Here is a 140,747-nt window from a genome sequence, read left to right on the forward strand (position 1 = left end):
CTACCGTGGAGCTCACCTGAGACATGGGAAGTGAGACACCTGTGCCCAGCACATAGTGAAGGGCTGGTAAAGATTAGTATTGATTATGATTATGATTATGATTATTACGAGTTATTACTATCCCAGAATGACCCTGCAAGCTAGATAGATGTGCAATCGTGAGCTGGGACTGGAGCCCGGTTTCGTGCCCTTCTGCTCGACTTCACCTTTTAGGGCTTCATTTCTGATAGTTTACTTTAGGCCCACCGTGATCTTTGAATCATTCTCTGATCTCTGCTTTCACCCAGCAGTGATGACAATGCCCTGTGGCTTCCGGGCCTTCGTGACTTTCGAGGGCATCCTCCTCTTGGCTGTCACACCTGAACTGCCCAGCCACCTACGGGGCGGGCAGGGCACATCCTCACTTTGCAGACGGGATAACCGAGGCTCAGAGAGGCAAAACCGCTTGCTCACGAGGTCACGGCAGAAAGACTAGAAAAGCCGTCTCGAGAAGCAGCCCAGCATTTCGTCCGCCCTCCCATGCCGCCAAAAGGATCCGCCTTCCGCAGCCCCTCAACTCGTGCTTGTCTGAAGCTGTCACGTCCAGAGTGGGTGTACCAGTGTGCGTGGTGCCATCTACAGAGACCCTTGAGGGAGGCGGGAGAAGGGACGGGTGGGGGGAGTCGCAGCCTCCGACGCGCTCAGCCCTGGGAAATTCTCGAGTCCTCGAGCCAGTCTCAGGGGACTCGTTCCTCCGCGCATGATCTCGGGTGGCCGGGAGGGGTGATAGCGGTGGCGGTTCTAAGTACCCAACATACTTTAGGAGAAAGTGTCCCAGAAACCAGTTGTGTTTGTTTATTTTTCATGAAACTTCCTCCCGGGACGGAGAAACCACAGCGGGGAGTTCTCCTTTCCAAGTAAACGCATTAATGCGCTTCTCCAAATCGGAACTGCGTGGGGGACAAAGAGTCACCCCAGTTCCAGCAAACTCTGGCTCATCTCATCTGGGAAGCTGCCTTATTTATTGCTCACGGTTCTTCAATCAACAAACACCCTGGAGCAGAGCCAGGGGCCCTGGCAGGGGGTGGGGGCAGTGAATGTGGTTTGCAGGTAGAATGATTTTTTTTTCAAGTTCATTGTTATTTACTTTGAGAAAGTAACAGAAAGCCAGTGGGGGAGGGGCAGAGAGAGAAGGAGACACAATCCCAAGCGGGCTCCGAGCTGTTGGCACACGGCCCGGCGCGGGGCTCGAATTCATGAACCATGAGATCATGACCTGAGCGGAGACCAAGAGTCAGATGCTTAAAGGACTGAGCCACCCGGGTGACCCCCCCCCCCTTTTTTTTTTAACACAAAAGGAAATGTTCTCATGAAGAATATTATGAGCTGAGTTAGACGTCCTCCCCAAAGTCCTACACTGAAACCCCGAAAGCCCCAGCACCTCCGAATGTGACTGTATCTTTAAAGAAGTAACAGTTACAATGAGGTCAGCCATCCAAGGTGACTGGGGTCCTTGTAAGAAGTGGAGATTGGAGCACGTGCGCTCAGAGCGGGAAGACCAGCGAGGCACAGGGAGAAGACTGCCATCTGCAAAGCCCCACAGAGAAGCCTCAGGAGAAACCAGCCCCGTGGACGCCTTGATCTTGGACGTCTGGCCCCAGAATTGTGAGAAAATCCATTTCTGATGTTTAAGCCGCGCAGTCTGTGAGATTTTGCCACGGCGGCTTTAGCAAACGGGTACAGACGAAGTGTTCTCCTTGGCGGGCCACAGTCTCCACCGCCCCCTAGTACCTCTCACGTGTGTGCGTCACTCCTGTACACGGCCTCTTTTGTGCTGGTGGTGTTTGAGTGTAGACCTACGGAACGGGCATTCGTGGAAGTAACACAAGTGGCTGCTTTTTCCCCCCTGGATGTTTATTGCGGCGAAATACGCGAAGCCTTACATTTCTCAGCATAACCATGTTTAACTGTGCTGTTCGGGGGTATTAGGTCCATTCGTGATGTTGTGCTGCGATCACCACCATCCATCTCCAGAACTCTCTCATCTTGTGAACTTGTAACTCTGGACCCGTGCAACGCGAAGACCCCATTCTCTCCCCTTGTCCCCAGCTCCTCGAGATTGCCACCACCGTTTTATGTTGTGGCTCTGCGAACGTGGCTGCTCCAAAGGTCTCGCGTAAGTGGGATCATATAGTGTTTGTCTTTCTCTGACTGGCTTGTTTCACTTAACTTTTTGTCCCTAAGTTTCATCCATACTGCAGCCTGGGTCAGAACTTCCTTTTTGAAGGCTGAATAATATTCCATTGTGTGTGTGCGTCACGCTTCGCTTATTTACTCACTCATCGGTGAACAGGGGTTGCATCTACACCTTAGCTGCTATGAACATGGGGACACAAATATCTCTCTGAGACACTGCTCGCAGCTTTTTTTAGGGGTAGATGCATCCATTTCTGACGTTTACGCCGCACAATCTGTGAGATGTTGCTATGGCGGCTTTAGCAAACGGATACAGACGAAATGTTCTCCTTGGCGGGCCAGCCTCCACCTCCCCCTCGTCCCCCCGCTAAAAGTAGCTACTTAGTTTTTCTTCATAGGTACACACTCAAACACCGCCAGCAGAAATGGAGTTGCTGGAGCACGTGATGATTCCACTTCTAATTTCTTCTGGAAATTACCATACTTCTGTGCACGATCGCTGTCCCCTCTGAGAGTCCTGCCACTGAAGCAAAGGGTTCCACCTTCTTATGTCCTCAGTAACAGTTGTTTCTTGTGGCTGTTGTTATAGCAGCCATCCCAACAGGCGTGAGGTGATACCTCCGTGTGGTCTGGATTTGCGTTTCCTTAACGGTTAGGAAGGCTGAGCCCTTTTGCATGGGCTTATGGTTCGTTTGTATATGCTCTTTGGAGAAAGGGCCGTTTATTCTTCGCCCATTTTGGGTCAGGCTGTTGGTTGTTTTGTTGCTGGGTTGGAGGGGTCTTCTATATAATCTGGATATTAATCCCTTATCTGATCTATGATTTACAAGTATGTTCACCCATTCTATGGGTTGCTTCTGTACCCTGTTGATCGTGTCTTTTACAATTGAGGCATGATTGTGTGTGTGTGTGTGTGTGTGTGTGAGACATCCACTTATCTATTTTTTCTTTTGTTGCCTGTGCCTTTGGTGTCACATCCAAGAAATCATTGTCAAATATAATGTCGTGAAGCATTTGCCCTCTGTTTTCTTCCAAGAGTTTAATGGTTTTAAGTCTTACATTTAGGTCTCTGGTAACATTTTGAGTTACTTTCTTGTATATGGTGTGAGGTAAGGGTCCAGCTTCATTCTCTGGCATGCAGATATCCAGTTTTCCCAGCACTATGTTGAAAAGACTGTCCTTTCCCCATTGAATGGTCTTGGAAACCCTCATCAACAATCATTTGACCAGGGGGGCCTGGGTGGCTCAGTCGGTTTCAGCATCCGACTTCGGCTCAGGTCATGATCTCACAGTGGTTCGTGAGTTCGAGCCCCACGTCGGGCTGTGTGCTGATAGCTCAGAGCCTGGAGCCTGCTTCTGCTTCTGTGTCTCCCTCTCTCTCTGCCCCTAACCCACTTGCATTCTGTCTCTGTCTCTCTCAAAAAATAAAAATAAAACATTAAAAAAAATCATTTGATCATATATGTGAGGGTCTAAGCACCCTATTTTGTTTTTTTAATTTTTTATGGTTTTTTCCCCAAATCTTTAAATGTTTATTTGTTTTTGAGAGAGAGAGAGAGAGAGAAGAGAACCCGAAGCAGGCTCCAGGCTCCAAGTTGTTAAGCACAGAGCCCGACGTGGGGCTCAAACTCACATGACTGGCGAGATCATGACCTCAACTGAGGTCAGACGCTTACCCAGTTGAGCCACCCAGGTGCCCCAACACCCTATTGTATTCTATTGGTCTATTTGTCTGCCTTTATGCCCAGGATCACATTTTGATTACTAGAGCTTTGTAGCCAGCTTTGAAATGAAGAAGTATGAGTCCTTCAGCTTTTTTTTTTTTCAAGATTGTTTTGACTATTTGGGGGCCCTTGAGATTCCATATGAATTTTAGCATGGATTTTTCTATTTCGGCCAAAAAACAAACCAATACGCTGGGATTTTGATAAGGGACTGCATTGAATCTGTAGATCACTTTGCATAATATTGACATCGTAATACGATTAAGTCTTCCACTTCATGAAAATGGACTGTCTTTCCATTTATCTGTGTACTTTTTAAAATGTATATTTAGGGGCGCCTGGGTGGCGCAGTCGGTTAAGCGTCCAACTTCAGCCACATCACGATCTCACGGTCCGCGTCAGGCTCTGGGCTGATGGCTCAGAGCCTGGAGCCTGTTTCCGATTCTGTGTCTCCCTCTCTCTCTGCCCCTCCCCCGTTCATGCTCTGTCTCTCTCTGTCCCCAAAATAAATAAAAACGTTGAAAAAAAATTTTTTTAATGTATATTTATTTTTGAGAGAGAGCGAGAGAGAGCCCACATGCGTGCAAATGGGGGAGGGGCACAGAGAGAGAGACAGAGAGTCTGAAGCGGGCTCTGCACTGACAGTAGCATTCAGGGTATGGAGCTCGAACCCACGAACCTCAAAACCATGACCTGATCAACCCGAAGTCAGACACTCAACTGATTGAGCCACCCAGTCTCCCTATTTATGTACTCTTGAACTTCTTTCAGCAATGTCTTATAGTTTTCATTGTACAAGCCTTTTGTTTCCTTGGTTAATTCCCAAGTATTGTATTCCTTTTGACACTATTATAAATGGAATTATTTTCTTAATTTCTCTTTTGGACTGTTCATTGTTAGTGTATAGAAATGCAACTGATTTTTGTGTGTTGGTTTTGTGTTTTGCTACTTTGCTGAATTCATTTATTCTAAGTGTGCGTGGGGTGTGTGTGTGTGTGTAATCTTTAGGGTTTTCTATGTATAAGTTCATATCATCGACATGAAAGAGATCATTTTACTTCTTGCTTTCCAATTTGGATGCCTTTTATTTTGTTTTTCTTGCCTGATCTGGTTAGAACTTGCAGTATTATGTTGAACAGAAGCGGCACGAGTGGGTAGGTATCCTTGCCTTTTTCTCATCTTAGAGGAAGAGCATTTGGTCTTTCACTGCTGAGTGTAATGTTTGCGATGGGTTTTTCATGTGTAGTTTTTATTGTGTTGAGGTAGTTCTCGGCTATTCCTGATTTGTTGGATGTTTTTATCAAGGAATAAAAGGTGGGGGAAGGGTGGGGAATTTTGCCAAATGCTTTTTCTGCATAAAATGAGATGATCACATGACTTTCTCCCCCGTCATTCTGTTAGTGGGCCATATTATATTGATCAATTTTTATATGTTGAACCATCCTTGCAATCCAGAAGTAAATCCCACTGGGTCATGGTATATAGTCCTTTTAATATGTTGCTGAATTTGGTTTGCTCGTGTTTTGTTGAGGATTTTTGCATCGCTGTTCAAAAGGGATATTTGTCATTTTCTTGAAGCGCCTTTGGCTTTGGTAATCAGGGTAATGCTGACTTCAAGGAATAAATTTGCCTGACAGGAGCCTGTTCCCTCCTCTTGCCTATTTTAGAGAAGTTTGATAAGGATTGGTGTTAGTTCTTTAAATGTTTGGTGTAATTCACCAGTGAATCGGTCAGGTCTAAGAGCTTTCTTTGTGGAGAAATTTTTTGATTGAATCTCCTTACTTGTTATAGATCTATTCGGATTTTCTGCTTCTTCGGTACTAGTCTTGGTGGGTCTTGTGTTTCTAGGAATTTGTCCATTTTATCGAGGTTGTCCAATATGTTGGCATACATTTGTTCACGGTACTCTCTTATAATCCTTTTTATTTCTGTAGGATTGATAGTAATGCCCCATTGTCATTTCTGATTTTAGTGATTTCAGTCTTCTTGCTTTCTTAACCCATCCAGCTAATGTTTTGTTAATTTTGTTGATGTTTCCAAAGAACCAAATTGGGTTTCATTGACTTTCTCGGTCACCGTTCTTTTCTCTATTTTGTTATCTCTGCTCTAATTTTTATTATTTTCTTCTTTCTTCTAGCTTTGGATTTAGTTTGCTCTCTTTTTTCTAAGTTCCTTAAGTTATAAAGTTAGGCTGTTGACTTCAGATCTTTCTTGTTTTGTTTTGTTTTTGAGAGAGAGAGGGAGTGAGGGAGGGAGAGAGAGAGAACTTGTGCACAAGGCGGGGCACGGGGGGAAGAAAGAGAGAATCTTAAGCAGGTCTCACACCTAGCATGGAGCCCACTGCAGGCATGGGGCCCGACGTCACGACCACAAGATCATGACCTGAGCCGAAGTCAAGAGTCAGACGCTTCGTTGACTGAGCCACCCAGGTGCCCCTTTCTTGTTTTTTAATGTAAACATTTATAGCTGTGAATTTCCCTCTCCATTCTGCTTTCACTGTATAAGTGTTGGTAGGAATTACTCCCGAGTCTCCACCTCCCACGACTGCAAACGTACCATCTTCAACGTGCTCTCTCACTCCACTCGTTGGAGCGAGCTATTTTAAGAACCACCATTCATTTGAGTGTCTGTGTCCTTCGGTTCCAGAACATTTTCTTGTGTTATCTTTTTGGTAATTTCCTCTCTTGGCTTTCTCAGTTCTCTTTCCGGAACCCCTTCTCTTCAGATGTTGGTCATCCAGCATCGACCCTCTCATGAGTTTGCCCTCTCCCTCCTGTTTTCTGCCTCCTTTCTTGCCAATTCTCCGGTCTCTCCTTTCCCTACCCTGCCAGTCAGTCACCATCTATTAGCTTTTATCTTCCAAAAATGTGTTCGTTTCTCTTGTCTATTTTTATCTCCTTTCCATTCTCTTTCTCTGTTCCCCTCACCTCTTTTTTCTTTTTTTTTTTTTTTTTTGGTCTGTTCCTGTATTTGTATGCAGTACATGTAAACGTATATGTATGTAGTATGCAGATAAAGTGATAAAGCCCATTCCCGGAGCCCTCCCCGGAAGGAGAACGGTTAAGGCCCACCTGTCTCATGTACCTGCTCCGATTTTCTGTCCCCAGAATGTCTCTTATTCTATCCAGAAAGCAGAATGGTGGAAATAATAGAAACAGGTAGAGTGAGGGCACTCCGAATCCTGACCCCCACTACTTGTGAATTTGATCTTATTTGGAAATAGGTGCTTTAAAAAAAATTTTTTTTAATGTTTATTTATTTTTGAGACAGAGAGACAGAGTGCAAGCGGGGGAGGGGCAGAGAGAGGAGTCACAGAATCTGAAGCAGGCTCCAGGATCTGACCTGTCAGCACAGAGCCTGACAAGGGGCTCAAACCCACGAACCGTGAGACCATGACCTGAGTCAACGTTGGACGCTTAACCGACGGAGCCACCCAGGTGCCTCTGGAAATATGATTTTTGTAGATGTAATGAAGGATCTCCAGGTAGGCTTAGCTTAAAGGGGCAGTGGGCCCGAAACCCAATGACAGGACAGGAAGAGAGAAAGGACAGGAAGGATGTGAAAACACAGTCACAGGGGAGACGGCCACATAGAGATGAAAGCACAGGTGTGATGCCTCCATGAGCCAAGGAATACCCAGGAATGGTGGCAACCACCAGACCCTGGAGGAGGCAGGGAAAGAGTCTCCCCTAGAGCCTTCGGAGGGAGCATGGTCCAGCTGTCACCTTGCTTTTAGACTTCCGGCTGCCAGAAGTGTGAGAGAATCAATGTCTATTGTTATTACCCACCCAGCCCTAGAAACTAAAGACAGAGCTGGATTCAAATTCATGTGCCCTTAAACAAGTCACTCCACCACTCAAGGACACCTCGCTTCCCACCCCCACCGCCCAGAATGGAAATGGAGACAAGAATATCTCTCTCCCAGCACCACAGAATTCCCTAGAGGGCTTTTGAAAGCCCAACCCTGAACTTTCTGGATCTGGGAATCTGCCGATGGTGCCGGTCTCAGGACCGTGGCTGTGGAGGACCCCAGAGCTGGGCCAACTAGAAAAAAACAAACGGCAGAAAACTGAAACTAGGAAGAGCTGAGTGAAGGGAGGAGAGCAGAGACACAGGGAGGCCAGCGGGTTGTGTGTTGGGAGGGAGTTAGCAGGGGAATCAGAAGAGTGGCTTTCATTCGGAGCCGGCTTCGGGCCCAGAGGACACTGGCCCTGTCTGGAACCCTCTTTGGTTCATACAACTGGGGCAAGTGGTCCTCCTGGCGTCTAGGTGGCGGAGGCAGGGGACTCGGTTAAACATCCTTCGGTGCCCAGGACAGCCCCACCACAGAGGATGCCCTGGCCCTGGATGTCAGTAAACACAGCAGCATAGATCAACGGTTCTGTTGACGGGTGGGCCCCAGCATCCGGGTGATTGTTGCGGGCAGCCACGGTGAGACCCACTGGTGGAGACAGTCGAGAGCGGTATTTATCCACAGATCCCACAGGGACCTTGTTAAAATGTGGATTCGAACTCGAGGGCGGGGCGTCTGGGGCAGGAACCGAGGTTCTGTGTTTCCAACAAGCTCACGTGGGATATGGGCTGCCTGGGTGGGGGTGGGGGTGGGGGTGGGGGTGGGGGGTGTCCCTGGCATCTCAGAGATTTTTCTACATCTCTTCTCTGCCCTTTGAGATGGAAATCTACCACCGGAGATCTCTTTCCTCCAACACTGGGGGAGCCATCTCTCTGAAGCTCAAACAGGGAGAGGAAGTTCTCTCCCAGTCCTGGAGGAAGGTTAAGGGCCTAACTCTGTAGGCACCTCCCACCCAGCTGCACCCCTGCCTCCTGGCACAGGGACAGCGGCCCCGTTGGCTTCCTCTCCAGCCAAGTGTGAAAGTCCAGTCACCCAGACGGGCCTCCTTCCCGCCCCTCTGCGCCTTTCCCTTAGCCAAAGGCTTTCGTTTCAGCCAAGTCCAGTCAAGTTCACGCAGGGCCCTTTTCCTGATTGCAATAGCAGAACTGAATAAATTTGTCCTCTCCACGTTGTTAATCGGCTTCCGGCTGTGCTGGTGTCTGACTCAGGTTTCCAGGGATTCAAACGTGTAAGTAAGCCCCGTCTCCTCCACTGCCCCTTCTCTGCCTCTCCCCGCCCCCCCACTGCTGGGGGCTGGGAACCTGCCTGTGGTCCTGGCTGGTCAGCCACCTGTGCGGAGAGCAGCGGGGAGGTGCGGAGGCATCCGGAGGCCAGCACCCTCAGCGCAGCCCGGCCCCGTAAAGGCCCCACTTCTGGAGAACTTGCTCCCAACCACAGGATCCCCGCTCCCACCCGGCTCTGTCTTGACCCCACCGAATCATCTAGCTCTCCCGGTGACTTCTGATGCCAGACCCTTGCAGATGCTCCCTCGTGCCTCTCAGACCACACACCATGGCCTCGAAGGTTTGTGTCTGGCCTGTGCCCAAACCCCAGCCAGGAGAGGCAGCAGCCCAGACAGAGCCCCAGCTCTCGGTTTCAGGCTGAGTACAGGTGCTGGAGGCCGAGCTGAGACCAAGAACCTTAGAAGCGATGTCCTGGGTCTCCAGCCTCAGGAAACCCCCTAAAACTCCCAGCAGGCAATAGCGGAGGCCCCACAGACCTCCCTCCCTCTGGACTTGGGAGTGTGGTTTCCCTCCTGGCAGCTCCCCAGCCTCCCCAGCCTCCCTGCCTCCTCTCTCCGGGGCGTGGAAGCTGGGAGGAGTCCCCGGGAGGGAGGCGAGGCAGTCAGTTCCTTCTTGGAACTTGCCTGGCTGCTCTTCCCACAGAGAGAGACCGAGAAACCACCTGCAGGCGTGCTCAGACCTGGGAAGGATTCCTCTGAGCCTGGAGGGCAGAGGGCCCCCTGTGCTGGGAGGGGGCATGGGGACACACTTATGAGCTGTGGGCCACGACCCCTCTCCAGGATGGAGAATATTTTAAATCCAGAAAGGAAAATGGAACTGTGCTATCGGAAGGCAGGACAATGGCTCCCCTGAGGGAGGGGCCAGAGGGCTGGATGCTCAGCTTGGGAAAATGCATGAAGTTGACCTTTTTTTTTTTTTTAAAAATTAATTAATTAATTTTTTTTTCAACGTTTATTTATTTTTGGGACAGAGAGAGACAGAGCATGAACGGGGGAGGGGCAGAGAGAGAGGGAGACACAGAATCGGAAACAGGCTCCAGGCTCCGAGCCGTCAGCCCAGAGCCCGACGCGGGGCTCGAACTCCCGGACCGCGAGATCGTGACCTGGCTGAAGTCGGACGCTTAACCGACTGCGCCACCCAGGAGCCCCTAATTAATTAATTTTTAATGTTTATTTTTGAGAGAGAGAAAGCGTGAGCAGTGAGGGGCAGAGAGAGAGAGGGAGACACAGAATCCAAAACAGGCTCCAGGCTCCGAGGTGTCAGCACAGAGCCCGATGAGGGGCTCGAACCCACAGACTGTGGGATCATGACCTGAGCCGAAGTTGGATGCGAGCCGCCCAGGCGTCCTGACCTCTTTGGTTTTGCACTTTTTTGTATGTATGCTATGTTATGCTTTCACAGATTTCTTTTGCACTTCGGTAAGGCTTTGGAGAACAGTCTGGCAATTCCTGAGAAGGTCCTGGAAAGAGATCCTGAGATAAGGATTCGGGGAGACGTAATTTCTCTAGGAAGGAATCCCAGAAGGGGAAGGAAGCCAGAACAGGCGAAGACCAACCGGGGGTCAGTCCCACCCCAAGGCCAGGGGACCAGGGGTTTATCCTTCAGCCCAGGCCTGCCCTGGAACATTCGCCCCCTCCCTGTCATCTGCACGGGCTGAGAGCGCACGGGCCAGGAGCCCCAGGAGCTTGCGGTGGGGCACTGGGTGCCCCAAGGGGCACAGGAGGACAGCCGCCTTCGCCCCGCCTCTGAGAGCCCTGAGGAGCCGTGGAACCCTGGGCGAGCCCTGTCCCACAGGCCACAGTGTCCTTATCTGGAAAGTCCACAGAGGGACCAATAAGGGCAGTGTTTTCAGCCTGAGTATCATGCCCCTGAGGTGGGGGGGGAGACCCCGGGCCGTGTCTGCAGACATATTCAATTGTCCCCTCAACTGGGTAGGGGCACGTCGCGGGAGGAGGACAGGGGTGCTGGTACACATCCTCCAGGGCACAGGACAGAATTCTGGGACAAAGTTGTCCGGCCCGATGTGACCACAGCATCACAGTTGACCACCCCCAGGCTAGGGGGAAGCTACAAGCCATCTCCAGCTGGAACACGCAAAACCCCAAGTGCATCCACAGCAGGTTGACGCTAACCTCACGCTGGTCGGGAGTGACTGTCCCCTCCCCCTGCTGAGGTGCCGGCTGTCCTTCCGAGGCTCCAGCACCGCTGTAGACCTTTCCCGCCCCTCCCCTCGCAACACCGGGGCTCCCCCAGTGGTCAGTGGGGGCTGAAACCAAGACCGTTGCTGGGGCCTGGGGATCGGCCTGGGGGCCCTGACGCCTGAGAACCTGCATTTTGAGGCGGCATGATTTGGAGGTAAGTGCAGGACTTGAGGTCACACACACCTGGACTCAAGTCCACTCTGCCAGTGGAGCCTTGGCCAACCTGCTTAACCTCTCTACAAAGCAGCCCTTGTATTTGGAGAGTTTGCCCTTGGACCAGGACTCGCATGGAGACCGCTGTTTTGTTGTTGGTGTTGTTGGTGTTGTTGTTGTTTGTGGTCAGCATCTTAATACCGAAGGTCCCTCTCCTTGCGTGGCAGTCCCCAGGATCTCTGATCAGGCCCTTTCTGCCCAGCCCTGGAGCCTGGATGGCTGCCTGTATCTTTAACTTGGGGCACAGAGCAAACATTTTAAGTCAAACCATCCCAAACGTAACCCGCACGGTGGATGGATATCCATTTAGCCATTTATGCACGGCACGGTGTGGGAGAGAAGACGGAGGGATGGCCGCTCTAACAAAGACCGGTAGAGGCGTGTTTCTCTCTCCTGTAAAAGTACACATGTAAGCCATTCGGAGTAAGTCCTGTGGCTCTGTGACTCAGAAACCAGGCTCCCTCTCTTGTTCGGCTTTCTCGGCTTTGCTCATGGCTCCCACCTCGTGATCCAAAGCGGCTGCCGCAGCTCCTGTCGCCACGACCGTATTCCATCAGGGGGAAAGACATAACCCGAAACCACACTAACCACAGGGGAGGCCAACGAAAGCAGTCTTTAGCTGACTGGGGGAGCACGAGCCAGCGAAAAATTCGCTTTCGGTGGAAGAAGGGATCGGGGTCAGCTAGTACTTTTTGCCACATCTAACAGAAGGACAGAATAATTTCACCTGTGTGGCTAGGTGAACACACTAACCGAGTGGGGTGGGGAGAAGCCCCCCACGCCCCCCAAAACCTCGGCAGGCTGACGGACGAGGGGCTGGAGTGAGGAATGCGCGCCTTTGGCAAAACGGTCAATATTTTCGTGTTGTCGGCCGACACGCGCTGGGTGTGCAGGGCAGGAGGAAGCGGAGAAAGGCCTTGCTGCTCCCAGCTGACACGACCATCAGCGTGTTGCACACCCTCAGTCCCTCCGCCTCTGCTTACGGAACGTCTCTTGCTCACCGGCCCCGCCACGGAGGGGAAAACAAACCCAGCCTGACCCCAAAAGACTCTCACGATGAGTTGGCACTGTCCACAAGCCACGTGGGAAAGTCCTTCGGTTAGAGTCGCGTCTGCCCCAGCATGGGGGATGGGGGAGGGGGAGAGTGGGCGGGTTAGGGGGTCCGCGCATCCTTTATCAGCACCTGCTGCCTGAGCTCACCCCCCCCCCGCCCCCGCCTTCCGGCCACATCCCTGCCCCTCTTTTATGACCGAGAGTGTGGAGCCGACACCCCGGGCCTCCCCTGCAGGCAGTGGGGACCCGTCCCTCTGAAAGCAGCCAAGGAGGGAGTGTGGCTGGTCGAGTGGAATACCACCCGGGTGGCTTGGAGACCACGTAGGGGTCCGACTCACCCCGGGTTGCTGCAGTCATCTTGATTTTAGCAAGCACAAGTCCTGCACCGCAAGTCCACGACCCCTTGGGTCTGGGCAGACTGGGAGGGTTGGTCACGCCGGAGCCCTGACCCTGTCCGGTCCCCTCTCCCCGCCCCCTTCCCCCAAACTGTCTCTCAACAACCTGGCCGTGCATCGGCATCATCTAGAGGGACTTGCAAAAAAATGCCGCTGCCCAAGTCCCACCTCGGACGGGTTCATTCAGAGTCTCCGGGGTGGGGCGGGGCGCGGGTCTGGTGAAAAAGTCTCCAGAAGATTCTAATGTGCAGCTGGGGTTCGGAGCTCCTGGGTCTGTGCCGGGTTCATTTGGGGATAGATGTTTTTTCCCTTCCAGATCAGGTGGGAGCTGAGGAGGGGTGAAGGAGGAGCCCTGGCCTGGGGTTCGTCGGTCATTCGTTCATTCACCGCTTGTACAGACAGCGACCATCATGAGTCAGGCCCTGTCCTGGGGCTGGAGATGCGGGCTGGGGAAGAGGGCAGTGAGGACCCATGTTCAATGTCGTGGGGACCAGGCCGTTAGCAAAGAGTGCACCTGGATACGTGCCGAGGAAGATGCTCTGTTGAGCCATGTGTCCAGGGAGCGGGGACCAGGGGCTGCGGCTGCCCAGATGCGGTGTTGTTTCCCTTGGGCTGACGTCACAAACCGCCACAGACCAGGGGGCTTAGACAACACGGATTTATTCTCTCCCAGTCTAGGCACTGGAGGCTAAAGTCAAGGGTCCCTGTAGGGGCTCTAGAGGGGACGCTGTCTCACACCTCTGTCCCAACTTCTGGGGCCTGCCGTGGATCCGTGGCGCTCCTTGGCTCGTAAACACACGACCTCCACCTCCGTGTCCACACGGCCTTCTCCGTGTCGCTCCGTGTCTCCACCTGCTTCTCTTCCCTCTATGTCCTCTCTTCTTCTAAGGACGCCGGTCCCTGGATTTAGGGCCCACCCACATAATCCAGGATGGTCTCCTTTTTAGACCCTTCATGACATCCACAAAAACCCTTTTCCCAAATAAGGTCACGTTCTCAGGCTCCAGGGGTTAGGACGTGGACACATCTTTTCAGGGACGACAACTCAACCTCCTCCAGGTATGGGCGGGCAGGGAAGGCCCCTGCGGACGTGTTCTGGTGGGAATCATCCTGAAGCCAATGCCAGAGTGAAGATGGCAGCGGGGGTGGGGGGGGCGGGAATCACAGGAAATGCTGCTGGGGACAGGGGAGTGAGGCAAGGGACAGAAGGGACCAGTTTGGGGTACACTATTGAGCAGATGACCCCTGTGGGCAACTGGCGCTCAGTCCCGCCAGGGGGCCTCCAGGAACCCACCCGCCTGCCGGTAAGGATGTGGGGCATCAACACACCAGGTCCTACAAGTCACTGGTGGGGACTTTACCAACCCCCACCCCGCCGCTGGGCCTAGCAGCTTCCGGAGGACAGAGGACACCCCCAAGCAGATCACGGAGGCTGCAGAAATGACGTTTGAGCCGCGGCCCCGGAGGATGCGACAGGGCCGTGTGACAAGTGTGCCAGAGCACGTGGAGGGAGGGCATGCCAGGCAGAGGAGACGGCAAGGGCAACCCTCCCCTCCCCCCTTCCGGGGCAGGAGCAAGCTCCCTGCATTCCCAGGACGGCAAGGGTGCAGGGTGGCCGCCTGGAGCCCGACGATGGGGGAGTTTCCGGGGCCCATCGCACAGAGTCAAGAGCTGAGATTTGATCCTGGATCCTGCCGAGGGGAAGCCTTTGGAGAGTGTTAAGCGGGAGTCCAGCAGGATCTGGTTACCGTTTGACAACAGTCTTATCCAGGATTTCAGGGAGTGGCAGGCAAGGGCGAAACGGAGAAATTGAGCCGGGAGGGCTGGGCTCTGTGTCATCCAGCTTCTCATCTGAAAAGGGAGGCCCCCTAGCTGGGCCTCGTCCCTTCAGAAGGGCGCATGGTGACGCTGAGGAGATCCCCGAGAAGTCCCGTGGGCACAGCGGGGTGAGGGGGTCCTGACGCAGGCACCTCAGGCGGAAGTGGCCGTGCCTGGACCCATCAAGTTCAAGGGGAGGCCTTTCTCCAGGTCTCTGCTAACGGCTGATTTTTTCCAAAAGTGAATCGAGCTAAAGCTGTAAATTCTGAGTGCCGTGTCCTGGAGGCAGATAGACCAACTGAGTCTGAGAAGTGAAGACGAGTCTTTGAGTCACCTTGGCCGTGTCCAACCAGCCCTGGGGGTCCGGGCTCTGGGAGGCAGGGGCTGTGGCCGACAGCTCTGTGTCCCTGCCTCGGCACTCACAGCTGACCGTGAGGAAAGCTGACTTGAATTCCGAGCCCCCAGGAGCGTGGTGTCTCCAGATGGAATCTGGGTGCGGCCGTGGTTCAGTTAACGCCCCCCATCTGGACATGCCCGGACCCCAGGTGCCTGTGGTCCCGTCTTGTCCACAGCGCTCCTCCCCAGCTATAGCCAAGAACCCCGAGTGCGGCTACAAGTGTCCAGGAACTGTGGATACTCGTTGAGCAAGGGTTTGCTCCGTGCCCGGCATCGTGTGAAGCACTTTACCCGAGGAAGGGTGGTTACAGTTCCCATTGCAGAGTCCCGGAGACAGAAACCCGGGGAGGCAGATGCACCTTGTAGCTTGCCCCCTCGCTCCCTGCTTTGTGCTCCTGGCAGGTGCCCGTGGTGAGGCTGCCCGGGCCTCCGTATACTGCCCGTGGTGCTTAAGTGCCAAGGCGGCTGGGCCGCGGACCGATTTTGTCACCGTGCCACATGGTGCTCCTCCGTTCCTCCCTGCCCCCAGGTTCGGGCTGAGTCAGATTCACCAGACCGGAACCCTCTGTCCTCCCCAGTTAGCCTCATCGCTGATGCCCCTCCTGCACACAGATGATCTGTTTCCCCCGTGGGCTGGGATACCCTGGGTACCCACCAGGAGAGCCAGCTTTCAGAGCTGGGGGTCCTGTCTCTCCCAGGGCCCCCCAGCCCCTCTGGAAATGAGGCTGACAGGTCCGAGGGCCCTGAACACCACCACCCGCTAAGAGTCCTTGAGTGACAGGCACGTCGGGATACATATAGATTGGGGGGGGGGGGTACGACCCACTTCTGTCCCTGGCAGCTTCAGTCCCCGCTAATGTGGCTTGTATGTCGACGAAGGAAGGCACTGAGCGGCCAGTGACACACTTAGGGTCATTCCGAGCCCAGCTAGCGGGTGGCTGACGTGGGGTGACGTACCCGCCTTCAGTGCATTCGATGCAGGGTGGGCAGCAGAGTTCGAGAAGGTCACCTGGAATAGGGTGGGCCTTCAACCCAATATGACTGGTGTCCTTATAAAAGGGAAATTTGGAGGCGCCTGGGTGGCTCAGTCTAAGTGTTGACTTCAAATCATGGTCTCGCGGTTTGTGAGTTCGAGCCCCGCGTCCGGCTCTGTGCTGACGGCTCGGAGCCTGGAGCCCGTTTCGGATTCTGTGTCTCCCTCTCTCTCTGCCCCTCCCCCCACTGGCGCTCTGTCTCTGCCTCTTTCTCAAAAATAAACAGTGCACAAAATTTTTTTTTGGAAAGGGGGGAAATTTGGACACAGACATGCACACAGAGAATGCCAGGTGAAGGTCGGTTATGGTGCCAGAAAAGTATTGGAAGTTGGGAGAGAGGGCCCAGAACAGATCCTTGCCTGGTGCCTTTGGAGAGACAAGCAGGCCTGGCAACGCCTTGATCTTGGACTTCTGGCCTCCAGAACTGTGAGAAAAACATTTTTTTTCTGTCGTCTAAGCTACTCAACTTGGGGTACTTTATCATGGCGTTCCTAGGACGTGAATACACTTTCCGCGGGATTTTGCCTAATAACACATGCCTGCACAGCCTTCCTTCTGGAAGCACGCTCCCGCCTTCCTCCCTGGGGATGCTGCCTGCTGCCTCCTGTTCTCACGAGTCCTTGTCACAGGGTGGGGTCCGCTCCTGGGCGATACGACCTTTCAGGAGCGATGGCAAACTTAACAGGTCAGAGAACGTGAATGAACAAACTCGTGGCTGGGTGGGGTGAGCCCTGTCTAAAGGGGGACAGTCCCTGCTCAGCTCCTGCCATGGGGGACACGGGCTCCGTGTTGCCTGAACTCGCAGTTTCTTGAGAGAAACCAGAAACGTGGATTTCCGAAACAAATGGTGACATCCGATCTTTGAATGTTGGCAGTCGACGCCCCTTTCTTTTGTCCTTTTCACCTCCTTGGGTCCAGCTCCAACATGTCTGGAGATCAGATCTGGCCCCGCTTGGCAACCTCCGGTCGGGACTGCACACCCCAGCCTTGGGTGACGGGACGGGCTGCGGGCAGGACGTGGGACACGTGAGGCTCTGCTGCTGGTGGGCTGTGCACACCTGCTTCAGAAACCTTCCTGAGCCTCAGTCTCCGCATGCATAAAATGGGTACCATCTCGCACACCTTGCTTACCTCCTGGGGTGGCCATGAAGGCGGAGGGACGCGGTTTATTTAGCAAACGGTGCGTGCCGGCAATGTTCTGACCGTGTGGCAAACCAGTCTTCTACTCCACCCCAAGAGCGCTCAGAAGGGGGTGCCGTGAAGACCCTATTTCGTTTGTACAGAGGCTAAGTGACTGCTAAATGACCCCCGGCTGACAGGCGGGGGCAACGGGCTTTGCGTCCAGGCGAGCGGACGGCCAAGTGTGTGCCCTTAGCCGACGCGTTTGGCTGCCTCTTGGGAGGCACTGAAATTCCACACGGTTTTGTCCTCTTTGCTTTTTTTATAAAGGGGGAGGAGGGGTGGGCACCCCTTGGCTTCTTCTTGGGGAGCTCTCTCTCAGCCAGCAGCTGCTGCCCCTGGAGGAACCGGGCGCGGGTTGTCACGGCGGCACAGGCTTCCTGACCCGTCTGGCCCGGGGCCAGTGTGCCGGGCCAAACAACCCACCGCCTTTTCTCCTCAGCAGAGGATTTCCCGTAAGCAGCAGCTCCCTGCCTGTTGGCTCACAGACCTGCCAAGACCCACAGTCAGGAGACTGCCCGGGCTCCTCCTCCACGGGGCTAGACGACATCTGGGGGCAGGGGAGGGAGGGTTGGCGCTTCCCAGCTGGGACCTGGGCTACGCTGCCCACCCCACCCCAGTGTGTGGCTGGTGCGTGGGTGTGAGAAAAACCTAGATCCGGGGGCGCCTGGGTGGCTCAGTCAGTGGAGCGTCCAGCTTCGGCTCAGGTCACGATCTCACGGTTCCTGAGTTCAAGTCCCGCGTCAGGCTCTGTGCTGACAGCTCGGGGCCTGGAGCCCGCCTCAGATTCTGTGTCTCCCTCTCCCCTTGCCCTTACCCCACTCGTGCTCTGTGTCTGTCTGTCTGTCTCTCTCTCTCTCAAAAATAAATAAACATTAAAAAAATAGTTTAAGCAAGAAAGAAAAGCCTAGATCCGGACCCCACCCTCCAGGTGGGAATCCAGGCAACCATTCACTTTGATCCCAAACACCCTCAACCACACAATGAGTGGAGATCTGCAACCTGGCACAACTCCCAGAATTGTGCCCTGTTTATTAACTTACTTTAAACCGGACACTTGTCAAACGTCCGTAGCGTGCCTGGCCCTGGGCTAGGTGGACAGAAGGAACACCTGCTCTTATGGAGATAATACCCTAATGGTGGAGAGGGGTAGATAAAGGGGGATAAAGATTGTTTAATAAAAAAAAAAACAAGACAACCAGAAATCATGGAAAGTGCCAGAAAGAGGACAAGACATGTCGAGGTCCCAGACCCTGGAGAAGGAACTGAGCAATTCGGTGAGGCACGAACCGGGAGTTAGGGAAGGCCTCTCTGAGACAGGCCTCATATTTTCAGTCCCAAAAAGACCTGGCAGGGAAAGCAGCAGGTGCAAAGGTCCTGAGGTAGGAAAAGAATTTGCAGTTTCTGAAAACCCTAGAGTCTGGCCAGTGTTACCAGAGCATGAAGAGTGACGGAAGGTGAGGTGGGAAAGGTCTGCAGGTCCCCTCCAAACGGGACCTGGGGGGGTATGATGGTGGAGACCATCTTCTCTAGAAGGGGGCAACTCACTGGACCTCCAGCTGCTAGGGAGATCCCAGCATGATGGTCCCCCCCGCCCAGCACGGGACCTGGGGGAGGCACCTGCCACTTTCCTGCCACTACCGGAGGAGACCAGAGATGCATGATGGGTAACAGCCACTGCCCCCTCACCCAGCTTCTTTAAAAACATCTTTTTTAACATTTATTTATTTTGAGAGAAAGAGAGACGCAGGGTGTGAGTCGGGGAGGGGCAGAGAGAGGCAGACACAGAATCCGAAGCAGGCTCCAGGCTCCGAGCTGTCAGCACAGACCCCGACGCGGGGCTCGAACTCCCAGACTGCCAGATCGTGACCTGAGCCGAAGTCAGACGCTTAACCGAGTGCGCCCCTAGGCGCCCCTCCCAGCGTCTTGACAAGGCCCAGCCTTGCTGGGGACCCACCATCTCTGTCCCTGGTCCCAGCCCTTGAGCAACAAGAGGCTCCCTCTGTCCCCTGATTCCTCCCTGGCCTGGAGGGATGGCATGCTGCCTGGGAGGCCAGTGAGTCACAGCAGAGCTTCGTGTCCCTTTTGTCCCCTGGCCTGGAATTTCCCCTCTTGGGGGAGTGCCCCACCGGCCTCAGCAAAGGCCTCGCCCACCAGGCCAGGGCAGATGGGAGCAGGAAGTGAGCTTCTGGAACAGAAGGAAACTTCATAGGACTTCAGAGAAGGAGGCCTCAGCACGGAGGGACTTCGCGGAGGGGACAAGAAGTGGCAGCTGCAGGAGGGAGCGTCGGCACACGGGCCCTCCATGCCAGGCACTAGGCAGAGGCCAACCCCTTGCTCCCATGGGCGGCACCCCCTGAGACCCCGCAGCCCTAGGATCTGCCAGCCTGGCCCCTGGTAGGGCTGAGGGTCTCCCAGGGGAAACTAAGGCAACTCAGTGACATGGACCTTGAGGGCAACAACAAATCACTTTTTAGTGTAAGTATGTCCCACGCAGTATTTGGGACATGCTTATTCTAAAAACTATCAGTTGCTTCTCTCACATTCAGATCTACCTGGTGTCCAAGGTCCCTCCCTGGTGTCTGGGCAGCTGTCCCTGTGCCTCTCGCCCTCCTGCCTCCCCCCAGATACTCCGCCCACTTCACAGGGCTCCTCCCACCCCACCCCACCTGGCCTCTGTCCTTCATGCTGGCGGCAGGGGCAGTGTGCCCAGGAAGGCAGAGCACAGGGCAGCTGGAGGAAGGTGGGTCCTTCTTGTGGGCTTCTCTGGGTCAGGGGGGACCCTGTCCACCTTGTCGGGGGCAGGCGGTGCCCGGGGTGAGCCCTGGATCTCTCCCCAGACAGAGCTCAGCTGTGCCCAGGCCTCTGTGAGATGGAGAGATCATCGCTTCCCTGGACCCTCCCGGGGCCCTTCACCCACTCGCTCACTCTCTCGCTCAGCTGCTCTAGGCCATGCACGGGTCTAGGCACATGGGCGCAGCACCTAGAGGGACACATGGGTGCCTGCCTCGCCAGGCCAACATTCTAGTTGTGGACAGACAAAAACAAGCAATTAAAAACAAGTCACAGAGCTTCTGGCTAAGTGCTCTCAACGCCCCAGACAAAGCCGCCTTATCCGATGTGGGGGCTGCAAGTCACCAGGGAGCCCCTGAGAAGGGCGAGGCCAAATGCAGAGACCTCCAGGAAAAAGAACAAGCAAAATATCTGTTTCATAATTTAATAGATTACATGTTAAGAGGATCACGTTTCGGGGACGCCTGGGTGGCTCCGTCAGCTAAGCATCCAACTCTTGATTTCGGCTCAGGTCATGATCTCTCAGTTCGTGAGATCGAGCCCCATGTCGGGCTCTGCAATGACAGTGCGGAGCCTGCTTGGGATTCTCTCTCTCTCTCTCTCTCTGCTCCTCCCCAGCTCGAGTGCACACATTCTCTCTCTCTCAAAATAAATAAGTAAACTTAGAAAAAAGATGATCATGTTTTGGCTATAACAGGTTCAAGAAAGGGAAAATTAAAACCAATTTCCCCTGTTTCTTTTTACTTTAAAAATTTTTTAATATTTATTTATTTAGGGGAGAGCACAAGCGGGGGAGGGGCAGAGAGAGAGGGAGACGCAGAATCCAGAGCAGGCTCCAGGCGCTGAGCTGACAGCAATGAGCCCGATGTGGGGCTCGAACTCACAAACTGCGGGATCATGACCTGAGCTGAAGTCGGATGCTCAACCGACTGAGCCACCCAGGCGCCCTGCATACAGCCTATCTTTGTACATTGACACACGCTGTACTACCCCTTTCCTTATGATATTGAAGGGAGCCCCAGTGTCTTACCATTTCACCTTAATATGTGGGCATGTAGCTCTAAACATATCTTGATAAACAAAGCTGCGGACAATTCCACTCATAGGTGAGTGCCCAGTAGAACCAGAGGTCCATTCAGCCACAGCCATGGGCGGGAATGTTCCTAGCATGATTCCTCGTCACCAAAAGGTAGCCAGATGTCCACTGATGGATGAAGGCATAAACAAAACACCCTCTATCCGTACAAGGAGTCGTACAGCCAAAAAGGAGCGAACCCCTGACACCTGCTACGAGGTGGATGAACCCCGTGAACATGACGCTGAGGGAAAGAGGCCAGAAGCAAAAAGCCACAAGGTGTAGGATTGCATCTCTACGAGGGATCCAGAAGAGATGAGTCGACAGAGAGACAGAAAGCAGATGATTGGTTGGCAGGGGCCGGGCGGTGACTAGTGTTTAGTATCGAATTTCCTCTCGGGGTCACGAGAATGTTCTGGAACGAGATGGTGGTGATAGTTACACCACGTTGTGAGTCTACTAAAACCCGCCACACGTTACATTTAAAAGCGTGACATTTTATGGTATGCGAATTCTATCTCGGCTTTTAAAAACCACCACGTCATCATTATGCCTTAAAAGAAAAAAATAAATCGTCATCCTTACTGTTAGGGATCTTGCCCAGCACCCCTTCTAGGGCTCATTCCCTGACTGGCCCATAAGTATCTTTATTTCCCATCGTTGTTTGAATCACATCCTAACAAGGTTCACACGTTGTGTGTGATTAACACATGGATAAAGGTCTTTAAACCAGAAGGTTCTTCTCCCCAGCTCTTTTCTTGCGATGTGTTCGTGGAAGGACCCACGCCCTCTGCCTTTGCATCTTCCCACAGTTTGGGTTCTGTCGTATCCCTGGGGTGGAAGATCCCACATTCCCAGTCTGGCTGGCAGCCCGAGCAGGGCACCCCAGTCCACCCCCAGGGGTGGCTGGCCAGTTGGTAGACGACAGGGAGCCAGGTGAACAGGAAGGGCTAGGCCGTTTCTGTAAAGCATTTGCTGAGTGAATGGGGGTGGTGGTTGGACACCGGGAGGTCCCCAACAAACCAGACCCTTGCAGGCCTCCTTTCCATGGAGCGTGGATTTCGCGCGGCCCTCCCACTGCGGCTGGGGCCATGCTTGGCCCTGCGTGGAGGTCAGGGCAGGACAGTGGGGCCTCTGTCCTCAGCCAGGTGGCTTACACCTGTCCCCTCCCATCAGGTGGCCGCCAAACTCCCATCCTGGCCCACAAAGCCATGCGGGACAGGACGGGCTACCCTCCGCCGGCTGGCCAGTTTGCACCCAATGCTAGGACACGGCCGGGTCCTTCCCTGCTTAGGGCCTTTGCACCTGCTCTTTCCTTGGCATCAGCACTTGTTCGCCACACATGCTGATGCTCGTGAGCTGAAAATGTGAAGTTCTGTGTCTCCCTCTCGGTGTCTCTCTGCCCCTCCCCACTCGAGCTCGTGCTCTCTCTCTCTCTCTCTCTCTCTCTCTCAAAAATAAGTACACATTGGGGCGCCTGGGTGGCGCAGTCGGTTAAGCGTCCGACTTCAGCCAGGTCACGATCTTGCGGTCCGTGAGTTCGAGCCCCGCGTCAGGCTCTGGGCTGATGGCTCAGAGCCTGGAGCCTGTTTCCGATTCTGTGTCTCCCTCCCTCTCTGCCCCTCCCCTGCTCATGCTCTGTCTCTGTCTCTCAGAAATAATAAATAAAACATTAAAAAAAAAATAAGTACACATTAAAAATGTTGTTAAAAAGTGGTTTGTTGTTGCCCTCAAGTTCCATTTCACTGAGCTCCCTTATTATTACTATTTTTAAGTAGGCTTCACACAGTGTGGATCCCGATACGGAGCTTGAAGCCGAAACCCTGAGATCAGGACCTGGGCTGAGATCAAGAGTCGGACGCCCAGCCAGCTGACCCACACGGGCATCCCACGGGCTCCCTTTTTTTTTACTTGGGAGATCCTCAGCCCTACTGAGGAGGAATGACAGGGCCACTGTCAGGGTGGGTCTTAACGAGCACCACCCACGGCAATGCAGGCCTAGGGATGACAGGCCTTGGAGGCTGCAGTTTTCGCCCTGCCAGATGTGGGGGACAGGCTTTTCCAGCCCCAGGTGTGACCCCCACCAAGCCTCTGTGCCAGCTGTCTCCCGCGGGGTAAGGATCAGAACATTCCAGCCAGGCTGACCCCCCTTCCCCCCCCACCGCACCCACCTCCCTGGTTGGGCTCTAGGCTCCGGAGTTAAGTCATGTCAGTTCACACCCCAGTTGCTGCTTTGTGAGCTAGGGCTCCTGGGGGCCCATCCGGGGGAGAGGATGGTGCTCAGTCCTCTGTCCCCGGGGCCATTTGCCCCGGGACCCACAGTAGGTGTTTGGGAAAGGGCCACCAAGCTGGGTGTGCAGTTCCTGTACTCCCATTAAGACAGACGTGTCTCAGTGGAAGGAGTGATTCTGATACGGGGCTCACTTCCTATGTGCTGCCCCAGGCCCCGCTGCTGATGACCACGAGTGGCCGTCACCAGAGCCGCTGTTTCCTGAGCCCCAGCTCTGAGGAGGGCATTCTCCATGTGCTTTCTCCAGGTCTTGCATCATCCTTGATGACGGGGCCGAGGGAAGGTGTGGCCCCATTCTACAGGTGTGGAGACTGAGGCCAGAGAGGTGAAGTCCCCTGCCCGAGACCATCCAGACAGGAAATGGTGGAGCCGTGTTCCCAGTCTGGCCTGCCCAGCTCCAGGTGTTGACCTCCAAGGACCATTCAGAGGCCAGTGGGCGCCTGAGCCTGGAGGCTCTTTCCTTGAGGTTGGTCTGGCCCCAGGGCCAGGGATCAGAGACGAGGCCGCTCTTTGAAACTGCACTCCACGCCCTCCTGAGCCTGGACGGGCAGAAGGTGACAATTGTCAGGATCCCAGTGGCCATATTCAGCGGTAACAGTGCGATGGGAGAAGGTCAGTGTTTCCCCAAAGTCTCTGCTCTCAGAGATTCTGAGAGCCCATACTAAAGGCAGATGCCCAGGCCCTGGCCCTGGAGATTCAGAAGGCCTGGAGTGGGGCCCCGGAATCTGCCTTTGAACCAGGAGACCCAGGTAAATCCATTGCAGCTGATTTCAAAGTCAATGATGACTTAATTCCCTGCAGAACCCAGGTGTTCCCCACCTACCCCTCAAATTCTACTGGCTGACCCTGCCGAGGGCCAGCTGGGAGAGCATTTCTTCCTGGGGATCAAATGCTGAGCCCCCAGGTCTGGCCCTGGTATCTGCACCCTCAGCCCGTGCCCCGATGTGGACAGGTCAGGAAGGGGCAGAGTGGCACGACCTTGTATTTGTGGGGTGACTTCCACGTGGCAGAGGCACAGCTATTTCTCAAGGCACCCCCCAACCAGATCGCCAAGAATGAGTTTGTCCCCAAATGGGATTTCCAAGGGGGGTTTCCTACCTTCTCACCCCCGTGGGGACTCTCTGAGCCCCAACTTAACAGATAGCAACAGCTGGTGACTCTCAGAGTCGGAGGAAAAACCCCTAAATGTTTTGCAACGGCTTCTCACCTCCACCTGCCCTCCCCTGAGTGTCCCACCCCAGGCAGCTGGGGACTAGTGGAGTCAGGAGAGGGGGAGGGTCCTTGTCCTGGGCCAGGAAAGACTTTCAGGTGGCCAGCCTTCCTTCCTGGGAGATACCTGGGGAGGCCTTAACATCCGGAATCACTACCATCACTGCTAATAATACTTATTTTGTGCTCAGTGTGTCTGGCCCCCGGATGAGTGAAGATCTCACTGTGCGCAACAGTGGTTGTTGGTTGCAGCAGATTCACCTGTTGAAAGACAGGTCCCAGAGTCTGCATTCCAGGCCTTCCCAATCTCCAGGGCTGGGCCTGGAAATCTGCTTTTCATAATGGTCCGGGGGGGCGGGGGGGGGGGGGTGGTGGTCAGAATTCTTGCGATCAGAGACGTTTGGGAAACATTGGCCTTCTCCAGACGCCGAATGAGGCTGCCCATCACTGGCATTCGTTCACGATTCGCTAGTTCGCTAACCCATACGACAGTTATGGGACCTCCGCCTCATTCACTGGCCCACCCGCTCTGTGCCTCCCAGAATCAGTTCGTGGTCCCCAAATGCGCCTCTGAGCCCGAATCGTCCCCTCCAGGCGGCTGCTCGGTCCTCCATCCCTCCACTCTGGGCGACAGCTCTTTCTTTCCTAGGCGCCGTCCGCAGTGAGCCCCGCCCCCGGACCCCCGCCCCGCCCCCGGACCCCCGCCCCGCCCCGCCTCGCCCCCGGACCCTCGCCAGCCCCGCCCCCGGACCCTAGCCAGCCTCGCCCCCGCCCGGTCGGCCGAGCCCACCTCCCCCAGCCCGCGACTGCGCTCTGGGCCCTGCGCGCCCCGCCTCCACCCGCGACCTGCACCGAGGCAGCACCGAGGAGCGCAAGCTCCCCCCGCCGCTCCCCACCGGGCCCAAGGCAGCGAGAGGCGGAGTCCTTGAGCCTGGGCTGTGGGCTCCAGGTGGGCTCTGGGGAGAGGATGAAGCAGGTAGGGCCGCGGGGAGGCCGGGGGCAGGAGGGTGGGGGAGATGACAGGCGGAGCCTGCGGGAGCGCTGGGGGAAGCGAGGAGGAGGGATGAGGAGGAGGGATGCGCAGGCCGGGGCCTGGGCCTGGGCCTGGGCCGGACCCCAAGTGGTCCTCCTGGACCCAGGAGGGTGGAAGGCCTGGGATTGCAGCCGCGGGGGAGGGACCCTGCCAGCGAGGGGGTGGGGTGGGGATGTGCACCGCCTGCCTGCCTGCCACCTCTGTTTGGTGTCCCCCAGGCCCTGGTGGACGATACTGAGGACGTGTCCCTGGACTTTGGCAACGAAGAGGAGCTGGCCTTTCGGAAAGCCAAGATTAGGTATGTTAGGGTCCCGGCTTTGGCAAGCATCACCCAAAGCTGCAAATTCACTTAATCACATTGACTCACACACCCACCCATTCATTCATTCATTCATTCATTCATTCATTCATTCAGAATGTGTTGAGCACCTAGTGTGTGCCAGGCATAGGACTAGGGACATACCCTGGGCAGATCAGACAAGGTCCCTACCCTCCTGGGGCCTAAAGTCTGGGGTGCTGGGGGAGTAACAGTGAACAGGCATATAAAGATGGTCATGAGATAATGACAAGAGTATGAGAAGATTTGGGAAGAAACTCAACAGGTGATGAGGGAAGGCCGTGCAGTCCAGAAGGGCCTTTCTGGGGAGGTGGCATTTGAACTGTGACCTGAATGCTGAGAAGCCAGCCATGGGAGACTCTGGAGGAAGACTGTTCCAAGCAGAAGAACAGCAGGTGCAAAGGCCCTGGGGCTGTGTTGGAAGGTTGGAGAAAGGCCCCTGTGTCTGGGGGTGGTGGGGAAAGGAGAGGGGTTGGCAGGAAGCTGGAGAGCGGGACAGGGGCTTAACTTTTTACTCTTACCCCTGCGTCAGCACCAGGCAGACTGACATAGTATCCTGGGTTGAGTCACTTGCCTACCAGAGATCTTCCCAGAAGGTGGCAGGACTAGGGTGTGAGGAATGACCCACAGACATGGTTGCCGATGACCCGGGCAGCTGCCACATCTAGAAACGCCTATGGCTCAGCCACCCTTATTCCCATCTCTCCTTCCAGCCCTCCGAGTCAGCGGGTGGGGGTCTGGTGCCTACCTGCCGTTCCTTTTCAGTTCTCGATCCAAATCCACTGAAGCCCAAATTGGAATATGACTGCACTGGGCTACTACGACAAATTACTATAAACTTGTTGGCTTAAAAAGAGCAGAAATTTATTCTCTCACGCTTCTGTAGGCCGGAGGTCCAAAATCTGTGTCACTAGGCCAAAAAAAGGCGTCGGCAGGACCATACCCCGCCGGAGGCTGTCGGGGAAAATCCGGCCCTTGCCTTTTGCAGCTTCCGGTGGGTGCGAGGCCAGCACCGTAGCATCTCTGAATCTCTCTCCGCTCCATTTCACGCTGCCTTTTCTGTGTCAGACGTCCCTGTCTTCCTCCGCTAGGGTTGCTTGTGAATGCATTTGGGGCCCGTCCGGATTATCGAGGATAAGCCCTCCATCTCAAGATCCTTCACTTAATCACACAAGCAGAGTCCCTTTTGCCACGTCAAGCGACATCCACAGGTTCCAGGGATTAGGACCTGGATATTGGGGGAGGGGCATTCTTCAGCTTGCCATAATGACCCGTGACTAATTGTCTTTCAGGAAAGACTCTGTAATGGAACTGGAGTCCTGGGAGAAAATCTTATAGAGCATCCGTACTCATTATATGGCCAACTCTGGGCTGGTGGCCGGGACTACATAGCATACAGGACGCACTCCCTTCCTTTATGGAGTTGTCCAGTCTGGAGCAGGGATGGTCAACCCCAACATGGCCGACATCTTGGGCTGGATGATTCTTTGTTGTAGGGGTTGTCCTGTGCATTGTAGGATACTAGCAGTGTTCCTGGTCTCTACCCACCGGATGCCAGTATTATCTTACCAGTAATGAATCTAGACACTGCCAGGTGTCTCCCTGGGGGCAGACTTGCCCCTAGCTGACAATTGCTGGTGAGGGGGTAATGGGCATAGGTGTTCCCGTGGCTGTTGTGTCTCAGTGTTTAAATGCCGTGGTGGGCAAGAGCTTGAACAATTGTCCTGGTTAGGGGAGCGGCGGCAGCTGAGACCTGAAGGGTGGGGAGGAGTTAGCCAAGCAGGGAAGGCAGGAAGGGTATGACACGCACTGGTTTGGAGGTGAGAGCATGAGTTTCAGGAGTTGACAGTGGTTCACTGTGACTCAAGACCAAGGACACTGGGAGGGGTCTGAGCAGAGGATGCTGCCAGACCCCGAAGGGCTCGTAAGCACAGTTGTAGAGCTCTGCTGTGCACTAGAACTTTCTGTGAGGACGGGAATGTGCTATATCTGTGCTGTCCAATATGGTAGCCACCAGCCACCCTGTGGCTCTTCACCATTTGGTATGTGGCTAGTGTGAACTTTGGGCGGAACTTTGGACATTTGATCTTACATTGTTTATTTATGTTTTAAAGATTTTATTATCTTATTTTATTGTTTATTAATTTATTTTGAGAGAGAGCGTGAGCACAGGTAGAGAGAGAGGGAGGCAGAGAGAATCCCAAGCAGGATCGGCACCATCAGCGCAGAGTGTCACATGGGGCTGGAACTCACAAGCCGTGAGATCATGACCTGAATTGAAATCAAGAGTCACACTCTACCCACTGAGCTGCCCCGGTGCCCATAAAGATTGTATCGTTTTAAGTAATCTCTACACCCAACATGGGGCTCGAACTCACAACCCTGAGATCAAGAATTCCATGCTCCACCAACTGAGCCAGCCAGGCGCCCCTAATTGTATTTAAATTTCACTAACCACATACAGCTACCATATTGGACAGTGCAGTTCTAGAGTTTGGTCACCACTGTAGAGCTTTGCTCCGGGCGGTGACAGGATCGGAGTTGCAGGACGGAGGATGGACAGTAGAGGAAGGTGGAAACAGGGAGCCGAAGCTTGGACCGCGGTGCTGGCAGGGGTGATGGAGGGCAGTAGGGGTGCCCAGAGGCACATAGGCAGTAGAATCAGCCAGCCTTGGTGATGGTCAAGATGTAGGGTGGGGACAGGGACAGTAAAAGGGCGACGCCCGGGTTTCTGGCCTAGTGATCGTGGCAAAGGAACACTTCTGGGGTCACGGATGTTGGGTTCAGGAAGTCCTTGTTGGATTGTACTGGAATGTCTACTAGCCGGGTCTCTTGGGCAGCTGAGGAGAGAGGCTGAGAGCTGGAGGGATCATCTGGGCAGCATTCAGAGGTCAGGGCGGCCACAGCTCACGAACCCAAATGTGTCTCAGAGCCGCCAATCCCAGAATCCTCTGGTGTGCCTCATGCAGGTTTCTGGGCCCAGCTCTGCACCTGCTTAACCAGATCCACAGGGCATGGGCCTGGGAACGCGAATTTAAAATAGCATCTCTCCTTGACTCTGATGATCAAGGATATGGAGATGGCTGGAAATTCTTGAGGATAAATGAGCTCCTGGATAGCAGGGCGGAAAGGGGGTTCTAAACGTGGTCAATGGAGGGGTTTCACGGGGTCCAGGAACCCTCTGAAAACTAGTGTCTAAGTTTCCTATGTGTTGCTTTAGGAAAAGGATTGAGACTTTTATTAGATTGCCGAATGAGCCCAGATCCAAAGAAGTTAAGAGTCACTGGTACAGGGCAAGAATCACTTGGGAATGTCCTGTTGAAATGGATGCCAGGTTGACTTTGAAGGGAGGTGACGTGACGGAAGGGGCCCTATAGCAGGAGTCTGGGATATTGGGGCCACTTCTTTTACTGCTTGCTGTCTTTGTGGTTTTGGAAAGGTCACCTTGTTTCGCTGAGCCTCCTTAACCTGTCTTTAAAATGGGTATAATTGTACCAGCTTGACCTCACCGTGTGGATTTTATACAGTTTGTTGAGCACATAATTAGCCAACATCTGCTGGATATCAGGTGCTGAGCCATGGGGTAGAGACCAGACCTGTTCCTCCCCTTCCTGTCCCCAGTTCTAGGTCATCGAGGTGCAGTGTTGTGGAAGGGGGTCTTGGAGGGGGGGGGCACCTGGCAGTATCAGGGGAGGATGCGATCCCACAGCACACCTGGGCAGGTAGAGGAACTGTTAGCCAAGTTCTCTGAGTGTGTGTGTGTGTGTGTGTGTGTGTGTGTGTGTGTTCCTCACTGGCTTCCTTTTCCTCTTTCTTTCTTCCTCCCTTTTCTTTCTTTCTTTCTTTCTTTCTTTCTTTCTTTCTTTCTTTCTTTCTTTCTTTCTCCCTTTTCTTTCTTTCTCCCTTTTCTTTCCTTTTCTTTCTTTCTTTCTCCCTTTTCTTTCCTTTTCTTCCTTCTTTCCTTTCCTTTCCTTTCCTTTCCTTTCCTTTCCTTTCCTTTCCTTTCCCCCTCTCTCTTGCTTTCTTTCTTTCCTTTTTTTTAATCGTGGAAAAACCCCACAACCTGAAAGTTACCAGTTTTAAGGACTTTTAAGCCTACCATTCAGTAGCATTAAATATATTTGTGCTGTTGTGCAGCACCTCTCCAGAACTTTCTTGCAGATCTGAAGCTCAGTACCCATTAAACACCTCCCCCTTTCCCCCGCCCCAGTCCCTGGCAACCAGCTTTCTTTTTCCTGTCCCTGTGAATGTGACAACTTCGGATACTTCGTGTAAGTGGAATCAGATAGAATCTGTGCCTGGCTCGTTTCACTTAACATAAATGTCCTTGAGGTACGTCCATATTTTAGGAGGTGTCAGAATTTCCTTTTTAAAGGCTGAGCAGTGATATACCACACTGAGTCCTTCCGTTTTTCTGTCGGTGGACCCTGGCTTGCTTCTTGGGTTTAGCTCTTGCGAATAGTACCTCCAGGCACGTGGATACACACATATATCTTCCAGACGCTGCTTTCAGTGCATACCCAGCTGTGGAACTGCTGTGTCCTGAGGAAATTCTGTGTGTAATTTTGGGGGGAACTCCCGTACCATTTTCCATAACGCTTGTATCATTTGGCAATTCTGCCAGTGATGGGCAGGACTAATTTCTCCACATCTTCACCACCACTTGTTATTTTCTGTGGTTTTTTTTTTTCATAGTAGCCGTCCCGATGGATGTGGGGTGTCTCATGGGGTGTCGATTGACATTTCGTTGGTGATTGTTGATAAGAATCTTCTACTGCGCCTGTTGGCTATTTGTATGTCTTCCTTCGAGAAATGTCCATCCAAGTCCTTTGTTCAGGTCTTTTTAAACATTGTCCTTAATGTTATTCATTTTTGAGAGATGGAGAGAGACAGAGCGTGAGTCGGGGAGGAGCAGAGAGAGAGGGAGACACAGAATCTGAAGCAGGCTCCAGGCTCCGAGTTGTCAGCACAGACCTGGACGTGGGGCTTGAACTCATGAACCGGGAGATCGTGACCTGAGCCAAAGTCAGATGCTTAACTGACTGAGCCACCCAGGCGCCCCTCTTTGCTCATTTTTTAATCGGGTGGAGTTTTTGCTGTCGAGTTGTAGGACTTCTTTATATACTGTGTATGTTAATCCCTTATGAGATACGTGATTTGCAGATATTCTCTCCCATTCCATAGGTTGTCTTTCCACTCTGTTGATTGTGTCCTTTGATACACAAAAGTTTTTTAGTTGGACGTAGTTCTCTTTGTCTGTTTTTACCTCCGTTATGGTTGCTTTTGGTGTCCTATTGTGTTGTGTGTGTTTTAAATTGGAATATAACTCACATATCATAAACCAGCTTTTAAAGTTTATGTTTTTTAATTTATTTTGAGAGACAGATAGAGAGCAAGTGGGGAGGGGGCAGAGAGAGAGAGAGAGGGAGACAGAATTCCAAGTAGGCTTCACACCATCAGTGCAGAGCCCGATGCTAGATTCGAAGTCACAAATCGTGTGATCGTGACCTGAGCCGAAATCGAGTCAGATGCTTAACCGACTGAGTGCATAGACCACCCTTGTAAAGAATACACCTCAGTGTGGTTTTCAGTATATTCACGAGGTTGTGCAGCCATCTCCACTGACTGGTTCCAGAACTTTTTCATCTCCCCAGACAAGAACCCTGTACCCATTCAGCACTTACTTTCCCCACGTCTCCCCTCGCCCAGCCCCTGGCGACCATCCATCTACATTCTGCCCCTACAAATTTGCCTGCTCTGGACGTCTCATAGAAATGGAATCACCCAACCTGTGGCCTTTTGTCTTTCTTCTTTTGCTAAGCGTCATGTTTTCCGGGTTTGGCCATGTTTGCACATTTCTTCGTTCCTTTTTATGTTCCTTTTTTTGTTTTTCCATTCGTAAGTTGATGGCCATTTGCATTATTTCTGCTCTTTAGATCTTTCAAAAAAATTTTTTTAATGTTTATTTATTTTAGAGAGAGAGTGCAAGCTGGGGAGGGGCAGAGAGAGGGAGACACAGAATCCAAAGCAGGCTCCAGGCTCTGAGCTGTCAGCACAGAGCCCGACGTGGGGCTGAGATCACAAACCTTGAGATCATGACCTGAGCCGAAGCCGGACGCTTAACCGTATGAGCCACCCAGGTGCCCCTCTGCTCTTTGGTTCTTACGAAAAGTGCTGCTGTGAACATTCGTGTACAAGTGTTTCTGTGGACATTTGTTTTTCAGCTCTCTAGGGCATAAACCTAGGAGGGAGATTGCTGAGCCCTACAGCAGACTCTCTGTTTTAACCACACTGTGTTACAGACCCGCTTTGATTGAGTACTCTGGGCTTCCATCCACCTCGAGGAGTAGGAAGAGCCCAGACTCGAGATCAGACAGACCCAGGTTTGGATCTTGAGTCCACCCATCTCCAGCCAGGGTTCACTGAAGTCCAGGCCTGCCTGTCAGGTCATTTCCTCCAACCCATGGGCAATTCCACACTACCAGTGGGCAAATACAACACTGCCCTGGGAGACCCAGGACATTCCCAGGAAGACCTGATGGTAACCCTGTACTCGCAGTGACCTTGACCAAGTCAGAGCACCTCCTAGATCCCCATCTTCTTGTCTGTCCAGTGGGGATCACATTGGCTCTATTGTAGGGTTGCGTAAAGGGGACTAGGTGAGGCGAACGACGTATATAGCCGGCTGAGTGGGACCCCTGGTGCCTTGTGTGGCTTTCATAAATGGTGCCTGTTATCCGCCTTCTGTGTGACTTCCGTGTCCTGCTGCTGTGGGCAGGGCCAGGGTGGGGGCGTGTCCTCAGGTGGAACAGGACATCACACTGCGGCTGTCCCTGGAGCAGGAGACTGTCTCCTGTTGAAAGTTATGTCTATACTCTCAAGGCACCGTCTTTACACAATGCGCGTAGACCCAAAGGCCATGGGGTCCCGCGGATCCCCCTGAGTAGGGTGGTTTCCTCTTGCCACGGACAGAGTTCTTACATCTGATTTTGGTCCTAATTGTCAGAGCTGGTTTGTTGGCGGGGTTCAGTCGGTGTTGCATGGCTGGTCCTCACCCGGCCCAGGGTCTCGAGTTGAGGAGGATGCTGTCCTGTGGTCCCAGATGCCCCAGGGAGTCACATGTTAGCGGGGGCCAGGCCCTCAGGCAAAAATCACCAGGAGTCAAAACTACCCCCACAAATCCCTGACCAGTCCGTCCAGCAGAATAATGTTCTGCCTCTCAGGAAGCCTCTCCACTGTCGCTTTGTGTTCCCAGGCGGGATATAAAGCCTGCTCATCCAAATGAGCCACCGATGGAATTGTTGGCTGTTTTTGAGGGGAAGTTAGAGGGAATGAAAAGTAATAGTAATAGCAAACACCGACCCCGCAATTACGATTCATTTAATCTGTATCGCGAACCCGTGAAATGGATACGATGGTTTTTAGTGCTTTCAGGGTGAACGCAATTGACAGACTGGAGGGAGTTGCTCAGGGGCGCGCGGCTAGGAGGCTGCAGATCTGAACCCTAGAGTCTGAATCTTGGATCACACCCTGCTGAGGGGGCCAGATGCTCACGCAGGGAGGGACACTTGGGGATGAACCCTGGGAACAGCACTTGTAGGGCTTCCGTGGCGGGGGGGGGGGGAATATGTTACATTGCCCCCTGTGTTTGTGGGAGTGCTGCATTGCTCCCGGTGTTCAGAGCAGGTTTTCTTGACGTCAGCACTAATTGCTATTTGGGATCGATAATTCTGCCTTGTGGGGGTTGTCTTGTGCATTGTACGATTTTAGCAACAGTAGCATTGCACCCTATCCCCAAGTGACAGCCAGGAAAGTCTCCAGAGTGGCCAGATGTCTCCTAGGGGCAAAATTACCCCTGTTGAGAACCCTGATTGGGTTATTCTCCCTCCCTCCCTCCCTCTAGGGTTTGGATTTGGATAAGTTAAATTTGCATTTGAGGGAACTCAGAGCATTCCCAACCCCTCTACGTTTGACATTGACCCAAGGGAAGCTGGTGGGGTGAGAGGTAAGGAAGGAGCAGTCGGCATGTGACCACAGACAGAGCCTTGGTGGCCACCTGCAATGCTCTGAAATCAACACAGGTGCATCTCTAATTGCCACACACACACACACACACACACACACACACACCCCATGCTCCAACACAGAAAGGAGGAGAAGAATTTTGGTTTTTCTTTGTTGTTATCCCAGAAAGTGTTCGCCTCAGTAATTGAGGACCCCTCCCCTGGACCCCTGTCCCCAGTGACCTTGGGGAGGTCGTGCTGCCCCTCCCCCCACTCTGAAATCTATTTTAAACATCTAGAAATACAACACGTAAGCAGGTCCCACCAAGAGCTGAGGGTTTAATTTTAAGGAAGGTCCATGATTACCAAGGAAAACAGCCTACAGAATCAGGGAACTGGACAAATTTCGGTTCTCTTTGATTAGAGCACAGAATTCATATTTTGAAATTAACTCCTGTATCAACAGCAGCCTAACTTCCCCTTACTTACATTTCTTGCTAACATGAAATCGATTGCATAAGCCCCGCCAACAATAAAATCACCAGAAGGAGATTTTTGCTCAAGTGTGGCCCACACAATCAGGGAGGGCACTGGAGGATGGTGGTCAGGTTCTGATGTTTGATATCGGACAGGAGGCTAACTGTGAGGACCCATAGGATTTAATTCACTCATTCATTTATTCTGGGCTGATGCTACTGACATGTGGGGCCAGACGTTCTTTTTTTAATTTATTTTTTTAAGTTTAGTTACTTATTTTGAGACAGAGACCGTGTGAGTGGGGGAGGGGCAGAGAGCGAGAGAGAGAGAGAGAGAGAGAGAGAGAGGGAGAGAGAATCCCAAGCAGGCTCCACAATGTCAGCGCAGAGCCTGATGCGGGGCTTGAACCTGAGCCGTGAGATCATGACCTCAGCCGAAACCAAGAATCAGATGCTGAACCGACTGAGCCACCCGGCTGCTCCCAGGGCCTGACATTCTTTGTTGAGAGGACTGTCTTGTGCACCGTAGCAGCGTTTCTTGGCCACTACCCCACTGGATCGTAGCGGTCCCCGAGTTGTGGCAACCGAAAATGTCTCCAGATATTTATTGCTTTTGCAAAAGGAGCAAAATCACTTCCCTTTTGAGAACCACTGGTTTATTCCTGAGCGCACTTCATTTGTTCGTTAAATCAACAGAAACTTTCTAGAGCCTCTGTGTGCTGAACACTGTGCTGGGGGACACAGAGAAAACCAGACAGGCCTGGTTCTGGTCCTCACGGAACTTACATTTTAACTAAGGAGAAGGCAGTGACCATCTAAGCAAGTATCTATTAAACAAAGAAACTTTAGAGAGGGATAGTCCCAGGAAGGGAAAGCCAGCAATGTAGGAAGTGAGGAGTGAGAGGGAGAGACAGTTGGAGATTGATTAGGAAGATGGACATGTGAGGCTTTGAAGAGCCCAGTGGCGAATTTGGAATTTCATCTGCGTCTGATGGGCGATGTTTGTAGAGATTTGAGCAGGGAGGGGACGGTGTGATCTGACCGACACTTGAGAAAGTTGCCTGTGACTGGCATGTGGCCATAGGGCAAGGGTGGAAGCAGCGAGATGTGTTAAGAGGCTGGTGAAGGGGCCAGAGTGGAAGTTGCTGGTGGCCTGGACTGGCTGAACTCCAGGCACACGCTTGGGGACTGGGCTCAGACGGACCTTTGTGCAGATTCTTCCAGCTCCGGGGGTGGGAGTCCAAGGTCAGAGAGAGATGGTTGGAAGCGGTGGGGCGGGGAGCCTAGATGCAGGTCTTGGAGCCTCGGGGTCCCAACTTCATCAGCATCTCCGGGGACCTCAAAGAAGGGGAAAGACTTTGGGTCCTCAGGCCCTGTCCCTGAAGGTGCCGACTCAGTCCCTGTGGATATGGGTGTGGAAACCTCCGGAAGCACAGCTTTTCTGTGTCCCAGGCCCCTCGGGAGATTTTTCTTGGTTGTCCCTTTGTGGATGATAGGGAGCGTGCCCACTGTCTTCAGCACGGGAGGGTGGGTACAGAAACCAAGCTTAGCCCTCAATTGTGCCCGGTGGTGCTCGTGAATTTCCTTAGTAGAGACCAACTCAGTGGGTCTGGGTGAGAATGTGATGGGCCAGCTCCGGGGCCGGCCCTTCCCCGGCCCTGAGGAAATCCTCTCACACCGGGGCTCAGCCTTGGGTGTCCCGGGGCGGCCTCGTCACTCCTCGCTCGTTACAGGAGCAAGGTACTTTCGGGGTGACTCAGACGCAGCCACAGCTCGTTGTAGCAGATCCTGACCTTCTTCCTGCATTGCAATACACATGACTCTCTGCCCTGGATTTTAAAGTACTTTACAATCGAAATTGCAGAGGAATAGTCAGGGGTACTGATTCCAAGCCTCCGACATACTCTCTTAGGCCAGGAAAGTGTTTTAAATGAGTTTGATTTTACCTATTTATTTACTTGTTTATTTATACATTTTTTTATGTTTATTCATTTTTGAGAGAGGGAGAGAGACGGAGCGTGAGCGGGGGGAGGGGCAGAGAGCGAGGGAGACCCAGAATCCGAAGCAGGCTCCAGGCTCTGAGCTGTCCGCACAGAGCCCGACGCGGGGCTCGAACTCATGGACTGTGAGATCATGACCTGAGCCGGAGTCGGAGGCTTAATCGCTGAGCCACCCTGGCGCCCCTAAAAATTACTTATTTCTTAAACAACTTTGAAGACCAGTTCACAACATGTGTATGTTGATTGCAAGTTTAATTCCATGTCCTTGGACAACTTAAACTACAGTTATCATTGCAACATTAGTCATTGTTTGGGCCCCAAATTGACCCACAAACACCTGCATACATACACATGCGCAGCAGTGACGAAACTTACTGCTCTCGATGTGATGGTTTGTGGGCCCCAGAGGAAGAAATCATAAAACACAGCAACAGCATACGTTGATAGAAAATAATATTTTGGGGGCACCTGGGTGGCTCAGTCGGTTAAGCGACTGGCTCTTAATTTTGGCTCAGGTTGTGAGCTCACGGTTTGTGAAATCAAGCCCCACGTCAGGCTGACAGTGCAGAGCCCGCTTCGGATTCTCACCCTCCCTCTCTGCCCCTCCCCTGCTTGTGCTCTGTCTCTCTCTCTCTCTTTCTCTCAAAATAAATAAACATGAAAAAAAATTTTTTAAAGAAAATATTTTGAATCAGCATCCTGAAAAGGACTTAAAAACCTTTCTACTTTGAAATAAATTCAAACTTATCAGAAAGCAAGAACAGTACAGAGAACTAACACATGCCCTTGACCTGGGTTTACCAGCTGTTAATACTTTGCTGTGTGTGTGTGTGTGTGTGTGTGTAGGTGTGTATGCATACCAACCCAGGATTACCCACTGCATTGAGTTATTCTGGAATATTCCTAGCCTTTCTTTTTTTAATTTTTTATTTTAGAGAGAAAGCACGCGTGTGAGCAGAAGAGAAGGGCAGAGGGAGGGAGAGACAGATGACAGAGAGACTGGAGAGAAGGGGAGACAGAATCCCAAGCAGGCTCTGCACCATCAGCACAGAGCCCCATGTGGGGCTTGAGCTCACCAGCTGTGAGATTGTGACCTGAGCCAAAATCGAGAGGCAGATGCTTAACCGACTGAGCCACCCAGGCACCTCTCAAGCTCTGTCACTGTTGAATAGGTGGCCCAGAAATGGCATTTTTTGCCCTCCCCCACCTCTGAGCTGCACCCCAGCCCCCAGAATGGTCTTTGATTCTCTTCGCCAAAGAGCCCAGGGTTCCTTAGAGAGGAGCCTGTTCCATATCTGGATGCAGAAACCGCTCTGTCTGGATCTGGCAAATTCTTTTGTTGCCAGAAAGAACAAGTATGTTTTGAAATGTCACACAGATTCTAAAGAACCTAGTTTAACAGGGCTCCCACGGGCCGTGCTGGTGATTCGGTATCTGCTGAACGAATTAACAGTTAAGTTCATTAATGTGAGTTAATATGACTTCTGTTCTCCCATTAAATAACCTACAAGTTGGGCCCTACCACCCACAGCCTTTCTTTCCAAGGTGCTGTAAGATGCACGTTCAGTTATAGCTGTTGGGGGTGTGGGGCAAGAAATGAATACCATGTTAATAATTGTGTCCATTTGTGCGTACGTCCTGATTCCAGAAACGTTAAAATGGCCAAAATGGAAGGAAAGACCAGATTCTCTCCATTTTGTGGATGAGGCAGCTGAAGCTTCCAAGATTCAGGCAAGAGACCCAACCTCACACAATAGCTAACATTTGATGCCTTCAAATGCTGCCCTTTCTGGCAAAATCTAGTAGCTCTTGAGAAATAAAAGCACATACATGGGTGAGTTAGGTGAATTCTGCTTTCTATTTTCAGTGCCCAAAGAAAGCACCCCACTCAGATCCAGGGTAAAAACAAGTAACAATACAGATTTCTTACCTTGTTCGACTTCTCTGAGGTGCCTGCCACCTGCTCTAAAATACCTTTGTGCTGGCTTCTACTCCAGCCTTCTGGAAAATCAGTCCTTTCTCTCCCTCGGTTAATAACTCTAGGTCTCCCATTTAAAAGAGGTGAGCGTAACAGCATCTGCCCCCACGGCCTCAACCCCCTACCCCCACCTCTCTCCAAGTAAGCCTGGGACCCTTCATTTTACCACCTGGATTCTTAGAGGAACCTGACTCTCCTTGTCCTTCCTCCCTTTGAAACCACCTGACAAAACATAACGTGGGTTACAGTTAAAACTCTTCAACATTAGAGCCTGTATCAGTTAGCTCCTGCTGCATAACAAATTACGTCAGACTTAGCGGGTTCAGACAGCAAACATTTATTATCTCACACTGTGAAGGTCAGCAGTGTGGGAGCAGCTTAGCTGAGCGGTTCTGGTTCTGGGTCTCATGAGGCTGCAGTCAAGTGATTAGCCAAGGCTGAGGTCATCTGAAGGTCCAACTGGGGCTGGAGGAGCCACTTCCAAGATGGCGCCTTCACATGGCTGTTGGTTGGGCGCCTCAGCTCCTTGCCATGTGGGCCTCTCCATAGTGCTGACAACAGAAGACAGCTGGCTTCTCCCAGGGAGAGAGAGGAAGAGAGCGAGAGAAAGTGACCAATCTCAGAAGTGACATACAGTCATTTGTAGTATATTCTATCAGTCATGCAGACCAGCCCTGGTTCACTGTGGGAGGTGACTATACAAGGGTGTGAACACCAGGAGATTGGGATCACTGGGGAACATCTCAGAGGCTGGGTACTTACAGAGCCCAGCCCAAAGAAGGAACGGACGTGCGTGTGGGCACAGAGTGCCCCCCGGGCTCCAGGCACTGGTATGAAGTAGATATGATTATCACCATTTTTCAGGGGAGGAAGCTGGACCAGGAGGGTAGAGTCACTTGTCTAAGGTCACACACTAAATAGGAGAACTGAAATTTGCAAGGCAGTCATCTACTTCCTTGGCTACTTAAAAAAAAAAATTATGTACATATATATATATTATAGAGAGTTCCAAACACGCACACCACATAGAATAAAATCATGAACCCCATGGACCCATCACTCAGCTTCAGAAATGATAAACTCATGGCCAGTCCTTTGAATTATCCCCTGGTTATTTTGAAGCAAACCCCAGACATCACATCACGTCACTTCAAGCATAATTTGATATGTTCTCTCTAAAAGAAAACTCATTTTTTAGTTTTTAAAGGACATTTTCTTTTTCTTTTCTTTTTTTTTTTAAGTTTATTTATTTTGAGAGAGAGGGCCAGAGTGCATGCAGGGGAGGGGCAGAGAAAGAGGGAGAGAGAATTGCAAGCAGGCTCTGCACTGTCAGTGCACAGCCTGACGTGGGGCTTGATCCCATGAACTGCGAGAACTGAGCTGAAATCAAGAGTCGGATGCTTAACCGACTGAGCCACCCAGGTGCCCCGAGAAAACTTACTTTTGAAAGCAGAACCACAGTAGCATTCCTCACTTTAAAATAATAATTCCCGGGGCGCCTGGGTGGCGCAGTCGGTGAAGCGTCCGACTTCAGCCAGGTCACGATCTCGCGGTCCGGGAGTTCGAGCCCCGCGTCGGGCTCTGGGCTGATGGCTCAGAGCCTGGAGCCTGTTTCCGATTCTGTGTCTCCCTCTCTCTCTGCCCCTCCCCCGTTCATGCTCTGTCTCTCTCTGTCCCAAAAATAAATAAACGTTGAAAAAAATAAAATAAAATAAAATAAAATAATTCCCCAATACTGTGAAATATCCAGCCAGTGCCCAAAGTTTCTTGATTGTCTCATAATTTTATTTACTTATTTGTTGGAACTGCAGCCCAGTAACATTCCCACGTTGCCAGATTTCTTAGGTCCTTTTAACCCATAGGCTCCCCAGTCTCCTGTCTTTTCTAACCCTTTGCCATTGCTTTGATGGTCTGTAGAGCTTCCTCCAGTCTGGATTTTGTTTGTCCTTCAGTATTTTCCTTGGCCCCCTAGATTTCTTGCACGTTAGTAGTTGGAGCCGGAGGCTGGATGGGATTCCGGTGTGGTTGATTTGACGCCAGTTTCAAGGGGCGGGGGGTGGGGTGTCCTTCCACCGGGGGCTCCTGATGCCTGCTTGTCCTCAGCTCTGTCCCTCCCTGAGTCCTCTCAGTGTGAACTGTAGTGATCTACAGTCTCCCCCTCGTTGACGTTTTGGTCATTGGCAGGTGTACGTTACAGAGACAGGGCACGTTGTGTGTTAGATTCTTGCCCTTCATTCTCCTGTGTTGTAGACACAAGCGCGTCCTCTTTTTTCTCCCATAGGTGAGCGGAGGGCTTGTAAATATCAGATGAGTTGCAGATTGTTTCTCAGATGGTCCCACCGGTGGTGGCCGGGCAGGAGCCTCTTCCAGCCGGTTTCTGAGTCTTTTGTCCGACTTCCATGGTCTTTGACAGCCTCCTTGCTACCTGGGGTGTACGGATGCCCCGGGCTTGTGTGTGTTTGTCCATCTGTGCCTGGAATCCCCCGCGTGGAGTCCAGAGGCCAGTGTCTTGGTGCATCTCTGGCCTCAGCTCCCAGGCTCTGTGGCCACACAGTGTGTCAGGTGGACCCAGACTCATCTCTTAGTGGATGTATTGGGGGGAGAGGTTTCACCAATGTCTGTGGCTCAGTGGGGGGCAGCTGACAGGTGCGGCAGCCTGGAAACTCTAGGCTGAAATGAAGGACTTGGGTTCTGGTGCAGAGTCTGCCGCTCAGAGCAGCTGCTAGCACTTAGCGAGCCTTCCCGACCCGGGAAGACCCGGGCAGACCCGGTTCCCTCTGGGGCGTGAAGCCAGAGAGAAGGGAGGTGGGGCCTGATTCCAGCTGCCGTTACCTACATAAATGCTTCTTTGCTCAGAGCCTGGGGCGATTCACTTCATCTTGCTTCCTGGCTTCCTCATCTGCAAGTTGCCTCTGTGTCCCCTTCCTACCTGGCTTCCCTGGGCTCAATTGTCCCAAGGTGGGTGTTATGGGTTGACTTGTCTCCTCTCCCCCCAAAAAAGATCTGTGGAAATTCTAACCTCTAGTCCCGCAAAAGGTGAGCTTATTTGGTAAGAGGGTCTTTGCATTTGCAGATAGGATTAGTTAAGATGAGGTCACACTGGAGCAGGGTGGGCTGCTAATGTAGAGTGACTGGTGTCCTTATAAAAAGCCAACCCCGGGAAAGCAGGCCCGTTGAGGATGCCGTGTGACACTGGGGGCAGAGATTGGGGTGAGGCAGCCACAAGCCCAGGCACGCCACCAGAAGGTAGCGGAGCGGCACGGGACGGATCGTCCCCCACGGCCCTCAGCGGAACCAGCCCGGTCCACGCTGTGAGTTTGGATTTCTGGCCTCCGGGTGGGCAGGGAGAACTTTCTGTTGTTTTAAGTCACCCCGCTGGCGGTGCTTTGTTCACAGTAGCTCCAGGAGACGAATGCAGCGGGTGGCTGCTTTCCCCGCTTCCTGCCACCCCCAGGTTGCTCTGAGGCCCCAGCAGCACTGGCATCACCTGGATGCTCATTGAGATGCAGACTCTCGCCCCACCCCCGCCCCCCCCCCCCAATCAGAATCCTGATTGAACGAGGGACCCAGGTGATCCGTCTGTGGAAGAAGGGGGTGGAATGGCGAGTCCCCAATGCACTGTGTCTGGGAGCAGCTGGCATTTATTGAAGCCCCGCTGCCCGCCAGGCAGTGCCCCAAGCCCTCAGGGACCTTATCGCCCCCTCGTGGGTTCCCCGCATCTCCCTGCAGTCAGCGCTGCCACCATGCACGTGCTGCTCCGCTTGGGGCACGTGATTCACGTGAACTACGCCTGATTGGCACCCCACCCCCACCCCAGCAGCCCTTCTCACCCCGTTTCATGGGTGAGGAGAAGGGGACTCTCACAGAGAGGGTAAGCCACCTGCTCAGGGTCACCCAGGTCTTCGGTGGTGGAGCTGGGATGTGAACCCGGCCAGACCGCTGATCAGCGTGTCCCAACTTGTACCCAGAGCCGCTACTCACCGCTCCCCCCACGCCCCCTTTTTTGGGAGAGCTCCTGAGGGCGGCTCTCATTTCCCCATTTCTTTTCTCTCGCTTGGAAGTTGTGGTAAACTACACATCATGTAAAATTGGCCACTTTTAACCATTTAAAGTGAACGATTCTGTGACAGGCGTGGAACCATCACCACTGTCTGCTTCTAGAACCTTTGCATCCCCGCAAAAGGAAACCCCCTTGCCCACTGAACACAAATTCCCCATTGCCCTGTCCCCCTGCCCCCTGCAGCCTCTCCTGTGCTTGCCGTCCCTCTAGATTGGCCTGTTCCGGATGTTTCCCAGGAGTGGAATCCTACCCTACGTGCCCCAGCTGCTTTGGCTCAGCATTTCCATTTGTTTTCCAGGTTCCTCCGCGTTGTAGCAGGTGTTAGCCCTTCGTCCCTTCTTTTTTTTTCATGTTTTTTATTGTGGTTACATATGCATCATCTAAAATGGACCATTGTGACCATTTCCAAGTACAGCTCGGTGCTGGTAAGTACGTTCACATTGTTGTGCAAGCGTCACCGCCGTCCGTCTGCCAAACCGAAACTCGGTACACATTGAGCAATGACTCTGTTCCCTCGCCGTCCTGCTTTGCTGGCTGTGTGAACCTGTCTGCTCTAGATTCCTCGTGCAGGTGGATCCGACAGTATCTCTGCCTTTTTGTCTGGCTTCTTTCACGTAAGCCTCACGCTTTCAAGGTTTGTCCTCCCGATGGCCTGTGTCCATGCTTCCTTCCTCTCTGTGGCCGTATAATGTCCCGCTGTGTGGATCGGTCCCATTTTGTTCATCTACCTAGCGCTGGACACATTTCGGCCATCGGGAAGGTTGCTGCTGTGCACACACATGTGCAGGTTTTTGCTGGAAGACAGGTTTTCCGTTGTTTTGGCTTCCAGTTGTTGTGAAAACTCTGGGCTCTGTGGCTGGGGAAGGGGCAGGTGTCTCTGCCTTGGTGCCCTCCCGGGAAAGAGGGGAGGATCCCCCCAGAGGGCCCGCATGGGCCGAGCAGCCAGGGGCCCACTGACTTGTCTCTGGGGGTCCACTTTAACTTGCTGCTAAGCCTGTCCAGCCTCTAAAGTTGGGATGCCTCTTTAAGAAGAAATAAAGAACAGAAACAAGTTACAACCCTGGCAACCAGAGGGAAGTCTGGTTATTTTGTTTGTTTAAATTTGCTAAAACACTCAGACTTCTGTTGTGCTGACCTTTGAATCCAAGCCGTGAGGACATAGCGGTCCGCATCTGTGTAGGCGTCCCAACTGTCTCAAAACCTGCCTGTCCCGGGCTCAGTTGACAGAGGTGGAAGGGGGACATTGTCATTTGAGGCAACGAGTGACTCTGCAGGACAGAGGTGTGAACACTACTTCTGGGGCATTCTGGAGAAGAAACCTCCGATTCTGTGCAGACGTTTCGCCCCCCCCCCCCCCCCCCACCGGCTGGCCAGGCCCACGGGGTTTCAGAAGGGCACAGAGGCGTCCCCGCTTTTAGAGGCCGGAGGGACCCGCACCTGTTTGGTTTTTTTTGCTCCTGGAGCTGAGTCCATGTTGAAGAAGGAATAGGGAGGGCCCCTTGATTGAGAGGAGCCCACGAGTCCCCTGAGGTGTAGTTAAAATGCAGATGGGGGCTCAGGAGGCCTGGTGGGGGTCTGCTGATCACACGTTTCCAGTGAGACCCCAGCAGTCGAGGGGAGCGGATGAGGGATGGGCAGGCGGCGTTGCGCCTGGGGGTCCCCTTCCTCCCACGTCTTGGTGCTGGCACGCTGCTGGGAGCGGAAGAGACACCTGACTCTAAGTGGGCGTCGGGGCTGAAGAAATAAATAGCACGCTGCTCATTTTTAACAGTTGGGGGAAAACCTCTGACAGAGGATGTCTAAAAGGAGCATCCCCAGCCCAGGCTTTCTCCCCGCCCGCCCCCCACCCCCCCCCCAACAAATTGTAACCATGAATGAGAAACAGCAGAGTGATTAGCCACAGCCACCTGATGCCCCCTCTGGTCTGGTGTCCTAGGGATTTCCTGTCCAGGAACGTCAGGCACCTGGGGCAGATGTTGTCCTCCCATCTTCTAGATGAGTAAACCGAGGCCCTGAGCCTCGGCCAGGGCCGTACATTCACTCGGCAAGGATGGTGTGCGAGCCTGGGTCTAGGTTCTCTGGCTCTCCCTGCCCCCACTGTCTCTGGGTAGGGGCTGGGCAGGCATTTATGTTGCAAGTAGGAGTGGCCTTTGGTTGGTTGGTTGGTTGGTTGGTGGTTTCTTTCTTTCTTTCCTTTTTTTTTTTTTTTTTTTTTTTTTTTTGGTGCGAGGAGCTGGTAAGCCCAGAAGAAAGGACCTGCTTTCTGGAATTTTCCTCATGCATCCAACTGTAATGGTCAATTACTCAGTTGGGGATTTTTAGGTCTGGATTTTTATTTTGACCACAGATAACCCCCAGAATATCAATTCGTGGGCTTGGTTTATTCTTGCCTCAATGCAAAGTTGAGGTTGCCTCTGATTTCTTTTTCTACTTTTTAATTTTAATTTACATAAAAGTACAGAGAACAGTGAGCCTCCATTGGGATCAGCACGTGGCCAGTGTTACATCCTCACCCCTGCATCCACTCCAGCCCCTGGGTCGTTGGGACGCAAATTCTAGGCACAACCTCACATGCTTGGTTGGTTGGTTGGTTGTGGCAGAGTAAACCGAGGAGTAAAGATACGGTCTTTGCTCATCCTTTGTCCCAGTGAAAAGCAGAGCTTTCCCCAGTGTCTGAAGGATGATATATATGACATCTATATATGATATATATGATATATATCATATTCATATATATCATGTAAATCATATATATGATATATATCCATATATATCATATAAATCATATATATGATATAAAATGTATATTCTATAATCTAATTAAATACACATAGTTTTTGTTTTTGTTTTAAGTATGCTTCATGCCCAGTGCGGAGCCCAATATGGGGCTTGAACTCACGACCCTGACATCAAGAGTCGGATGCTTCAGTGACTGAGCCACCCGGGTACGCCTGAAGGAGGAGGTTTTAAATTGAAGGAAGAGAACGTAAAATAGAATGTTTGCTGAGGAATTCAAGCTGGAGATAGTCTTTAAAAACCAGAGCATGATTTTCAAAGTAATTTAAACAAACACAAGACAATTTTTTAAGATACTGTTCAATCTCTGCTGAATTTGGGATTAAACCAACCTTTCCCCCTCAAGTCAGACCTTCTTTAGAAGCGTATGGGTGGGGCGCCTGGGTAGTTGGGTCGGTTAGGCGTCTGACTCTTGATTTCAGCTCAGGTCATGATCTCACAGTTTGTGACATCGAGCCCCTGTCGGGCTTTGCACTGATAGCCCGGAGCCTGCTTGGGATTCTCTCTCTCCCTCTCTCTTTCTCTCTCTTTCCCTCCCCTGTTCACCTTCTCAAAATTAACCTTAAAGAAAAAAATGGGACAGGGGACTTGTGTCGTTGTGGGACCTCCCCCTATTTTATTTTATTTACTTTGTTTAGACACAGCCTCTCCCCAACCCCCATCCACCACCCTCTGTGTCCATTTTTTAGAGCAGTTTTAGGTTTACAGAAAAATTGAGCAAACAGTACAGAGTCCCCATGAGCCCTCCCCCGCCCCAAAGTTTCCCCTATTAACAGCTTGCATTAGTGTCTTGGATGTGTTACAAACCAACACGGCATTGTTACCTACAGTCCCTTGTTTACATGAGGGTCTGTGCTGGCGGTGGGCATTTTCTAGGCTTTGACATAAGCATAATGACATGTATCCACCATTGTGTCATGGAGAGTATTTCACTGCCCTGAAAATCCCCATATTCTTCTCTCCCTTCCTCCCACTGTCCACAACCCCTAGCAACTTTTTTTTTTTTTTTAACTGTGTCTACCGTTCAGTTTTTCCCAGAATGTCCCTAGTGTTGGAGTGCTACAGTAAGCAGCCTTTTCACACTGGCTTGATTTTGTAACATGCATCTAAGGTTCCTCTTGGCCTTTTCATGGCTTGAGAGCTCATTGCTTTTTAGGGCTGAATAACATTCCCCTGTGTGGAAGGACCCACAGATGATTGATTCACCTATTGAGGACATCTTGGGTCACTCCCAGTTTGGGGCAGTGATGCATAAGGTTGCTGTAAATAAGTGTGTCCTGTGGTAGGTGTGGACTGAAGTTTTAGAGTCATTTGAGTAAATCCTGAGCAGCGTGATTACTGGATTGTATCACATGTAGAGTTTTTAGGGTGATTTGCAAAGATTTCTCTGGTCAGGAGCTTCAAGCAAAACTTTTCAAAGGTATAATGTACATAAAGTACACTAAAGTAGATGGTTTGAACTTTTTTTTTTAAAGTTTGTTTATTTTGAGGAGGAGAGAGGGGACAAGTAGGGGAGGAGCAGAGAGAGACGGAGAGAGAAAGAATTTCAGGCAGGCTCTGCACCATCAGTGCAGAACCCAGTGTGGGGATCGAACCACAGAGAGGGAGGGAGACAGAATATGAATGAGAGAATAAGAATCTCAAGCAGGCTCCCTGCTCCGCGTGAAGCCTGACGCAGGGCTTGTTCGTACAACCCTGGGATCCCGGCCTGAGCCGAAATCGAAATCAAGACTCAGATGCTCAACCCACCGAGCCAGCCAGGCGCCCCTATTTTGATTTGTTTTGAATAGCGCCCAGTATCATCATTGTTCATGCCGGTCTGGGGCAGAGGCTGGCATACTTTCTGGGTAAGAACATTGTCGACTTGGCAGGCTAGCGAATGAGTAAGCGTGGCTGTGTTCCAATAAAACTTTACTTACAAAACAGGAAGTGGGCCAGATTGGGCTCCTGGGCCAGAGTTTATGAGTCCAGGGTACAGTGGTGCTTTTCCTTTGCAAAATTCAGGTCTGGGCTGCGCTGCAGGCCCGGCCCCGCCTGCCCTGGGAGGGGGTAGTAGCCTGGCGCACACCTTTGTGCTTCCTCAGGTGGCTTGCACGCGTCTTCTGGGCCGAGAACCTTCCACATCCCCTCCGAGGGGAAGACCGCAGCTGTGGGGCACAGAACTGTGAACATGGATTTACGCTAAAACACACGCCCGTAAGGACTCAACCCCCCCCCACCCTTGACCACACCTGAAGCAATTTCATTTCCTCTCCTCTCCTCTCCCTTCCTCCTCCTTCTCTCCTCTGCTCTGGGCCTGGCCTGTCGAGGGTCGCCTACCGAGCGAGCGGAAAGCACTACCTGTTCAAGCTGAGGAATGGAGAAGGTTCTTCGGTGAAATGGAGGGATGGGGGGCAGGCTTGATACGGAGAGGTCAGGAGTCTCGGGGGATCCCTGCAGAGACGAAGGTCTGCCCCTGGCTAGTGAGAGAGAAAGTTGTGGTCTTGAGGGGAATTTCACAGCTGGGTTCCTTGGAGGTAGATGGGTTTCAAGTGACTGAGGGCTGAGGTAAGCCGGCCACGGACTCTGAGCACGATCTGTGTTTCAAGCACTTTTGACGTGCCACCTTCCACTTGATCTTTTAATAGCCAGGATGTGGCTGGTGTTAGCATTCCCATTTTACAGAAGTGGATATTGAGTGCCCAGAGGTTGCGTGGCTGAGGGAGGGCGGCGGAGCCGCTCCGAGGTCGGAGCGGGATTTGAACGCGGGCAGTCTGGCACCTCAGGACTGGTTGCTTCTTGAGGGGCAAGCGGGTGGGTTCCTGGGAGGGTGGAGTTGGAAGCCAGTGGCCTTGGGATGTGGAGGTGACTGTCAGGGTGCTCTGTGGCCATGGAGGTGGCAGAGAGAACCCCGGGGGGTGGCAGACTGCCCCCTCCCCCCCCCCGCCGTCCCCCGGCAGGGAAAGGCAGACAGGCGAAAGCCATGGCCCTCACTGCTCTCAAGACCAGGAAGCTCCCACTGTGAGTGCTGGCGGGGGACAGAGGCGGACCGAAGGTGGGTTTGGAGGGCGGCCCAGAGGACAGCCTGCATCGGACAGGATGAAAGCCGTATTTGAGGGTGCAGGAGGCATCCTTTTCTACCTTGGCCTTTGAGTAATGATGGCCACGATAATAGTACTTTCCATTATAAATTAAGGAAATCATTTGACGGGTACCCAACTAAGCAGAACCTTCCAACAATGGGAATTTTTCTGCATTCGTTAGGAAACCACAGCAAAAAAAAAAAAAAAAAGTGGGTGGGCAGGGGATTTATTCGAATGCATGAACTTCCAGGTTTTAGCCTGGATCTGTGGACATGGGTGGGTGTCTCCTACGTCTTTTAGGTCTACACTGTTCTACAATTTAAACTCAACTACACGACTTGGCACGACAAATATTTGCCGAGAATCTTAAATGCCAGGTACGATTATCAGGCATGTAAGATGATCTCAAACATGGCTTTTTCCCTGAAAGAACTTTCATTTCTGGAAAGAGGACTTCTTTATCTTCAGGGTGGAGGCATTAAGATTGTATTAAGACATTTAGTTAAAAGATTCTCAAGATTTAAGGTTAGGGGCGCCTGGGTGGTTCAGCTGATTAAGCATCTGAGTCTTGATTTCAGCTCAGGTCATGATCTCAAGGTTTGCGAGTTCAAGCCGCGCGTCGGGCTCTGTGCTCTCTGCTTCGGATCCTGTCTCGGTTTCTGGCCCTCTCCGTTCACGTATGTGTACTCCCTCATGAACATTTTAAAAAAAGATTTAAGGTTAAAAGGGCATCAGAGACTGCTGAGGGTCTTGTGTTCGGGAATATTCCAGATCTGGAGAATCTATGAGATCACATCCGATTCTTCAGGGCTAGGTACATGTCCCCGGCTGGCTTGCACCCCGGCCACCAGGAGAGCTCAGGATATGAAAGGCACAGAGGAGAAGTGTTCTGGCGAATGGCCGGTGGTTTGGCACCTCTCGCTCCTCCTTTGGAACACCAGGAGTAAATTCAGAAGCCACTATGAGTTCCGGTTCTCAATCAGTTCACGTTCCCTTGAGAGTCAGAAACCGCACAATTACACAGGAACCCAGTTCGCTTATTCTGTGCGGTCCTTCTTGGAAAGAAGGAGCAGGTGCCTGCCTGATGCCACTGCCAGTTAGAGGCTCATGGGCCAGTATGAAACACGGCCTGTGATATTTTATTAATCGTATCGGTCTCTGTCCTTTAAAAATATTTTCCCGTTGCAACTTTTAATTTCTGGCTTCTCGTGCAAATACCATATCCAGCAGAGCTGGGTGAGGAGGCCTGCCCCTTCCTCCCCTCCCTCCAGAGCCCTGGCTGGTGCTTTAACTGCCAACCACCGTCCCCCTTGCAGGGCTGCCTTCTCCATCTTGGCTGCTTGTTTCTTCCCGTGCTCTATCAAAGTAGATGCCAGAAGGGTCCCCTACCTGGTCCGTGTCACCCACCACCAGCACCTGCCTGACCCCTATAGGTCTTTGTTCTCTCCGCCCTGGATACGTGGGTGGCCTCGTCATCCATCGAACCTTGGGTCTCTGGTCTCTCAGACTTTTTTCTTTAGAAATTGCTGCAAGACGAGTCAGGATTTCCCTCTCTCCAGGAACACGCGTTCCCCAGTGACACGAGACTGCACCCATGGGCTGCACGTGGACTGCTCTGTTACTGGTGGAATAACCCAACCTTTACCTTTAGGGAACTGGTCCTTATCACTGCCAGGTGGGGAGGCAGTGACCACTGTCCTGTTTCACTTCAGAGGTACCCAAGTTTCGAAGAAGGCAAGTGATCTTTGAAATCGAGTTAGGGGAAAGTACTGGATTCTTCGAGAGGGGAGAGATGCTAGTATACTAATGACTGTTTCAGAACTTGTGACTTAGGGACGTTTGCAGAGCTGCGGCCTGAGTCGGGCTCGCAGTGCACTGGGGACGACGCGGAAAGTCAGAACCCACAGAGTGAGCTCGGTGACTGCCCTCTTGGCCTTTGCAGTGAGGGGGCTTCTGGGTTCTTTCCTAGGCACCCGTTGGCCACCTTTTTCCATCTGTTTTTCCGAGTGAGCGCCATCGTCACCTATGTGTGCTGTGACTGGTTCAGCAGAAGCTTTGTGGGCTGCTTTGTCACTGTGCTTCTCCTCCTGTCCTTTGACTTCTGGTCTGTGAAGGTAAGGCCCCTTCGCTCATGATGCCATCGTTCCAGAAACACAAGGGCTGTGTTTCTAGATGGTGACCCTCCTGCTGCACGTGGCCGATTTGAGCCGAGAGGTACTTTCGTTGAAACTGCAAATACGTACTGAGCCGACATTACTTGAAATTCAAGTTAAAACCCGTTGTTCAGAGCTGAACGATGGTTCTGGTCCTCAGTTGTCATCTCTGCAAGGCCGTGTCTTATGCGAGTGACAGCTCCACCTGGCTTTGGATTTTTGGCAAACCTGGCATACATTTAAAATATGCCACATGTTTTTGGGGGGTGTGTGTGTGGTGGTGGGGGGAGTCACTTACAGGTAAACTGAGTTGAAAATTAGGAGACTCCCACGGATTCTCAGAACCTGCCACGGTTCAGTTCCCCTCTCCCCCTACTCCCGGGACAAGTTCAACACGAACGGACTTTTGTCTGTCAGTGAAAAGACGACTTCTTCTTTACGGCGTGCCTGGGGTCCTTCTGTCCATGTCCCCCAGAACGTGACCGGGAGACTGCTGGTGGGCCTCCGCTGGTGGAACCACATAGACGAAGACGGGAAGGGCCGCTGGATTTTTGAGGCCAGAAAGGTACCGTCCGCTACGGGTCCGCCTCGCAGCGGGGACGTGGCTGTGGAAGTTTGCACGGGTCCCCTCTGGGCTCCATGCGGGTGTGGTTGCCGCCCCCATCGGCCCTGCGCCTGGTGGCCGCCGCATGCAAAGAGCGAGAACGGGAGTGCGCTCCCGTTGAAGACGGGGCCCTCCCTCCCCGGCAGGCGTCCCCGCAGCGCAGCGTGGCCACAGAAGCGGAGGCGCGCATCTTCTGGCTTGGCCTCGTCATCTGCCCGCTGATTTGGACCGTGTTCTTCTTCAGCACCTTGTTCTCCTTGAAGCTCGAGTGGCTGGTAAGGCACCGCCTGGCCCTGGCGTGGCTTTGCCATCTGTGCGCAACAGGGGGCACGAGCGGGTTCCGTTGTCGTCTGCCAATTGGTTGGAAACCGCTTTACCGAGATGGTTCACGTACCGGGCCATTCACCCATTAGCGTGTGCCATTCGCCGGGTTTCCAGGGGATTCACTGTGGTGCCGTCAACACCACAGCTAGTGTGGGGGTAGTTTCATCCCCCCAGAAAGAAACCCTGTACCTTTTAGCCCTCACTCCCTCCTGGCCCTGCTCCTCGCTCTTCTGTTTCAATAGGCTCACCTATTCCAGTACTTCCTATAACTAGAATTCTAGAACATGATTGCTTGTGATCTTCTCTCACTTAACATGGGATTTTCAAGGTTCGCCGGTGTTGCAGCATTTATCAGTATTTCTTTCCTTTTCTATGGCTGTGTAATAGCCCCCTCTACGGCCACACTACGTTTGCTTTATCCACTCCCCCACCGATGGCCATGGGCTGGATCTTCTGGATGCCTAGGAATAATGCTGAGGAAGGAGTTGAAAGCAAAAGCATGTGCTAGCCTACTCTGGAACCCTTCCTCAATAGGAATAAGCTCACCTCAGAGTTACGAAGTTTCATTTCAGTTTTCTTACCGTCTCAGTGCCGTGATCTGCCTCACTTACTGGGAAAACAAAATACCCACAGACCGTAGGAGCAGCAGTATTAATTAAAAGCAGGGGCTCTGGAGTTTGGATGCCAGTCCAGCCCTGCATCGGCTCTGGGACTGTGGGCGACTTTGGTTCTCTGGGCTTCACTTTCTTCCCTGTAAAATGGGATGATAACGGCACCAACCTCTTGGGTTGTTGACAAGGTACTTATGAGGAGCGGCGAGTGCTCAGAGAAGGTTGGCTGTGACTAGGTACAGGCCAGAGTTGCTTCTATGTGGCTTGGGGGGAGGGGGTGGGTGGGGTTCCATATATGCTCTTAAAAGAATTTGCTTTGTCTGAGCGCAGGCCCTTGTGATAGCTGGGATTTCTCTCCAAGCTGCTAACCTCTATGGCTACATCCTTTGTAAGATGGGAGGTGAGAGGGACATCGGCAAAATCACAGCCAGTTTTCTGTCCCAGATGGTGTTCCAGACGGTGAGTTACTGGAGTCTTCCTCCCGGACCCCTGCACTCCAGACGCCGAAAGGGAAGGAGGCCCACTAGCCAATGCAATTTTAACATTTTCTGTATCAACCAAGCTACCCTGTCAGTACCCCCCAAAAATACCACACAAAAATATTTTTTAACTTTGCATATATTTCTACACGTGAGAGTAATCTTTGAAATTTGACCAGGCTCTTCTTACAACTGGTTGAACCATCTTAAAATCTGACCAGGTCTGCTTTAGACCAAGACATTGAGCCATGAGCTCTGTGGGCTTTTGGTTACATCGTGGGTTTGCTCTGGCCCCTGAATCAGCAGAATCAGGCCCCCTCACTTGTGAGGACAAAGCCACAGCTGACTTTTCCCCTTGCAGGCCAGCCCAAGGGACTTCCAGGAGCCTGGCCTCAAGGGGCTGGAGATTCACAAGCATTAGGTAAGAGGTGGGATCAAGGTGGGGGCCTGGGCACAGAGCCAGGGGCGAGCCAGCCTGTGTCCTCCGGGTTTTGCAGGCCTCCCCCCTGCCCTTTCCTCACACTGAACACCTACAAAGTCAACCATGTGTGCAGGCATGAAGGGAGGGGGCAGGAAATGAGAGAAAGAGAGGGAGAGAACAAGGGATTTGCCCATCTGTCTGCCCACGCCCCGAGAGAGATGGGAAACGGGAATTTACTCTTCCCTCGGTGTCTATTCCTGCACGTCTCCTGGCAATGAAGAGAATTCTAGAATTTACATGGGTGTCTCCTTTTATGTAATTAAGAAAAAACAAAAACCCTATAAGCTGTCTTACAGGATGCTGGGAATTACGGGATATAGTGTGCACTAGGTACAGACACAGATGACCTCTTCTGTTTCCATGGGTGATTTAAGAGCTTTTCAAGGGCTTCTGGGGACTAATTTTTCCCTCATTCTGAAGCAGCGTTTGGACTGTGCTACTTGAAGCCATGACTGGGTTTTGCAGTGAAGCCACACATCCATCACCGGGGTTCTTTTTTAGGCTTATCTTCTGAGGCAGCAGTGGCTTGAGGGAGAAGTTCTATAACTGCACAAGCTTCCAGCAGAGAATTCCCCGACCAATAAGCCGTTGGCTCTTTCCTGGAAGCAGGCCTTGGGGGAGAGGTTTGAGGTTCTTATTTTTAAGAGGCATGTTTGTAAAGAATGCCTTTATGTGTGTTGAAAAGTATACAAATCCTGTGACTCAGGTATCTCTAAAAAAATGACTTCACGCCATACGAGAGTCTGGTCCCTTTCTGCCTGTGACCCCACTTTGTCCCCACGCTGCTCAGGCTGGAGTGCAAGTGTGGCTTGCGTCTTGAGTGTTCTCTTGTGTTTCAGGAGCTGATGAGGTGCTCTTCTTTTGGCTGATGGAGACCACAGAACTCCTGGATTTCTGGAACACGAGACACAGAAGCAGTGACGATGAGGCAGTGCCTCCGGCAGCCATGCCTGTGCTGGTGAGGGCTGAACCCCCAGACGGCCTAACTCCCAAAACAGCCCTGTTCTGCTGCTGCCCTGTCTCCCATCGGCTCATTCCACAGATCAAGAATCCTGGGAATGCTGGTATTGGCCCCGGACACCATCTTCCTAGGTAAAAGGAACTCCACCGTGCGCCATGAGCTTTAACAACTGACCCCTCCCAACCCCCCCTAAAATCCAGGCTTCCAATGGCCGCCCACCAATGTAGTCAGGTCAGCACAGGTTTGTTTTTTTCCTTTAACCAGTTTCTCACAGACGCCTGGCTTCCTGGGCTGAGGGTCATCCCAGCCCCTACTAGCCCTCCCGTCCCCACCTGAGGCTGCATGGCAGTGACCCTAATGCTCTACAGTTGACCCTAGACAGGATCTTCTCCCACTCAGCCCCACAGCCCTCTGAGTTCCCGGGACTCACACGCACACGTACTTTGAATGATACCTCTGTAGGCTAAAGCAGCTGGGGAATCCGGTGCATCAATCAAAAAAGACTGTCCTTTGTCACAACTCTTACCTTGAGATAAATGAAAAAACATCGGTGAAGACAGTGGCCACACAAACTGGGGGTTCTTTCTGGTCATGTGACCTTAGGAAGGCCTTGAGCCTCACCGGACAAGAGCAAAGCTGAGAAACACACAAAATGAACAGGAGTGTACCAGACGTGGGTTCCACCCGGTGCGTTTTCCACGGCAGCGGCCACCTGTCTGCTGGGCTTTCCCGGCACCCTCCCAAGGACACACACTGGGGTCCTAGGATCCAGGTGCCATGGTGCAGGGACCTCTGGCAGTGGTCGGAGACCCTGCCAGGCAGGTGCTCTTTTCTTCTCCCCCTATCCTGGGCAGAACCCCATCAGCCTACCCAGCACTGCTGGAGAAGCAGGTCTATGGTTCTGCTCCCCAACCTTAGGTGGGTCGTGGCAAGGCCAAGTGCCGAACTATCCCTTCCTCACTTCCCCTCGTACTTGGGCACAGGGCCAGGGAAACCGAGGCGGGGGGGGGGGGGGTGCAGGGAGGATCCAAGAGGAGAGGGGGTTGGCAGAGGTGGAGCCCAGATGAGCCCGGGCTACCCTGGGACCATGGCAGAAATGTGGTAGCTAGACTAGGTCTGGGGAATCCTAGCAGAGTCCCGTGATGGCCACGATGTTCTCAAGTCTTCCCTTCCCCAGTAGGCCCTCCCCTTCCAAAGGTACCCTGGTTCGTTCCCCATTTTCAAGGCTCCCCTTTGTGCTCCAAGAACAGTCCTGTCAGAAGAGCTTGTTGCTGAGGCTTTCTGGTGTCCTCTGGGGACATCAATGCAGCAGCAGCCCCCCGGCAGGGATGGGGGGGGCATTGTTATCACCCCCTCTTACAGATGCGGCTGTCAGGACTTGGAGCCTCCAGCCGGCGGTGGGGAGAAGCAGGACTCTGAGGCCGGGGAGGGGCTGAGAACCCCAGGGCGAGTGAGGTGGCCTTACCTCCTGCCCCAGGGCTCCCACCCAGGCTGGAGCGCATGCTTCATCCCTTCCTGTCTATGTCCGGGCATCCACCTTGGCTCCCGCTGGACAAAAGAGTTCCCGAGGGTCACAGTGCCCTCACTGCCTTGTCTTCCTTTCCATTGTACGAACGTGCTAACCCCCTTTCCTCGCTGGTCTCGTGATTTCAATGACAAATGAGGCTCAGGGACATGTAACGTCACACGGGACTGCTCCCTAGAAGACACTTCATTCTCTTAGCTTCAGACTGAGCCGCAGCCGCCCCCAGGGGCCTCTGCTAGCAGCTCTTGTAAAGTGCTAGAACTTTGCTTCTTTGTGACTAGTGGACGGAGTCAGGCAGGAGGGCAGCTGCCTCTCTCCCTCACAGGGGCTGGGACCTGCACACTGGCTTGGGGCTCCCCGAGCCTGGACAGGCTCTTCCGGGCCCCTCCCATCCTATCATAGGGATCTGAGGGACCCGGACTCCAGCTAGGGTACAGGCTCACAGCAGTGGGTGTGCCCAGAGCCACTGCCGAGCCTGTCCCTCAGCAGCGCCCCTGTGCTCCAGCTGCCGCTGGGGACCCTTAGCAGGAGACCTGTGCTCTGACCACCTGAGGGAAAAGGGCGAACTCAGCACCACCCCTGGTCGGCGCAAAGTGGTTAATCTCCCTGGGTGTTTGCCCCTCCCTAAAAGAACAGCTGGGATTTCCTGTGGTACCTGGGAGGCCCCCAGCGCAGAGTGCTTCTCAAGGGGGAGCAAAGGCTCCCGGGATATTCTCCTGGGCCCCAGGGTTCCAGAGAGGCACGCAGTCCTGGGGCAGCCCCGCACTCACCCTCCACCCCGTGCTCTAGGCCCCACCTCCCTCCAGCCCCCCAACAATCTGGCCTGCCTGGGCGTGGCCCACACAGCTCCCCAGCCTGCTACCAACCCTCAAGCCTCCCCTGCCTCTAAGGAGTAGGAACCTGGCCCTCCCCACACCCGTGTCTCCCATGGTCATGGCTGCCCATCGGCCCCAGCTCCTAGATGGCTGGGACCTCAGCCAACTTTCTCCCCAACCATCAAGTCCTGTCCCCTTCCCTCTCCTGCACGTCCCTTCCTCTACATGGCAACGCCCAGCCGCGGGCAAGTCCTACCCTCCTCCCCACTCCCCTGCAGAGCCGCCTGCAGGTCTCCCTCTCAGCACTCGCCCCTGTGGCCTGGCTCAGGGTCTGATTCTCCTTTCCCAACTGCTGAAGGCCCAGCGGCCAAGCTTGGCTGCAAAGCTGTCCACACCTGGGCTCCAGCCTGCCTTCCAGCCTTCGCCCCTTGGCTTCCTGCAGGCCCAGGCCCCTCTGCTCGTGCTCCCACACGTCACAGGCACGGCCGACATACCCAAGTTCAACTCTGTGGTCCCCGGGAAACAAATGTGGAGGCAGGTATAACTTAAAAGGTGTGGACTGCCCTCCCCACCATGCCACTTAGCAACAGTCAACACACAATGGGGATGGGGTCCACCATTCCCTCCTCCAGGCTCACTGCCGCTCACGGGGTTGTCTAGAGGGGATGTGCGGGACCCTGGCATTAAAAACGGGGCATTTGGGAGCACATGGTGGCTCAAGTGGGCTAAGTGTCCCACTTGAACTCAGGTCACGATCTCGCAGTCTGTGAGTTGGAGCCCTGGGTCAGGTTCTGTGCTGATAGCTCGCAACCTAGAGCCTGCTTCGGATTCTGTGTCTCCCTCTCTCTCTGAACCTCCCCCGCTCTGTCTCTGTATCTCAAGAATAAACATTAAAATAATCTTTTTAAAAAGGGGGCATTTTTCATGTAACCTAGCCCATGAAGGCAGACCAACACCAAGGCTAACTGTGTTCAGGACTTTCACCTCAGAACCTAATTCCTGAGACGGGACCGCCCAGCATACCCCTGCCCAGTCCTCCTCCGGCCCCCTCGCCTTGGGTGAATTCCTCTCCCATGGCCTCCCAGCATCTTGCAGACAGTCGTGACCCATGTTCCAGGCCCCACGTGGCCCCCTCGTGACCCAGAGGTTTACTCGCTCTGACTACACACCCACGCGGCCTACGGTTTCCCTTGCCTGGAGGTGAGCACCTGAGAGCGGGCCCTTCATCTGTGGCCCCACGGTCGCGGCCGCGCGGGGTGTGAACACCCCGCTTGGCGACACAAAGTTGAGATCGGCGCTCAGACTCACCCACCTATGTGTGGGTCCAGAGGCACTTTTCCGAGGAGAGGGATCTTCAGATCCTGGCACAAGACCTCCGCGCCCCCCGTCGTTGGTGGGAATATCTGAGACTCTTTCTATGAGGCAAGTTAAAAGGGAAGAGTTAGGACTTTGTTTTCAGAATTAAAACTGGACATTTTAAAGCAACTTTAAAAAATGGCTGTTTGAATATGAAACAGTAACCACCCCAGCAGAGTTTTCCTTAAATCAGCAGTATTTTGTGTGTGTGTGTGTGATCCCACTTCCCAAAATGAGGGGGAAAGCAGAAACTGTGACACAGAAACCATGTCCCGGGCTCTCCTCCACCACTACGAGGAAGGGCCTGGGCGGCCAGGCCTGGGCCGCAGCACTCCCACCTTGCACTTGGGGCAGACGAAGACACTCATGTTCTCCACCACTCCGATGATGGGCAGCTTCACCTTGTGGCAGAAGCTGATTTCTTTGCGGACGTCCTGGAGGGACACCTCCTGTCAAGGTTCAAAACACCATTTATTTCAAGATCAAAGTGAAGACAGACCGTGTGCGGGCAGGGGCGGCAGTGCAGTGGATTCGGCACCAGAAAGCCTCACGTTTAATAAGTATTTGAGGCTGACCATGTGCTGACGCCTGTTTGGGGCATGGACTCCCACAAACCCCGAAAGTATAAACCTGAACAGCCATATGGTAAACGTACAATGAATGTGCAGAATAATAACCTTTTAAGACACCTCAGGGTTGTTTTCTCAGCAGTACACGACTGTGCACCATTGTCTAGATCAGGGGACAGTGGGCCTGCTGTTTTTAGAAACTTCTGGACGCAGCCATGCCCATTCCTTCACATCTCATCCCAGGCTCTTTTGTCCTCCAATGGTACAAGGGAGTAGCTGTGACAGGATGTAGGAGACTTAAAGCCTAAAATATTTATATCTGGCCATTTAAAAAAAAAAAAAGTTTGCTAACCTCTGATCTCGACTTCTGAACACAGCTTTATGGACAAGAAACTAAGGCACGTTCCCGTATTGAGATCGAATTCACTTCTGAACTCTGAAAGTTCGTCTGACAGCATGAGCACTGTGTAATGCTTGCTTAGTACCCTCTCCACGCCCCGGTGCCACAGTATTGCAGACACGTCTGTGGCTTTACCACGTGGGGGGTGCCCGGAGGCTCAAGGCTTCCAGTCCTCCCTCTCTCCTGAGCACACCTTTGGTTCTCGGTCTCTCTGGCACGGAGGGAGAGACACAAAGACATTTAGCGAGAAGGTCAGCTGGTAAGAGTCCCCGCATCTCCTTGCACCTTTGTCGTTCTCTCCTTGGTGGCACCGCTGTGTCAAAAACGCCCCCCAAAAGGGTCCGCTGCCTGTAACGGTGGCTGTGAAGGGCTCTGAGAAACCGGGAGACCCTACTGTCATGTCACACTCTGCCGAGAGGTTCTGGAGGAAGGGCACACAAATGTGGAGTGTTCTTCCATGGCTTCCAGGAGAAGGGCCAGCCTCTGCTCTTGCTGTGCCTCTCTTCTTGAGCCCAAGGGGCAGTCTGTGCTCTCTTTCACAGTCAAGTTGCCTTAGCCTTTTTTTTCTTTTTTTAACGTCTCTTCATTTTTGAGAGAGCAAGCGTGAGTGGGCTAGGGGCAGAGAGAAGGGGACGGACGATCCAAAGCAGGCTGAGGCGACAGCCCAACATGGGACTGAAACTCATGAACCTGAGCCGAAATCGGATGCTCAACTGACTGAGCCACCCAGGCAGCCCTGAAGAAGCCACCTTGATGCAAAGTGGATTTCTGTGGTTTCTCAACAGATGATTTTGAACCAGTTCACAACAAAACTGAACAGCAAGAGTTCCTGTATGCTCCCTGCGCCCACCCCCCCTAACGCCTCCCCGCTATCAACATCCCACGACATGGCGCTGCATTCCGAACAGATGCTTTTCCTTTGCGGTAACCTGTTGGGACCACACTCAATCGTGTGGCCGGCCTGGAGTGGCCCCGACCAGCCTAAGGACAAAGCCACCCTCCCTCCACTGCCCCTCCCTGGAACAGGTGCTCCCTCCGCTGCAGCCACCAGAGGGGCGTATCTGCTCCTCTGCACGCCCCGCAGAGGCCCCCTGACCAGCACCAGAGCCCTCTCTCGTGCCTGTCGCGTCGTCCGCTCCCTGACCCAGGCACCCCCACGTGGCCCGCCGTGGTCACCCCCGCTTGTCGGAGCGCCACAAATGCACTGCGTCCGGCACCCACGTTCCTCCGTGAACCGCACAGGCCCTGAGGGAGGACCGGCCTTTTCCCTCCCTGGCGCCTGGCCCGGGGCGTGTTCGTAGTGGGTGTTCGGCGCAGGTCTGACAGGGGGTGATACTGACTGCCTCGCAGACAAAAACCTACTTTCTTGTGCTTTCTTAGGAGTGGAGGAGAGTACCGTGACGGGCGTAACTCGTTTCTTGGGACCCTGTGAGAGCAATGACAAGAACACTGCACATCGCAAACCTGACCGTGTTTGTTCATCGCTGGGCTCACTCAGGCTGACGCTACTGCTCTCTTCTCAGCGTGCTCCCAGCACGGCCTGCGTGCGACTGGGACAGGAGGACCCGGGCGTCGCTAAAGAAGGGGCAAGGGCTGTAGCAGCTTATCCAGAAGCTGTCTATACCCGAAGATGGCTGTACGGAAAACCAGACTTCCTCCGTTTGTCGGAGACGTGAACAGAAGCACTGCAGGGGGATGGATGCAGGGGCACAGTGAGGGGGGAGGTGACCACGAGGGACAGGCTGAATTCTAACAGCACCAGTGGCCTTGCGGGCTTGGTGAAGGCCACTTCAAAGCGATTTCGAGCCGCTGTTTAATCTGTGGACAGAACTGCGGCATGCTCATTTCGTACACAGCAAACGCCTGGACCACGGACAAAACATTTCACAAGTTTCTGCAGATCTGAACCGAGGGCGGTCAGAGCACGTGTTGGCGGGAGCTGCTTCAAGAAAAGGGGCTCAAGACCGCACGAGAAAGAAACCGTTCGACAGGGCACAGCGTGGCGCCCTCTCTGCCCGGGCGCTCGCTCACCTGAGGAGTAGTGATGATCACCGCCCCATCGACGTGTGCCGCGGACAGGTACTGGACGGCCGAGAGGTGTTCGTCCGACGTGCCCGGCGGGGTGTCCACGATGAGGTAGTCGACCTCTCCCCAGTCCACGTCCCGAAGGAACTGCTTAATCATGCCTGGAGAGAGATCCAGTGAGGCCCTTCTCTTTCTCGTTTCCGTACTCACGACTCTCTCGAGGCGGTTCAGGATCTTCACGTACACTTGGTCTGTGCTCTACATCAGGGGTGTCTGCCCACGGCTGGGCTGGGGCGCGCTACTGGCATCTGGCAGCTAGAGGCCATGGTGCCGGCACCCTAGAAGGCAGAACACAGTCCACCCCTCCCCTAACAGAGAATTCTCTTGGCCCCAGAAGTCGCGAGGGCCTGGGCTCAGGAGCCCTGTCCTAAAAGACACTTGTGCATGGTTACCTTAAGCCTCAGCGGCCCAATCACCTTGCTATGATGTCACCTCACACCTTTCTTGGGCATAGAAAAGCTACTATAAAACCACAGTGAAAATAATTTCATGGTTACAGAGGTCTTAAGGAGAAAAATGCCATCATAGATGTTAAAAATTGTCAAACAGCCCCTGGTATTTCTGTTAGGCTCTCTTCAACCAGTGAAGGCAACAACAGAGGCCACGAGATGCTTACAAATGATACAGTGCAAAAGCCCGGCAGATCACAGTTGCCATCCTGACGGGCCAGGCTGCCCTTGGAAGATGGTAAGCAAAGAGAAAAAGTGGAGTGGCAAACCATTCTTCTTTGGTCCCCTCCAGATAACGGCATCGTCAGGACTGCTGAGCAAGAAACCCACGGACATCACCCCCAGGTTGTCTTCCAAGAACTAAACAGGATGAAACAAGAAACACTTAAAACCACAGGGCAAGGCACTTCCTTGTCATTTATCTGAGCTCAAAATGAAAAAACCATTTGGGGAACTAAATGACCACGTGACTTATGGGTCTATTCATTATTTTTTGCCAGTTTATTATTTATTTTGAGAGAGGGAGGGACGGACGGAGAGAGAGACGGGGAGAGAGAGAATTCCAAGTAGGCTCTGCATTGTCAGCACGGAGCCTGACCTCACAAACCGTGAACTCATGACCTGAGCTGAAACCAAGAGTGAGGCCATTAACCGATAGCCACCCAGGCGCCTTGGGTCTATTCATTCTTTAAACCCACAAATCGTTTTGAGCAGGGGGAGAAGAAGGGTTACCATATGGGGGGGGGGGGGGGACTTGAAAGAGGCCCCCTGGGGCCCTGTGCTGCAGCCTAACCTCAGCTGAAGCATCCTTTAACTGCTCTCACCTGGGTTGGCAAACCTTAGCTTCCAGGCCAAATCTCGCCCACCTTCTGCTTTCGGACGTCAAGTTTTATTGGAATACAACCGTGGTCATTTGTTCACGTATTATTACCTTCACACTACAACAGCAGGTAGCGTACCGTCCCTGAACTGCAAATATTTACTATCTGACCCTTCGGAGAAACAGTTTGCCAGTGCCTGATCTTAACTGTATTCCCTGCACCTAAAACAGTCCTTCGATAGTAAGTATCTGCTGACTGAGCGTTGGGTTGAGGAAAGTGTTGCCAGCCCAACCCACATCTGCTACGTACACAGGACACACTACCCTGAAAATAAGGCAAAGAGAAATAATAGGGTGCTTGCGTGGCTCAGTCAGTTAAGCCTTGGACTTCAGCTCAGGTCACGATCTCACGGTTCTTGAGTTCGAGCCCCGCATCGGGCTCTGTGCTGACAGCTCAGAACCTGGAGCCCGCTTTGGAATCTGTGTCTCCCTCCCCACCCCCCGCCCCCACGACTTTTGCGCACTCTCTCTCTCAAAAATAAACATTGAAAAACAAAACAAAACCAACTCACCACGGGAGACCAGCCCGAGCCACTCTGGTGAACCTGCACAAACACAAACATGGACACACGCATTTGTAAGAAATGACACGCTTAGGCACACTTCTCACACAGACCGATTTACACATTAAGAAAACAACTTCATAAAACAATTCATCCTCTCAAATGCTACCACTAAATCCTTACTAGAGAGTGAACAGCTGGGGAGAGGCCATGGGTCATACAAGCTCTATTTCTCAACCCCCCACCCTCCCTGAGTTGGGTTATTTTGAAACCCTGGCTGGTTATGTCTAGTCAGGTTCAAATATAACCTGGGGCCGGGGGTATTTTACAGGTGTGACAGCAACCAGGCGGGGGTTGTCGAGGATGTGCAGGGGACTGTGGCACAGCAAGGCTGTCTCTGTAAAAGGCCAGGTGTGAAGCAGCGACACAGACCCTGGCCCATCGGCGGCCGGGGTGTCAGCCTGTGAGCACAAGAACTGGGCGGGGGGGGGGGGGGGGGGACACAGGGGAGAGGTGTCGACAGGAAGCTCAGGGGCCACTTCATGATTCACACTCTCTTTCCAGCAGACGTTCGTTAACAGCCGGCGTTCAACCCCACCCCGCCTCTTCCTCTTCAAGCTGGACCTGACTCCACTTCCAAGTACACGGCAGTCTTAGCAGCTGTGTCGCCGGGCAGCACAGGAGCCCTACTGCTAAAACGCTCTCCGGAGATCTCATTCCCACGCCACGTCAGTCTCCCACAGCCAACAGCTCAGTGGCTTTCGGGATATTCGCGGGAGCTGGGCCCCCACCACCAGTCAGTTTCAGAACATTTTCGTCACCCCTTAGCGGTCGTCCCCGATCCTTCCACCTCCCTCCTATCCTAGATGACCACCACCCACCCTTGTCTCTACAGAGGTGCCTGTTCTGGACATTTCACAGACATGCAACCATAAACCAGGTGGTCTCTGATGACTGGCTTTAAGGGTCTTTTAGCTTTTCTTAATTCCAGCAAACATGCAGCGTTGCATCAGTTTCAGGAATACACCACAGCGACTCTACAATTCCATCTGCTACTCTGCTCATCACAACAGGTGTGTCCTTGGTCCCCCTTCACCTATTTCACCCAGGTCTTCATTTAAAAAAAATAAACAAACAAACAAAAAAAAAAACAAAAACGGGCGCCCAGGGTCTCAAGAGGTTGAGCATCTGACTTCAGCTTAGGTCATGATCTCACGGTTCATGGGTTCGAGCCCCGCATCAGGCTCTGTGCTAAAAGCTCAGATCCTAGAGACTGCTTCGGATTCTGTGTCTCCCTCTCTCTCTCTGCCCCTCCCCCGCTTGCGCACACACACACACACACACTCTCTCTCTCTCTCTCTCTCTCTCTCAAAAATAAACAAAGATTAAAACAAACAAAACAACAAACTTCTTCCCTATTTAAACTCATCCTCCACAATGGCAGGCTTAAAAGAGGGGGTAAAAAACATAATAACCCCACAGGGTATGAGAAGAAAACAGCATCACTTCGATTTTATCTCACCATGTAAAAAATTCAGCGTCTATAAAATACTCACCTGTTGGTACATTCAGTGCTACGTGCCCGTAACTGACAAGTAAACACAGAGCCGTGCTGTGGGCGTGTGCGAAGAAGCTGGTTACTGATGGCACATGAGCACACGTGTTGGACCCCTAAGCTCTTCCTCCCTCCTGGATGGTGTCATGCCCCTTCCCGAGGCGCCCTCAGCAGCAAATCCCAGCCCTGAGTAGCGCCCATAGGCCCGGCCTGCCTGCCTCTGGCTACTGTCCAGCTCCCCTACCCGTCACCCTGCCACTAGTCATTGTGCTGGTGACACTCCTGCCCCAGGGCTCCTGCACCTGGCTCCCTCAGCCCAGGAGGCTCTTCCCCAGCAGGATGCCCTGGACCACACCCTCCTAAGCAGCAGCTCCCCTTGCTCCTCCCATCCCCCCTACCCTGCTCTCATTATCTTTGATCTGTCAGCTGCCCCCCTCCCACCAGGGCTGGATGTTTATTTGCCTTGTTGACTACGCTCCCCCAGCTCGCGCACGGTGCCCAGCAGTTATGTGAAGAATGAGCCAATCTAACACCCTGGGAACATCCTAGCTCTCCGGCCTCACTTTAATGCACTGTCTTCAAGGGGGACCCTTTCTGGGACTGCTTCTTACCACCTAGGAGGGAGAGATCAGCACCTGTACAGACTGCTGTAGGGCTGAGGTCCTCCTCCGGGTCACTTGCCCGCCTCGCAGCCTCAGCTCCCTAGGGGTGACAACGAGGGCAAAAACATTCCCCTATTTCCAAGGGTATGGACCCCTGGCAAAGACCGGCCTAGCTTTCCCAGGCAGAGTGAAGTTTCTGTGTCTTACTTCTGCATTTCACTCGTGTTTCCCTTCCCCTCCAAGAAGGCATTGAAACTAATACTTCTCAAAGGGCGTGGGTGGACTTTATATACAATCCCACCCCCCCACAACCGTTCACAGCTGTCGTTCACGTAGACGGACCAGTGAATGTTTGTCTGGTTTCAGCATGGCCGGGTGGAGACGCACGGCTCTGCTCTGTCTGGGATCAGCCGCTCGGCCCAGCCGTCTGCCGTGAGGATACTGGCTGTGGTGTGCATTACAGTTCTCACCTGTTCTCCTTCCAGTCCCATCATCTTGGGAATCGATGGCCCACATATATCAATGTCCAGAAGGGCGACCTGGGAAACAAGAAGAGACCAGAGCAGTGATGCAACTGAGTGTGCAGTCCTCCAGATGTGCACTACTGGGAAAGAAACGGGGCTTGAGGAAAAGAGGAAGTGCAGAAGATAGAAACTAAGTCAGATGTGGACCAAATGGAATCTCAGGGGAGTTACAGCATGCATCTTCCAGGCGACGGAGACACAGTCGAGAAGTCCTGAAGAGAACGCGGCACAGTCCATCAACGCCAATGATTTCAGCACCCACCCCCAGGTCTGGCCCAACTCCAGGGTGATCTAACAACCCAATGTCCGGTCAAAGATTCGGGTGCAGCCACTGCTCACTGTTCACTCGGCCTTGACCGTGTGCCCGAAGGGGAGGTGGGTATCATTATCCCTGCTTTACAGAAAACGAAACTGAGGTTCAGAGAGGCCCACTGACTTGTTCAATAAGCAAGAAGAGCTGGGACGTAAACCAAGGTCTCCCGACTCCAACACCGGGCCCCCTTCCGTGACCCCGAGGGGCCTGGAGAGGAAGGCCAGAGTGGAGGCTCTCGCTGACCTCTGACCAAGCTGCACTGCACTGTGATCATGAAAGTTAGTGATGGCTTCCCCTTAACGCCTACCAGGACACTGAAGGTAAGAAGGAAGTCGAGGGAAGCTGTGTGAAGGCTGGGAGGACTCCTCCCACCCCAAACGCCCCAGCTTCTCCGCATGACACAGGACAGGCTGGGAGATGCCTTCAGGAACCCTCTGAAGAGCAGGAGGGTTGGCATTCCTCTCAAGACTTCGACGTCAACAATCCGGAGTGCAGCACCTCCGGGTAACTTTTGAACTTGCTCCAAATCCGCTTCTTGCTTCCTCTTCGCTGCTCCCAGCAGACCCCAGCCTCCACTTCCTCACTCTGCTCACCCTGGATCAGGAACCGATTCATGATCAGATCAGCCTCTTGGCTCCCCCGCCCCCTGCTGGGCCACGTGGAGAACGCAGCCCAACGATTCTCAAGCTGAGGACCCGGTTTCCTTCCCTTCACGCTGGCACTCGAGGCTGGTGGGTGTTAATGATCTAGACGTTTTACCTCAGGGCCTCGCGACTCAGGCAATCACACCATCACTGCAATCCTAACAGGCTTTCCTCGCACTCTCGGTTTCTACTCAGTCTCTGCACCCTTTCTTAGGGGAACGATTTTATCAGTTTAGAGGAACCAGGCTCCCCACAACCAAGGGGGCAAATCCTGAGTGCAAAGATGCAGGAGTGCAAGAAACACATCCCATGCACTCTCTTCCCTGGTGGTGTCCAAAAAGACTGACATGTCTCTGCTATCCAGACCTCTGGGCGGCCATGTATCCTGTCCCCTTCACACTTCCTTTTGAACCTGTCACTAGCCCAGAACCGATCCAACTAACTCCCTTTCTGCTCAAGCCAGAGAACCCTAGTAGAGACAAACGTGCCTGAGTAAACCTTACTGGGGCCTCTGTGGAAGGTTCTAGAAGCCTGATGAGACAAGCAGGCTTTGCCACAACGATCTCCCAGCCAGAGACTGGGGGAACAGGGTACCATCAGGATCCCAAACTTCCCCTTAAGAAGAGGTGATGGGGACACGTGGGTGACTCAGTCGGCTAAGCGTCTGACTTCCGATGAGGTCATGATCTCAGAGTTCGTGAGTTCGAGCCTGGTATTGGGGTCTGTGCTGACAGCACAGAGCCTGGAGCCTGCTTCGAATTCTGTGTCTCCCTCTTCTCCCTGCTCCTCCCCTGCTCACACTCTGTCTCCCTCTCTCTCACAAAAATAAACCTTAAAAAAATAATAAAATAAAATTAAAAAAAAAAAAAAAAAAAAGAGGTGACGGGAGGTAAGCTGTAGCCCTGATGGCATTCCATCCAGCCACCCATGTGGACTGTTCTCTCCACCCCAACCGTCATAGCTCCTGATCCCAGAAGCCAATGTTCAGGAGACCATCGGACCCCTTCCAAGCTCTAAAGTCTACAAGCCCCGGACACATGCCTTATTCCGTCCAGAAGCCCCCAGAGAGGGCCCGCTAATGCTATAATCCCCTTTCAGATCACAAAGTAAGATGACCACTTGGTCCCTTGTGGGAGTTGGTGACTCTGCCGCAGAAAGACAGTGTGTGAGCTTTTGTGGTCTCCCAGCTGAGGTGTCACTTTCGAAGCTTCTGCTCCCTTCCCCACGACTCACAAAATCCCAGACTGCCGGTGGTCAGTGGGAGCGGGGGGTGCGTCGTCCTAGTTCTGTTCCCTCGGGGCTCAAGACCCTTCGCTAACAAGTTGTTGGGACACCTGCCTGCCTTGAGTGCTAACACAGAACAGTCCTGCTGAGAGTCAGGGATGCGCTTCCCCGAGACAGTGGACAGAAAAGGGACCAGAACTGCCCCCCTGAATTTAGGGAAGGAAGGAACATGTGCTATTTGAGATTAATCAACACAATAGATGCAGAGTCTACTGTCCGTCTGTCAACAGCCTCCAGCCTTTGGAGACAGTGACGTTCCCAGTCATGAGAAGGATCTATGGGGAAATACACTTTCCTAAGTGCAGACTTTTTTTTTTTTTTTTTTGTAAGCCACCAGTGCATCAAGAAATCCAGCCTACCAGCCCTATTTCCACACTGGATGGTGTGTTTCCCTTCAGTTGCGGAGTCCAGACAACTACTTCAGAACGTAACTAGTGGAAGCATCGTTGTGTGTGTAAACAACAGTCTCCTTCCAAGTGGTTACTTGCCTCTGGCCTGGTGAAAGCCCATCTTCGGACCGTTTAGGAATATGCCTGACTGCTTCTAAAGGCAGAGAGCATTCTGGTTAATGTGGATATTCTCTCAGGGAAACCATCACAGTTTTTGGCTGACCAACCGGCCAATGCAAACGCGATCCTCAAACGGCAAGGGACTGACAGAAGAAGCAGTCAACAAGTAGATTTCGAACCTCCTCAGCACGGTGCTTGGGGTAGGCTAAAGTCGAAATCGTCACCGCCTCCCCCTCCCGTTCCAGTTGGTGGACGAAGCAGTAAGGACGGCCGTCACAGAATTTACCGAGCACTTCCCCCGCCGTCAGGCACCATACTGAGCCCTTTACATTTACACCCATTACTTCCTTCGGTGCTGACGCTCATTTTACAGAGAAAACGGAGGCAGAGAGCCTGGGAACCTGCCTGAGGTCACGGAAGCGGTGTGGACGAAGCTGTGATGGGAACCCAGGCAGCCTGACTCCAGGGCCGGTATTCCTGCCCACCACACTCTACAGCACCCACCACCCTGGAGCTCTGATTCTGCCCTTTCTCCAAAAGCGGTAAGGCCCTGCTTCTTCAGTCTCCTGGACTCTCCCTTCATTTGTTCCCTGGCCACTGTTCCACCCACGGCCCTACTCCGGGTCCTCCAGGAGCAGCCACAAACACCGCCTCCCGCCTGGCTTCCTGTACCCTCTAATGATACTCAGTCACATGCTTGGCCGACTTCAGTGCAATGCTCTTAACACAACGCTCAAATCCTACCTCTTTGCTCGCCAAATGTCTTACTAGGTCATTCAAAGCCTCCCTGGTCTGGCTCAGCCTCATCTGTGGCTCCCTTCCCTGCAGGAACCCCACCAGACTGCCTGCCACACACACTTCCCTCAGTCCCTGCCGGAGTCCAGAGGCCGCCTTCTTCAAGCCCAGGGGTCCCTCCAAGTTCTCTCTCCTGTGTCCGAAATCCCTAAAGCACATCTTGGAGGGTGGACGCCAAATTCCAGAGAAGCCCACCTCAGCCACTGGAGGCCGGCAGGAACAGCTCCAGCACCAGCAAACGATCAGAACAAGAAGAAGGAAGAAGGGAGAATTCAGAGCCTGGGTGAGTCAGAGAACACCGGGCGTTTCAGATGACCCAGCCCAGCCGCTTCACTCCCGGCCTGTGGCCTCCCCAAGGGTTCACCCTTCCTCCAAAGAGGCACTTCCCCTGCCAGCACCGGTGCTTCTAGTGCTACAAACCAAACTGGGGGCCAGTAAACTACAATCTGGGCGCCAAACCCAGCCCGTTCCCTGTTTCCGTACAGCCCACAAAGTAAGAACGGTTGTTACGTTTTTAGAAGGGTGGAGAGGGGGAAGAAATTACACAGTTTCATGCTATAAAATTCAAGTACCAGTGACAATAAAATTGTATTAGAACATGGCCATGTTTGTTTCTTTACAGATTGTCTATGGCTGCACTTATGTGTAAGGGCAGGACTAAATACTTGCTACAGAAAAGATTTAGTCTTTGTAGGCCTTCCTATGGCCTGCGAAACCTAAAATATTCACATTTTGTGTAAAATGTTCTTTACACAAAAGTTTGCCAACCCCTGGAGCAAACTCTAATTTCTTTTTTTTTGTTTTGTTTTTTGTTTAATGTTTATTTATGTTTGAGAGAGACAGAGACAGAACGCAAGTGAGTTAAGGACAGAGAGAGAGGGAGACACAGAATCCGAAGCAGGCTCTGAGCTGCCAGCATAGAGCCCAACGTGGGTCTTGAACTCCCAAGCTGTGACATCATGACCTGAGCTGAAGTCGGCTGCTCGCCGGACTGAGCCACCCAGGCGCCCCGCAAACTCTAACTCCTTAATCCAGTGATTTGAAAAATGTATTCCTAGAGTCCCTAGATACTGGTGAGGTGTCTCAGTGGCCCCCGTGTATATTGAGGGCAGGTCAAAATGGTAGGCTTGATCTCCTACCCACTGTAGCTGGCTTTTTTGCAGAAATGAAGCCTTCTGTTAAGATCTTACGGTGGTATTTCACACTAACGTAGAATGGTTTATCTCCTACAAGGATAAAACGCTGAAATTCACCCAGCTTTCAGAATTTAAAAATAAACACATGGCAGTTTTGAAACTTCGATATTGAATTAATTGCACTTCTACATTCCCTTCTGGCACTTTTTTATTTTTTTTTAAAGTCAAAAAGCGGAGGGCCATTTATCAGAGTTAGAAAAGAAATCTGAACTGAAACTCAGCCCTCGTATATAAAAAAATTACTCCATATTCAAAACGCACGAAGAGAAAACTAATACCCAAAGATAAGCCCATGTACAAAAGGAGGCACAAAGACCACGGGAAGAACGGAGAGAAGAAATGGCTTTCAACACGAACAAAATACAACTGTTTTTCCACGTAGGCCCTGAAGAGTATCCTGATGCACCAGAGCGCAGTTAGTTGCCAATTCACGTCCAGAGAACAGCAGGCTCTCTGACCCACAGCACGCACAGGGCCAGGCAAGCCACAAGCCTTCAGCGAGGGCTGTCGTTTCAGGGTCAACCTACCAGAGACTTGGAGTCTAAGAGACACCCAGGCTACTCTAGTAACTCTGATGTGTTAAGTATTTATTGGAATTTTAAACAAAATTTCATTCTAGAAAAAACCAAAAACACAGAATGTGTTCTGTGTTAAAACACACACACACACACACACACACACACACACAAATCATAAACCACAGTATCCATGGTTTTATTAGGCATAAAGTGGCAACCAAAGTGAATAGGAGGGTCATTTTTCTAAGGTCAATGCAAAATTATCTCGACTCCCATGAATAATCCAACGTATTTTTAAAAATCGCAGGGACTGTAAATTTCCGTTTGAACTTTGTGGTAAAAACATTTTTCCCCCCTCTTCCTCACCACATCACACCATTCATTAAGGCTGAAATCCAGAGAGCAGGCCCAGGCAGCTGGGAGTTTTCACACCCATGTGTACACTTGGCCAGGAGTGAGTGGCCCAGTTCAGGGGTTGGCAGACGTTTTCTTCCTCAAGGGCCAAATAGAAAATACAGTTGACCTTTGAGCAAGACAACCCCTGTGCAGTCGAAAATCCATACAGAACCTTTGACTCCCCCCAATTTTAACTACCAATAGCCTACTGCTGACCGGAAGCTTTACACATTAATAGTCAATTAGCATTTACTTTTGTGTTACACTGTAACTATATTCTTACACTACAGTAAGCTAGAGAAAAAAAGGTTACTAAAAAACTCATGAGGAAGAGAAAATACATTTATGGCACCATAAAAAACCCACATGTAAGTGGAACCATGCAGTTCAAACCCCTGCTATTCAAGGATAAACTGCATTTTAGGCTTTGTGGGCAAAATCAAGGATGCTATTTACCACTTTAAAAGCAACCATTTTTAAATGTAAACACCATTCCAGCTCACAGGCCATAAAAAGAGAGGGGCTGTATTTGCCCTTGGGCTATAGTTTGTAGACTCCTGGCCTAGAAACAGGCAGAAAGGGGCTAATAAAGAGAAAGAAGTCTGATTTTGACAAAATCATCAGCACACCAAGAGATTAAATGTCCACCTGCTATCCATTTTCATAGCTGGAGAATCTAACAAAATACTTCATTTCACTGTTTAAGAGCTATGCTTTCCTCCTTCTCTCTGCAAGGATCTAGATTCCAAGGAAGCCAATCCAACTTAGTCTAAGGAAACCGTTCTCTACAAACCCTCAGGAACCCTCACACAGGAGTCTCTCCCAGTTTTGCCCAAGGTCCCACCTGTGTGTTTTCATCCTCTGCTAGGCCGTGGGCAAGGTGGGCACTGAATGTGCTTTTTCCAACACCACCTTTCCCGGATAACACCAAGATTTTGTGTTTCACGGTCTTCAATTTTTCTTTGATTTCTTCTATGGCTGCAAAGAAAGCAAATCAGGTGATGAAGCCTCTGACCAAAGGGACTTGCCACAGCTAAATCCTTGGGGCTCTTTCAAGGGATTGTGGGTGAAATACAACCTAGCTAACGGCGATAAGGACTGCCAAGAAAATAAGGCAATGAGCACATCTGAAATCTCGTTTATCGGTTGACCGGTCTGTGTCCTCTTTCTAGAACATCAGCTCCAGGAGGACAGAGACTGTCTGCAGCATCCACTGCTACATTCCCAGCTCTAGAAGAGCTTCACCCACATTAACACGTCCCAACCGGGGACAAAATCTGCCCGGGAACATTTTTGGTTGTCACAAGGAAGGGGTGCTATTGACATGTAGTGCATAGAGGCCACGATGCTGTGACATGTCTAACAACGGGCAGGACGGTCCCCCACCCCCCAAAGAATTATCCAGATCCAAAGTTCAGTAGTGCCAAGGCAAAGAAACTCTCACAAATAGCAGGCACTTAGGATGACCACAGATGACGATCACATACTACACATTTACTACACATTCAATGTTTCACCTTCCTGCAAATCCTTAAAATACCCCCATGAGAGAACTACTGCCCCTACACACACTTATTTAAAAAGTAGGCTCCTGGGGCGCCTGGGTGGCTAGGTCGGTTAAGCGTCCGACTTCGGCTCAGGTCATGATCTCACGGTCTGTGAGTTCGAGCCCCGCGTTGGGCTCTGTGCTGACCACTCAGAGCCTGGAGCCTGTTTCAGATTCTGTGTCTCCCTCTCTCTCTTCTCCTTCCCTGTTCATGCTCTGTCTCTGTCTCAAAAATAAATAAACGTTAAAAAAATATATAAAAAAATAAAAAATAAATAAAAAGTAGGCTCCAAGCCCAACGTGGGGCTTGAACTCATGACCTTGCGATGGACAGTCGCAGGCTCTAGTGAGCCAGCCAGGTGCCCCTTGCCTGTTTTTATGGAGAAAATGGAGGCTCAGAGAAGTTAAGAACCTCGCTCAAGGTCATACTGTTTGTGGGACCCAAGAACCAAACCCAAGTCTCTTTGAACACCTTCAAAACTCTCCCAGCCTCCTGCTTTTTAAGATCTTTCTGTAAGTCCCCAGAGTCTTCCCCCACCCTCCCATTTATCCTTCGTACTGATTGCTGTGATAAGTTATTTGCTTGGTTGCTTATTGTGGGTCTCGCCTGTTAAACTAACATCCACTGGGGCAGTGACCCCGTCTGTCTCATTCACAGTACCCCCAACACAGACCATTGTGCCCAGGAGGTGATGGATGCATATTTCTGTTAAATGAACGCGAGAATTGCTCCTTTTTCAAAGGAAGACTATGTTGTCCAAAGAATAAGCCCGAGCCCCGCCTCCCCCACCCCCCAAGTTCAAAGTCTATACCCTACTCCTTGTGCTGAAGGCCTCCTCCGACCACTGCCGGTCACTGTCACTCAAACCTCCGGCCCCGCCCACACTTCGCCCGGACTCCGCTCACTGATCCTTCAGGCTCCGCCCCAGCCCGCTACTTCCCTTTACTCTTCCGTGATTGAAGGCCCCGCCCCAACCCTGACTTTTCCACGCCCCGCCTCCTCTGGGACCACCCCTCCTAACAGGCACCCTGGTCCCGCCTCTGTCACTCAACCTTTGGGCCGTCCCTCATCACCACCAACCATCTGCTGTCCCCGCACGCCCCACCTCTTCCCGGCTGGCGCCCTTCACTTCCGGATCAGGTCTCGTCCCTTCCTCACCTGGGTCTGGAGCGGCGCCGGCTCCGGAGGCGCAGAGCCGCTGGTTGGGGCACCCCTGACATGAGGCCCCTCGGCCCGCCTGGGCGCTGCCGGTCCCGGGACAGCCTGCATGGGGACAAGGTCACAGTTAGAGGGGTTCCCGTCCCTCCAGCCCCCCTATCCATGCCCCCTCCGCGCGCTCACCCTGAGGCACCTCCTCCATTCCGGCTGTCTTCGACGTCTGCGCGGGTCACCGGAAGCCGCCCTTACGTATTTCCGCCCCTTGGAGCCCAATCTGACTCTCCAGCCGCGCGAAATAAGTCTCAGCAAGAGGGTTGTGTGCATGCGCAGACCTTGTCTGAGCCGCTGCGAGTTCTGAGCTGTAGAGATCCTTTGGGAATTCTTCAGCACCTATCTCCTGGGAACAAAGGCATTATCCTACGTGATCTCAATGCCATTTCATACCCAAGAAATACTGATGCAAAATTGTTAGCTAACATACACTTTATATTCAAATTTAAGAGCCATTTAATCCATGGTCCCAGATAAAACTTGCCCTCCACATCTCCATCCTGGATCCAATCAAAGGTCGTATCTTCCTTTTGTTCTCTCTTTAGCCTCTTTTAAATTGTTTTCATTTTTTTAAATTAAAAAAGTGTTTGAATTTATAAGAGCGAGCCCCCCCAGGTACACATGAAACGGAGAGCGGGGTGGGGGGCATCCCAAGTAGGCTCCTCACTGAGCCCAACCGGGGGCTGGAACTCACTAGCTGTGAGAGCGTGAACTGAGACGAAATCAAGAGTCAGACAACAGACTAAGCCACCCAGGTGCCCCATTAGTCTTTGCAAATAGAGAACAGCCTTCCTCCTTCCCATGTTGCCCTTGTTTTGTCTTTCAGGACATTGATAAATTTGGATAGTCCAGGCCAATTGCCTTATAGAATACCCCATTATCTTGATTTGTCCGATCCCTGCCCTTATGATTAGATTCAGGTTAGAAGTTTTCGACAGAACATACTTGGGTAATGTGCTTTATTGTTGTATCACAGCTCGATGCCCCGAATTCCCAGTGGGAATGTGAGGGCTTGGTCACCTGGGGAAGCTGCTGTTACTCCGGCGAACGGTACCCTTTTCCATTTGTAATGAATAAAGATTGGGAGGTGATTCGTTCAGAGCATGTGACTAGCCTGCTCATCAACGTGCCACTCTGGTTTTAGCATCGTTATTGCCTAAATCCGTTATACCTGTGTTCCAAAATTGTGCCTTTGGAGGAGAAAAGCTCACGGTCAAAATAGTTTACTTTTCCTGAGGTCACACAGTTCATGGCGAGGGAACCAGAGGGATGAACCTCGGCCTCCCAGCTCCAGAGCCGGCAAGGTCATCCGTAACATATGCCAGGTGACTCCGTGCGAGGTGCTGGTACCACCAAAGTGCCCTGATTCCTGTCGCTCTGGTGCCTGTCTAGTTTGGACAGCAGATAATAAAGCAGGGAATTACAGAATTATAAATGGTATGGCAGAACACAAACGGGGAAGAGTCAGGGAAGAATTCCTTAAAGCTGAGCAGGATACATAGACTAGGACAGGGCGGTGGCATTGACAAGTGGGATCTCAGACGGAATGAACAGTGTGAACAAGCCCAGAGAGAAATTCTGACCTCTTAGGCAGGGACTGTTGGGATCTCCAGTTTGCAGATAAGACAAGGTCAGAGAGAGGGACTTGCCCGAGGTCTTAGAGCCAGGAGGCTGCACAGCCGGGCTTCCAACAGAGTAGGGCCTGGGCTCTCGACCACACGTTGGGACCCAGGATGCAGATTCCTCTTTGTGAGACTCAGAGAAGCGAAGGGACTTGGCCCTGGGCCTCCCAGCCAGCAGGCCTCACTCGACTCTTGTGACCACAGGCCCTTTTCCCCTCGGCCACACAGCAGAGGGCTGAGGCCAGCCCCCCACTTCAGAACTTCCTTACTGATGTCCCCCAAGACATTTCCAGCGTATTCCTCCCAGCTCTTTCCAGCAGCCCTACTGCTTCATAGCTCTCTTCTGTCTCTCGTGACCCAGGGGCCCGCCCATGCAGCGAATCTGCTCGGTGGCAGCGAAGCAAAGATCTTCTGTTCTTCAACCCGTCTCGCTCCTCATTCCTCACCACCAGGCTATAGAAACGATCTCCTTCCACACTAAAAAGTGAAATCGGGGCGTCCGGGTGGCTCAGTTGGCTGAGCGTCTGACTCTTGATTGTGGCTCGGGTCATGATTTCATGGTTCGTGAGATAGAACCCCGCATCAGGCTCCGTGCCGAGCACGAAGCCTGCTTGGGACTGACTCTCTCTCCTCTCTCTCTCTCCTTCCCTCCCTCTCGTGCTCCAACTAAACTCTTTAAGTAAAATCAAATAAACCTCTCAGCTTTGCTCTAGGTCTCTCCTCCTCTCCCCAAACTCCTGTCTCACCTGGGATGGAATTTTCCATCTGTGGGAGGGGGAGCAGATGGGCAGCAACTAGGCTGCAAAGCAGATTCCCAGGCCCATCCTGACCTCCTCAATCAAAAACTTCAAGGGCTGGGCCAGGGAATCCTCATCTTTACCCACTCACTAGGTAGTAATTATATTCACTAAAGCTTGAGAACCACTTCTGAAGACGAGTACACCTCAACACTCAGTTCTTGGCCCATTTCCGGTCACACTGTCCACATCCTCCCAGGATGACCAGCTTTATGCTGATGGCATCCTCCACTATCCAGTAGGAAACATTCTCCAGTCTTCAACTCGTTTCTTCCTAAGTTCAGACACATGTCTCCCAGTCAACACCTGATGGATTTTACTCCATGGGTGTCCCTCAGCTGTAACCAACCTCCATCCACAACTTTTTCCCCCAAACTAGTTCCTCCTTCCAGAGTTCTGATCTCAGAGAACAGTCCCACGACTGCCCTATGAACTTGAGTCCAAAAATCTGAGCATCAGCCTTGCTTTCTTCTCACCATCTCCCTTGTATCAGTCATCCACTGCTGTGTAAAGAGTCACCCCAGATATATGTAGTGGTTAAAACAATGGTTTATTTCTCACGAGTCTTCCGTTTTTATCTGGGCTCACTCGTGTGGCATCGTTCAGAGGAGAACGGAGAAGATTCTCAGGTGTGCCTCCATTTCTCTCCACACGGCCCCCGTATCTCTACACGGTCTCTCATCATTCAGTGGTCTTAGCCTGAGCGCCTTTCCACGGCAGCTGTACAAGTCTGCAAACAGGTGCGGGGTCACTTTCCCACACTGTGCTGGTCACATCAAGTGACAAGGACAGGCTAGGTTCAAGGGGCAGAGAAACAGAGGCCACATCTTGATGGATAGAGTGGCAGGTGCATAAAAGAAATGGCGGTCAAGACTGGCGGCCATCGCTGGAAACATTCTTGAGGTCTCCCTTCAGGTCCGATCAGGGATCAAGTCCCATGGAACACACCTGTGTGTGACGCGATGGCCTCCCTGCCCAAATGCCCCAGTCCCTCCCCCCTTGGTGCATCTGTGCCCTCCCACTGTGAACAGGGCCTTCTATTCCCGGACTCTGTGCTCAGGCATGTGACTTACTTTGCCAACGTGATGTGTTAGCCAACGTGACCTAACAGAAAACAGACATTTTGCCCGTTTTCCCTTTCTTGCCCCTCTGCCATCGCCAGGAGAACATGTCTGGGCTGGGCTGTGAACGGTAAGATGTGGGACAGAGCCACCTACCCAGATCCACAGGTGACCACGGATGTGGGAGTCCAGAAGGACCATCCAGTCGACTCCCAGACTCATGAGCCAAATAAACACTAGTTGTTTTGAGCCCTCAAGTTTGGGGGAGCAACAGACCCGTGATGTCTCCTTGCTGCCTTCCTCCCAGACCTCATCCTCCTGGGCCTTAGCAGGCCTCGGTAGGCTGTGCCTAGCGGCTGTGCCTAGGCCGGAATGAACACCCTCCAGACCGCAGAGGCTCAAGGCAACAGTTTATTTCTTGCTCCTGCTACTTGTACAGCTTCACTGGCAGAGACCTGTTCGTTGTAGTTCCTCGACGATACAGAGGACAAAGGCCCGACCATCTCCTGTCGACGCTGTCTGAACACAAGCCTCTAAAGATCGTGTGATTTGGGGGCGCCTGGGTGGCTCAGTCGGCCAAGTGTCCAGCTTCCACTCAGGCCATGATCTGACGGTTTGTGGGTTCGAGCCCCGCGTCGGGCTCTGTGCTGACAGCTCAGAGCCTGGAGCCTGCTTCAGATTCTGTGTCTCTGCCTCTCCCTGCCCTTCCCAGCAACCTGTTCTCTCTTAAGCGCGCACGCTCTCATGGTCTCAAAAATAAACATAAAAAAAAAAAAAGAAAAACAGGTAGCGTGATGTACACACTGCTTCTGAAATGCTTCCAGCCAGAAGTGTCCTCTATTTGCATACCTTCCGTTCCAACGAACACATGGTCATACCCAAAAAGGTGTGGGGAGTGTGGTCAGTCGCATGTGCTGGAGGGAGAGGAAACCCAGACCGGCACGGAATCATCTCTGTGGTTTCTGGGGGTTTCTCTCCTACACGTCTTACGGTCCTTTCCCCTTACAGTTCAGACTGGGTTACTCTACTCTGACACCTTCAATGGCTCCCTATGGCCCAGGCTAGCACCAATCTGGATGTGGTTTTCGGTGGCCTCCATGACCAAGTTTATTCCTCCGGCCCCACTCCTCGCCGGGTGCCAGTGTGCATGCCAAGCTCTATCTAAAATATCTCTCCAGCAGACATTTCCCTGGGCACCCCAAGCCATCACTCTGTGGCTCACACAGGTCCTTTGACAGGAACGTCCTACCTGCTGGCCCTTGCCCCGTCCTGTGACGTCTCAGCTTTCCACATCATCCCACGGAAGTCATTTCTGGCCTGTGGAATCCACGGCATTCTCCTTTCCTGAACACAGAGTGTTCCAGAAGCCTGTGCCCAGTTTTCTGTTTTAGTAACTCGGGAGGTGTGAATGCTACAAACTTCCCAGAATCAGCGTTTCAAAGCGTATTTACATCTCCTTTACATTTACTTAGTTTGGGGCGTTTGATAGATTTTAAATTTAAGAGTTTTATTTCGGTCCCCCTGATTGAAGATGGCAAGGAGGAGGAAAACAACAAAGCGAAAGCTGGAAATTTTGTCGTTTTCAATGTGGAAAACTCAGCAAGTGCCAAAAGATGTAATTAGCTACATTTTTAAATGCTTTTAAAAATAAGTTTGGAAAACCAGAGACACAGCGGAACGATCAGTGGTTGCCAGGGGTTGGGGAGGGAGGGACGAACCCGCAGAGCACAGGGGATTTTCAGGGCAGGGAAACTTACTGTGTGACACCATCAGAGTGAGCACTTGACATGATGCAGGGGTCAAATCTCACAACCTTACAGCACCTAGTGTGAGCTCTACCTCAAACTGTAGACTTTAGATAATAATAACGTATCAATATTACGGTTCACCAATTGTAACAAATGACCACACCGATGCCGGGTGTTAATAACAGGGGAAATTGGGGTGGGGGAGGCAGAGAAGGAACTGTTCGGGAACTTTCTGAACTTCCTGATAAATTGTTCTGTATGCCTAAAACTGCTCTGAAAGGCAAGTCTCATACTTCTGAAGTTGTTAGGGCTCAAATGAGCACGGGGAGGGCTGAGACACGCGTGTGTATACCTCCTGGAGGTCGTGTTTCTCAACCTACCCACATACTATGATCACCTGGGGGCTCCTCTGCCGAAGACCTGCTCCCCCACACCTGTTAAGTTAGAGTCTTGGGCCAGGGCCCGGGCATGTAAAGGGGTGCTGAACCCCGTTTCCAGGGTGGGGTTGTGGTTTCCCCAAACCAGTAAGTAACACTGCGGGCGCCAGCCAGGTGGTCCAACAATTCAACTCAGTTTCTCCATTCTGAGGCTCTTTACCCGGAGATAGCATTCGATTCCGCAGGATGAGGGCTCACTTTTACAGGACTGCCTCCGCAACCCGCACCCCTCCCCTTCGCTGACTCCAAAAGCCAGTTGCAAGCCTAGGCTGTGTCACCTGTGCTTCGGACTGCCCGGCTGTGGAGTGGGGAATCCCAACCTCCTCGGACCTCAGACGCCTGTCCAAAGTCCAGCTTGCTTGGTCTTCTGACCGACTAGCTACCAATCAGCTTTTCCAGGACCTCCCCCGCCTTGGATTCGATTAGGTTGCTGGAACGGCCCACAGAACTCAGAAAAAACTTGCCACTTACCAGATGACTGTTTTTGTTTTTATAGAAGGAGAGAATTCAGAAACAGCCAGACGAGAGAAATGCACGGGGTGAGGTTACGGGGAGAGACTGCAAGAGCGTCTGTGTCCTCTCCAGGCACGGCTCTCTCCCCAGTTCACCAAACTGGAAACTCTCCACACTCGGTGCTTTCGGATTTTATGGAGGCTCCATTACACAGGCACGCTAGATGAAATCATTGGCCGTTGGTGATTGGCTCAAATTCCAGCCCCCGGGCGGTGTTGGGAGGGTTGGATGGGGAGGGATGGAAAGTTCTAACCCCTCAAAAGCTTAGTTGGTTCCCTGGCAACCAGCCCCTTCCTCCCCTGGAGGTCCGAGATCACTTCGTTAACATAACAAGAGACACCTTAAGCGCTCTCTTTGGAAATTGCTCGGGTTTTAGGAGCCCCTTGTTGGTAAGGGGAGGAAAAATGCTGACTCCAATTCTTTTGTTGTTGTTGTTTATTTTGGAGAGAGAGAGTGAGCAGGACTGGGGGAGAGGAAGAGACAGAGAGAGACAGAATCCAAAGTGGGCTCCAGGCTCTGGGCTGTGAGCGGTCAGCACAGAGCCCAACGCGAGTCTCAAATTCACAAACCGTGAGATCATGGCAGGAGCCGAAGTCGGAAGCTTAACCAACTGAACCACCCAGGTGCCGCTCCTGACTACAAATCTTGTGAGGTGAATAACACTGGGCAAGTGCCTTCCTATCTGCAGCCTCCGTTTGCTGGCTTGTAAAAAGGGGATGATAAAAGCATTTGCTCCGTGAGGTTGCTGTGGGGGCTAAAACACTGTAATTCAGGTAAAACACCAAGCACAGACCATCCCGAGAGCAAAGCTCCAATACAGGCTCGTGTTTAAGTAAACTTAGGGTTGTAGGTGAGAACTACAGTTTTTTTTTGCAAACGGGGGGACAGAGGCCTAGGCAGGGAAAGTTGCCCGAAATCAAACTGCAGGCTAGTGGATGAAACAAGACTATCACCTGGGTCAAACTGGTTAGACATTTAGACGCTCATTCAGCAGGACGGGAGCATTTTAAACACAGGCAGGTGGAGAAAACATGCCCTTTTGAAGTGCGAGGGAGGTGCCTGCAGTTCCGCCTTTGACCAGTGGGTGGCGCTCTCCTCCCGCCTATGATCAAAGTAGTCAGGCAAGACCCGGAAAAATTAAGTCTAGGTGTAGAGAATTTTCTACCTCTTCCCTTGGATCCAGCAAAAATATCTAACAAAGAGCTATCTACACACACCGTGGGCACTTAATATACAATTGAGTCAAAAAATAAGGTTCAGATCTCGTGTATATAGGGAAGCCTCCTCGGGTGTTCTAGAATCCAGGGTTCTAGAATCCAGGTGTCTGCGTTCAAATCCCATTTACCAGCTCTTGTGTCTTCTCTTCAGGCCACAGCTTCTTCCTCTGTCAAATAGCAATAATAATATTAACTACCTCAAAGGGTTAGTTGTCGGGAGGATTAAACACGTTGACATTCCAGTAGGTGAACAGTGATATCTTGCTGTGGCTTTAATTTGCATTTCCCTAGTGTGTAATTATGTTGAACATCTTTTCATGTGCTCATTTGCCGTGAGCATATCTTCTAAACCGAAATGTCGGTTCAGATCTTAAGCCCATTTAAAAACCTTTTTTGGGTGTTTCATTTCGTGTTTCAAGAATACTGTATGTTCTGTATACAAGTCCTTTATCAATTATATGTTCGGCAAATACTTCCTCCTAGTCTGTGGCTTGTCTTTCTCTTCTCTTTAGGATGTCTTCTGGGGTGCCTGGCTGCCAGTCGGTAGAGCAGGCAACTCTTGATCTCCAGGTTGTAGGTTCAAGCCCCATGTTGGATATAGAGATTACTTAAAAAAAAAATCTTGGGGCACCTGGGTGGCTCAGTTGGTTAAGCGTCCGATTTTGGTTCAGGTCACTATCTCACTGTTGGGTTCATGGTTTGAGGTCCGTGTCAGGCTCTGTACTTAAGCTCCGAGCCTGGAGCCTGCTTCGGATTCTGCGTCTTCCTCTCTCTGCCCCTCCCCTGCTGGTACTCTGTCTCTCTCTCTCTCTCTCTCTCTCTCTCAAAAACCAATAAACATTAAAAAAACATTTTTTAAATAAAATCTTGAAAAAAAAAGAATGGCTTTTGAAGAGACATTTTTAATTTCAATGAAATCCAGTTTGTCCGTTTTTTCTCTTATGGATTGTTTTCAATAGCTCATCTGGGAACTCTTTGCCTAACATAATGTCACGAAGATTTTCTGTTTCTTTCCAGAATCTTTATATTTAGGTCTGTGACCCATTTGGAGTTAGTTTTTGTATAGAATTTTGGTATACAGTGCAAGATGTGGGTTGAAATCCATTTTTTTCATATGTATGGACATCCAATTGTTCTAGCACCATTTGTTGAAAAGACTATTCTTTCTCCACAGAATTAACTTTGTGCCTTTGTTGAAAGTCAGTTGACTGTGAATATGTGGGTATATTTCTGGATTCTCTATTCTGCATTGATCTCTTGGAACTCTGTGCTGTTCCATTGATCTTTGTCTATCTTTATGCCGATACCATACTGTACCTTTATAATAAGTCTCAAAGTCAGAAAGTCTAAATCCTCCTACTTTTTTCTTTTCAAAGTTGTTTTGGGGTATTTTAGGTCCTTTGAGTTTGCATTTAAATTTTAGAATCAGTTTATTAATTTCTACCCCCCCACCCCCCCACCCCCCACAAAAAAAAGAGCCTGCTGGGATTTTCATTGGGTTTGCTTTGATTCTAACTTTCAATTGGGGAAGAACTGACATCTTAATGCTATTGAGGCTTCCACACACATAATACATTTCTCTATTTAGGTCCTTTTTCATTTCTCTCAGAAATATTTTATACTTATTTTTTCCCCCGTCTTTCTTTTCTCTGTTACTTGTTGGAAACTTTCTATTGCTGTGTCTTCAATCTCACTGATTTTTTTTTCTTCTGCATTGTCTAATCTGCCTCGTTATGGACTGAATGCTTGTTCCCCCACATTCACCCCTAATGCATATGTTGAAGCCCTGACTCCCAAAGTGATGGAATTAGGAGGTAGGCCTTGGGGAGGTGATAAGTGTGGTCATGAGGTAGGGTCTTAGGATGGGATTAGTGACCTTATAAGAAAGGAGTGACACCAGAGATCTTACTTTCTCCACACGAGGAAAGGCCACATGAGGACAAAGAGAGAAGGGGGACATTGGTAAGCCAGCAAGAGAGTCTCACCAGAGCCAAGGAGCCTGGTACCCTGATCTTGGACTTCCAGCTTCCAGAACTGTGAGAAATATGCCTCTGTTGTTCATAAGCCACCCCAGCGTGTGGTACTTGGTCATGGCAGCCCCAGGTAACTGAAACACACCTTTAATCCCATCTTGTGTATTTTTCATCTCAGATATTATACTTCCTTCTCTCGATGTTCAATTCATGTGTGTGTGTATGTGTGTATATATATCTGCCATGTCTCCATTCAACGTGTCCTATCTTTTCCCTAACCTCTCGAATACGTGTAATGCAGTTGTATATTTTTTAAAAGTACATTTTGTAATATTTATTTATTTTTGGGAGAGAGAAAGGGAGAGACTGCATGCACACAAGCAGGGGAGGGGCAGAGAGAGAGAGGGGAGACACAGAATCTGAAGCAGGCTTCAGGCTTGGAGCTATCAGCACAGAGCCTGACGCAGGGCCCGAACTCACAAACCGTGCGATAATGACCTGAGCGGAAGTTGGATGCCTAACCGACTGAGCCACCCTGGCGCCCCATAGAAACATTTTTATCGTTTGAGATCTTGCTTTTAAGCTTTGTTAGACAGGACCAGAGAGGTATTTAAGTCCATGGCTAATCTTGCCCTAACACTGAGGCAAAACCCTTCTGAGTATTTGACTTGAGGCTGCCCAAATTATGACATTTTCTACTGTGGTTGGTGGGATGGAGAGCTATTCCCAGCTCTGGGGATTGTTCCCTCTAATCTGTCAGGATGATTCTCTCCCCAGCCCAGGGCTGTGTCCGCACACCTGTGCTCTGATGATGCTCTGATGGAGGGGGCCCCCTCTGCATATCTCCGGAGCTCACTCTAGGTAGCCCTCTCCTCTTTGGAGCTCTGTCCTTCAGACTCCAGCCACGCTGGCATTCCACTTTCCCAGCTCTGTCCCCTCCATTCAGGGCATTCCCCATACCTGTGCTGTGGCTTGGAATCTGTGTCCAGGCAGTGAGCTGGGGTAACTGTCGGACTCACTTCGTGTGTTTCTCGTCCCTCAGGAATGACTGTCCTTCATGGCCTGATGTCCACTGACGTCAAAATCACTGGGCGCCCGGGTGGCTCAGTTGGTTAAACAACAGACTCTTGACTTCGGCTCAGGTCATGATCTCACAGTTCCGGAGATCGAGTTCTGAGTAGGCCTCTGCACTGACAGCATGGAACCTGCTTGGGATTCTCTCTCTCCCTTGCTCTCTGCCCCTCCCCTGATCACTCTCTCTCTCTCTCAAAATAATAAACTTTAAAAAATCATTGCTCACTCTCTCTCTCTCTGTCTCTCCGCCCCTCCTGGGATTCTCTCTCTCTCCTTCTCTCTCTCTGCCTCTCACTTGTGCCCTCTCTCTCTCTCTCTCTCTCAAAAAAAAAAATCATTCCTTTATATAGTTTGAGTGTTTTTGAATTTTTTCAGTTGAGGGGTACAGCCAATCTCTATTATGTGATCTTGACCAAATGAAGTCCTATTAAATTATAAGTATGCAAATTATAAGTATAAATATAAATTATAAGTATCTCATATATAATATGCACTAGACAATATATACTATATATGCTAGTATATATGAAACATATACACAAAAATAAAACTATGATATATATAGCTTAATCTAATCAATCTAATCTAATCTAACTGATTAAGCTATATATATATATTATAGTTTTATTTTCAGTTATATATATATACATATACACACATATATACACATATACATATATGTGTACATGTACATGTATGTGTGTATATATACATATACATATACATATATATACATATATAGCTTAATCAAAAATTAAAAGCCTCCCTCTGTGCCCCTAACCCCCCAATTTCATTCTTGCCCCTGCTAGGGGTACGCACTCTAGCACTGGTTCCTGCGTATCCTTCCAGAAGTGTTTCTGCTTGTACAAGTACATATGTATCTGTTGTAAGTGGTATCGTACCATGTAAACGGTCCTGTATCTTGCTTCCTTCGCTTATATCTTAGAAATCTCTTCCTACCGGCACCTACAGGCCTATCTACCCTTTATGCTGCAGCGTATTTCTTACAGCGAGTGTTCTGTATTTTATTTAGCCAACCTGTACTGATGGACGTCAGTTCTGCTTTTTTTCTCACTGCCACAGTCAATGCAGCGGGAATACAGATACATATATGCACGCACTTAGCACGCATGCAGGCATGTATCTGCAGGGAGATTCCCAGAGAGATTACCAGAAAGCCAGGGCTGGTGCTCTAAGCGCCAAAAAGATACCTTTTGAAATTCAAAGTGGGGGGAAAATGCCTTACTGTAAAATGCGCTTTTGTTTTTGAGAGATACGGGCTCACACAGAGGCTGCCTTGAAGACAGCTTCTTCCCGGATTTTCTATCTTCCCCACATTTTGCTGTTTTTTTCAGCACTGGTTGCAGCCACCTCCGGTCACAAATTTCGGCGCAGGTGAAGGATCGCTGCTTACCCACAGGGGGCGCCCAAGGAATGCTTGCTGATTTGATTTGATCGCTGCAGAAAGTTCTAACCAGACTGTGCTGCTTCAGCAACACCTAAGTAAGATGGTCTGATAGACGGCTGGGTTTCGCATTCAATTCAGGGACATGAAGCTGTCCCTTCACGGCCCGTGGAAGCCAGGCAGCGATCACAAAATAGCAGGTTGCAGGCAGAGATTGCATTAAAATAGTCCGTGCTGGACGTGGTGTCTCCAGTTTGGGAGCCCCACTGGGGGTAAGGGGGTGTCTCTCAAGTGTCCTCCTTCTCATCTTCCCAGTCCCACCCCGTCTACCTGCCACAGAGATTCCAGAAAGAGAATGCGTTTCCCATCAGCATGCTTGGAAAACGATTGGAAAAAAAAAACAAAAAAACCTTGAAGAGGTGGATAAGCGGTCTCTACTCAGTGGCCACCTAGTATCTTTAACACCCAAAGTGGGTAATTGTTTGAACACCCTGGTCCTCTGAACCACAGTGTTCCCAGTAGTACTTTCGTTCCTGGTTACTGTTGATATGATTGACAAATACCAAGATTACATTTCAGGTTTGTTTGTTTTTTTAAGTTTATTCATTTATTATTTCTGAGGGAGGGGAAGGGGCAGAGAGAGAAAGGGAGATACAGAACCCCAAGCAGGTTTCAGGCTCTGTCAGCACAGAGCTCCGCTTGGGGCTCGAACCCACAAACTGTGAGATCATGACCTGAGCGGAAGTCGGACGCTTCACTGACTGAGCCACCCAGGCGCCCCTACATCTGCATTCAGGAAAGATTTCATGTGTGAACTAAAACGTCCACTTTCCAGGGTACCTGGGTGGTGCAGTTGGTGAAACGTCTGACTTTAGCTTAGGTCATGATAATGCGGTTTTCGAGTTCCAGCCCGGCGTCGGGCTCTTTGCTGGCATCTCAGAGCCTGGAGCCTGCTTTGAATTCTATGTCTCCCTCTCTCTCTGCCCCTCCCTCACTCACACTCTGTCTCTCTCTCTCTCTCTCTCTCTCTCTCTCTCAAAAATAAATAATAAAACATTAAAAAAAAATTAAATGTCCTCTTTCCAAATAAAATTATTACACCTCGAAGGTCACACTCTGCTTCACCATTGTACGTTGTGGGCACAAGTGGTCACACAGAATGACGGAATGGAGGTAACCAAGTTTTGTTTTCTTCCCATCTCGGCTCTCCTTGCGTATCTCTGGTCTGCTATCTGAACAAAGGTGTACAAGGCATGCCGGGGGGTTGGAGACGGAAACCGCACCCAAAGAGAGTGCCCTGATTCCCAACCGTTAGGAACTTACTCTCAAAACAGAACCCAGGGAGTCTGCATGTAGGAGGGCAGACAGGGTAGTCAGGGGTTCCCTGAATGAACTTCTACGTGTACTATATTTAATAGAGAAGAAGCAATAAAAATGCGCAAATTTGAACCTTACATCTTATTAAAACTCAACAGTAACTTCAAAAGGATTACCACAGGACCCAACAATCCCCCCCGCCCCCGATATATAATCAAGAGAATCGCACACATATGTTCACAACAGCATTATTCATGATACCTGAAAAGTGGAAACAACCTAAATGTCCACCGACAGATGAATGAGTAAACAAGAGTGGCCCGTCCACACCATGGAATGTTATTCAGCTTTTAAAAGTAATAAAAGGGGCACCTGGGTGGCTCAGTCGGTTAAGTGTCCAACTCTTGATTTCAGCTCAGGTCATGGTCTCACGGTTCGTGAGTTCGAGCCCTGCATCGGGCTCTGCACTGACAGCATTGAGCTTGCTTCGGAGTCTCTCTCCTCTCTTTCTCTGCCCCTCCCCTGCTCTCTCTCTCTTTCAAAAATAAATAAGTGTTTTAAAAAGGGAATAAAAGTACTCATATCTGCTACAACATGGATGGACCTTGAAAACGCCACTGCCCCACCCTTGACCTGAGGCTGCTTAGAAGTCCCCTGAAGGTTATTCTCAAAAGGCCTGACTTTTAGTATTTTCAGTTGCTAAATTTTTGGAAGTTGATTCCCTGAGTCTTTAGGACTGGGTTATCACATTTACCATTCCTTTTTACTTGAGCTGTGGCCAACTGTCCTCAATTTCTCTTTCTCACTTAATGGCTTCTGAAGTTCTTTTCACTCATCCATTCATCCATCTGTCCGTCTCTCCATCCACCCCCTCATCCATCCATTTTTCTAAATTCATTGAACCAGCCCAAATCGTGCACCTACTACGTTCCAGGTATTTTACTAAGCACGGGGGATACAATGACAAGGAACACGAAAACAAGGTCATTTCCCTTGTAAAACTTCCTTCAGAGCCTCCTTACTCCAAGTGTGGTCCCCGGACCAGCCTCAGCTGGGAACCTGTAAGAAACACGGCATCTCTGGCCCCACCCCAGCCCAACTCAACCAGAATCTGCGTGTCTGTGCTTGTACATGCATAGTGGATCTCGGGAAAGATAGAAAAAAACTGATAATGGTAATTCTATCTGGGAAAGCTGGAAGTAGCAAGGGGTGATGAGAAGAATCTAAATTTTGCTTTATACCCATCGTAGATACTGCTCACATTATTATTTTTGAACATGAATGTTTAGTGCTCACAAAACACTCTGAATCTTTTTGGTCTGTTTCTTGACTGCCTTCAATGTGTAGGACCTTCCTGTGTGGGGTATCTCTTCTTCTTCTTTTTTTTAATGTTTATTATTTTTGAGACAGAGAGAGAGACAGAGAGCAACCAAGGGAGGGGCAGAGAGAGAGAGGGAGACACAGAAGCCAAAGCAGGCTCCAGGCTCTGAGCTGTCAGCACAGACCCCGACGCGGGGCTCGAACTCACGAACCGTGAGATCATAACCTGAGCTGAAGTCGGCTGCTTAACCGACTGAGCCACCCACGTGCCCCATGAGAGCTCATCTTAAAGATCGTACAAAGTTTGCTACAAAGTAAGCATGGTCAGTATGGAGGGGGTAGAGAGCCCACCATACAAGATAGGGGTGGGTGTTAAGCCTTTCTTTCTAGGTTCGCTGCGGAGAATAAACGAGTATATGTAAAGCATCAGCTGTACAGAAGTTGCTTAATGTTATTCCTCTCTGCCTTAGGTCTCTCCTAGCCACCATCATCTGTAGGAATTTTAGGCAAGTCGGGGAAACCTCCCATGGACCGTCACACTTCACTGACGAGGACCGTTTATTTGAGGGTTAGTTTCTTTCCCGTTTCAGAAGTGGAAGAGGCCCCCACAAATCAAGCTCCCCTCTTGTTCTGTACCTTGACCTCTCATTGCCGCTCCCGCCAGCCGAGGAAGGGGGCAAGTTTCTTGATGGATCAAAATATTGGTGTGGAACAGAAGGTTGAACCTTCTTTCCGGCACAACAACCTCTCGGTTCTAGATGCCTATTCATTCAGGCAGCGGCGTGCTGGGTGCTGGGACTTAGGGGGGAGCTGGACAGACATGGTCTCTGCCTTGCAATCCGTCCCCAGCCCCCTTTATGAAGTTAATTTTTGCTGAAGTATAATTTATGTACAGTAAAAGTCACCCTTTTTGGAGGACAGCTCTGTGGGCTTTGACAAATACTGACAATTGTATAGCCCCCGCCACAGTCAAGGTATAGAACACGACCTGCTGTCCCCACCCTCTTGTTTTCTCACGCTCCTTTGATCCTTTGTGGTCAGTCTTATCCCCTCCCCCAGCCCCTGGCAATCCCTGATCTGTCTGCTGGCCCTATGCATCGGTCCTTCCAGAATGCCATCTACACGGGATCACACAGGACGTGGTCTTTTGAGCCTGTTTCCACTTAGCTTAACACATTTGAGGTTCCTTTTTATTGCTGAGTACTATGCCACCCCATGGCCGCACCACTTTGGTGCCGTCTTGGGGACAAAGAGGACAGGAAGACGACTCACCTGGACCAGACTGGCCCTAAGCCCTTAAGACTTTGCCAGAGTGGATTACATCACGTTTGCTCCCATAGGCAGTTAGGTGGGACAGGCACATTCGATTGTTATGGAAAAATAGACAAAGGCTATTTTTGCACCTCTGTGTGGATTGAGAAACTCAGTTCACTTTATTTTATTATTATTATTATTTTTTGCATGTGCTTTGATGGGGACAATACGGGCCCAGCTGGCCTGAAATGAGCAAGCGTCCCAGCAACGCCCCGCTCCCCCAGGCTTTATGACAACAGTCCCGAGTCACAGAGGTCCTGCCCATCCCTAAGGGAAGAGGCTTCCCCTTCCTGTGGTGCGGTGGCCCCGCAGAGTTTTGCCCAAGCGCAGCTGATGGGGGAGGATGGAGTTTCTGGGAACCTCTCAGACCGCCAGTTACTGTGGCCCCAAGAAAGCCTGTGCCTTCAGGGCACTGCCCCCCGCTGGGCCCGCCCCGGAGACCCAGGAATGTTACCAGCCCTATTCCCTGCCTGGCTACCGCTACCTGAAGTCATGGAGACCCAGCCTCTTCCACAAGGTCTCCAACGCCCAGACCTGCGTGGACGAGAGAGCCACGTGCCGCAGCCCCCTGAGGCCCCCCACCATCCTGCCGGCGCTCCGCTCGGCGCTCTTCTGCCGCTACAGCCCACGCGACTGGGACAAGTCCAACGATCTGCAGATGCGAGGGGCCGAGGCCTCACGGCTGTGGGCCAGCCGGCTCACGGGCGACTCCATGCGGCTCATGCAGGACAAGGACGAGCTGACGCGCCAGATGCAGGAGGGGACCTGCAGGAACCTGGGCCAGCGGCTGTCGGACATTGGCTTCTGGAAGTCCGAGCTGGGCTACGAGCTGGAGAGGCTTCTGAACGAGACCCACAGCATGGAGACGGTCAAGAGGCGGCTGGAGTGTGCGGCTGAGGAACTCAACTGTCCGCTGCAGGTGAGTGTGGGTAAGGTGGGGGGGGGGGGGGCGAGGCCGCCGCTGAGACGCAGCCCTCGCTTTCTGCTCCTCCCGAGGGAAGGTCAAGGCAACAGGCACCTTGCAGGTGGGTTCCAGCTGCGTGATCGTCTGTGATCAGTTCCTACGGCGCAGGATTATTCCAGTCAAATCAGGGTTCCTGAGACTGAACCGGATTTCCTTTGCTCCTTGGGCTTACATCAGAACTGCAGAGGTTTTATCGAGACATTCCAAACGCGCGTGTGTGTGTGTGTGTGTGTGTGCGTGTGTGTGTTCACGCATGTGCTGGTCTTTAGAAGATATACTTAAACTAACTGCCGTGTTTTTCTCCAAAGCCCTTAACACTTTCTAACATACTCTGTAACTTACACATATACTTATTTATTTATTTTTCTATTTTTTTAAATGTTTATGTTTAAGAGATGGAGAGACAGAATATGAGTGGGGAAGGGGCAGAGAGAGAGAGGGAGACACAGAATCCGAAGCAGGCTCCAGGCTCTGAGATGTCTGCACAGAGCCCGACGCGGGGCTCGAACCCACCAGCCGTGAGATCATGACCTGAGCCGAAGTCGGACGCTCAACCGACCGAGCCACCCAGGCGCCCCGCACATATATTTACTGATTGTTTTTTTCCCTGGGCAGGGATTTCTGTCTGCCTTGTCACCGGTGTGTTCCAGACTGATACCCGGCTGTGACGGGCAGCGTGTCTGTGCTGGTCCTTAGTGAACAGTGTCTGTGCTGATTGCCCGTGGTCTGGGCCAACGTTTTGAACGTCTCCCCAACATAGCACAGTGCATGGCGCACAGTAGGTGCTCAGCAAATATTTGTTGACTAGACGAATAAATACCTGAATGTGGGTATTCTGGACACTTCTTGTGCTCCAACCGTATCCCAGATCGGTTGGGATTGCTTTTGGCTGCATGTAATGGGTACTGGCCTGCAGCTCGGCCAAGAAGGAATTTATTGTTCTTCCATAATGAGAATTCTAGAGGGAAACAAAGCGGGCTGCTGCAGCTTCCACGTGATGCCGGAAGGGACCCAGGTGCCCGTCTTTCTGCTGTCCCATCCTTAGCATGTGGCTTTTGTCCTCCTGCTCACAAGGAGATTTCATATCTCGTAGTGCTTGCTGCTGCTTCAAGGAGCATTTTGATGTTCTCGTCTGAGGCAGAAAGATAGGGGTAGGGCAAAGAGCAAAGGTGCAACCGTGTCAGGGAATGAGAGTTTTCTGGAAGGAAGCACCATGCGTTTCCATTTCTGGCCCATGTGCCAGAACTCTCATGGGTTCCGTGGCTGCAGAGGAGTCTGGGTAAGTGAGTGGTTTTCACTGGGTCCTGGAGTGGACGTTGGGTAAGGAACTGGCATTATCTGCCTCGTGCCCTGGGGGCTAATTGCGGTCACATAGGATGATGTTCTGCTGCTCCGGAGACCTTTCAGTTTCACCTCCCTGGACAATGGTGACTGCCTCCTTCTTGTCCTCCCCACTCCTGCCCTCCCTCCCATTTTCCAGCCAGAGGGGCGATTTTAAATATTAAACTGGATCTCCACACTCTCTCACAAAAACCCCCTCTGTCACCGACTCTAGAGCCTGCGCAGCCCAGCCCGTGCTCACCGCACTAGCCTCCACGTCTCCGGTTCTAGTGGCTTCTTGTGTGCTCCCCTCCTACCTCAGGACCTTTGCATCCGCTGTTCCCTCTTCCGGGCACATTGTTTCCATTCTTCTCTGCTGCTGCTGCTAATTCAGGTCTTGGTCTGTCACCACCTTAGAGAAGTCCTTCCTGGCTAACCCCCCACTGGTTCCTCCCACGCACTCACATCACCCTGACTGTTCTCATCCAAGCCCTAATCACAGGATTGTGTCTCTGTGTGTGTTTACTTGTGTGTGTTGTCTCCTCTCTGTTATGGCAGGGACCATCTGATCGGTTGATTGTGGTATCCCCAGCACCTTGATCGGGTGTGGTCAGAAGAGGGGCTCAGTAAATCCTTGTGAAATCAGTGAACCCCTCTCCTTTCAGAGTTTGCAGGTGTGTTTGCCACCCGGCACCAAGATGCGGTGCTCATCTGCTTCCTTCACACTTCTGCTACTCTTTGTGACATCACAGGCTGGCGGCCCAATCACCACCCTTTCTCAGCCCCCTGTTGCGGAAGCTCCCCTGAGCAGCCCCTTGTGAGGCCCGTCTTCTGTTCCCCTCTGCTCTTGTCCCCACGACATGAGCCTCCAGGTGTGCGGCTGTGCGACAGGGTTGCCTGTGTCTCCCTTGGGCCTGATGGCTTTCCAAAGCTCTCCCCCCACTGACAGATCTTCACAAAGGGGTTTTCACGTATATGCGTAGGTAATACTGATTGACCGTATTTTTAGGGCTTTACATTTGTCGAGCTGACTTCACCCAAACAGCTAATCTGGGAGAGATGCAGCAGTATCATACCCATCCTCAGTCATGGCATCTCACGGTCCCCACCGAGAGACAAGTGGGGGGTGTGGAAGCTTACCCACACGCACAGCCATGCAGGGAGCGTACCCACATGCACAGTGATGAAGCATCCAGGTTTCCTGGGGATAAGACAGATCTTGGCAAATGTATTTGTGAGTCACCTCCGTTCAGGGTCTATATACAGGTGCGGGGAAAACACTATTTCCTGCTGCTCCCTACAGGTGGCCGTGGAGTGTCTGTACCATCGAGAGAAAAGGATAGGGATTGACTTGGTCCACGACAATGTGGAGAAAAACCTTATCCAGGTAAGGTGCCTCCTGGGTCTGCCCAGCACCGCCCGGGGTGAGGAGGGGGCCCCCTGCTGGTCAGAGAGGTCTCTGATCTGCCTGTCAGGAGCAGAAGTCACACGTCACCCCAAGCAAAGTCAGGGCTCAGAAAGCTTTGGTGGGGGCCGAGGTTGCAGGGGATGGGGGGGTAGAACAGGGAGAAATGAGGCCATTGGACCCTTCCAAATGGGCATCATGATAATAATACCAATAAATAACAATAATAAAAGCTAGCGTTTGTTGAAACCATGATTATGCCATATGTTAACTAACTTGGATTTAAATTTAAAAAAAATTTTTTTTTTTCAACATGTATTTATTTTTGGGACAGAGAGAGACAGAGAATGAACGGAGGAGGGGCAGAGAGAGAGGGAGACACAGAATTGGTAACAGGCTCCAGGCTCTGAGCCATCAGCCCAGAGCCCGACGCGGGGCTCGAGCTCACGGACTGCGAGATCGTGACCTGGCTGAAGTCGGACGCTTAACCGACTGCGCCACCCAGGCGCCCCTGGATTTAAATTTTTTAAAAAAGCCAGCGTTTCCTGAGCCACTATTTGTCACACGCTGTACCATTTCATATGCATTATTTAACTTAATGATAAAGTAATCTAGCGATGAGCATTTGGCACATAGCAGGTGCTAAATTTTCTTTTAATCTGGAATTATATGACAAAGGAAGCAAGTAAGTTAAAGAATGTGGAGCCTCCACAGCTGACCCTTAGCCAGCTGGCCCAGGGATCACGTGCATGCGATGAGGCAGGAAATGGATCCCACCCTGAACTTTCATCTGTGGGGTCAAAGGTGTGCAGTGAGGGGTAGGAGGGTGGGGCCACTGGTGGGGGGGGGAGGCAGAGTGCCCTGACCTTTTGACATTTTTCATTGCAGGAAGTGGATTTGCTAAAATGTTGCCAAGAACACATGAGAAAACTAGCTCAAAGAATTGATATCCAGATGCGGTAAGAGCTGCCTTCTCTCTCCCTTCTTGGAATCTATTTTGGGTCTCCCCGGGCTTCCGAGGGCAAGCGGACGGGCTCTCGGTCTCTAGGTGGTTCTTTCGGCCAGCGTGTGCTGGTGAGAGTTTGACAACAGGCTCTCTGGGAAAGAAAGTAAAATTCGGATTCGCAGCATTTGCCAATTTCGGGGCTGTAAATGCCTGCCCGCCCCCTTCCCCGTGGCTAATTTCAGTGGGCAGCTGTGCCCCGTCTGGTCGCTCTGATTTTGCCCTTGGGGTCATGACAAAAGAAACGGCCTCCCTGAGGCCCCTCTTAGCCTGTGGCTTCTGCGTGTGAGTTCTGAACTGTGGGAAATGGCAGAGCAGCGTGGCATCAGGCACCAAGGTGAGTGGCCAGGGCATCTCTGGAAGGGATCTGGTGGACGCCTGGAGCCAGGAGTCTTCAAAAGAAATCAGCTTTTTGTTCCTGGAAGATGACATAGCCAGTATCCTGACAGGCCAGGAGGCTCCCCTCTTAATTAAAAGGAGGCCCGAGTTTTAAAGGGCTTGGGGCCCATAGCTGAGCCCTTGGCCCCCGGGTCCCCTGGAGGCAGCCTTCCCTCCTGACTCCTGACACAGGAGCTGGGCACTGCCTTTAACCCTTAACAGCCCACGCTGCTCTGCTGGTTTCTTCTTGTCATTTACTCAGACATCGAGAGCAAGAGAGCCCGAGCCTCCCCTCCAGCTGCATGGGGCATGTGGGTAGCCTGGCTGGGATGCTGAGGGGTGCCGGGCAGCTTGCACATGAGCCCTGGGGGCTTGCTGCTCTGGCTTGCTGTGACAGGAGATAGTCACCGGGGATAAGAGAGCACCCGGGGCGGTGACCTAAGGGTGCGGTCAGGGCTGCCGTCAGAGGTGGTGGGGTCCGAAATGAGATGCAGATACAGCACTGGCTGCAGGCACAGGTGGGTGGACGAAAGCAGAGTTGAGTTCTGTCATTTGTTTGCCTGGGTCCTGATTTCTGACATTTCCACTCCCATGTTCCACTATCGTTTGCCGCATGTTTGTAAATTAATTTGCTTAAAAAAAAACAACGCTTACATACTTGTATTTTATTTATTTATTTTCATTAAATTTTTTATGTAATGTTTATTTTTGTTGAGAGAGAGAGAGAGAGAGACAGAGCACGTGAGGGGAAGGGCAGAGAGAGAGAGGGAGACACAGAATCGGAAGCAGGCTCCAGGCTCTGAGCTGTCTGCCCAGAGCCCGACGCGGAGCTCGAACCCACGAAACATGAGACCATGACCTGAGCCAAAGTGGGATACCCAACTGACTGAGTCACCCAGCACCCCTACATACTTGAATTTTAAAGGGAACATTTTAACAAAGAGAGCGCTTTGGGCAGGCACATGTCTTGATTGTATTTTTCTTGCCCTTGTTTTAACGATCACCCATTCTGGACAAGAAAGAGTGGTTTTCCATTTGTGGTTGACATAGAGCGATGGCAGACCATGGTGTTGTGGTGATAGAGGGCTGGAGTTCGAGCCAGCAGGGGGAAGAAAAGCCCAGAAACTTGGAATTGGGGGGCTGGGCCCCAGAAGGGAAATCCTAAGACAGGACTGGGGGTGGGAGGGGACTGCGGTGTGACCCCAGCAATGAACAGGATGTGGGAGAGTAAGGACAGAGAAATGGAGAGGAATGGACACAGAAAGAGGAAAATAGATGGAGACTGGGGACAGACGCAGAGAGGTGAAGGCAGCCCAGGCAGGGAGGGTGGGAGGAGAGAACCAGAGCAGGTGGAGAGGTGTCCCTCCCCTTTGCTGGGACTGAGGACCAGCCACCCTCCATAGAGGCTGTTTGACCTCGGGCAGTGGCCCGTTTGTCAGAGGATGGCTTCCGGGGCATCCTAATTAATCTAGAACTGGCCACAGCCTCACTGATGGGGTAGAACTCAGTGTGGCCTTGCCCCTGTGGGGAGGCTCCATCACTGACCTCAGGTGGCGGCCACCCTGGCACTGGGCTGCTGACTCAGGGTTTTGTGGGTGGGGCCTCAGGCCTGCATCTGGGCAGAACTATGTCCTTACCTCACCAGATGCCCCGTGGCAAAGCACAAAAGATACTTCCTGGTGGGGCAGAGGCCATATTCGAGCTTTTCCTCATAGGCCGCCATCAGGGTGAGCCATGGCACTGGGTGGGCTCTATGTCATGGGCCAAGGAGGGGAGACAGAGGCGGCCCCATTTTCTCTAGGCTTATTAGCATGGGCTAGGAAGCTGGACCAGCTGACCAGGGATTCTGAGGCCCTGGGTCCCCTCTGATGCTCTGGCATAGATGTTTTCTAGCATTCTGGTCTTCATGTTCCAGTTCATTAGGCAGGACAGGGCCCCCTTTCTCCATGGCTTTGCTAATTCAGAAGGCCCCAGGAACCTCAGGATGGTTCCTCCTGTCCCAGCATGACTTCCTGAGCATTTTGATAGGTGGGAGCCCACCACCAGGATTTACTGTCCTTGCTTTTGGCCTCTTTGAAACCCCTCACCAGCATCCGGATCCATAGCAGAAAGAGAAAGTGTAAAAAAGATGAACAGAGACAGGGGAGAGGGACAAAGAGAGACACAAAGTCCCCAAGACAGAGAGAAACCAAGAAAGATGAGGCAGAAAGAGATAAAGATCAGAGAGAGACAGACAGACAGACACACACACACTCACTTTAGGTGGTGTAGACATCACCTGGCTTAGTGAAGGTTATTCCCTTCTTTATTCCCCGTCACTTCAAGGCAAAAGTCCTAGTCGATGCTTGTGTGTCTTTAACACAGACTAATCTTACTTCAATGAAGAGAGAAACAAAAAGGTTCAGGCTTAGAACCTTCTGGAGACAACAGATTCTGTCTAGGATTCTGTTCGTGTTTACTTAGTATTTATGTTGGAGGTGACCCATTAATAGGGCTACTGATGTTCCTTTAAAGACAGTGAGGTAGATTTTCCCTTTAAAACACATTTATTTATATTTTAAAAAAGAAAAGTAACAAGTAAATAATAGTGCAGGTATTTTGAGAATACGGCAAGAATCACGGAAGTGGTTCTCCAGGGTCTGGAGTTGGGCACACGGTGGCCTTTAAATCTAAGCTTCTTGGCCAAGATACTAACCCTGCAGGTGCAAGTACTCGGCCTGCCAACTGTCCTCTCCTCACCGCTGCTCTGTCCCTGACTCCGCCCAGTCCCTGATTCCAACCTTCCTTGAAGGTCTCATCCCTGGCTCCGCCCCATCCCTGACTCCACCCACTCTCCGATTCCACCCATACCTGACTGTCCACTCCTTGGCTCCACCCACCACGGACTCAACCCAGACCCAGACTCCACCCATCCCTGGCTGCCCAATCCCTGGCTGCACCTAGTCACCAACTCTGTCCAATCCCTGACTTCTCCCCAGTCTCCAGATTCCACCCTTTTTTGACTGTCCAGTTAGTTCCTGACTCCGCTTAGCTCCTGGTGCCGCACAAATCCTTGACTCCACCCTGTCCCTGATTCTGCCCTGTCTCTGATTCTGCCATCCTTCATACGCTGGTTACAGGTCTCCAAACCCCTGGATGTCTCTACCTTCTTTGCTTTTTACACACGTGGTGCCCTGAGCTTGGAATTCTCATCCCCTCAACCCAACTCGGTTCACCTGTCTGCTGTTGTTAGGAAACCCAACTCAGAAACTTCCTCACCCTGAGTTGGTGGCTTCCTTCTCTGTGTTACTTTGTACCCTTTTCAAACCTTTACTGTTGCCCTTCTCATTCTTTATTCATTTGTACTGAATTTACACAAATCTGTGAGCACCTTGAAGGTAGGGACTGGGTGTTAATCATGTCTCTTCCCTCTGTGCCTGGCAGAAGGTCAGACACAATGATCTGCGAAGGGATTTAAATTGACTCCAGGCTTTTTCCAAAGTGTGAATTCGTATCTTGCAAGTCAGGTCAGCAAAGTACAGCTGGGAGGGCCAAATCTGTCCCGTAGCCTGTTCCTGTAAAGTTTTATTGGGTCACAGCCACGCCCATTCATTTACCTATGACCTAAGACTGTTTTCCTGCATAGTTGAGTAGTTGCAACGGAGACCGTACGACCCACGAAGCCTAAGATAGTTAGTATTTGGCCCTTTACAGTAAATGTTTGCCCATCCCTGTTCTAAATGACAACGGATCTGCTTGGATTGGGGCGAAGGAAGAAGTACAGGGAGGCGCTGGGTATGCGGTGGGGGCATTAAGGTGGGAAAAAGGCGGAGAAGCCATGGAGGGTAGATCAAGCACCCTCCTGGGAGTCCAGAGGCTTGGCTTTCACCAGTGGCTTTGCACCACCCTCCTGGCTGACCTCGAGTGAGGGACTCTGGGCAAGTGCACAGTTTACGGACAAATCCCTGCCCCCCACAGGGATAACCGAGATGCTCAGCATGCTCTCGAGAGGGACCTTGAGGACAAAAGCTCGGCCCAGTTTATCGATGAGAAGTGCTATAACCTGAGGAACACGTCAGACTGCATCACTTTCTTCCACGGCATGGAGAAAGTCGATGGCACGTAAGTCCTGGGTTCTTGGTCCCCCTCTCTGGCCAAGCTTGGTGAAACTGAGGGCTTCTGGGTCTGCTCCTGCCAAGAGCCACAAAAAGTCCTTGTGCACCAGTAAAGTAAGAGGCAAAGTGGTTGAGTGGGGATCCTCAGTTGCAAGCCACAGAATCCAAATCTGGCTAACTTCAGACAAGATGGAATTTACTGGAAGGCTGTGGGGGAGCCACAGACTCCAGGAGAAGGCTGGAAGGGAAGGTCCTGGCAGCTTGAACGAGCCAGGAAGTGGGAGCTCATCAGCTGTGTTGTCAGCACACTACCGTCTCTTTGTTCTTGCCCCCTTTTACCCAAGATTCAAATTCCAGCGAGAGGGTGCAAGGGATTGGCTTAGTGAGGGTCCCACAGCCACTGCCGTTGGGCCAGGGCGTGCCGGGCACCCTGACTGGCAATTCCACCAAACAAATTCTGAAACAGAACGGGTGTAACCAGAAGGAGGAGGCATTCAAGCTCAGCTGGGAGAGTAACTGATGCCCTCCAGTGAATGCCTGGCTTCAGATTCAGCCTCCCCACTAGTGCTTGGGGCAAAGTACTTAATCTCTCTGGGCTCCGATCTCCTCATCTATACTGGAATAAAAACAGTGCCCACCTCCCAGAGTTGCTATGAGAATGAAAAGGTGGGTGTGGGGAGCGCGGAGCACAGAGCCTGGTGTGGGGGAGTGACAGCTAATATTTATTGAGTGCTTGCTGTGTGACCCCATTTACTTGTCACAGCAGCTCTGAGCTAGGTGCCTCTGTGTACCTGACAACGTCATGGGCACGTCACTGTTGATGGAATTTCATGCAGAACAAGGGCCTGCTTTCCCGATTGGCAGTCCAAGGTCAGGGTCATGATGGCTGGACAGAGAGGTGCTCTGGGTACAGGTGGGGGGGGGGGTGGTGGTATCTATCTTGGTTTCATTTTTTTTTAAGTTTATTTATTTTGAGACAGGGTGAGCACCAGAGAGTGCATGTGTGGAGTGGGGGAAGGGCAGAGAGAGGGAGAGAGAGAATCCCTATTTGGGGCTCCATCTCATGAACCAAACCATGAGATCATGACTTGAGCTGAAATCAAGAGTCGGCTGCTTAACCACCTGAGCCACCCAGGTGCCCCTATTTTGGTCTCTTAAAAAAAAAACAGCAAAAAACTTCTAGCACATAAAATTGTGCTTGGCACTTAGTAGGTGTGCAGTAACTGTTGAATGAATGAATGAATGAATGAATGAATGGAAGGGGAAAGGGAGGGAGGGAAGAAAGGAGAGGAATTTCTTGTTCATCTCCTTGGCTGGAGCCCGGGGCCACCTCCTGGACCTTAGTAAATACCCAAGGGTTGAAATGACCCTTTGGGGTTGCCGGCAGTATCAGCTTCTGGGGACCCTCCTCCTCTTCCTGACAAGGCGACTCGACTCCCCTGTGGGGCTGGCTGGCCATGCGAGCAGGACTTCAGGGGCCTCGGCCCCCTCAGCCGCAGCCAGAGTCTGGAGGATTCCCTTCCCAAATGGATCCCTTCCTGAAAGCTCACGGCCGAGACTCGGAGCCTGCTGGGCACTGCACTTTACAAACAGCATCTTGTGAAGGATAAACACTTATCAAGGGCTTGCTGTTGCGGTGGCCAAGATAGGGGTTTCACATTTAGTCGTTCAACCACCCCGGGGCGGGGGCGGGGGGGGGCGGTAGGCACCATTATTATCCCCTTTTTACAATGAGGAGGCTAAGGCTCAGAGAGTTGAAGTGACTGGACCCATCTGAGCCCACATTGCACTTGATCTTAGGCAAAAGGCCGAGGAGCGATTCTCTGAGCCCCCCTTGGGCACCAAGCCTGTGTGTTTTACCTGGGCACCTTCCTGCCTCCTGGCAAAGCCTGCCGCCTCCTGCATCTAGAGGGCACAGGCTCCAGAAACCACGTCCCCCCTACGGAGGCACACCAGCCGACAAGCACATCCCCCCCAGGGAGAGTGTGATTGAGCAGGTTATTTGGTTATTTTCTCTCAGAAGCACAGCTGTCTGCTCCAGGGGAGGGCAAGGGCTTAGAGGTTGCTGCTCCTGACCTTGAACAGTGCCCCGTTCAGCAGCAGGAGACAGAGTCAATCTGCAGTCTCTTTCTGCTGTCCCTGGTGCCTCCCTCTTCCTGGACTGATGGTGAGTAGCTGTGTGACCTTGGCAAAGGCACTTTACCTCTCTGAGCCTCAAGTCTTTGTTGGATGAAAGGTCAGGATCAGACACAGCACCCTCTCCCATCTCCAGAAGGCTTAGACCTCCTTTACGGCTTGATTTTTAACTCCTGCAAAAGACAGACAAGACAATCATGTATTATATGTTTGCTTTTTAATTTCTCTTCACCATGCAATCTAAGCGTGCTTTAAAATGTCTGAAAAGAGACTCCTCTTTCAGAAAACTGACTCTCTTTTTTCTCTACTGCCTGAAAATAAAGATGATTTATTTAAGAACTGGAGGCTTCCCAGCTAGAAAAGACCTTAAAAATGTACCTAGTGGGGGTGCCTGGGTGGCTCAGTGGGTTAACCGTGCGACTTCGGCTCAGGTCATGATCTCACGATTCCTGGGTTCGAGCCCCACGTCCGGCTCTGTGCTGACTGCTCTGAGCCTGGAGCCTGCTTTGGCTTCTGCGTCTCCCTCTCTCTCTCTCTGCCCCTCCCCCACTCGAGCGCTGTGTCTCTCTCTCTCAAAGATGAATAAACATTAAAAAAAAAAAAAAGGGTACCGAGTCTGGTTGACCCCAGACCTGGAGCCCGCTCAGAGAAGTGCGTGTCCCTCCTTCTCATGGGCTTCCCAGAGAGGACCCCCATGCAACACATTGGTTGTATGTTGCAAGGATTTCCGTACTCAGGCAGGAAGTACCTTCTGTTGTCGAAACTGAATCGCTTAGGCTTCACCGCCTCTGAGAAGCCTTCCGGGACTGCCTTGAGAGCCATCCTTCAGCCGCCCTGCGGGTGGTCCCAAAGTGGAGACTGCCTGCTGCAGACCCCCTTTCCATGGGGTTCCCACTCAGGCTCGGCCAGTAGGGGGGGCACCAGCGCGAGGCTGAGGGCAGGGAGAGAAGGATGTTGGGGATTTATTCTCCCAGCACCCCTCCCCGCCAGGGTGTGTGCTCCTCCAGGGCTCCCCAACCCCTTCCTCGCCCTCTCCCCTTGCCCTTCCCGACTTTGGTGGTGACTGTTTCGTGAGCTTGCTCATCCAAGGGCGCCTCAATGCCCTCTGAGCGTCCTTTTTATTTCCTTTTATGACCCTGACGGGCACGTAATGACCACCTCCATCAGTGCCTCTCTGTCTACAGTCCTTTATTTAATGTCCGTCTTCCTCTTTATTTAATGTCCGTCTTCCTCTACTGGCAACTTCGCGCCCTGAGGACAGGGAGGTTGATGTTCTTGTGTATGGTTCTCTCCCAAGTGCCTAGAACGATCATGGCATGTGGTGGGCATTCAGAGAACTCTGGTCAAATGAATGAGTCTGTGCAGTGATCGATGCGGAACGGAAGCAGCCCTGCAGTCAGCATGTGCCCCCGAGGCCTGCTTCGCGGCCTGTGTCTGTGACTTCGGGGAGGGTAGTTGACAAGGAGCTTCTCGAAGGAATCTCTGCTCTGTGACAAGGCACCAAGTGCCCTTTGGGAGATCCGCTCTCGCTAGGCTGCAGCCGCCTCCTCTGTGAAGTGGGGGGTTTGGATTAGCCCTGTGGTTCTCAACCGGGGCAAAGGGACAGTTGTCCCCTCCCCCAAGGGGCACTTGGCAATGTCTGGAGCCATTTTTAGTTGTCGCGACTGGAGGGGAGCTACTGCTGGCATCTAGTGGGTAGAGGGGGGCTCAGGGTGAACCCCCCCCAACAGAGAATGGTCCCGACCCAGATGTCAGGGGTGCCTAAGGTGAGACTCTCCAGATCGGGGGTTCCCCAAGGCCTGTCTTCAGCCCCCCGATTCTTCTCCTGTGTTCAGTTCGTCTTTGTGCCCCCTGCAGGGTCTCCGTGCCCGAGACCTGGGCCAAGTTCAGTAACGACAACATCAGGCACTCACAGAACATGCGGGCCAACTCCATCCGGCTGCGGGAGGAGGCTGAGAACCTCTTGGAGACCTTGTCAGACCAGATGTGGAAGCAGTTTACTAACACCAACCTGGCCTTCAGCGCCCGCATCTCCGAGGTGACAGACGTGAAGAATAAGCTCCAGACACAGCTGGCTAAGGTAAGCGAGACGCCCCAGGGCCACTGTCCACGCTTCCGAATCCTCACCTCCTCCCGAGGGCGGCAGCAGCATCTGGCCAACCTGCCCTCCTGCCCCGTCCCACCATCCCGGGTCGACCAACTTGTCCACCAGTAAAGATGAGGGTCCCTGAGCGTCCCAGGATTCGAGCATCTGGGATAAATCTTTTCCTTGTGCCCCTGGTGATGAGCTTGGCCCGGCTGTCACCACGGCACCCAAGAAGCTGCTGACGGCCCCTGGGGTCCTTCACTCCATCTCGGGGCCTTGCAGCTGAACGTGACCGGTGAGAGTGGGTGCGGTTATCAGAGGCCCAGAAAATGGGCCCGAGCAGATCTCCGCCCACATCAGCATCTTTGCAAATGTAACCTTTTACCTTCAAAGGCTTCCCCAGCGTCAGGGGTGAAGGATGGGCTAATGTCACTGTCTTTCTGCCTCCCCCGTACTGCCCTCTCCCCTGCTCCTGAGCGAATGCAACAGGCCGCCCCTCACCTCTGGGGGGGGGGGGGTCCTCTCTGCATGGACTTTATGCTCCCTGCTCTGCACACACTCGGTGAGCCTCCTGGGGAGTCACATGCGTGCTGGCCGCTGGCTAGGAATGAAAGGAGGGGCCATGCAAACAATGCCCTGATCCCCCTGGCACTTGCATTCTGGAAGAGAGCGGTGTGAAATCTGCACACAGGAAGGACTTAGGGATGACCTTCCCATGGCAGGGTGTGGTGGGGGGGGGGGGGGGGAAGGCAGGGGACTAGCCTTGGACCTGCATTCATAAAATAGTTATAGCCACAAAGGTATGTTGTATGTATATTTGGGGGGCAGTGAGGGGCCTGCAGGCAAGGTTCAATGGAAATTGCTGGGCGGTGTAAGCCCACCCTATAGCTCCGGTAGCAGGTGACAGTTACATCAAGAGCAGGTCACTAGGGAGTTAGGCAGCCAAGGGATGTTGGGAAGATTATTCATTCCCAAGAGCGGCAGTGAGTGCAAAGGACGCGTGGAAGATGAACTTGGAGCACGGAGCAGTCTCGGGTCATACGGTCCTGGCAGGTCCTGGTGAGGGGTCCAGATTTTGCTCTGAGAACAGTAGCGAGCCTTCGAAGGGTTTTAAGCAAAAGGCACTGGGCTCCAATCTTATCCCCAGGTGGGTCTCTTTCCTTCCTGGAGGGAAAAAGGGCTGCAGAGGAGAAGAGTGCTCACAGGGAAATGGTTAAGAGGCTCTGGAAGGCGTCCGGGGCGAGGGGATGGCTGCCTGTGCCAGGGTGGGGGAGGGGAGAGATGTGAGATATCTTCAGAAGACAGAGTTGACGTCTATGCCTTCCCTCCCCCCTTTACTGGACATTTTTCTGTTAAGCTTTCCAGAACAGGGTTGAGGAACTTTTTCTGTTAAGGGCCCGATTCTATTTTCAGCTCTGCAGACCGTACAGTTTCTGTCACAGACTCCGTTCTGTTCATGTAGATGGGCCACAGACACTAGGCACACAAATGAGCACGGCCGCGTTCCAATAAAACTTTATTTACAAAACGAGGCAGCGGGCCGGATGTGGCCCACAGGTTGTAGCTTGCTGACTACAAACGGCATTTTATGTAGTTTATCATCGCTCCTTCCAGCCCACAGTGTGGGGTTAGAAGCATGGAATGCCTGGGTGTGAATCCTGGCTTCACCATCTCTGCAATCCTGGACAGGTTCCTTAACCTCTCTGTGTCTCAGTTTCCTTCTGTGTGGAATAGAGATGATAATGGTTCTGACCTCCGAGCTGCCAGAAGGATTATATAAACCCGCTGAACCGGTGCTTGGAACATAGTAAGCGCTGTGTCGGTGGCCGTGATTTTCCTGTATTGGTTGGTTCACTTGTCTGTCTGCGTCTCTTCAGGGCATCGCCCCCGTTTCAGCAAGGGAGCCCCCTGCTTAGTGTAGTACATAGTACTACACTCAGCACATAGTAGACACCCCTTCAATCTTTGTGTGATGAAGGAGAGGAACCTATGAGGTTGAATTTTCTGTTGTTTTTTTTTAAAGAATGATCCATGAATAATGCTTTTAATTTCAATTTTCTTTCTCTCTCCTTCCTTCCTTCCTTCCTCCCTCCCTCCCTCCTCCCTTCTCCCTCCCTTCCTTCGTTCCTTCTCCTTCCTTCCTTCCTTCCTTCCTTCCTTCCTTCCTTCCTTCCTTCTTCCAGGAAGAACTGTCCTGTTATTGTGGTAAAACAAACATAACAAAAAATGTACAATTGTTTTAGTCTGTTCAGGCTGCTCTAACAAAAATAGCATAGACTTATAAACAACAGACATTTATCCCTCATGATCCTAAGCATCAGTATCAAGGCACTGGCCGATTCATTGTCTGGTGGCGGGCCGGTTCTTGGTCCACAGGCATCGTCTTCTCGTGGTGTCCCGGCAGAAGGGATTTTTGAGGCAGCTCTCTGAGGTCTCTCTAATCAGGGCACACCCATCCCATTCGTGAGCCTCCTGATGACCTAATCACTTCTCACAGACCCCCCCACGTCTTTTTACTGTCACGGTGGGGATTAGGTTTTGCCGTGAATTTTGGGAGACACAAACTGTTCAGTCCGTAACAATCATTATTACGTGTAGAGTTCACTCGTGCCAAGCTCCGGCTCATTGTTGTGCGACCACCACCGTCCGTCTCCGGAACGTTTTTTGCGTCTTCCCCAGCTGAAAAGAACTCCCGTGTTTAATGAACTCCCTCCCCACGAGGCCACTCCCCCGTCCCCTGTGTCCCTGGCAGCTGCCATCCTAGTTTCTGTCTGTTATGAATGGACCGCTCTGGGTATTTTGCACCTGTAGAATCATACACCCTTTGTTCCTTTGTGACGGGGTTGCTTCACTGGGTACAGTGTCTCCGAGGTCCCTCCGTGCAGTAGATCATGTCAGAATGTCCTTCTGTCATAAGGCTGGACAGTATCTCATCGGATGGGTACGCCATGGATCCGTTTCCCCAGGGGGACCCGGGGATCGCTTCCACCTTTTGGTTATTGCACAAGCATTTTCTTTTAATGAGACATTTTTTATTGTGGGTCAAATGCCGCACGTTGGCATGTTTCGTGGCACAAAGTCTGAGGCCTGGAGGTGACGCGGGAAGCTCCTTTGGTGGGTTTCGGGGGCTGGTTTCTCACCCGTGAGACCGGGAACGAGAATTCCTCCTTGAGGACATTACTCAAAGTGGATTAAGGTGTGGAGTCTTGTGTGTGGTGCTTGGCGTGTGGTAAACATTCGATAGAAGCTGACTCAAAGTATTTATATTATCAATGGAGAAGGAAAACTATCTTTTGGGTGGAGGTGGGGAGCACAGCCTTTTCCCTAAATTTCTCCGGGCAAGTTTGGGATTATTACTCACAGTCTCATCCCCGCTGATCAGAGACGTTTTGCAATCATGTGGATTTTTATTAATAGTCATTAAAAAAAAAATTTTTTTTTATGTTGATTTACTTTTGAAAGAGAGAGTGAGTGCAAGCAGGGGAGGGCAGAGAGAGAGGGAGACACAGAATCCGAGGCAAGCTCCGGACTCTTGAGCAGTCAGCACACAGCCCAACGTGGGCTTGAACCCACAAACTGTGAGATCATGACCTGAGCCAAAACCAAGAGGCAGACGCTTAACCACCTGAGCTTCTCAGGCACCCCTGAGGGTGCTCCCTTTAAAGTTATAACTGTTCTGGGGTACCTGGGAAGCTCAATTGGTTAAGCGTCTGCCTCTTGGTTTTGACTCAGGTCGTGATCTCACAGTTCATGGGTTCAAGCCCTGTGTTGGCTCTTCGCTGACAGCTCAGAACCTGCTTGGGATTCTCTCTCTCCCTCTCCTCCCCTCTCCTGCTTACGTGCTTGCTCAATCTCTTAAATAAACTTAAAAAAAAAAAAAGTTTTACTGTTCATTGTTGAGCTCAGCCTGATTGCTTTTGGCAAGAAGCATTTCCGGAGAATTCTAGAGCCCCATCCGCACCTGTGCTACAGAGCAAGTATTTGCCCAAGTGGTCTTAGGAATCCACTTAGAACGGCCAGTTCTACACAGTTCCCCATGCAGACTTTGAGTCCAGCAGGAGTTTAGAAGACAGCCTTAGCTGTGTACCATGATCCTAGGGTTCCGTCCCCGAGGCCACAGCCCAAACCTTGTAACTCATCCTGGGCCCCGTCCTTGAATTTCCCCCTTGCACTTTTGGGCCTGTGGTGTGCCTCAGTCCTGTTGACCTCTGCTAGGAGAGAGGCTGGTGACTTCTCCGGGCTGAAGCAGTTGATGGCCTGGGAACAGGCTGCTGCTGTTGAGAGCTGGGGCCCCCGGGGGCTCCAGATCAGCATAAGTCCTCACCTGCATCCAGTGACGGAGTCGAACATGCCTCGTAGGAGGTGGACCCTCAATATGGGGGAAAGGCGCAGGGTTGGGGGAGGTATGGGGACACTGCGATAGAGCAGTGCTGATCCTGAAGTATGGGAGCCAGGCCCTGGCAGGGGAGGTGACGCTGTGTGTGTTACGAGCAAGAAAGTGATTCCTCCTTCCATCTTTTCTCAGTCCTTTAAGTGATCTCAAGAGGGAAGTCCCGATCGGATGCTAGAATGCCTTCTTCGCCTGTTTTAAACAGAGAGCGCCAGCCTCTGGCTAAGAACTTGGGGGCAGGCAACAATGTCTGGCCAGTTTTTTTTAAAGTGTATTTTATTTCTTTATTTTGAGAGAGAGAGAGAGAGAGAGAGAGAGAGAGAGAGAGAGCATGCACGCATGAGCTGGGTAGGGGTAGAGAGAGAGAATCCTAAGTAGGTTCTGCACTGTCAGCACAGAGCCCAATGTGGGGCTCGAACTCACAAACCGTTCGATCATGACCTAAACTGAAATCAAGAGTCAGACGCTTAACTGACTGTGGCTCACACTGTGGCCAGTGCCCCTGGCCAGTGTGAACAACATGGTTTTCCATGGTTTCGTCCATTTTTATGGTTACTTGCACTTACGGATGATGATGCGGATGCGGATGATGATGCGGATTTTCCCCTGACGATAGTGATGTAAAATTTTATACTCGAATCAATGCATTTAAGTTTTTTTTTTTTTAACAATTGAATTTATTTGAAGAAAGAGTTGTTAGTTGTGTGACGAGTGGTGGGAGGGAGAAGGTGAAAACAGCAGTGTAGACCCCTGCGTGTCAAATATCTCTGCATGTGCGCTAATGGCCGGTAGTACCCGGGTATTTTGTTGAAAGGCAGATTCTGGCTGAGCAGGTCAGGGGCCTGAGGGTCTGTGGTTTGAACAGGCTGGGGCGGGCGGGGCACGAGGGTGTGAGTGCTGCCAGGAGGAAATAGCTGGACTGGAGGTGATAGAGCGAGTTGGCTTCAACAGACATCTGGGTATGCAGCCGTCTCCTCCCCTTCTCTCCCTCCCTCTTCATCCTCCCTGTCCTCCTCCCTTCCAGACTCAATACTAGGGGGAACCAAACCCTTCTAAAAGGCAAACCTCGGCCCTCCAGTCTAATCATATTTGCCCTGATGGCATCTGCTTTCCAAGCTTCCGAGCCGAGCCCTGTCAGCCCTCCCTCCACGGATGGGGCCTGTTTACCCCCTCCTGCGGGTCAGCCTGCTTCGTGCAGAGGCAAACGCCCCTCCTGGGGTTTCTGCCACCCCTCGGTGGGTCATGATTTTGACGAGTCAAAATCCCATTTTCCCATCTTGAGCGTTGGTGTGGTCGGAGCAAATGAGGACGCCAGGAGCTGGGGGACCAGGATAAGCCAGAAGCACAGCCTCTGTCAGGCTGTCAAAGAGAGAAGTTGGATTTCTCGACTTGCCGTGGACAGCTGTCTCGCTGCATGCGCGGTGGGCTTTCTTGTCATCAAGGGCAGCAAACAGGAGCAAGCTTCACCCTGAGGACTTCCACCCTGCTCCCTGCTGCACCTGGAGCCCTCCCATCTCCCTCTGTGGCTCCGGCTTCCAGGTGCTTCCAGATGCTTCCAGGTGCTTCCAGGTGCTCCATCCCAAACCTTGGAGACCACTTGGATGCCTCTCTTCCTCTCCCACCACACGTCCGCTCCATCAGCAAATCCGGTTGGTTCTATTTTCAGAATGTCATTGCTTCTCTCTGCCCCCTCTGCCTCCACCCTGGCCCAGCCTCCACCATGTCTTGCCTGGATTACTGCTGTGGCCTCCCTGCTGCCCTGTTTGCCTTTGGTACTTTCCATGGACTAGCTGGCAGCTGGTTAAGAGGGCATTTGGTTTACCTTGAAAAAAAGTTCAACCGCTTTGGATTCTTCCGAAAACCTTGGGAGTTTGGCCCGAGAGTGCAGCCTCTGTCTGGATAGAAACTGCCAGTGTCCGCGGATCCCCATGTTCACCCTGAGCGGGCTGCTCTGCCCCACCGTGGTCCTGAGAACTTCTCAGCGGCCCCTCCCCTTTGCAATGTAGCGCCTCGCGAAATGCATGGCACCCGGCACATCAAGTAAACGCTGGCTGGGTGGTTTAAGTCCAAGGACAAACACTAGGAGTCTTGGGCCTGCTCTTCGGCCCCTCACATTTTTCTTTTAACAGCTTTATTTATCCCTGATGCGTAATTAGCCGCACATATTTGAAGCATACAATGTGAGCGGTTTTGACAAATAAATGTCACGAGGCCATCACCTGAGTCAAGGTAGTCAATGTATGAAAGGCTTTCTTGTGCCTGTCATCTCTTCCCCACCCCCCACAACCACTGATCTGCTTTCTGTCAGTACAGACGAATTTGCATTTTGTAGACCACATTATAAAGGGACACCTACCCTGTACACTTTTTTTTTTTTTAATTTGGCTTTTTCACTCAGCACAAAGGAGGGTCCTAGTTTACTCCTTATTGTTCAGCAGTTACCCGTTGACCTGTTGAAGGACGTGAAGTTGTTTCCAGTTCGGGCTGCAACCTATAAAGGTGCCACGGACATTCATGTCCCTATGTTTTTACATACTCTGCTAGAGTTGTTTTTTGGCTTTTTTGCTTTTAGTATTTTGGTAGGGTCGCCTGGGCGGCTCAGTCGGCTAAGCGTCCGACTCTTTGTTTTTGTCTCTGGTTGTGATCTCGCGGTTCGTGAGTTCAAGTTCAGGTTCCATTGAAAAACAGGTAGCTCTGGCAACTCTGAGCTCAGGTTTCCACAGGGGAACAGCGGGCAGGACTTGCGTGGCCGCCACCTTTTCGGACAGGGCCCGGGCCCTGCAGTTTGCCTGGGTCCACACCACATCCCATCACTGCCCACTTCGCTCATCTGGGCCCCTCCCCGGGTTCCAGTAGGCTCGTGCATTGGCCTGTTTTGCTCAGTGCGTGGGAGGAAATGCCGGAAAGCAGATGAATAAAGCAGCCGGGCACGGAAAGAGTTTAACAGAATGCAGAGGGACTGTGAGTTTTAACCTTGAAAGCCTTTGCTTTCATTCTGGGGTGTCTGTGGAGTTTTGCTTTCCAAGGGGTCATTAACACCAGCAGAACACGCTTTCCCTGGGAGGCCGGGCCAGGGCAGGAAGGCACAGCGTCTAAGGGGTGAGGGCCTCACCCCTCTGCCAGCCCCTCTGTTTGTCCAAGGAGGCCTGGAACCCATTGTGGAGTGGGAAATACTTTCGTGGTTTGCAAGCAGTCGGATCCTGTCCAGCATGGGTACCCACAGCCAAGCTACTGACGGCTCTTTCTAAAACTGGCCCAGTTTAGAGGGCAGTCTGGTGTGGGGGGGCAAGGGCCAGGCCTTGAACACCACTGCAGCTCGGTGAGAAAGTTCCCTTTGCGGGGTCTCTCCATCAGGCCTGCCGAGGGCGTCAGGCCTTGACGTGATACTGATTTGCCTTGACCGTCTTTCTATCTGACAGCCATCCAGTCTTGGGCAGGCTTTGAACCTTTAAAGGCAACAGAACTGAGTGAGACTTGGCTGCTTTTTTCCATTTTCTCTCTTGTTATGGTAGCCTCTGTTAATGGCCAGGGAGATTCGTTTTCCACTTGTGGCGATAAAATAAAGATCCCGTTTCAAGTAACGCTTGTCAAGGGAGTTGATTTGAAGAAAAATCGGAAATAATTGTGAAGATGGTATGTGGGTTGTGGCAGGTTAACTCAGGAGAAGCCTCGGGGCAGCATGCGGTAGGTCTTTGCCTGATACTCCGCTTTGCCCCAGAAGGGATCCAAGGTCTCCTTGCTGTAGCTGGGCCACGTGTGCCTGGGGACACTCAGCGTGAGGGGCACCCCCCCTCCCCGAGAGCTCAGGTATGGGCGGTTCTGAGGCCTGTGCCAAGTGGCAAGGTGATGGTTGGGGGTGGGGGGACCGTGTCACCCATTATCTGTCCGCAGTGACACTGAACAAATGGGAGAGAAGCTGCTGGAATCGGGAAGACAGAGCAGAGGTCTGGAGCTGGGAAGGTGTCCAACAAACGCCAGGAAGTTGGAGGGATGGGACAGGAGAGGTGGGGAGAGAATGGGACAGAACCAGCAAGGGTCCGTTGGGGGGAACCATACAAAGGAAGCTGTCTTGAGGTCACTCTGCGAGCACCGACAAGGCTCAGGAAAGCTATTCCTTCCCTCCTCCCACCGCCAGAGCTTTAGTTGGTGTTAGCCAATCACACGCTTCGACTGGAAGCCGGGGGTGGGGCAATTGCTGGGATTGGTTCCTGCGGAGACAGGAAGCCTGTAAGAGGCAGCCTGGCCCAGGCAGAGAGCACCTAGCGGTTTCCTAATTTCTTCCAAGGTGTGACTTGTCCACTCTTGGGTCCTTGGCTGTTTGTCTGCTCGGGAGCCACCGCCTAGCCTCTTGTATGCTCCTAGCTGTTGCATCTGCTTGCCTTGTCCAGGTCCAGAATTTTCTTGCATCTCGACATCCTTCATCCCCCCCCCCCCATGTGTCAGCCCCACGGTGCAGTGTGGATGGCTGCGTTGAGTTCTGGCTCAGTGCTTTCTGGCTAAATGGCCAAGGCTGGATTGCTTCACCACTCTGTGCCTCGGTTTCCCCATCTCTCGAATGGAAGCAGTAATGTTTGGCAGACATTTGTGAGAAAAAACAAACAAACAAACAAACAAACAAAAAACAGCTGTGTCGGTGACCGTATTGGTGCCCCGTGAGTATCAGCTGGAAAGATGGTAAAAAAAAAAAACAAAAAAAAAACCATAGTCTGATCTCCCATCCGGAGGGAGGAATGGCAAGGTGGCAGAAAGAACATGGCATCTGGAGTCAGAAGACCAGGGATGAATTTTGGTGCAGTTAAGGGATCTTGGGAAAGTAACTAACTCCTCTGAATCTCCGTGTCTCAATGTATGCGACAGGAGTAATCCTGCCAGCTGTGAGATCAGAGGGGAAGGGGCAGGTGAGCAGTTCTTGTGCTTGGCTGCACACTGGAACCACCCACATGCCTGGGTCTCACCTCTAGGGATCTTGATTTAAGTGGTTGGGGTGTGGCCCCGGGCATCCAACCTTGTGAGCTACCCCCAGCCAAGATGGAGAACCAGAGGTTCCGAGTTCAGACGGGTGTTTTCTCAGAGTGTGGTCCTTGGGCCAGAGGCATCAGCCTCACCCAATAATGTATTTGAAATGCAAATTATTGGGCTCCCTTCCAGCCCTTTTGAATTAGAAACTCTGGGGCCCATCCATCTGAGTTTTAACAAGTTCTCCAGGTGTATCCCAGGCGTAGACGTACAACGGATGGGTGTTAATCCCCTCCCTCCGCAGCTGTTTACTTAGCACATCTTATGTACTAGACTCTTTAGGTGTTGAGGATATAATGCGAACCCGACGAGATCCCTGCCCGGAAGGGGGCTTCCGTTCTACTGGGGAGACTGGTTTTTAAAAAAATAAACAATCAATTAGAAATTGTGATAAATGTTAAGGAGACGCTTGAAGGCCTGCGCTAGTGGATTGCCATGAATTTTCCTACTCACACAAGTGTCCTCTCTAGCAGGGAGACTCCACCAGTGTCTAAACCCCTCCAGGACTTGCAGGACCCCTGACCTCAAACAGCCTCTCAGCAGCTGGTGTTTCTATTGCCTGAAGGCAGCTGGCCACCTCTGGACAGCCCTCACCGGGAGCAGGGCTTAGTCAACATCTATCCTGCTCTTCACCTGGGGTGAATTTCCTCCCCAGTGGTATTTGCCAGTGTCTGGAGAGGTTTTGGGAGGCAGGCGTGGGACTGACAGATAATGGGTAGAACCTAAGGATAACGATAAACACTCCACAAGGCGCAGGACAGGCCCCCACAACAAAGACATATCTGTCTCCACGTGTCAAGGTGCTGAGTTTGGGACACCATGCTCCGGAGCCTTCACGACCTGAGTTTCTGGTGTGGTCGCTCCAGAACACTCCTGTCCTCACTCTCCTTGCCCCTGGGCTTGCCTGCGCTTGAAAACCTTCCACCCCACCATTTGACCAGCAAAAGGATTCCTAGCGGCCTTCTCCCTTCCTGAGCTGAGAAAGCTGCCTTTGAGCCAGGCATCTCCTTGGAAACCCCTTGGCTTCGCGCAATTTGGAAAACAATGAATTTGCAAGGTTGCACAAAGCATCCAGAAGCCTCAGGCCGGCTGGAACTGCTAAATGCAATTTTTTTTCCCTCCACATCAAAAATAATTTCCTGGCCTTAGATGCTTTCTCTGCTGTCACAAGACAAGACGCCGACAGATAGTTTTACATGGCAAACAACCTCGATGGACCCCTTCCCCTCCTCCCCGCCGACTTTCAAAGCCTTTGGATGGATTTCTGTTCCAGCCAGGAATATCAGGGCACTTTTCCGCTGAGCCTCGAGGTTGGTTTTGGCCTAGGCGGACCTGGCAATTGCACACACAGAGGGATGGGGTAGGGGGGGAGGTTTGCCCTCAGCTGCTCCCCTGCAAGGGCTGAGGGTGGCTGATCACGGTCTGCTTGGCCATCGGGGTGCAGTAGGGAAAAAGAGAAGATTAACCGTAATCTCTAAAGACTAAGCTTCCTGTGTGTAGCCAGGGTTCTCGCGGCTTTTCTTGTGTTAACTCCCCTTCCTCAGATGTCAGTAGTGCGAAGGCTGAGGAGCCCTGGTCTCCTGGCTTAAGGCTTGGCAAAAAAAAAAAAAAAAAAAAAAAAAAAAAGGGCAGTAAATAATTAAGTAGATAGACGAATACATGGAGGGACAGATGAACAGACAGAAAGTGCTCTGGTCAGGGCGCCTGGGTGGCTCAGTCTGTTAAGCATCTGACTCTTGATTTCGGCTCCCTGTTGGTGAGGTCAAGCCCCGGGTTGAACTCTGCACTGACAGCACAGAGCCTCCTTGGGATTCTCTGTCTCCTTCTCTTGGCGATTTGCTAAGGCCACATGCTCAGCAGGGTGCTGTTGGCATTCGAACACAGGCTGGTGGCGCCCCCACCTGTCTTCTAGGCGGTTCCTACTGATTTTAAGGGGCTGGGCAGGCTGAGGTGTGTGAAATCTGGCCTCTCCTCCCTTGGCGTGCTCCCATCCGTTACCAGTGCCCCCTGCTTTGCTTTCTCAGTAGTCCCGTGACCTTGTGACTTCCGTGTCTCTCCATCCCGCCTTGATGTGGGTCCTCTGCCTCTCCATTGCCCACTGGCCATCTTGGTCCCCTCTGTCCACCCTGCAAATGGCAGCCAGAGAGATCTGCCTCCAGCTACGAATCCGGCGCTGTCCTGCCATCTTAAAACTTTAACGTGCATGGGATTACTTGAGGGTTTTGTTAAAATGCAGATTCCCTTGGTAGGTCGGGGGTAGGGCCTATACCCTGCATTTCTTTTTAAGTTTATTTACTTATCTTGGTGGGGGAGGGGCAGGGAGAGAGGGAGAGAGACAATCCCAAGCAGGCTCTGCACTCTAAGTGCAGAGCCCGACTCAGGGCTCAGACCCACAAACCATGAGATCATGACCTGAGCTGAAATCAAGAGTCGGATGTCTGAGCCACCCAGGTGCCCCAACATTTCTAATAAGCCCTCAGAACCCAGTGATGCTGGTACACAGACCACACTTTGAGTAGCAGAGCAGTAGAGAAATTATTCTCTAAATGCAGGAAACTTCAGAGGAGCATTAGCCTTGTATGAGATGGGCTGTTTCTGATGACTGGGGCTCCCTCTGTGATGGGCTACAGGCAGGGGGTCTCAAACTTCTGGCTCCAGGGCCAACTCTGCCCCCTCTTGGCCTGTTTTTGTAGATAAAGTTTTATTGAAACACAGGACCCCCACCTCACCCCATACATTTACATGTTGTCTGTGGCTACTTTTGCACTGCCGTGACCAAGTTGAGTAGTTGTGACAGAGACCGTGTGGCTCCTAAAACCTGAAATACCTACCCCACAGACCTTTCCGGAAACATCTGTTCACTATCTAGAGCATCCTCAAGATGCTCCAGAAGGCTGTGTACTGGGACTCCCTAACGTCTGAAGGGACTTGACTTGAAGACTTGAAGACTTAAAACTTGACTTGAAGACCTAAAAACCAAATCAAGGGGCGCCTGGGTGGCTCAGTCACTTGGACGTCCGACTTCACCTCAGGTCACGATTTCACGATTTGTGAGTTCAAGCCCCGCATTGCGCTCTGTGCTGACAGCTCAGAGCCTGGAGCCTGCTTCGAGTTCTGTGTCTCCCTCTCTCTTTGCCCCTCCCCTGCCCTCTCTCTCTCTCTCTCAAAAATAAATAAACGTTAAAACAACAACAACAACACAGAGAGCCATACCTGCAGCTAACAGGTCTCAGGCTGGGTCTCAGGGAAGTGGGTCCAGGTGCACGGGGCAGACCCATGATGCTTTGAGGTATAGCGCACATCACCTGGTCCAGGAGCCTTGTAGCATCCTAGCCAGTGGGGGAGCGTAGGCCCTGGTCCCCATTTGCCAGATGAGGAAATCGCCAGTGCAGCCCAGTGGCTGAGTGGGGGTGTGGGTTCCACAGCTGGTTTGTGGTAGGGTTTGGACGGGAACCTGGGTCTCCTGATTTCCCGCCTGGGGCTCCCACCTCCGAGACACCCTGCACCGAGTCCCTGGTGGCTGGGGATCTGCCTAGAGGGGGGTCGGTTAACAGAAAGAACTTTGGTTGGGGGAGGAGGGTTGAGGGCGTGTGGCCCACCATCTGCCTCCCACTGGCTCCCTCTCTGAGCCACATTCCGGAAGCTGAGAAAGAGGACATTCCTCTTCCCTTGCGCTGGCGACCCCTGCCTTGACCCCTTACGCCCAAATAAGTGGGTTAATGGAGGTTAAGTGTGAGCCCTGGACTGGAGGTCTGAGGGAGTCTGAGTTGCCTGCGAAGCCAAATTCTGTCAAGTGAATCTCAGTTTCCTATTGTCTTATATTTAAAAAAAAGAAAAAGAAAAAGACCAAAGATCCCAAAGGACAAATCTAACAGACTGAACATTGCAGGGTGGGGGTTGTGCAAGTGCCAGGCACTGGACTTGACCAGTGCCTTATCCCATCTTATCTTGACCACTTGACCCACCTTATCTTGATCACTTGACCCACCTTATCTCATTTAATGCCCACAGCAACGTTGGGGGTGAGCTAGTATCGTGCTGGTTTTGCAGATGAGAACAGGAGCCCCCCCCCCCCCCCGGCGTCTGGCTCAGTGAGAAGGGGCTCAGGGGATGTGGGGGACTTTCTGGCACGAGGCACAGGGGGATCGAGTGACCCGTTCCCCGTCAGGGGCTAGAATTTGAACGTGGCTCTGTGTGACCGCACAGGGGCGCGGTGGCACCAAGTGACCTGCCCCTCCCCACCCTCCGTGCGCTGCGCGACCCTCAGCCTCACAGCCCCCACTGGCAGGCGGCCTGCAACTCACAGGGCACAGAGCTGGGGCCGAGGGAGCAGAGTGAGGTGAGCCCTGCACCGTCGCCACCTCCTTCCCAACCGTGTGCCAGCTTCTGGGCCCAGGCCGCTGAGACTCCTCCCATGGGGTGACCCCCCTGGGCCAATCGCACGGCGGCCCACCCAGCCTCTGAGCCAGGCTGTGCCCTGCCCTGCGAGCTCCTTCCCCCCCCCCCCCCCGCTTCTTGGGCTCTGTGGGAGCAGAAAGGTTAACACCCCTAAGGCCTGCGGGAGAGGAGGTGCTTCTGGGAAACCCTCAGAGCTCAGGGGGTGGGGAGAGAGAAAAAGAGGGAAGGAGAGAGAGGAGAGAGAGAGAGAGAGAGAGAGAGAGAGAGAGAGAGAGAGAGAGATGCCTCTACCTGGCCAAGGAAAGATGGGGAAGGGGCGTGATGACTTTCTTGTGGTCCTTTCCAGGGGTATTTGTGGGAGAAACACACATGCATGCATGCGCTTGCTTTTGGAAGAGCAGGTCACGACCCCTGCTGTTCATGTGGCTCCTGAGATGGGTGTGTGTGTGTGTGTGTGTCTCACGGCTCCGTGTGCCGGGCGGTGGAGGGGGCTCACACGCCTGCTGGGGTTTCTGGGAGCTCCTCCCGGGCTGGCCACCCCGTGCCCTCGCCTCCACTCTGTGCAGCGGGGGTATTACCATCCCCGGCTTACCGGAAAGGCTCCGAGATCCTAGGACACTTGCTGAGGTCACCCAGCGTGGGCAAGGATTTGGATATTGTCAGGCAGGCTACTGCCAACGTCTGTCCTCTTTTTGTTTAATTTTTATTTATTTATCTTTTTTGAGAGAGAGTGTGTGAGCGTGGAAGGGGCAGAGAGGGAGAGAGGGAACCCCAAGCAGGCTCCGTGCTAGCAGCACGGAGCCTGACATGGGGCTCGAACCCGGGAACCGTGAGATCATGACGTGAGCCAAAATCAAGAGTCGGACGCTTAACTGACTGAGCCACCCAGGCGCCCCAGAGTTTGCTTTCTGGTCGGAGGAGAGGACTAACATTAACGAATAAAACATGTATTATGTCAGCAGGTGTAAGGACTGGAGAGAAACACAGTAGGGGTTTGGGTGGTTGGGAGTGCCAGCCAGGGTGGGGGGTTGCAGTCTTCTGCGCGTTCTAGCCACAACCTGAAGGAGGTGAACGAGCGATGTGGGTGTCTGGGGAAGGAGCATCCAGGCAGAGGGGACAGTGTGTAAAGGGAGGTGTCGGTATCTGGGACACTCATTCTGTGTGTGTGGGTGGGTATGAGGGTGTGTGTGCACACACGCACACATACACACACGTATGAATGTAACAGGTGCCTTGAGTCTGAGGGACCCTGACCTTGGGAGGGTATTGGGTTTGCCCAGACCTTCCCACCTTGAAAGATTGCCCGAGCACTGAGCTTCCTGCCTGCCTGGGCCGGGGTCTGGATTACCCGGGCCACGGTGAAAGAAGGGCACAGCTCTGGGCTGGGGGTTGGAGTGTCAGGTTTTTAAAGTGGTTGGCTTCGGATTCAGCCTTGTGATGAGGCTACCACTCCTTCCCCAGACCCGTTTCTGGAAGCCCAAGCCCACGTGCACATCTGAAACAGTACCTTTGACCTGCTCGGTCAGCATTGGGGATGAACTGGATCACTTGACTTCCCTTGGGGCTTCCTGCCAAGACAGACAGCCTTGATTGACAACACCAAGTCCATGACTGTGGTCATTAACCTGCTTCCTTCCCTTGAAGACATAATGTTCATGTGTCTCTGTATCACTTGAACCAATGGGGCTTGACTGTGGCTGCACTTTTGAATTACTCAGAGAGCTCCTGAAACATCCTGATACCCAGACCCACGAAATCAGAACTGCTGGCAGAAGGGCCCATCCATCTGTCTGTCTGTCTATCTATCTATCTATCTATCTATCTATCTATATTTGTAAAGTTTGTTTATTTATTTTGACTGAGAGAGAGGGACGGAGAGAGAGGGAGAGAATCCCAAGCAGGCTACACACCATCAGCACAGAGCCGCACATGGGGCTTGATCCCATGAACCGTGAGATCATGATCTGAGCTGAAACCAAGAATCGGACGATCAACCAGCTGAGCCACCCAGACACCCCAAGCATCTGTATTTTTTAAAACCATCGCAGCAGGGAACCTGGGTGACTCAGTTGTTTAAGCGTCTGACTTTGGCTCAGGCCACGATCTTCTGGTTCATGAGTTCGAGCCCTGCGTCAGGCTCTGTACTGACAGCTCAGAGCCTGGAGCCTGCTTCAGATTCTGGGTCTCTCTCTGTCTCTCTCTGCCCTTCCCCACTAATGTTCTCTATCCCTGTCTCTCTCAAGAATAAATATTAAAAAAAAAAAAAATTAAATCCCTCCCAGTGATTCTAACATGCAGCCAAAGTCCAGAATCAGTACCCTTTACTATCAGATGGTATTTTTTTTTTTAATTGGCTTTCTCCCATTAAAAAAAAAGAAACCTAAACTACAGAAGTTATTTTAAAAGGAAACTTTAAATCTGGTAGGGTTGTGGGAATTTTTTCCTTTCTGACCCCAGGGAAGAGAGATGACTTTATCATACTCCTCACTTCTTGGTGCATCCTGTTTATAAAAAGCCCCTTGCTTATTTCTTTTTCCCTCCTTTTATCCTGTCCTTCCTGCTTCCTCCTTTGCTCACATAGACGACTTTCCCATCGATGACCGTTTTTTTTTTTTAAAGGTTTTTTTTTTTTTTTCAACGTTTATTTATTTTTGGGACAGAGAGAGACAGAGCATGAACGGGGGAGGGGCAGAGAGAGAGGGAGACACAGAATCGGAAACAGGCTCCAGGCTCTGAGCCATCAGCTCAGAGCCTGATGCGGGGCTCGAACTCATGGACCGCGAGATCGTGACCTGGCTGAAGTCGGACGCTTAACCGACTGCGCCACCCAGGCGCCCCTCAATGACCGTTTTAACTGTTGAACGTGGACCTCTTGGTCGAGATGTATTCTTACAAAATGTGCATGGCCGTTGTAGGTGCCGGGATTTTTAATTTTCTCCAAAGGGATTGTGTAATAGAGTTCACTCGTTTGCCTTCTTTTCTCCCCCTGCGTAGTTTTAAAGACCCACCCCTGGTCCTACCCGCACCTAGTCTACACCTAATGGCCACCAAAATCGTCTGCAGTGCCCGTCTGCTATCTCTTACTGGTCCTTCTCCATGGTCAATGGCATCCATTGCCAGCTTACTGCCCACTACGAGTGATACCGCATGGAACATCCTTGATATATTTATTCCTGACACTCTCGGGTTCCCACAGTATTTACCCAGGAGGGGATATACTGGGATATGTGGGTCATCCTCTTAGACCCAGGGCTCTTCTCCCACGGGATGCTATGGAATTTGGGGTCCAAGGATCCGGCTGACCTGGAGCTTGGTGGGCCAGGCTGGCATTTGGTGCCTACATGAGCACCGGGCAAATTCTTAGCTTCCTCTTGGGCATGAAGGTCAAGGCCACTGTGTCTCAGGCTCCTGCCCCTGGTCAGTCCACTTGGTCTCTGGCTCCTGGCCCTTGGAGGTCACATTCCTCAAACTTTTGGAGGCTGAGTCATTGCCCACGTGGGTAGGACTGGGGTGGGCGACAGGGGCTGTCCCCAAGACAGAATGAGAGAGAGAGAGAGAGAGAGAGAGAGAGTGTGAGTGTGTGTGTATGTGGCTTTTTCCTCCCTTCTAGGACCCTGGCTGTGAGTGACAGAGGCTGGACACCAGGTTATGGGGAACAGTTTGGGCAGATTTGCTTTGGGTGTGAGTCATTGATGGATTCTAGAGGGGCCGATTCTGGAAAACCCCTACTATTCTGGAAAATGCACCAGCAGGCCTGCTCAAGAAATTCAAAGGGGAGACGGGAGGTGGTGGCCTGGAGATACAAACAACACTCAGCGCCCAGCACCCCCACAACGCCAGCAGAGGGAGGCAGGGGACTTGGGCTGTGACCGCCCGCCCAGCTCCCCAGCCCCACTCCATTCTCTCACCTGCTGCATCCGTGTGCCTGGGAGACAGTGTGATACAGGGTTTCCCAAATCCAGTCGCTCCTGGGCCACCTTCTTGATGTCACCAGATCCACCGGCCACCTGGCCTATTATTTATGTTTCAGTTTAAATCCAGTCCCTGAAAGGGGCTTAAAAACACATGCATTTAAAACGTATTTCCGTCCCTTGTGTAAATGGAAAACTGGCGGCGTTTGCCATAACTGGAAAGGAGCTACAAGAATACATATAAGGCAAGTAGAGCAAACTTGTTAAAATGTTGCTGCAGCCTGTTGCCTGCGGAAGCCTCTGGATTCCACCTCTGCTGGCGTGACCCCCTGGAAGTGGTGGGCAGGCTTGAAAGAGAATCGATGAATTTCAGTTCATGGTGCGGGTGCTGCGTCCCTGTCCCTCCGCTGTGCTGGCGAGAGAGTTCCTGGAGAACATGGAGTGGAGGCCCCTTGGGTGGCCCCGTCCCCCACCAATGTCCTGCACACTAACCACATCCAATGCATATTTTCCTAACAGAGAGAGGGTGGAAGGAACTTGAATTTCTGCCACGCTCAAGGGAGCGCTTACAGTTGTGGCAAAGCCCTGTCGGTGCTTCACAAGCGGTGTGTGTTGCGTATCATAAATATTTATCGCATAAAGGAGCACGCGAATGAGTGAATTCTGCACTAGAATGTAAACTCCACCGGGATGGGTTTTCTGTCTGTTGTGTTCAGTGCTGTGTCTGATTCCCACAAGTGCTTTGCACCTAATAGGTGCTCAGTGAACGTTTGGTAAGTCGACGAGTGGATCGGCGAGACTGTAGAAGAATGGGTGAATGAAGAAATGATTGAGCACATGAATGAGTGAGTCTTCGACTCAAGAGTCAGGCCTCTTGTAAAGTTGCAGGCCCCCAGGGAGGCTGGCCGAGCCCTGAGCTGGGGACCAGGGGACCAAGAGAGCCAACGGGAGAAACCAACATAAACACAGCCTGGGAGCAGCTCAAGGGTGTCTTAGCAGCAGCTAAGAGGAAGCAAAGCATCCTGGGAGCTGTCCTCATGGGCTCAGGCAGGGGGCACGGCTGGCAGCCACCCCAGCAGCCAAACCCTCAGTGATGTCCTCCTTACCCCACCTCGCCAACAGGCCACAGACGCGTAGATCTGAGAGGGAGGGGCTGTTTTCTGCATGCGGTAACGTGATGCCAAGAAGCATTTTTCAGCTCTAGAAGGCTTGATTTTCTTCTGTACCAGGCTGGGGTGGTGCTTTTGGAGATTTGCACGTCTGTGCCAGCCCTCTCCCCCGCCCCCCAACACACACACAAAAGGGGCAGGTTTTTAAGGAAAATCCCCACAAGTTCTAACAGCTGTCTCTGCACTCGAGTGTTTACATGTGCTCATGTGCCGAGCGCAGAACATACGGGATAATGTTTAACCAACATGTGGTCAGTGGCACTCTGGTTCTGGGTGGCTCCGTGAGGACCCGGTGAGAGGCCAGGCTTCCTCCTCATGGGCTTTGAAGGAGGGTCAGTGGCCCCCTTGACCCCCCATAGCCCTGCCACCCATCTCCACCCCAATAGGAAAAGGATATCCTTTTGTTACCTTGAAATAGCAAAACACGCTCTTTCCGGGCTTTTCCCCTAAGCTGATAGGGAAGTCAGGACTTTAATTCTTTGGGAAAAAATTGCCTTTTAATTTCTTGTGCCCGTAGAATACGGGCTCAGCCCAGCTACCATAGTCATCAGGTTATGTCATCGGGTCATAGTCAGTAGGTTATGACTTGTGAACATTTCCTAGCTCACAAAAAGAGGGAGAACAATATGAGTGTAATGTCCTCGAAGGCGGGGACTGGGTCTCACGCTTGTGATCCCTGCTCCATTCAGGAGGCAGGCACACTCATGTGCCAGTGGTGTTTTCCGATACTGAAATCTGAGATGGACTGGACCCATATAAAGTTTAGGGTACACTGTTCCCAAGCCTCAGGGTGGACAAGGACGATGGGGGAGAGCTGGCTAAACATCTAGGCTTCCAGTGCTCCCTGTAACTCTCTCACTCACTCACTCACTCACTCACTCATTCATTCATTAAGTGACTGTTTATTGAGTTCCTGCCGTGAGGAGAGTTTGTAGATTTAGCAAATAAAAAGCAGCCTGTCCCAGTTGAACAGGAATATTGGAAAAACAACAAATCATTTTTTTTAGCGCAGGTATATCCAGCATGGTAGTTGACACATATACTAAAAAAGTGCTTTGTTGTCGATCTGAAATTCACCTTTAACTGGGTGTGCTCGCTTTTATCTGCTAGCCCTCGCTCTGCACCAAGCACTGTTCCTGGCGATGGGGGTACGGCATGGACAAGCCCCCAACTTCTTGGAGCATACGTGCTAGCGGGGGAGACGGACAAACAGACAGCGGAAGGCAGGCTTGTCAGAACGGGGCGCCATCCGGCCCTGCCAAGTCTGGAAGGGGTGTTAGTGCAGCCCACCCACAAAGAATCTTCTGGAAGGAGGGGTCCCCAAGGAAACGGGAGCCACTGATGGTGATGATAGGGAGGAGAGTGGACATGTCAGCCGCAGTGAGGTGACATCTGCTGAGTACTCTCAGTTCTGGTGTGCTTATGTCGGCCAAGGGCAGGATCAGTTTCCTTCTGGTGCCCGTTCTTTATTCGTCCTCTCACGCTGTTACTTTTTATTATGGAAAATTTCCAACACACAGACGTCGAGAGAATCCTATAAAAGTCCCCCAACACGAATGTCGATGCCTTGCCAATCTTTTCCTGCAAATGACCTTTTTCCGATTTTAGCTTTGTTTTCTACTGAAGTATGACAGTCTTCCAGTAAAGTGCACAGCTTGATTAATTTTGACAAGGGTCTTCCGCCCGTGTTTACAGCTATGGAACTCCACTCAGGTTAAGATATAGAACATTCCGGGTCCCCAGGAGCCTCTCTCCTGTCCCTTCCTGGGATCTGTACTTCACCAGCTACAGCTGATGTCTTCTCTACAGGGCATTAGAGTGGGGAAAATATTTCTACACATAAATAGAAAATTTTGAGCCTCTTTCCCCTCTTCTCCCTTTCTTTTCTTCCTTTCTAGTTTATTTCCTGATCTAGTTACTAGAAAGGTGCATTTTGGATTATAAAAAGATCTAGAACAACCTAGATTAATTCGTATTAAAGCGGTTCAGAGATTAGCTATTGTTTTGGATTATTGTGTTAGTCTTTAAAAAAATTTTTTTTTAATGTTTGTTTATTTTTGAGAGAGAGAGACAGAGACAGAACATGAGCAGGGGAGAGGCAGAGAGAGAGGGAGACACAGAATCCAAAGCAGGCTCCAGGCTCTGAGCTGTCAGCACAGAGCCCGACGTGGGGCTCGAACTCATGGACTGTGAGATCATGACCTGAGCCGAAGTCGGATCCTTAATCCCTGAGCCACCCTTGTGCCCCTTATTGTGCTTAAAGGCCTTTCTCCCTCTCTGTCCCTTTTTTGCCTGAACACTAATTGGCTAACTCCAGTGGGTATTGGAGATTGAAAGCACAACTAGCCTTGGCACCTGCCCCTCCCCAGTGTCCGCAGCGTCCTGGGTGACCAGAAGTGCCCCAGCTGTTATCCTGAGATTGTCTTTGAGGAGCACAGTCCCTGCCCCCCACAGCCCTCATGGTTGGGGAAAGAGCCATTGAAGCATTCTGCCGCCCAGGGCTGCTCCTTCCCTGACACCCCACGTGTTCCCCGCAGACGCTGCAGGAGATCTTCCAGGCTGAGAATACCATCATGCTTCTGGAAAGGTCCATCATGGCCAAGGAGTGCCCACTGAAGGTGGCGCAGACGAGGCTGGAGTGCCGGACCTGGCGCCCCAACGTGGAGCTGTGCAGGGACATCCCACAGTTCAAGTGAGTGGGGGAGGCCAGGACGCAGAGGGGTGGGTCGCGCGAGCTCCCAGGAAACCTGGGTCTGAAAAATGGACCCCCCTTCCACCAGTCAGGATGTGTAGCCCCACTGCTCAGCAGGACACTGGGTGGGGGGCTAGAGTTCTGGGGTCCCCTGGATAGTCTCCGCCACCTTGTGCTCTGGGAACCCTCCAGCTTTCCCCTGAGAGCTCAGCAGAGGGAGCCTCCCAGGCCGGAGATCCCCGTGCCCCTGCCAGCCCCTGGGAGGGGCTCCAGCACACCTCCCTCCGTCTCCGTCTCCCTCTTTGTAAAGTTGTCACCCACGAACACTGGAATAGCTTAATCCCGCCCATCCCGCTTTGTGAAGGAGAGACCCTCCTCACTGGAGAGGGGTTGCAAAGCTCATGCAGGCTCCGAAACGGGGGTTTGGGAGCGCGGGGCTGGGGTCTGGAATAGGATGACGGCTGGGCAAAGCAGGAACAGGCCATCAGACACGGAAATTTGTGTGACCAGGGGCAGGCCCCTTGGTTGTGTGTGCCCTGTGTGCTAGGGACGCTGGCTTAGCTAGCTGCTGCTGCGTGACAAAAGCCCCAGGGCTCTGTGGCTTGTCCCCCTCCTGAGCTAGATGGGCCGAGATGTGGAGAAGAGAGCCGGGGAGGAAGGAGGAAGAACATTCTGAGAGAAAACACTGGGTGGCCCCAGGTGACGGTGTTTGATGTGGGCACAGCCTGAGATAATCATTCAGGAAACAGAAAAGCTGGGTGTGTTTGTTGGCCGGGAGTGGACAGGGAAAGTGGCCCCAGGCTTTGAACTTGAAGACCTGGCTGCCTGCTCCCCAGCCTGCTGCTGGCCTGGAAATGACTGGAAGTTCTTCACCCTGGGAGTGGGTGCCGTGCCCGGGGTCCCCCTGCAGCTGGGCTGGCAGGGGTCCAGGTCCCGGGTGAGGGCTCAGGGGCAGCTCTCCCGATCCCTCTTGTACAAGATCCTGCTTCTTAGATGTTCAGGTTGGTTCCGGCACCCTCTGGGGCCAAGGGGTGTCTGATAACCCACCCCCAGGGGACTTTCACGGAATAGGGCTTTTAGGGACCAGATGTCGTCCTGGAAGGCCCATTACTCAGGGACAAGCTCCCTGCCTCTGTGTCCACCAGCTGTGCCCCCGAAGGGGGTAGACGGGGAGCGTGGGTGGGCCATGTTTGGTTCAGGAGCCCCGGGCAATGTGCGTGCGTGCACTCACACGTGTGTCTGTGTGTACATATGTACGTGTGTGCACGAGGGCTTTGGGAAGTCAGCAGATAATAGGATTCAAGCCATCTGCCTTCTCCAGCAGCTGAAGTGTCCCGTCTATGCATTACTCTCCTCACCGCCCGCCCCCATCCCTCCTTCTCCACCTCTGGGCCTTCTTTCCTGTTTCTTCTATAGGTAGCCCCTATCCCTCTGACCCCGTCTCCTGGCTCAGGTCGTGTCCATGCCCATTCCCGAGAACGGGCACCCGTTTATATTTACATTTAAATTAATGAACATGAAACAAATCCTAAAACTCAGCTCCTGACGTCCACGAGCCACAGTCCAAATGGGTGGCCAGAGGCTACCACATTGGACAGCGCAGAACATTTCCGTGGCTGCAGAAAGTTCTGTTGGACAGCGCTGGACTAGAGGCCCAGGGAGCCAAGAGTTTCCAGGCTTCTATGTGACCTGTCCCTAGCCCAGGGCCGCCACGGGGAAGCCCACCCTGATATCCAACTCAAGCCCTTTGGGTAGCATGTCCTCTGGGCCTGAGCACAGAGGCGGGACCCACGGCACAGCCCCCGAGACTGGGCCGCTATCACAGGTCCCTATGGCTGCTGTCACAAGTCACCGCACACCGGGTGGCTTGAACAACGCTTCTGTATTCGCTCACACTTCCGGAGGCCAGATGTGTGAAATCGACGCGGTGGAAGGGCAGGCTCTCCTGGAGGCTGGGAGGGAGAGTGTGCACCGTGACTCCTCTTGGCCTCTGGTGTTGCCGGGTGTGCGTGATGCCCTCGGCGTGGGCCGCATCACCGCCACTGCCTCTGTCTTCACGGCCTTCTTCCCACGTGTCTCTCTGTGCCTCGCATCTCCCCCCCCTTCCTGGGATAAGGGGCCCCGTCTTTGCGCTTAGGATCCGTCCTGAATGCAGGTTGACCTCACCTCAGGATCACCTACACCTGCAAAGACCCTATTTCCAAATGGTATCACCTTCACAGGCCCTGCGGTTTTGGACTTGGACTCATCTTTGGGGGCCACCCTTCAACCCACTCCATGTGGATGTTGTGACAACCTCGTAACGCCTCTCCCGCCCCTGTTCTTGCCCCTTCCGATCTCATCTTTAGGCGGTGGCCCGGAGATTTTCCCAAAATTTGAGTCAGCGACTCACACCCCCTCCAACACTCGCACACCATTTAACCCCCCAGGGGCCTCCCACGGCCCTGAGGACAACCCAGGCCCCTCGATTTTGGATTTTGCTGTGCTCTATGCTCTAGCCCTGCCCTCTGTCCAGTTGGGTAGCCACCAGCTGCACATGTGGCTTCTCCATTTACATTTCAATGAGTTAAAATGAAATACCATTAACAAAAACAAGTTTGTCCCTTGCTCTGCCTGCATTGCAAGTGCCCACGGACCCCACACGGCCAGTGGCGCCCAGAGAGCACGGTGCAGGTATAGAACATCTCCGGCGTTGGGAAGTCCTGTCCTGTAGAATACGTTCCCTCTTGGGCTTCATGCAGCCAGCTGGTTCTCATCTTTTATTCTCGGGTCACAAGCTCCCTCCCCAGAAGGGCCTTTCCTGATGCCTTTGGAAGTTTCCCCAGAAGCAGAGCTTCGGGAGAAAGGGAGTGGGGGGAGGCAGGATAGGGGAGCCCGGCTTCGTCCTGATCCCATCGGAGTCTCTGCATCGTGAATTGTACCATGGAGGTGGTCCCACCTGGAGGCAGGGGACAGCCTTTTGTACCCCTATGTGGGTGAGCCGTTGGCTTCTCTGGAGAAGCATGGGCCTATGAAGGTCAATATGTATGAGGACGGGTGCCCCAGCCAGTAATGGGGACCCGAGCAGGGCGCCGAGAAGGGACACCCCACCTGACCATCTTTTATCCACATGGCGCTAGCCAAGCTAGTAGAGTTTTTTGGTTTTTTTAATGGAACAGAATACATACAACATAAAATCTACCAACAACGTTCAAAGTGTTGTGCAGTTACACGCGCTATCTAGCTCCAGAATATTTTCATTTATTCCACCCAAAAGGACACCCCACAAACCCTCCCTCCAGCCCCGGGCAACCACTCATCTTTCTGTCTCTGTGGATTTGCCTGTTCTGGAAGTTTCATGTAATTCACATAATACATAACCTTTTGTGTCTGCTTTCTTTTCGCTCAGCATGAGCCTTCAAGGGTCCTCCCTCTATAGCAGGTGGCAGGGTTTTGTTCCTCCGTGTTGGGGCTGAATAATATCCCATCATATGGATGGACCACCTTTCGGTTGGCCATTCCTCCGGTCGGAGGACAGTGGGGCTGTTTTCACCTTGTGACTCTTGTGATCAGTGCCGCACAGGTAGTCGTCCAAATATCTGGTCGCGGGTCTCCTTGCAGTTCTCGTGGGTATACACCGAGGCGCGGCATTGCTGGGTCACGTGGTAAGTCGACCCTGAACTCAATGAGGACCCACCAGATTGTTGCCCCAAACATTCCGTGTCTTCCATTGCGCTTTTCGACCTCGGCAGCGCCCGTCGCGAACCGCCTTGTCTCCCTGTCCCACCTCTGTCTTCCCTGACGGCCGAGCCTCGTCCGTCTCGCTCAGGGCTGCCTCCCCGCGCCTGGCACAGTTCCCGGCCCCTGGCAGGTACGAACTGTGCCTTCTCTGCTCTCGCCCCAGGCTCGTGAACGAGGTATTCACCATCGACGACACCTTGCAGACCCTGAGGCTGAGGCTGCGGGAGACCCAGGACACGCTGCAGCTGCTGGTAATGACCAAGTGCCGGCTGGAGCACGAGCTGGCCGTCAAGGCCAACACGCTGTGCATCGACAAGGAAAAGTGCATGGGCATGCGCAAGACCTTCCCCTGCACCCCACGCCTGGTGGGCTACACCTGAGGGGCCGCCTCCGGCCCCTGGCATCCTGCTCTGCGCCCGTTCCCTGCGCAGGGTGAAAATGGAAAAGGCAGAAAAATAAAATAAAGTGTCATTTCCTCCCTTTCCTCCTATCATGGGAAAGACCCCAGGCTATATATATATATATATATATATATATATATATATATATATATATAAAATGTATGAAAAGTCCAAATAAATGTGCCCAAACCAAAGATGTTGGAGGTCATTCCTTGCTGCAGAAACCGGCCTCGTAGCGGATCCCAGGAGGAGGAGACAGACTGATTTCTTGGGGACGGAGCACTGAGAGGGTCTCGGCACCCCTGGGAATGGAACAGACCACATTTAAAAAACAAACAGACCAACCCATTTGTCCCTTTAGGAGCACAGTGTGTAGACCACGGGATCTGAAGACCGGATACCGGAGCCGAGATTGGCCAGAACCCAGCTGTCACTTAGGAGCTGGGTGGCCTTGAACGGGCTCCCAGCTGGAGCACCCTCATGTACAAAATGAGGTCAGTCCAAGGTGGAGGCCGCTGTCAGCTGTGTGGGGCCGGGCAAAAAGCCAGGATTTGGAGCCCACAAGTCCTGGGTGTGAATCCCAGCGTTGCTATGTGGGGTGTTTTGGAAATCGCTATGGGAGAAAAAGGAGGTAAAATCAGTTCTGGTGGGGGGGGGCAGGAAGAGGCAGGTGAGGGTTGAGAGAGAGCTCTAGGCAGAAGTCACATCGCTTTGAAGAGTTAAACGGAGAACTGGCGTATCTCCCAGCTGTTGTACTCCTAAGTATATATCCAGGATCGTTGGAAACAGGTACTCAAAAAAACACTGGTACACGGATACTCATAGTAGGGTTAATCGCAATAACTAAAAAGTGAAAGCAACCCAAATGTCCATAAATAGACAAGAGGTACCCTGTCCATGCAATAGAATTTTGTTGTGCATAAAATAAGACGCACAAAGCGCTGACATCTGCTAGAATACGGATGAGCCTTGAGGACATCACGGTAAGTGAAAGAAACCAGACACAAAAGGCCACATATCGTGTGATTCCATTCATAGGAGACGTCCAGAATGGGCAAATCCCTAAAACAGCCGATTGGTGGTTGCCTGCGAGAGGGGAAATGGGTAGCGATGCTCCGTGGCTACAGGGTTTTATTTGGGAGTGATGGCAATGTTTGGGGACTACATACCAGGGGTGGCACAAATTACAGATGTGCTAAATGCCATAGAATTGCTCGCATTAAGTGGTTAATTTTATGTCACATGAAATTCACCTCAATTAAATGGGAAAAAAAAAGTCCTATTAGAGGGTGGGATTTTTGGTGAGATGAACGGCCTGAATAAAGGCAGGCAGCTATTGTCCCAGGCACAGAAGCCCTTGGAGAGGCGGAGGAATCATCTCAAAAGAGTTTCAACTTTTTTTCCTGGGGCCAGTGTTTCCCAAGCTTTGTTATTCACGTCGGTGCTTCCCAGAGTTTGGTGCACATGCACGGATCACCTGCAGACCTTGCTAAGTGCAGGCTCTGAGGCCGTGGGTCTGAGGCAGAACCTGAGTCCTGAGGTTCTGACAAACAGCCACGTGGGGTTGATAATCCAGGGACCACACTTGGAGTAAAAGTAACACCTGCTCAGTCTGCCGTGACCAAGCACCACCCTTACTGTTACTCCATCTTTTAAAAAAATTTTTTTTAATTTTTTTAAATTTCAGAGACAGAGGGAGTGGGGGACAGGGGCAGAGGGAGAGGAGAGGGAGAGAGAGCATCCCAAGAAGGCTCCTTGCTCAGCGTGGAGCCTGACAAGGCTCAATCCCACGACCATGAGATCATGATCCGGGCCAAAACCAAGAGTCGATTGCTCAATCGACTGAGCCACCCAGACGCCCCTATTCACTCTATCTTTTAGATTGTTACACTTAAAAGAAAAAAACCAACTTAGATTTGTTTCAAAGGCAAATTTGTAGCATGACTGTAGACAGGAGCCTGTGCCCAGAGTGGAGCAAAACAAAATATTGCTAATGATGTTGGCTCAGGAAGTATTGTCCGCCCAAGGTGATCTTGTCTCAAGGTGTCTCTCCTTTTGTTCTAGAAAGGAGATCAAGTCCTAAAGAGGTGTTAAAGACGACCTACCATCCTGTGGAGACTGTCCTTGAGGTAAGCTTGCTTGAAAGAGGACAGAGTCCCTTTTTCTACTAATGAGTTTCGATGCTGTTTAAGGCCTTGAATGCATGGATCTAAGGAGGCCCTCCTGCAGGCAGGAGGCCGTAGGATCTTTAATGTGGGGATGTGAAGTGAGCAGGCTGGTGTTTTAGAAATAATTCCTTGTGCCGAGGAGTCAAGAGGGGAGGGAATTTGGGAATGTGGTCTCGGAGCGCAACAGAGAGGTTAACCGAGGCTGCGTCTGGGGACCAGGGCGATACCCAAAGCCTCCGGAAGAGACGGGCTGGGGTAGGGAGGTCCTGAGAGTGAGACAGAGACACACTGCTGGAATTCGAGGCTGCGGTGGAGAGAGGACACAGGGGAACAGGGAGCACTGAGAGGGGCAAACAGCATCCAGGGGAAACGGTGTCCAGGGGCTTGCAGATGGACAGGCAAGCGTGGGGGTAAAGAAAGCCCTTTAGAAGCAGGTGTTCTAAGTATCCCGCTGGCCCGGATACCCTTGAGTGTCACGCTTTTGGAAAGCAAATTGGCAACAAATGTCAAGAGCCTTAAAAATACCTACGCCCTTCCACTCACGAACGTCTTTGTTAAGACTCTCTTTAGAAAGCTATCCCAAATGCAGACCCAGATGTACGCGTCACGGCTAATTTGCTCTAAGAGACCTCTGAAAATTGTTCTATCTAGCGGCAGAGAGAGCAGCCAAGCAGGCACAGCCAAGGCGTGGAATATGGTGTAGCTACGTAAACAATGGCAAATGCGAAACGCTTGAATACGGAGGGAATGTGCTTCTAAGGCTGAAAGCCCAGAGCACAAGATGGTGGTGTTAACCTATCCTCAATTGTGCCAAAAGTGCACAGGAAAAAAGACTGTTGAAACGCACCGGAATGTTCGCAGTCAATGCTAAGCAAGCGCTGGTTTCTTGTTTGTTTATATGAACAATTATCCGCAGTGAACATGTGTTCCTTTATTAATCAGGAGGAAGTGCTTTTATAAATAGACTTTCCTTTGCGCTAGCTTTGGATTTATAGAAAAGTCTCTAAGAGGACCCAGGGAGTTCCCGTGTACCCCTCACCTGCCTTGCCCTGATGGCGACATCTTACCTAACTGTCCTTAAGGTGCGTTTGCCAAAACTAGAAAATTAACATTAGTGTGTTACTGTTAACTAAACTCCAGAATTTGTTTCTGCAGTTCAGACTTTTTTTGTCCTAAGATCCGACCCAGGGTACTTACTACTTTGCATTTGAAAAAAAAATTTTTTAATGCTTATTTTTGAGAGATGTGGACGGGGTGGGAAGGGGCAGAGACAGAGGAAGACACAGAATCAGAAGCAGGCTCCAGGCTCTGAGCTGTCAGCACAGAGCCCAACGCCGGGCTTGAACTCGCGGACTGTGAGATCATGACCTGAACCGAAATCACCCAGGCCCCCCGAGCACATTGCACTTAGTTGTTAAAATTCCCTCTATGACAGTTTCTCAGGTGGTCCCTGTTTCTTGTAACCTTGACGATTTTGAAGAGTACTCGTGTTTGTGGGGACTTGAAGGTGTTTGTCAAATGTCCCTGAATTGGGGTTTGTCTGATGTTTTTCTCATGACGAGTCTGGCATTACATGTTTTGGGGGCGGGGAGAGACCACTGAGGTTGAGTGCCTGTCTCGTCCCCTCACATCGGGGCTTTTGTGACATCCACGTGGTGGGTGACGACTCCGGTGATGGTGACTCCATTCCTCGCAGAGGGTGGTGCCCGCCAGGTGTCTCCACCATGTGTTACTGCGTTTTCCTTCCCATTCTCTAGAAGTCTCTAAGCCCAGCCCACACTGGCGGGCAGGGGGACTTAGGCCGCCATCTTGGAGGGAGAGTATCTACACACATCATTTGTAATTCTTTCCTCAGTATGCCCTTTCGGCCTTATTTATCCTATCGTTTATTTGGGTCCATGCACTCAGGGATGTTGGTTTTATGCTTTGGCTTATGACCTAATAATACGTCATTTACTGTGCCTCTCCAATTGTTCCTGCCTTGGCCACTGGGAGCTCGTTCAGGTTGGTTCTTGTGAGCCTTTGACATCCCCCCCCCCCTTCCGATCTTTGAGCACTTCCTTACTTTCTGGCCCTACAAGATGTTTTAGGCTCATCTTGATTTTTTCTTTCCTGCTCTATACCTAGAATAATCCAGTTCTCTGAAGAGTCGTGCTTTGGTTTTGTGTTTGTGAAACTGAAACTCTATAGCCGTTAAAACACTAACTCACCAGCTCCCCCCCAGCCCCCAACAGCCACCATTTTACTTTCTGTCTTTATGATTTTTTTTAATGTTTATTTTTGAGAGAGAGAGACAGAGCGCGAATGGGGAAGGAGCAGAGAGAGAGAGAGGGAGACACAGAATCCGAATCTGAGCCATCAGCACAGAGCCCGACGCGGGGCTTGAACTCACGGACCATGAGATCATGACCGAGCCGAAGTCGGACGCTTCACTGACTGAGTTACCCAGGCACTTCTCTGTCTCTATGATTTTGATGAGTCTACTTCATACATGCGGAATTGTACATTATTTATCTTTTTGTGACTGGCTTCTTTCAGTTACTATAATGTCCTCGAGGTTCATCTGTGTTGAAGCACATTGTAGACTTTCCTCCTTCTTAAAGGCCAGATGGCAGTCCGTTGTATGTATAGACCGCATTTTGCTTACGCGTCCGTCTGTCGATGAAGGCTCAGGTTGCTTCCGTGTTTTAGCTGCCATAAGTAACGCAGCAATGAACGTGGGTGGGTGTACGACTATCTCTTTGAGACCCTGCTTTCACTTGTTTGGGGGTATATATGTGCCCAGGAGAGGGATTACTAGGTCATATGGTAATTCTAGTTTTAATCTTTTGAGGAACCACCAATCCCATCCCAAGGGTTCACATGTCTCCACATCCTGGTTAACACTTGTTACTTTCTGGGGTTTTGATGGTACCCATCCTCATGGGGTGAGGTTGTACCTCCCTGTGGTTTTGATTTCCCTGCTGATGAGTGATGTTGGGTGTGCTCGTTGTTCAGAAATGTTTAAATTTTATGTATTTGTTTGTTTAACTTTATTTATTTTGAGAGAGAGAGAGAGAGAGAGAGAACAAGCAAGGGAAGGGCAAAGAGAGAGGGGGACAGAGGATCCGAAGCAGGCTCTTTGCTGCCAGTGGAGAGTACGATGTGAGGCCCAAACTCAGTGAACCGTGAGATCATGACCTGAGCCGAAGTCGGACGCTCAACTGACTGAGCCACCAGGTGCCCCATGAAATTTTTTTTTTTGCAAAGAACATGTTTATTTTTTATTTTATTTTTTTAACATCATAAGAAGGTATAATTTTGTTATTTTGTTATTTTTATTTTTTTCAGTATATGAAATTTATTGTCAAATTGGTTTCCATACAACACCCAGTGCTCATCCCAAAAGGTGCCCTCCTCAATACCCATCACCCACCCTCCTCTCCCTCCCACCCCCCATCAACCCTCCCCATGAATTTTTTTAATAAGGGGCTCCTGGGTGGCTTAGTCCATCGAACATCCTCTCTTGATTTCAGCTCAGGTCTTGATGTCATGGTTCGTGAGTTCAAGCCCCAAGTCTGGCTCCGTGTTGACCGCACAGAACCTCCTTGGGATTCTCTCTCTCTCTCTCTCTCTGCCCCTTCCCTGCTTGTGTGCTTGCTCACTGCCTCTCCCTCTCTCTCTGTTAAAATAAATATATAAACATTTTTTTAAAAAAAGAACATTTTGGGGTGCCTGGGTGGCTCAGTCCATTAGACGTCCATCTTGAGCTCAGGTCACGATCTCACGGCTCATGGGTTCGAGCCCCACATTGGGCTCTGTGCTGACAGCTCGGAGCCTGGAGCCTGCTTCGGATTCTACTAAAAAAAAAAATTTAATAAGAAAAAAAGACAGACTGCCAGACTTGGTGCCAGGAGGCTTTGGATGACTGTAAGAATTGGTTTTGGCAGAGTGACGGGGCGTGAGGTGTACTGGAGGAACAGCGACACCCTGAGATTTTAGTCACCTCTGTACACTCAGTCCCCACACATAGCGTGTGTCCCATAAACACTTTCTTTAGAGAATCATAAATGGCCAAAAAGCACATGCAAATGTATATATATCCGTCTTGGACTGTGGCCTGTGGCTGAGTTTTAGGAGAAAGGGTAGTTGCGTTTGGACCGGGGGTGGGGGGGGAGGTAAGCCTTCCAGTCCATCTTCTGTTTGCAACACTAGAGCCCCGTGACGTGGGGTCACGGTGTGGCCCTCAGAAGCTGGCACGCTGACTGCAGCCTCGCAGGGTGTCTCCCCACGGGAGCCCGGGTGGGAAATCCCAGAGACAACCCCCAGTGCTGGCTCCCTGCCAGGCCTGGGGACAAATTGGGAGAACTCGGTGGGGGGGGCTCCCGATCGACTTGTTTTCCCCATCCCTCCTGGCTCCAGGGGACATACCACTCCCTGAATGGTGTGTGTGTGTGTGTGTGTGTGTGTGTGTGTGTGTGCGCGCGCGCACATGCGTGTGCCCACCATCGAGGCCTTCTCCTGCCCCCGTGGACTAATCCAGCATTTTGGCATCTTTCAGAAGACCAGGCTTGTGCTAGAAATTCAGCAGACTTTGGAGACAAAGTGAGAGGCCACAAGAGAGGAGACAGGATTCCAGATGTAGGGGGTGGCAAGGCTGATGGGCGTGGACCTGAGTCTCGATTTGTAGGAAGCCTTCAAAAATGTATTGAACTCATTACGAACATTTAAATAATAAATTCTGCATTAAAATGTATTTTGGGGGCTTCGCTTAAAGGCAGGCTTATCTGACTACCCCACACCCACATTCCCCTGTGTGGCTGATATTCTGAGCTGGGAGCACAGTCTCCACTGCTCCCTATTGCCACACACTGGTCCTGCTCCCCACCCGACCCCCACCCCATATCTTGCCTGCTGACCACTTAGGGAGCTGATTTGCTACTTCTTGGTTGTTGACGCTTCCTGAAAAACCCTTTGATCCAACCTACAAAACTGAGACCCAGGGGCTAGAGAAGAAAAGGGACCTCACGTAGAGTCACACGACTGCAGAGGAAGCCAATTTGGAGTGGGGACCACGGGGCTTGGCTGCTGTCCTGTTGACTTCCTGCCATACCTCGCTTCCCCCCGTGTGCATCGTTTTATCATTTATCATTGGGCCAGACACCCAAAGCGACTAGCCTTGCGGTCTGCTTCCCACTCAGGGTGCATTAAAAGGAGCATGGGGTCTAAGACACAAAGGCTAGAGCTGCAGGAGGCCAGACGCTTACGAACTTGAACGCTCTCGTGTATTCTCTTTCCCAGTCCTGTTTCACTAGTTCGGCAAAGCCGAGTCCAGGAAAAGTATAGTAAAACCTCAACAGCAATGCAAGAGTCCTGGGGATTTTTCATTTTCTGGTTAACAAAGGTGATCCCAAAGGCTTTAGAACCACAGGGTGTTTCTTGAATGACTGGATGGGCCAGTGAACGGATGGAGCTAGTGAGGGCCTCCCCAGGTGTCACTTTCAACCCCTTTTTCTTGAGAAGAGAAAGCCCTGCCCAGAGAGGCACGGTGACTTGCTTAGGGTCACACAGCAAGTTAGAGTTGAAACCACTGCTTCTCACTCTCTTCGGAACTCCTGGGCCTGCTGGCGGGAACCCTGCTGAGGGGTCTCTGTCCACTTTCTTGCCCCCGTAGGACAGCGGAGGGGTCAGACTGGGTCTGTCTTTGCCGAGGGTGACCTTGAAGACTCCAAGAGTTGGACCACCATCTGGTCTGGGAATGAAGTTGGCTGGGAGTTAGGATGCACAGGAGGGCCACCCTTGGAAGCTGCCTTACTCCATAGGAGGTTGTATTCATTCATTCATTCATTCATTCATTCATTCATTCATTCATTCACACCTTCATTTGACCTACTCCCCGAGCATCTGGAACATGCCAACACTTGTCCGGGGCCTTGCAGCCCCAGCAGGGACCACACCAGGCCAAGTCCTATCTTCACAGGACTCAGGTCCTCAGCTGGCTGTCAGCATCCCAGGGGGAGACCATACTGTCTCCCTGAGGAGTCCAGTGAGATTTTTTTTAAAAATGGGCTTCAAGTGTGCACCCGTCTCTTGAAAAAGTGAATTTGGGGGGTTTTCTCTTACTCCTGTTCCCTCAAGCTGAGCTCCGCCAGCTCCACGGGGATCAGCCGCCCTTAGCTCGGCCTGGGCAGCTCCTCCAAGTGCTGCTCCAACCCAGACCCCTCCCCAGGTCCGTTCAGCCATCCCACACCTCTTCCCTTCTCCCCTGAGTCCCCCCCAGAGGCCTCCCCCAGCCTCAGGGAAGGGTGTGAGCAGTTGCAGGCTGCCTGTATTTAGGGAATTCAACCCGATCAGTTTTAACACACGTATTCACCCAAGAAACCACAGCCACGGCCAAGATAGCGAATGAACCCATCACCCTGACAAGTGCTGCCCCCCCCCCGCCCCCCACCGTCATCCTTCCCCCTCAACCGGCGGGCCACAGATTTGCTTTCTATCACTATAGACTAGCTTGTGGTTTCTAGGATTTTATGCAAGTGGAGTCATATGCTCTGTACTCTCCCTCTTTTTTGCTTTCTTGCACTCAGCATCATGACGGAACAGATTCGTCCGTTTGTGTGCGTCCATAGCTGGTTGCTTGTCATTGCTGAGTAGTCTGCTGTCCCTCCCCCTGCGGTTTTAGTGAAACCCAGGCCTCCGACTGCACTCCACACGAATGCGTGATCGCCCCCACCTCCCTCCACAGCCTTGGCCCCTCCTCTCTCCTCACTCACCAAGCCCAGGCCATTCCAACCTCTCCATTCCTCAGTGCCCCCAGCATAAATAAGCCTGCCCTCTGTGAGGACCCCAGGGAAGCCTCAGCATTGCCAGGAGGAGTTCCTTGAGCCCACACGAGCATCAAGACATGGGCAGAAAACATACATCATACATCTCAAACAGTGTTTAAACTAGTACTTCAGATAGGACATCTGGGTGGCTCAGTTGGTGAAGTGTCTGACTCTTGGTTTCAGCTCAGGTCATGATCTCAGAGTTCGTGCATTCAAGCCTTGTGTCGGGCTCTGGGCTGACCACTGACATCATGGAGCCTGCTTGGGATTCTCTCTCTCTCCCTCTCTCTCTTTCTTCCCCTCTGGTGCTCGCTCTCTCTCTCTCAAAATAAATAAACATTTAAAAATAAATATAAATATAAATTTCCCACTAAGCACTCCTCTTAGAAAGAAAGAAAGAAAGAAAGAAAGAGAAAAGGAGGAAGGAGGAAGGAAAAGGAAAGGGAAGGAAGGTAGGAAGGAAGGAAAGAAGAAAGAAAAGGAAGAAGGAAGGAGGGAAGAAAGAAAGGGAAAGGAAAGGAAGAAAGAAAAGAAAGAAATGGCAGCTTGCATGTATTGAGTACTGCTCTGTCCCAGACAGTTTCTCCAAGTGCTGTCCCATTTAATCATTGCTCGGCCCTGAAACTATGGGTTCTATTTATGTCATTTTATGGAAGCGGAAATAGAGGCACAGAGACGTTAAGAAACTTGCCCATGGTCACACAGACAGTAGTGAAGTGCCGAGACGGGACTTCAGCCCTGCTGTGTGACTTCAGGGTCTGAACCGCTGACCACAGCCTCCCACGTAAAGGCCAGGTATTAATGAGGGGGACCGAGAGTCCCGGAGGGGTCTGGCAAGGCTACTGGCAAAGGCCAGTCCCGCAGGAAGAGAGGCCCCCACAGCCTTACTCACCCAGCGGCTGCCCGGGGAACAGCATTTCTCCTCCTTGGCTAACATACGTCGGTAATAATAATCGAACATCACCTTTTGATGCTCGTGAGATGCCAGGTGTCTCCCCCTCTGGCTCAAGTCATTCCACTCTCATCTTTTAGAGTTCCTGCAGACAAGGAAACTGAGGCACGGAGAGGCTAGGTCACTTGCCTGCAGTGACACAGGACGAGCTGGCCCTACCCAACCCCCAGGGGGCTCCCCGCTGATGCTCCCCCCTCCACACACACAGCAGCCAGCATCAGGCCACAAGGCCCTGGGAGGGAGGCGGCTGCGTGTTTGTCTTGCCCAGAAATGCCAGTGCGTCACCATCACACAAAGTCCTGGCTGTTTGCTCCCATCGTTCCCGGGGCACTCTTGACAAGTGTCCCCCTCACGAAGGCTGAGGGCGGAGGGGAAGGAATGGGAGGCAGGTTCAAAGCACACAATTAAAATTCCGAAGGAACTATGTGAAGTCCTTCTATTCCTCCCCTAAAAACACACACAGAACATTCTTGATCTCTCTATTGGGCTGGGGGCTGGACTGTAAGCCTCTTGCTGTACCTTCTCCGGTGCCATGTGACTGACTGCAGCCAGGCTCCAGGGAGGAATTCTGTGTCCCAAAGACAGCTGGTCCTTCCCTCCTCCCCACCCAACTAAGCTGCTTGGGATTCCTGGCGCTCCTGTGGGAGCAGGCAGGGGTGTGGGCACCCGTGGGGAGCGGAGGCCAGGATAGCCTGAGTGGGGGGCATCCAGGCTGGCACCGCCACTCCTCCCCCCCCCCCCCCACCACATGGCTGGCGGGTTTAGGCCCGGCAGGGTGTGTGGGGTTGGAGGGCGGGAGTGAGTGCCGCAGGCTGTTGGTGGTCTCAGAAGATAAAGGAGACCCATCAGCCGAGGTTGTGAGTCCGGGAACTGGCCTTCCCAAGGGGTGTGTGGCCTGCTGTCCCAATAAGGGGTCATCCTGATAGGGCACTGAGAAGCAGGCAGGGAACCCTCACGCCCTAGCAGGGCAGGACTGCGAGCAGGGGCTCCCTCCCAGGTGCGCCTCACTCTCAGGGATCTGGGGAGAAGGGGGTGGGGTGGGGGGGACTGCTCGATGGGCACACAGGCCTCCTTTGGAGCCGGTGAAATGTGGAGCCCGCAGAGGCGGTGGCGGCATAACACGGTGGAGGTGGGAGAGACCCCTGAGTGGTGCACTTTGAGGCGGTGAATTTTATGGTGTGTGAATTTCACCTCGGTTTTAGCCAAGACGGAGAAGGAGAAGGAGTTGTGGCCTCTCCTTCCTTCCAGCCTCATTTTCCTCCCTAAGTAAATGTCTGCGTGGACTCTGGAACATTTCCATTAGATGTAAGAAAACGTGTGGATGGAAAAATTGGAAAATATCTTGACATTTTACATAATAAACTGATACACACACGTGAGTGTAAGGAGGCCCTTTGGGCTCAGGGGCCTGCCAGGACAAGGTCCACGCGTGCCGGAACCAAGGGCTTCCTGACCCTTTGCTCCTGGCTTGCCTTACCTGGTCCTCGCCCTGCCCCCAGTCGCCTCGCCGGGTGCTCTGGGCTTCTGTCTCCTGTCACCCTCTTCCCCTTCCCCCACAGGCCAGGTGGAGTCAGCATGAGGGTTAAAAGCACTCCCTGCAAGGGGTCCAAAGCCCCTTTGCCTGGGTTTAAATCTGCGCTCTCCAGCTCACTGTCTGGGTGACTGTGGGCAAGTGTCTTCAGTGCCCCGGGACTTGATTTCCTCATCTGTAAAGTGGGGACAGTGTTCTCATGGTTTCTACTCACAGGGGCTCAGCCAGGGTTATGTGAGATAAGGTACATGAATTGCAGGCCGCAGAGACTGGCACACAGCAGGGGCTGGCTAGCTGGCCCTGCTTGTCCACTGTCGGTCAGGGACCTCCTGCCACCACCCAGAGAGCTCTGGGGCTGGAAAGGGGGGAGGGGCCGGGGGGATGGGGCCTTCAAAGGACTTGCTAGCTAGCATACGGGACACAGTAAGTTTGGTGAGGGGGTCCTCACTGCTGCCCCTGGGACAAGAGGGGAGGGAGCGGGTTTGAAGCCCCCAGGAAGGGATTGGAGGGGGTGAATCACCCTTGGGATGGAAGGAGCAGAAAACGCTGGTGCGTCCCCACCTTGCCTCCACATCCTGGTTTCTCACAAATCCCAGGGGACTTGGCTTTGCCCAGAAATGGCCCCAGGAGCGTTTCCATCAGTTCACTGGATGGGGGGGGGGGGGGTCATTCCTGCCCTCCCTCCA

At 52.0% G+C, this 140,747-nt stretch overlaps 3 protein-coding genes across 5 annotated transcripts; 2 read left to right on the forward strand and 1 right to left on the reverse strand.

The window, feature by feature from the left end:
* Nucleotides 1-25,444: 25,444 nt before the first annotated feature.
* On the forward strand, nt 25,445-54,604 carry TVP23A (trans-golgi network vesicle protein 23 homolog A). Its single transcript, XM_043560544.1, has 8 exons — nt 25,445-25,667; nt 25,943-26,022; nt 50,406-50,550; nt 51,065-51,154; nt 51,340-51,468; nt 52,459-52,587; nt 52,969-53,028; nt 53,928-54,604. The coding sequence occupies exons 1-7, from the start codon at nt 25,659-25,661 to the stop codon at nt 53,026-53,028; spliced, it is 642 nt and encodes a 213-aa protein (XP_043416479.1). The 5' UTR covers nt 25,445-25,658; the 3' UTR covers nt 53,928-54,604.
* On the reverse strand, nt 52,729-80,030 carry NUBP1 (nucleotide binding protein 1). 3 transcript variants are annotated; one of them, XR_006294236.1, is made up of 13 exons: nt 79,860-80,030; nt 73,856-74,069; nt 73,673-73,777; nt 71,812-71,945; nt 65,259-65,327; nt 62,641-62,673; nt 61,518-61,608; nt 60,746-60,900; nt 58,084-58,194; nt 57,702-57,804; nt 55,515-55,597; nt 54,492-54,575; nt 53,917-53,982 (listed from the first exon to the last, which is right to left on the reverse strand). XR_006294236.1 is itself a non-coding variant. In XM_043560543.1 (12 exons), coding segments are annotated over exons 2-12 (918 nt in total). In that variant the 5' UTR covers nt 73,875-74,069; nt 79,860-80,028; the 3' UTR covers nt 52,729-53,980. The 3 variants fall into 3 exon arrangements, 2 of the variants coding, with proteins under 2 accessions (XP_043416478.1, XP_043416477.1); XM_043560543.1 differs by lacking the exon at nt 55,515-55,597 and having other exon boundaries at nt 52,729-53,982; nt 54,480-54,575; nt 79,860-80,028; XM_043560542.1 differs by lacking the exon at nt 55,515-55,597 and having other exon boundaries at nt 52,729-53,982; nt 79,860-80,025.
* Nucleotides 80,031-89,800: 9,770 nt separating this feature from the next.
* Nucleotides 89,801-128,739, forward strand: TEKT5 (tektin 5). The gene is made up of 7 exons (XM_043560545.1): nt 89,801-90,440; nt 93,109-93,192; nt 94,099-94,169; nt 98,549-98,692; nt 102,679-102,901; nt 124,329-124,483; nt 128,367-128,739. The coding sequence occupies exons 1-7, from the start codon at nt 89,865-89,867 to the stop codon at nt 128,581-128,583; spliced, it is 1,470 nt and encodes a 489-aa protein (XP_043416480.1). The 5' UTR covers nt 89,801-89,864; the 3' UTR covers nt 128,584-128,739.
* Nucleotides 128,740-140,747: the final 12,008 nt, after the last annotated feature.

Source organism: Prionailurus bengalensis, chromosome E3 (assembly GCF_016509475.1).
Source record: "Prionailurus bengalensis isolate Pbe53 chromosome E3, Fcat_Pben_1.1_paternal_pri, whole genome shotgun sequence".
Taxonomy (NCBI): Eukaryota; Metazoa; Chordata; class Mammalia; order Carnivora; family Felidae; genus Prionailurus; species Prionailurus bengalensis.

Coding starts and splice junctions, on each gene's coding strand:
- TEKT5 (XM_043560545.1), top strand. CDS start 89,865: ATGGAGTTTCTGGGAACCTCTCAGACCGCCAGTTACTGTGGCCCCAAG. Junction 90,441..93,108: donor AACTCAACTGTCCGCTGCAG/GTGAGTGTGGGT, acceptor TGCTCCCTACAG/GTGGCCGTGGAGTGTCTGTA. Junction 94,170..98,548: donor AGAATTGATATCCAGATGCG/GTAAGAGCTGCC, acceptor TGCCCCCCACAG/GGATAACCGAGATGCTCAGC.
- TVP23A (XM_043560544.1), top strand. Junction 51,469..52,458: donor CCTTGAAGCTCGAGTGGCTG/GTAAGGCACCGC, acceptor GTCTGAGCGCAG/GCCCTTGTGATAGCTGGGAT. Junction 52,588..52,968: donor CCCAGATGGTGTTCCAGACG/GTGAGTTACTGG, acceptor TTCCCCTTGCAG/GCCAGCCCAAGGGACTTCCA.
- NUBP1 (XM_043560542.1), bottom strand. Junction 62,674..65,258: donor TGGGACTGGAAGGAGAACAG/GTGAGAACTGTA, acceptor GTGTTTGTGCAG/GTTCACCAGAGTGGCTCGGG. Junction 60,901..61,517: donor GAGGGGACCAAAGAAGAATG/GTTTGCCACTCC, acceptor ATCTCTCTCCAG/GCATGATTAAGCAGTTCCTT.